At 41.5% G+C, this 122091-nt stretch overlaps 2 protein-coding genes and 1 pseudogene across 2 annotated transcripts; 2 read left to right on the top strand and 1 right to left on the bottom strand.

Annotated features, from left to right (window-relative positions):
• Nucleotides 1–7588: 7588 nt before the first annotated feature.
• Nucleotides 7589–49080, top strand: CT55 (cancer/testis antigen 55). Its single transcript, XM_064278481.1, is given in 6 exon segments — nucleotides 7589–7670; nucleotides 10526–10710; nucleotides 23573–23717; nucleotides 31309–31453; nucleotides 31455–31474; nucleotides 49067–49080. Coding segments are annotated over 6 exon segments (591 nt in total).
• A 32446-nt stretch (nucleotides 49081–81526) lies between these two features.
• On the top strand, nucleotides 81527–105423 carry LOC100666588 (zinc finger protein 75A). Its single transcript, XM_023539482.2, is given in 4 exon segments — nucleotides 81527–87585; nucleotides 87873–87999; nucleotides 89753–89850; nucleotides 100967–105423. Coding segments are annotated over 4 exon segments (1530 nt in total). The 5' UTR covers nucleotides 81527–87000; the 3' UTR covers nucleotides 101687–105423.
• On the bottom strand, nucleotides 104596–105833 carry LOC100661486 (insulin-induced gene 1 protein-like; annotated as a pseudogene).
• Between the last annotated feature and the right edge of the window lie 16258 nt (nucleotides 105834–122091).

A 122091-nucleotide genomic window follows, 5' to 3' on the forward strand; every position in this document is an offset into this window, starting at 1 on the left:
CAGCCCATGTTAAAATCTTGACAGCAATCCTATGAGGGGACTCTGAGTCAGAAACACCCAGTAACCACTACCAAATTCCTAACCCTCAGAAGCTCTGAAAAAATAAATACTTATTAAGCTGCTAAGTTTTGGGGGTAATTTGTTAAGGAGAAATAGATAACTAATACAAGGAGGGAAGAAGCAGTTTGAGGTTAACAAAGAAGGTGCTTCAGTGATGAATGTTCCCCTCACCCCATGCTCAGGGAATACCTTTATTACAGCCTCATTAACAAATAACTGTGTGCCATAAAGGCTCCACTGAATCAAGAAATATTATTATTATGGTGGGGTGTCTTAGTTACCTAGTGCTGCTATAACAGAAATACCACAAGTGGGTAGCTTTAACAGAGAAATTTATTTCCTCACAGTAAAGTAGGCTAAAAGCCCAAATTCAGAGTCTCAGCTCCAGGGGAAGGCTGTCTCTCTTGGTTGGCCTTCTCATCAATCTTCCCCCAGACTAGGAGCTTCTCTGCACAGGAACCCCAGGTTCAAAGGACTCCCTCTGCTCCCAGCACTGCTTTCTTGGTGGTATAAGGTCCCCCAGTCTCTCTGCTTGCTTCTATCTTTTCTATCTCAAGAGACTGCCTTAAGACACAATCCAATCTTGTAGACTGAGTCCTACCTCACTAACACAATTGCCGCCCATCCTCTCTCATTAACATCATAGAGGCAGGATTTACAACATATAGGAAAACCACACAATACCAGGGAATCATGGCCCAGCCCAATTGATACACACATTTTTGGGGGGACATAATTCAATCCCTGACATGGGGGGACTGGAAATTATAGTACATTATTTGGGGTAGCAGGATAACCTGAAGAAATTTAGGTTGCAAGAATCTTCTCATGTTTTGCAGAAAGCATTTGTTTATATTTTGCTTTAAATTTCATTTCTCATATCCTATATTTTGCTTTAAATTTTCATTTCTCATGATCTTTGACATTTTGTGTATGATTTCCTAGTGAAACGTCATCAATTGAAATTAAAAAAAAAAAACTCAAAGCTTTGACAACCAAAAATGTGTTCCAATTTTGGCGTACTAATTTCGAACTTCACATTTTCAGAAGATAAGCATGATATGTTTTATATTTTTAGGGCCAGCACTTCCTGTTTCTGATTGCAGACATTCTAATATGATTGCCTACCTCTAACATCTGGAAATGTCTGGCCTGGGTTCAGCTGAAGATTTTTTTTATGCTTATGTCTTTCTTGGATCACTTTCCATTGCAGAAATGAAATTCTTCACAGATTGCATCACAGTCAGCTCAGACCCTTCTCCCAGCCAGCTATTTGAACTTTAAATTGTAAGGCAAATGTATTGTGTATTATTCACATTTTATAGGCTTCCTGCTAGCAAGCCCTACAAACACTGAAATCTTTTTTTCTTCATTTCTGACACTTCCATTATCTGATTTATTAAGATTTCATCATGTGATATTTTCAAGACCTTGTTTTTAGCTTGTTTCCTTTAGTAAAGGGCAATGACAATATTTTTCAATATTATAACCAAACCCCGCCCATGGGACCCGCCCCCACCGCTTTAGCCCCGCCCCGTCCATTGGATCCGCCCACTGCCTCAGCCCTGCACCTCAGTGGCTCCCTGAAAAAAAAAAAATTTTTCTCTTTTTATCATAGCCCCACCCTTTCTGGGAGCCCCGCCCTTGGGACCGCCCCTGGTACCTCAGCCCTGCCCCTCCCCGCTTCCCCTGCCCCGCCCATGGCCCGTCCACTTCAGTCCCGCCCCTCCCCACTTTCTGAAGGGGCTACCCCCTGCCCCCCGCATAGCTCCACCCCCTTCCAGGAGCCACAGAGCTGTGGTCCCCGGCTCTCCCTTCCCCCGGCCCCCCGCCCATTGGACCCTCCCCCATCACCACTGCCCCGCCCCTCTCCACCCTCCTAGGGGCCCCCAGAGTAGCTCCTCCCCCTTCCAGTAGCCACAGAACAGTGGTTTCTGAGTACACTCCGCCCACAGCACCTGCCCTCGCCTGTCCCTGCTTCTCTTGAGCCACCGCCCCCAGCGTAGCTCCGCCCATTTACCAAACAACCCCCTCCAAAAAAAAGTTGCCATGGAGTGGATTCTGAGTCATAGAGACCCTGTAGAACTGAGTAGAACTGCCTGGTAGGATTTCCCAGGAGTGGCTGGTGGATTCGAACTGCTGACCTTTTGGCTCCGCCCCCTTCCTAGTGTGTTTAAAAAGTCCTTTATTGGTTTCATCTAATCTGTATTTATTGTACATTAGCTAAACCAAACCCAATCCAAACCTGATGGTGTTTTTCCAGACTATTTAATGAAACTGGTAAATGCTGTTTTCTTATGGTCAGGACTTATTAAGAGCAGTCACCACGAGCCCATACCAGTTTTCAAATGGAGGACTGACCTGAGTATTTGTTTTTAGTTGCTATGGCTCCAACTGGGAGCCCTGGTGGTGCAGTGGTTAACAGCTCAGCTTCGAACCACAAAGGTTGGCAGTTTGAATCCACCAACCGCTCCTCAGAAGCCCTATGGGACAGTTCTACTCTGTCTTATAGGGTCACCATGAGTGGGAATCGATGGCAATTTTTTTTTAATGGCTCGGACCCATGAGGACATTATGGCCAGTCCTGTGCCGTCTTCATGATCACTGGTATGTTTGAGTCCATTGTTGTGGCTATTGTAGCAATCCATCTCATTGAGGTTTTCCCTCATTTTTTGCTGACCTTGTACTTTACCAAACAGATGTCTTTTTCTAGCAATTGGTCTTTCCTGATGTGTGCAATATAAGTGAGCCAAGGTCTTGCCATTCTCACTTTTAAGGAACATTTTGTATTTCTTCTGTTAACTCAACTATCCTAGTCCCAAGATGGAGTCACTTATGCTAAGCCCCACATAAGCACGTCAAAACCTAGCTAGTTTCTATTTCCTGTAAATGCCTGACCTTTGTTACCTGATTAGGGTCCGTGCCCTGGAGCAGTTGAGCCAATGAAACATACCCCAAATCAGAAAGAGTGAGAAAGTTTATTAAGGAGATGTATACATCACCTGGAAACCCTGGTGGTGTAGTGGTTAAGTGCTACAGCTGCTAACCAAAATGTCGGCGGTTTGAATCCACCAGGCACTCCTTGGAAACCCTATGGGGCAGTTCTACTCTGTCCTATAGGGTTGCTATGAGTCAGAATTGACTTAAGAGCACTCGGTTTGGTTTTGGTTTTTATACATCATCTGGGACCCTGCAGCAACAGGGCTGTCTCTGTGGAGTCCCAAAGAGCAATTTTAATTAGAGCTTATTTTTATAATACTCTTACAAGGATTAGAAGTGTCTTTGTAGTTACTTGGCCGGAGGTATGGTCAAGAGGAGTTATTCATTTAGGATAGCAACAAAAGACACCTGCCAGACATCTCTTTATTAGGCTAAAGATGTACATATCAGATACCTGGGCTCTGATTTTCCTGTGGGGGTTGTAAGCCACAGGTAGTCCAGACAGAACAAAAGGTTATTTGCATCAGTTTAAAAAAAAAAAAGAACAAAGTCATTAACATTAGGTCAAAACAAAGTCGTTAACAGAGGTTTGCAAAGGAGGAGGCAGGTGGAGGAAGAACAACTTATAGGTTTATCATAGCTTTAGTTATGTCCAGCTCTCAGTTGCCCATTTTGAAAAAGGAGAAAACATGCTGGGGGGTATTGGGGTCACACCTTTCCAGGAGTCCAAACCTAAGTCAACCAACCTGTGGCTGCCACCTCAGCTATAGTGCCAATATGCCATGTAATGAGAGTAACTTAGAACTAACCAATCACCTTTTGCTCAGCAATACTTCCTTATTCTTAAACCGCTTTGCCCATATAACTTTGGTCTCTCACTTGTCCTTTGAAGCCCTTGTCTGGGTTTCAGACCAGAGACCCCTTGATTCATGAATTGCAAATAAAGCTTATGAATTCATATCTGAATTTAATCTTGCAGAAATTGTATTTGTAATACTTCTAAGTCTGATTTGTTTGTTCTTCTGGCAGTCCGTGGTATATTCATTATTCTTAGTCAACACCACAACTCTTCCTTTCCCATTGCTCAGCTTTTGCATGCATCTGAGAAGACTGAAAATAGCATGGCTTGGGTCAGGTTTGGTTTAGTCATCAAGACATCTTTGCTTTTTAGGACTTGAAAAAGAAGATTTGCCCAACGCGATACATCTTTTGATTTCTTGACTGCTGTTTCCATGGACTTTGATTGTTGATCCAAGTAGAATTAAATAGCTGACAACTTCCAATTTTTCTCCATTTATCATGACATTGTTTATTGGGCTAGTTGTGAGGATTTTTCATTTTCTTTCTGTTCAGGCATAATCCATACTGAAAGCTGTAGTCTTTTACTTAATCAGTTAAGTTCTTCAAGTAGTCTTCATTTTTGGCAAGCAAAGTTGTGTTATCTGTATATCGGAGGTTGTTATTAAGAATTCCTCTGATCCTGATGCCTCATTCTTCTTCATATAGTCCACCTTCTTGGATTATTTGTTCAGCATACAGATTGAATAAGTGAAAGGATACAACCTTGCCACACACCTTTTCCAATTTGAAACTGCTCAGTATTCCGTTTTGTTCAAATGACTGCCTCTTCATCTGTGTACAAGTTCCACATGAACACAATTAAGTGTTCTAGAATTCCCATTCTTCAAATGTTATTCATAATTTGTTACAATCCACACAGTCAAATGCCTTCATGTAGTTGATAAAATATCTTTCTGGTACTCTCTGCTTTCAGCCAAGATCCATCTGACATCATCAATGACATTCCTCATTCCACATGATCTTATGAATCCGGCTTGAACTTCTGGTAGGTCCCTGTCAATGTAGGGCTGCAGTCGTTTTTGAATTATCTTCAGCACAATTTTGCTAGCATGTGGTATTAGTGATATTGTTCAGTTATTTCCCCATTCCATTTGATGGCCTTTTTATGGAATGGGCACGAATATGGATTTCTTCCAGTCGGTTGAAAGGATAACCAAAAAAACCAAACATGTTGCAGTCGAGTCAATTCTGACTCATAGCGACCTAAAAGGACAGAGTAGAACTGCCCCATAGGGTTTCCAAGGAGTGGCTTGTGCATTCGAACCACCGACTTTTGATTAGCAGCTGAGCTCTTAACCACTGTGCCACCAGTGCTCCAGTTGAAAGCATAATACTCACTAAATTGTCCATGGGTGTTGATGAACCAGATGCTCTGCCTCTGACAGTGTTTCCCACCCTTGAGGGCACACTGGAGTCACTTCAGTCCTGCTCCAGACATTCTCATGTAGCCTGGATACGGAGATTCTTAAAGCTGCATAAATGTTTTTGAACAGATTTTTGATGAGCGGTTCATTAACAACAAGCAAAATCATCATTTAATGTTTTCAATATGTGACCATGGCTGCACACAGAAGGTTGAATTTTCCGAAGAAAATAGAAGCAATGCAATCCAAACTCCATACATGATGCTGCATCACCTGGCTTGGCTCACCTTTGTTGTTGTTAGGTGCCATCGAGTCCGTTCTAACTCATAGTGACATTGTGTATATCTCACAGTCATTGCTATGTTTGAGCCCATTGTTGCAACCACTGTGTCGATCCAACTCATTGAGGATCTCCCTCTTTTTGGCTGACCCTCTACCAAGCATGATGTCCTTCAGCAATTGGTTCCTCCTGTGTTGTGTCCAAAGTAAGTGAGACGAAGCCTCACCATTCTCTCTTTTAAGGGACATTCTGGCTGTACTTCCTTAAAGATAGATTTGTTCATTCTTCTAGCAGTCCATGGTATATTCAGTATTTTTTCACCAACACCACAATTTGAATTCATCAATTCTTCAGTCTTCCTTTTTCATTTTCCAGCTTCCACATGCATCTGAGGCAATTGAAAATACCATGGCTTGGTCAGATGCACCTTAGTCATCAAAGTGACATACTAGCTTTTTAGAACTTTAAAGAGGTCTTTTCCAGCAGATTTGCCCAATGCAATGCTTTGTTTGATTTCTTGACTGCTGCTTCATGGGTGTTGATTGTTGATACAAGAAGATGAAATACTTGCCAACTTCACTTTTTTTTTTTTGCCATTTATCATGATGTTGTTTATCAGCCCAGCTTTAAGGATTTTCCTTTTCTTTACGTGGTTTCCCTACACGGTGCTGCATCACTTGGCCTGCCTAGCGATCTGTTATGGATTGAATTGTGTCCCCCCAAAATGTACAGCAATTTAGCTATGCCATGATTCCCAGTATTCTGTGATTGTCAACCATTTTGTTATCTGATGTGGTTTTCCTATGTGCTGTAAATCCTACCTCTATGATGTTAATGAGGCAGGATTAGAAGCAGTTATGTTAATAAGGCAGAACTCAATCTAGGTTGTGTTTTAAATCAATCTCTTTTGAGATATAAAAGAGAGAAGTGAGCAGACAGAAGGGGGACCTCATACCATCAAGCAAGTAGTGCCAGGGGTAGAGCGTGTCCTTTGAACCTGGGGTCCCTGCGCCTGAGAAGCTCCTCAACTGGGGAAGATTGATGACAAAGACCTTCCTCCAGAGCCGACAGAGAGAGAAAGCTGGAGCTGATGCCCTGAATTTGGACTTCTAGCCTACTAGACTGTGAGAGAATAAACTTGTTTGTTAAAGCCACCCGCTTGTGCTATTTCTGTTATAGCAACACTAGTTAACTAAGATACCATCCTTATCTCCAGAACAATTTGATGAGTCATACTTAAAAGATTATTTAGAACCACTGCAAGGAGTGCTTTGTTATAAAGCAACAGGCAGCACCAACTTCCAAGCAGAGCAAAAGGCCAGCCTGTTTGAGGCCCAAGCAGATGTGAAAACTTGGCTTTTCCAGGATACCTATGTAATGTTGGAAACGCAGGTGGCGCAGTGGTTAAGAGCTACGGGGGGGCTAACCAAAAGGTTGGCACTTTGAATCCACCAGGGCTCCTTGGGAACCGTATGGGGCCGTTCTACCCTGTCCCATAGGGTCGCTATGAGTCAGAATTGACTCCACCGCAACCGTTCTACCCTGTCCCATAGGGTCGCTATGAGTCAGAATTGACTCCACCGCAACGGGTTTTTTTTTTTTTTTTGGTTTTATGTTCTGTTGTAAATAAGGTTGCCATGAGTCGGAGCCAACTCCATGGCAACTAAGTGCATGGTGGCATCTAACACTGCACAGAAAGCCATTGCTGACCAATGAACTCTGTGCTGGGGAGGAGGCAACCAAAAGCAAAGGGAAAGAAAAGGACCATGAGGCAGCGAGGAGTTGGAGCTGGACACCCGGGAGTCTGAACCAGTCTCAAGGCAGGGTGATGACCCACCTTCCAGTCTGGGCACACAGCAAGGCCGGCAGCGCCCAACAGAGGAGCTGCTCCACCCTTAGAGAAGTGCACACAGGGGTCTGAAGAGGTTTCATGAAGACCGTCGAGTTTCTGCTCTTGTCTGTGGTAGGAGAGCCACAAAAACCCCGCTCATCAACCCTCTCCATCTCAGGACTTAAACCCCCTCCCCTCCACTAGTCCACTGTGCCCCCATTGGCTAGACAGTGATGGGGCGGCCCCAAGCGCATGCGCCCTGTAAGGCGGGAATTGAGAGGGGTGGGGCACGAGCGGGCTCTTCAGGCTGAGGCCGGCCTTGGCTGCCGCTTGTGTGAGGGTCGCTGATTGGTGGTTGGGCCGTGCGGAGGCGGAGGCGGAGAAGGGGGAGTGGCCTCTGAGCGGCTGCTGTGAGGAGAGAGCTACGGGCGACTAGAGGCGTTGACAGAAGCAGGCCTCGTGTCTAGTGCTGCACGGTGCCTAGGCCGCCGCGACGACAGAATCATGCTCCGGCTTATTTCCAGGGCTCTGGCCTTCTTCTGTAGGAGGGAGGACTCCTTGCAGGAGGAGAGGATGCAGCAGCTAAAGCTCTTGGAAGGCACGTACTGCGTGTACCGCATCCTCCCCCCACAACTCCTGTTCTCCCTCTCTCCCCTAACCCCCATCTCTGTCAGGGGCCTAAGCGCCCCACCCCTGTTCCGGCCCTAGGGACTTAGAAGGGCAGCGCCATCTTGTGATTGGGGAGGGGGCAAAGGGCGTGGCGCCATCTTATGGTGGTGGTGATGAGGCATCCTTAGTCCCTGCGTCCCCAAGAGCTGGTCCTGTATCGACCTACGCCTCAAACTTTCCTGCCCAAAGTGACTATGGTGTCAGTAAAGAAATCCCCGGCGATCTGTATCCTTCGCCAGCATTTCCCCCAGATGGCTTTGCACCTTGCTGTGTGCAGATACCAAGCGGTCATGAACTTATTTCCTGGAATAGTGAATCTCCCTGATTTGAGGGTGAATTTGATTTTGTTTCTGAAATTAGCTTATCTTTTGAAGCCAAATGGAGGAGTCATATCTGTCACGTGGCCTTGTTTAATTTACTCACTTTTGCATTCTGCAACCTGTCGTAAAGCACATGCTAAGTGAGTACTTGTGGAAGCATGCAATTAGTTGGTGGGAGTTAGTCAAAAGGTGAAAAGGTTTTTTTCAGGTAGATTTCATGCCTTCTCTGAACTTCAATAATATCTAATGTCTGTTGAGTGCTTGTATGTGCCATTAAGATGCCATTTAACCCAAAAAACCCAATGAGTGAAGTAGCAGTATTACAAGTTCATTTTGCAGCACTATCATGGATTGAATTATGTCCCCCCAAAAAAGTGTGTATCAACTTGGTTAGGCCATGATTCCCAGTATTGTGTGGTTGTCCTCCATTTTGTGATTTTCCTGTGTTATAAATCATAATCTCTGCCTGCGGTTAAAAGGATTAGGGTGGGAATGTAACATCACTCTTACTCAGGTCACCAAAGGGAGTTTCCCGGGGGTGTAGTCTGCACCAGCTTTTATCTCTCAAGACATAAAAGGAAAGGGAAGCAAGCAGAGAGTTGGGGACCTCACACCACCAAGAAAGCAGTGCCGGGAGCAGAGCACTTCCTTTGGACTTGGGGTCCCTGTGCAGAGAAGCTCCTAGTCTGGGGGAAGATTGATGAGAAGGCGGACAAAGAGAGAAAACGTTCTCCTGGAGCTGACACCTTGAATTTGGACTTTTAGCCTACTTACTGTGAGAAAACAAACTTTTTGTTAAAGCCACCCACTTGTGGTATTTCTGTTATAGCAGCACTAGATGACTAAGACAAGCACAGTCAGGGAGACACAGACAGTGAGCGAGGGCACAAAGCTGGAATGTGGCAGATCAGAATTCACACCCAGGCAATCAGGCCCAGCATTCACATTCCTAACCTCTGTGCTCCCCAGCCTCTGGAGGCAGTTACTGCCAGGACAGTCATAGTGTCTTCAGGATGGTACTTAGGAAAAGGTGCCTCTTTGGTCAACACTATTCCCTCAGCACTGTCTTCCGGTGCTTGAGTTTGAGTTAGAACCCCTCCTGAGGTGGCCGAATCTTAGTATGCCTGCCTTAAAAGCCTGCTCTCTAGTTTATAGATGGAATATCTCACTCTAGAGTCCACTAATTGGCCCTACTCTTACCAATGGGGCCCACATGGTACAGTCGTGGACAGGTTTTCATGTGGTCGAGTGGCAGTTGTCTTCCTTGTCACTTCCACATTCTTCTATGGTACGATTTCAGCTAACAAATTTGGTCTTTTTTTTTTCATTCTGTCGGGATTTTCTTGGCTTCTCATTCTGTAATCTAGTGTAATCAAGATTTCTCCCAGTCAACCTGTTAATTCACCCGTGTCTCTGGGGAGGTGGCTGTGTTGTTGAGGTTCATAGTGTGGGCTCTGCAGGCAGACTGCCTGGGTTTGGATCCCAAACTATTGCTTATCAGCAGCTGCCCTAGCTCAGAAAACAAAACAAAATTCCAAGTGATTCAGATGTACTTTTGGGCTAGACTTAAATCCCCAAATCTCTTTTAGTGCTTTGCCTGGTGAGATGTTTACAAATCTCTAGATGCTGCTGCTCTTGGTGATAATAATGACATTATATAACAATAATGGATGCTTAAAGACTCTACAAATACAATAACATTTAAGCTCAAATCTGTGTGAGGCAGTCACAGTTTTAAGCAGTTTACATGGATGTGTCAGTTAATACAACACCTTATTAAACCAAAAACCAAACCCATTGCCATCGAGTTGATTCGGACTCATAGCGACCCTAAAGGACAGAGTAGAACTGCCCCATAGGATTTCCAAGGAGTGCCTGGTGGATTCGAACTGCTGACCTTTTGGTTAGCAGCTGTAGCTCTTAACCACTATGCACCAGGGTTTCCAAAACAATCCTATTAGACAGACATTATTATTGTCCTGGTATCACAGAGAACAAGAGGGCCAGGGAGGTTAAGAAATGTGCCCGGGTCACACAGATGGTAAATGGAGGAGCTGTGGTTCAAACTCAGGCAGTCTGGCTCCAGACTCAACGCCCATTGCCTGTGGCATATAGCCTCCATACTATACAGAGAAAAAGTGGAACTGGGTTTTTGCTTTTAAGATTAATTAATGTAAACTTTTGTTTATCCATTTCATAGGTGACACCAAGTTGAAAACTGTGCAGGGAGTCGTGACAAGGTTCTGTGATGATTATGGCTTGATTAACGAGTTAATCTACTTTACTAATGAGGTTGTGACTGGCAATGTGCTTCTGAAAGTTGGACAAAAAGTTACTGCACTTGTGGAAGAAGATGAAACATCTCAGGGATTGAAAGCAATCAAAGTAAGATTTGCAAGAGTTTGGGGACAGTCATGCTTCTGTTTATTCAACCTCTCTGATGTGACCTGGTACAGTGAATGTAGAGTGGAATTTGAAGTCCCATTTACCTGATTGTGTGGGATTTTTCACCTTATCTTTTAGTGGTTTCTGTTCATAAAAGCATAAATTTTATATCTATTCTTCAGCATTTAAAAAACCTGGTTAACAATGATAATTATTGGGCTGTATACTAACTTTTTTTTTTTTATACTAACATAGTGGTTAAGGGCTACGGCTGCTAACCAAAAGGTGGGCAGTTCGAATCCACCAGGTGCTCCTTGAAAACCGTATGGGATAGTTCTACTCTGTACTATAGGGTCGCTATGAGTTGGAATTGACTCGACGGCAAGGAGTTTGGTTTGGGTTTTGGTTATACTTTCCTGAGGAGCCCTGGTGGCACTATGGTTAAGTGTTCGGCTGCTAATCAAAAGACCAGCAGTTTGAATCCACCAGCTGTTCCTTGGAAACCCTACGGGGCAGTTCTACTCTGCCTGTATGGTCGGCATGAGTCGGAATCGACTAGACAGCAATGGCAATGGGTATACGTTCCTTTTTTTTTTTTAACCTAAATAACAGATTTCTGTAGTATGCATTTGTAGAAGTGGAATTGCTAGGTGAAAGGACATGCATTTTAAACATTTGTAAGAACACTTTTATTAAGGTATAATTTACATGTGTTGCCATTTTAAGGGTATTGTTGAATAACATTTTTAGTAAATTTACAAAGTTGTGCAACCATCACCTTGCTCCAAGTTTTTACTGTTTTAATGGGTATCATCAAATAATTCTTCAACTCCATTGTACTAATTTACAGTCTCAGGAGCATGTAGTGAGACTGCCTGTTTGCCAGTATTGACAAAGATGGAGATATCAGTCTCTCAAATCTGAGAAGTGAAAAGCAGTCTCATCATTTCATTTTGCATTTCTTTAAGTGTTAATGAGGACAACGTTTGTTTTCTTAGCATTATTTACATATTAGGGGCATTGGAGGGATTTGTATATTAAGAAAATTATAGCTTTCTTAGGAAAATTATATGAATGTTTTGCAAATATTTCCTCCAAGACTGTCTTTTGACTTTGTTTTATGGAGTTTAATTTTTATATACTGTAATGTGTCAGTCTTGTCCATGTTGCTTTGTAAGAATTCTTTTATTGCACTTCATAATTTACACAAATATTCACTTAGATTTTCCTCCAAAAAATATTTTTTCACATCTAACTGGTTGTCAGGATTCTAAGGCAACTAGTTTTTTAATCATCCTGTTTTGTACGGAAACAATTTAGATGTAGAGACTGAGAGAAGAATGCAGATATTATTTTGCTAATGACTACCTTGTTGTCCCCATACCTTTAACTGAATAATCCTCTTTTTCACTACTGAGTTGAAATGCCACATCTATCACAAACTACATTTCCACAGTCATCTAAAACTGTCGGGACATCCTATTGTGTTCATTTGGTTGTGCTGTCTTACCCTGGTGGTATGAACAAATGCTTTGGATTACTGAAACAATGTTTGGTAGCCTACTTCCCCTGTCAAAACTTCTGATTTTTTTTTTTTGTTCGTTTTGTTCTTTTTTTAATTTTCCTGTCCGTTCCCACATGTTTAATCCCTCCATTCACAACAACAACAAATCCTGTTGGGATTTTTTATCAGAAAGACATTGAGTTTATAGATTTAATTTAGGGAACACTGACATATTGATAATAGTCTCCCCAACAAAGCATGTCTCTTCTCTCATGTGCTTCTAAACAGTTTTATAGTTTTCTTCAAATAAATTCTATACATTTTCTGCTAAGCTTATTTCTAAGATTTTATACATATTTTTGCTCCATTGTCAGTATGTATTTTTTTAAAGAATTTTTATTGTGCTCTAAGTGAAAGTTTACAAATCAAGTCAGTCTCTCACACAAAAACCCATATACACCTTGCTACACACTCCCAATTACTCTCCCCCTAATGAGACAGCCTGCTTTCTCCCTCCATTCTCTCTTTTCGTGTCCTTTTCGCCAGCTTCTAACCCCCTCCACCCTCTTATCTCCCCTCCAGGCAGGAGATGCCAACATAGTCTCAAGTGTCTACCTGATACAAGAAGTTCACTCCTCACCAGCATCCCTCTCCAACCCATTGTCCAGTCCAATCCCTGTCTGAAGAGCTGGCTTTGGGAATGGTTCCTGTCCTGGGGCAACAGAAGGTCTGGGGCCCATGACCACCGGGGTCCTTCCAGTCTCAGTCAGACCATTAAGTCTGTTCTTATGAGAATTTGGGGTCTGCATCCCACTGCTCTCCTGCTCCCTCGGGGGTTCTCTGTTGTGTTCCCTGTCAGGGCAGTCATCGATTGTAGCCGGGCACCATCTAGTTCTTCTGGTCTCAGGCTGATGTAGTGGCTGGTTCATGTGGCCCTTTCTGTCTCTTGGGCTCATAATTACCTTGTGTCCTTGGTGTTCTTCATTCTCCTTTGATGCAGGTGGGTTGAGACCAATTGATGCATCTTAGATGGCTGCTTGCTAGCATTTAAGACCCCAGATGCCACTCTTCAAAGTGGGATACAGAATGTTTTCTTAATAGATTTTACTATGCCAATTGACTTAGATGTCCCCTGAAACCATGGTCCCCAGACCCCCACCCCTGCTATGCTGGCCTTTGAAGCATTCAGTTTATTCAGGAAACTTCTTTGCTTTTGGTTTAGTCCAGTTATGCTGACCTCCCCTGTACTGTGTGTTGTCTTTCCCTTCACCTAAAGTAGTTCTTACCTACTATCTAATCAGTGAATACCCCTCTCTCACCCTCCCTCCCTCCCCACTCTCATAACCACAAAAGAATGTTTTCTTCTCAGTTTAAACTATTTCTCAAGTTCTTATGATAGTGGTCTTATACAATATTTGTCCTTTGCAACTGACTAATTTCACTCAGCATAATGCCTTCCAGGTTCCTCCATGTTATGAAATGTTTCACAGATTCCTCACTGTTCTTTATTGATGCATAGTATTCCATTGTGTGAATATACCATAATTTATTTATCCATTCATCCGTTGATGGGCACCTTGGTTGCGTCCATCTTTTTGCTACTGTAAACAGTGCTACAATAAACATGGGTGTGCATATATCTGTTCGTGTAAAGGCTCTTATTTCTCTAGGATATATTCCAAGGGGTGGGATTGCTGGATCGTATGGTAGTTCTATTTCTAGCTTTTTAAGGAAGCGCCAAATCGACTTCCAAAGTGGTTGTACCACTTGACATTCCCACCAGCAGTGTGGAAGTGTTCCAGTCTCTCCATAGCCTCTCCAACATTTATTCTTTTGTGTTTTTTGGATTAATGCCATCCTCGTTGGAGTGAGATGAAATCTCATTGTAGTTTTGATCTGCATTTCTCTAATGGGTAATGATCGTGAACATTTCCTCATATATCTGTTAGCAACCTGAATGTCTTCTTTAGTGAAGTGTCTATTCATATCTTTTGCCCCTTTTTTAATTGGGTTATTTGTCTTTTTGCAGTTGAGTTTTTGCAGTATCATGTAGATTTTAGAGATCAGGTGCTGATCAGAAATGTTATAGCTAAAAACTTTTTCCCAGTCTGTAGGTAATCTTTTTACTCTTTTAGTGAAGCCTTTGGATGAGCATAAGTGTTTGATTTTTAGGAGTTCCCAATTTAGTTTTTCTTCTACGTTCTTTATAATGTTTTCTATACTGTTTATGCCATGTATTAGGGCTCCTAACGTTGTCTCTATTTTTTCTTCCGTGATCTTTATTGTTTTAGATTTTATATTTAGGTCTTTGATCCATTTTGAGTTAGTTTTTGTGCATGGAGTGAGGTGTGGGTCTTGTTTCACTTTTTTGCAGATGGATATCCAGTTATGCCAGCACCATTTGTTAAAAAGACTGTCTTTTCCCCATTTAACTGTTTTTGTCAATATGTATTTTATTTAAATTATTTATTAAACTTTTTAAAGTGAACTTTGAATTTTAAAATGATTTTAAATCATTAAAAATACCAACATATTTTTACTTTTTTTTCAATTAATATTTTCTTCTTATGTAGTATACCTTCTCCTCACTTACCGACTGTCTCTTTATCTGAAATTTCACATATATGACAAGAGTAAAAAAATCTATTATCTGACTATTTTGTGCATCAGTGAAGTACATTTGGCAGTAACGAATGCTGTGGTGCGAGGTGAGAGTAACACTGGCTGTAATGGTTAAGGTTGTGTGTCAACTTGGCTGGGCCATGATTCTCATTGGTTTGGCAGTTATGTCATAATGTACTTTGGCAGTTATGTAATGATATAATTTGGCAGTTGTATAATGATGTAATTTGAAAGTTATATAATGATGTAGTCATCTTCCATTTTGTGATCTGATGTGGTCATCCTCCATTTTTGCATAACACTGATGTAGCATAATAACCTGGTCTTTGGAACCTAACCATGTCAATAAGGGAGGAGAGGGTGTACTGATTTTTGTTACATAATTTGCTAGATGGCAAACTTCCTGAATACTTCTTGCTGCATGTTTTACTGGTTGAGGTGTACTTTATTATCATTCTTTAGAAAGCAACTGTCAAATGAATACTTGATATCAACTTTAGTTATGAAAAAGTTTAAATACACATAAAAATCATATGTAAATCAAACTCTGTTGTTAGGTGCTGTTGAGTCGGTTCCGACTTATAGCGACCCTATGTACAACAGAACAAAACACTGCGCAGTCTTGCACCATCCTCACAATCATTGCTATGCTTGAGACCATCGTTGCAGCCACTGTGTCCTTCTATCTCCTTGAGGGGCTTCCTCTTTTTCGCTGATCCTCTACTTTTCCAGGCATTATGTCCTTCTCCACGAACTGGTCCCTCCTGGTATCATGTCCAAAGTAAGTGAGACGAAGTCTCGCCATCCTTGTTTCCAGGGAGCATTCTGGCTGTACTTCTTCCAAGACAGATTCGTTCATTCTTCTGGCAGTCCATGGCATATTCAGTATTCTTCACCGACACCAAAACTGAAGGGCATCAATTCTTCTTCAGTCTTCCTTATTCATTGTCTAGCTTTCACATACAAATCAAACTCTAGGAGGATATAAAATGAAAAGTAAAAAAATCTTCCTTCATGCCATCCATCACAACTTTCATTTCTCAGGCATGCGTGGTACTTTTCATGGTTTCTATTTTTAGTTCTTCTCGTGGGCACCTGAATAATGTGTATAATATGCTTGTGACTTTTCTTGACTTAACAGTATTGGCCACTATTTGTTGACTTTGCATCAGGAAAGATGTGGGATTTGGCTCAATTGTGTTACTTCTCTTTTCTATCAAGATTATATTAATTTATGCAAACACATACAGAAACATATTCTTTTGAGTTCTTATATATCACTTTGGAAACTTCAACAAAGAGTTAATTACTTGATATGTATAATAAGAAATTCTATGATTTCAGGATCTTCAAAGGGGATCTTAGCATCTAGAAAATACAGTATGTCTATTCAACACTGACTGGCCCTTTCAGACAAAATCTCTTCAATTCTTAAGACTCTCATCAAGTTCAAGGCATGCCATCAATTTAATAATAGAAATTTAAAATACAGCTTATGGTTGTCATCTTGATTTTCGAAGTGTTAAAATGGGAAAAAACGGGGATCTCAAAATACAAGACTGGTTATAGCCCTTATCGGGTTCATGTTTTTTTGGAATGCATGATACTGACAGTGGCTTTGAAATATCCGTGTTAGTTATGGTAAAAAAGTACTCCTCTGTACTACATTTCTGGGTTTTAAAAATCAAGGATGATGAATTTTTAAAATATTTTTCAATACCCTCAAGATCTTCGTACAGTTTTTTCCCTTTCAGCCATTCCATATGGAGAAAAATATGAATCTTTTTCCTAATAGTAAGCCATTCTTACTTTATGGGAATGGTCCCCCTTTGGTTTTGGTTATGGTGTATAATTCTTGTAATATACTGCTGGATTTCTTTGTTTACTTTTTATTTAAGACTTTTACGTTTTCATAGATGGAATTGATCTATAGTTGTCTCTTTCTATGCTAATTTTATCAAAATTTGGAGTCACTATAATGCTGGCTGTATGTAAAAAATTTGGAGCTTTCATTTGTTTTTTATATTTACATACACTTTAACATCAGAATTGTATATTCCATGAAGGTTATGTATAAGTCATCTATCAAGCCATCATCAAGCCATCTTAGTCCTGGTACTCCTTGGGAAGTGAGGTTGGGCAGATGGAGAAGCTTTTCACTTCTGCAGTGGTTAAGATTGTGTGTCAGCTTGGCTGGGTCACGATTCTCAGTGTTTTGGCAGTTGTGTAATGTTGTGATCACTTCCCTCTTGAAATTTGATATGTGATCATCCCCATGATGGAATCTGCTGAGTGGTACTGGTGGGGGCGGGGCCTGTGGCAGGTCACCGCCCCCTTGGCCTTCATCTCTCCTCCATTGCCAACTTCCTTCCTTTTTGGCTTGTTGGGGATCCTGCAGCTGCTTCTTGTTGTCTGACCTCCGGTTCTTGGGACTTCAGCTAGCAGCTTACCTTCCAATTTGGGGAATCATTGATCTTTATAGCCTGTGAGCAAGAGTCATGCCCCCCAACCTGCCGATCTTGGGTTCAGCAGCCCCTGCAGGTATGTGATTGGGAGAAGTTTTTTTTGTGGTCTTGCCTGCTGATCTTGGGATTCGTCAACCTTCACACCCTGCTAGTGGGAGCCCTGCACTCTGACCTGCTGATCTTGGATTTGCCAGCCTCTGTGGCTGTGTGAATCAGGAGAGGCCTCTATCCTGATCTACAGACTTGGGATGTTCCAGCCTTTATAATCGTGTGAGCTGTTTCCTTGATATAAATTTCTGTGTATGTATCTTTATATGCTTTACTGGTTTTGCTTCTCTAGAGAACCCAGCCTAAGACAACTTCCTTCCAAAGCTAGTAGTTTGCTATTTTTTTCTTGTTAATTTTAACAGTGAAACCTGCAAATCTACCTATGTCTTCATCTGTCCTTCCTCCTCTCATCCTGTTAGAATGGAGAAGTGTCCATCCTCCTAAGGCCAACCCTCTGCACCTGTGTTTTAGATCCCATTATCCTTGCCTTCTCAGAACCCTTTCTCACACTACTGAGTGTCCCCTCTCTTTCTAGCTCTGTCAGCTGTCCTTGTTTAAGGGCCAATATCCATCAGCCCTTTGTCATTGTTGTCATTAGGTGCTGTCAAGTCGGTTCCACTCCTAGTCACCCTATGTACAACAGAACAAAATACTGCCTGGTCCTGCGCCATCAGTCTTCTTTATTCATTGTCCAGCTTTCACATGCATATGATGCGATTGAAAATACCATGGTTTGGGTCAGGGGAACCTTAGTCCTCAAAGTGACATCTTTGCTTTTGCAAAGAGTTCTTTTGCAGCAGATTTGCCCAATGCAGTATGTCGTTTGATTTTTTGACTACTGCTTCCATGGGTGTTGATTGTGGATCCAAGTAAAATGAAATCCTTGACAACTTCAGTCTTTTCGCCATTTACCATGATGTTGCTTATTGGTCCAGTTGTGAGGATTTTTGTTTTCTTTATATTGAGGTGCAATCCATACTGAAGGCTGTGGTCTTTGATCTTCATTAGTAAGTGCTTCAAGTTCTCTTCACTTTCAGCAAGCAGGGTTGTATCATCTGCATATCGCAGGTTGTTAATAAGTCTTCCTCCAATCCTGCTGCCGTGTTCTTCTTCATATAGTCCAGCTTCTCTGATGTACAGGTTCCTTATCAGCACAATTAAGTGTACTGGAATTCTCATTCTTTGTAATCTTACCCATAATTTGTTATGGTAAACACAGTTAAATGCCTTTGCATAGTCAATAAAACACAGGTAAACATCTTTCTGGTATTGTCTGCTTTGAGCCAAAATCCTTCTGACATCAGCAATGATATCCCTTATTCCATGACCTCTTCTGGATCTGACTTGAATTTCTGGTGGTTCCCTGTTGATATACTGCTGCAGCCGCTTTTGAATGATCTTCAGCAAAATTTTACTTGTGTGTGTTCAATAATTTCCACATTCTGTTGGATCACCTTTCTTTGTAATGGGCACAAATGTGGATATCTTCTAGTTGGTTGGCCAGGTAGCGGTCTTCCAGATTTCTTGGCATAGACAAGTGCGCACTTCCAGTGCAGCATCCGTTTGTTGAAACATCTCAATTTTTATCCTGTCAATTCCTGGAGCCTTGTTTTTTGACAATGCCTTCAGTGCAGCTTGGAGTTTTTAGTTCAGTACCATCGGTTCTTGACCATATGCTATCTCCTGAAATGGTTGAACATCAACCAATTCTTTTTGGCACAGTGACTCTGAATATTCCTTCCATCTTCTTTTGATGCATCCTGTGTTGTTTAATATTTTCTCTTTAGAATCCTTCAGTATTGTAACTCGTGGCTTGAATTTTCTCTTGAGTTATTTCAGCTTGAGAAATGCCGAGCGTCTTCTTCCCTTTTGGTTTTCTAACTCTAGGTCTTTGCACATTTCATTATAATACTTTCCTTTGTATTCCCTAGCCACCCTTTGAAATCTTCTCTTCGTCTCTTTTACTTCATTTCTTCCTTTCGCTTTAGCTACTCTACATTCAAGAGCAAGTTTCGGAGTCTCTTCTGACATCCATTTTGGTCTCTTCTTTCCTGTGTTTTTAATTACCTCTTGCTTTCTTCATATATGACGTCCTTGATGCCATTCCACAGCTCATTGGTTCTTTGGTCATTAGTGTGTTGTTGTTGTTAGGTGCCGTCAAGTCAGTTCCGACCCATAGCGACCCTGTGTACTACAGAATGAAACACTGCCTGGTCCTCCCCCATGCTCACAATCGTTGTAATGAGTCAAATGTTTTCTTGAAATGGTCTCTCAATTCAGGTGGGGTATAGTCAAGGTCATATTTTGGCTCTCATGGACTTTTTCCTCATTTTCTTCAGCTCGAACTTGAACTTGATGAGCAATTGATGGTCTGTTCCATAGTTAGCCCTTGGCCTTATTCTGATATTGAGCTTTGCCATTGTCTCTTTCCACAGATGTAGTGGATTTGATTCCTGTGTATTACATCTGTCGAGGCCCACATGTATAGTTGCTGTTTATGTTGTTGAAAAAAGGTATCTGCAATGAAGTTGTTGGTCTTGCAAAATTCTATCATGTGATATCTGGCATTGTTTCTATCACCAAGGCCATATTTTCCAACGACTGTTCCTTCTTTGTTTCCAACTTTTGCATTCCAATCAGCTGTAATTATCCAAGCATCTTGACTGCATGTTTGATCAATTTCAGACTGCAGAAGTTGGTAAATATGTTCAATTTCTTCATCTTTGGCCCTAATGGTTGGTGAGTAAATTTGAATAATAGTCGTATTAAGAGGTCTTGCTTGTACGTGTGTGGATGTTACTGTATCGCTGACAGCATTGTACTTCCACATCTTCAAGATCAAGGATAGATCTTGATATGTTCTTTTTGATGATGAATGTGACGCCATTCCTTTTTAATTTGTCATTCCCAGCATAGTATATCATATGATTGTCCAATTCAAAATGGCCAATACCAGTCCACTTCAGCTCAGTAATGCCTAGGATATCAAACTTCATGCATTCCATTTTTGATGACTTCTAATTTTCCTAGATGTATACTTTGTACATTCCAGGTTCCGATTATTAATGGATGGTTGCAGCTGTTTCTTCACATTTTGAGTTATCACACATCAGCAAATGAAGGTCCCGAAAGCTTTACTCCATCCATGTCATTAAGGTCAACTGTACTTTGAGGAGGCAGCTCTTCCCCAGTCATCTTTTGAGTGCCTTCTAACCTGAGGGGCTCATCTTCCAGCACTATATCAGACAACATTCCACTGCTGTTCATAAGGTTTTCACTGGCTAATTTTTTCATAAATAGCCTGCCAGGTCCTTCTTCCTAATCTGTCTTAGTCTGGAAGCTCAGCTGAAACCTGTCCACCATGGGTAACCTGCTGGTATTTGCAATACCAGTGGCATAGCTTCCAGCATCACAGGAAATTAGCACTTTAAACATGGCCAAATCTTAGCTCACAAAAAATAAGCTGCGTCTCTCTCTTTTTTTTTCTTCTAGGCAACTTTTCTAATCTTGGCATTGTTTTTGTTTGTTGTGCTTTAAGTGAAAGTTTGTATAACAATGTGTATACAAAAATTTATATACACATTGTTATGTGACCCAAGTTGCTCTCCCTATAATGTGACAGCACAGTCCTCCTTTCCACCTTGTATTTCCCATGTCCATTCAACCAGCTCCTGTCCCTTTCTGCCTTCTCATCTCACCTCCAGACAGGAGCTGCCTATTTAGTCTCATGTATCTACTTCAGTTAAGCACAGTCTTCACAAGTATCATTTTGTCTTATAATCCAGTCTAACCTTTGTCTGAAGAGTTGGCTTCAGGAATGGTTTTAGTTTTTGGCTAACAGAGAGTCTGGGGGCCATGTCTTCTGGGGTCCCTCCAGTCTCAGTCAAACTATTAAGTCTGCTCCTTTTACTAGAATTTGAGTTCTGCACCCCACTTTTCTCCTCCTCCGTCAGGGACTCTTTGTTGTGTTCCCTGTCAGGGTGGTCATTAGTGGTAGTCAAGAATCATCTAGTTCTTCTAGTCTGAGGGTGATGGAGTCTCTGGTTTATGTGGCCCTTTCTGTCTCTTGGGCTTATATTTTCCTTGTGTCTTTGGTGTTCTTTATTCTCCTTTGCTCCAGGTGGGTTGAGACCAATTGATGCACCTTAGATGGCCACTTGCTAGCTTTTAAGACCCCAGATGCCACTCACCAAAGTGGGATGCAGAACATTTTGTTAATAAACTGTGTCATGCCAGTTGAACTAGATGTCCCCTGAAACCTTGGTTCCCAGACCCCTGCCCCTGCTACTCTTTCCCTCGAAGTGTTTGGTTGTATTCAGGAAACTTCTTAGCTTTTGGTTTAGTCCAGTTATGCTGACTTCCCCTGTATTGTGTGTTGTCCTTCCCTTCACTTAAAATAAGTCTTGTCTACTGTTGGAAACCCTGGTGGCGTAGTGGTAAGTGTTACGGCTGCTAACCAAGAGGTCAGCAGTTCGAATCCACCAGGTGCTCTTTGGAAACTATGGGGCAGTTCTACTCTGTCCTATAGGGTCACTATGAGTCGGAATCGGCTTGACAGCAGTGGATTTTTTTTTATCTAGTAAGTGAATACCCCTTTCCCTCCCTCCCCACCACTGAAGAATGTTTTCTTCTGCGTTTAAACCTTTTCTTGAGTTCTTGTAATAGTGGTCTCATACAATATTTGTCCTTTTGGAACTGACTGATTTCATTCAGCATAATACCTTCCAGATTCATCCATGTTAAGAGATGTCTCGTGGATTCGTCATTGTTCTTTATCGCTGGGTAGTATTCCATTGTATGAATATACCATAATTTGTTTATCCATTCATCCATTGATGGGCACCTGGGCTGTTTCCATCTTTTTGCTATTGTAAACAGTGCTGCAGTGAACATGGGTGTGCATATATCTATTTGTGTGAGGGCTCTCATTTCTCTAGGATATATTCCAAGGAGTGGGATTGCTGGATTATATGGTACTTCTATTTCTACCTTTTTAAGGAAGTGTAGATGATTCTCTCAATGTCTTTTGCTGGGGGTGGGCAGGCCCAGAAATGAGGCTGAAGGGAAAATAAGGTCAAGGGAGGTTTATTTATCTCTTTTCTTAAAAGATAGGAGATTATAGGGTATGTTTTATGTTGATTCATTAGATATAGAAAAAATTGTTAATGTAGAAGGAAAAAAGCAATAATTGTAGGCGCTAAGTCCTCATAGAAGCAAGAGGTAATTGTGTGTCCACAGTGTGTGTGTGTGGGGTGGGGGGGATTGGCCATGGTTGGGTAAGGGCTTCCAATAAACAAAAGTTTTAGATGCCTCCTTAGTGTAGATAAAATAAAACCATGATTTGACTTGGCTTTTATAGAGCCTGCCCCAGTTTGAAGCCATTTTTTCAACTTTATCTCATGATTCTGTCTCCCCAGGTGTCCCAAGCTTGAATCTTATAGTTATCCTCCCTATTCCATTACCTTGACTTGTTTTTTTTTCCTCCCTTGTCATCTACCTGCCCTGTCCCCAGTCCACCCCCATTTACCAGGTAAAATCTTTCTTTTTTTTCACAGCCCAGGTCAAATCTCACTTCTTCCACAAAACTGCCATATATTCTCCCAGTCTGAATGTTGCTTCTTCCTGGGAATTCCCAGAAGCCAATTTTTGAACTTTTTTTCATATAATTTCTCTTAACTTGCTTTGAATGCATTAATTTTGCCTTTTACCCCATTTGATTGTGAATTCCTGGACGGCAGGAACCGTATATCTTTTATCTTTGAATCAAATACTATCAGTGCATTTAACTCAATGAGTACACAAAGAATGTTTTTAGCTGCATTTGAAAAATATATGAAGCTCAGGTATTATTTTTACCATCAACTCATGTTTGTGATGTATTTTTCAGTTGAAGTATATTCACAACTGTTTATTATAGTTCTGTAAACCTTTTGTAGAATCCCAGTACTTAAAGCACTCGGCTGCTAACCAAAAAGTCAGCGGTTCGAACTCACCAACCACTCCATGGGAGAAAGATGTGGCAGTCTGCTTCTGTAAAGATTTACAGCCTTGGAAACCCTATGGGCAGCTCTACTCTGTCTTATAGGGTCACTATGAGTCAGGATCGACTCACTGGCAGTGGGTTTTAAACCCTTTATTGAACAACAACAATTTAAGCTGACATTTCCCATTTTAAAACTTTTGGTATGTTTGAAATAACTTTTTTTTTTTTTTAATCTTGTAGGTGGATGCTGTCTCTGATAATTGTGATGATGATGGATCATCAGACTCTGGTCCCAGAGTTTTATTTGGTTGTGTTACCTCTGTATTGGAAGGTGATGGATTCGTTAACCACACAACTTACTTCTCTCTAGACGTTGTTTGTAAAGGTACAGTTCACATTTTTTTTTTAATTTAAATCAGGCTTTTCCAATCAAAAAAATTTCTAGATTAGATTTTGCGATGATTGCAGACATCATTTCAAGGGTCAAATTTGGAATTTGCCTAAATTGTTGAGAGGATTTCATACTAGAACTACTTCTCCTGCGGTAGCCCTCACTAGGAGACGTTTCGTCAAGATGGAAAAGACTTAAATGTGTTTGTAGCGCTAGAGGGATTTATCGAAGGTGCAGAAGAGAGCAGGAAGGACTGATGGAACAAGGTCACTGAGGAGTAAAGACAGGATGGGATCCAAAGCACAGGTGGAGTGACTTACTGTTGCAGAATTAATGGAAGTAAATTCATTAATTCTCCAAAGACCTCTCCAGGATGAAAAAAAAATTTTTTTTTGGGGAGTGGATTAAAAAAAAAAAAGTGCTGCACTCCCAATAAGTTATACTTAAAATTGTCAGGGCTCCCAATCAGTTATACTTAAAATTGTCAGCATAGCTGCTGTTAATTTGGTTATGAAACCCAGTGAAAATGGCAGAAAACAATTCCAATTTAAAAAATAATAGGAATCTAAAAGTAGAAAAAAGGAAACATTGCTTTACAAATTTTTTTTGTCCCACATAATTGGGAGCGAATATATGCTGTTCCCTTGTTGATGTTCAACAGGTATTTGAGTATTTCACACTGTTTCAAGTATTGTTTTCCTAACATTTGCATTCTAATGGGGTGGACTACAAACAACTGGCAAGCAAACAAAAAAAATAGTTAGGAATTGTTTTCTGCTAGTTTTTTTTTAGTTGGCAGTTCAAATGCACCAGCCACTCCTTGAAAACCCTATGGGGCAGTTCTGCTCTGATGTATAGGGTTGCTGTGAGTCATCATGGACTGGTCAGCAACAGGTTAGAGGTGGGGGAATGGGAAGGAGGGGAAAAGGGAAGTTTTGCTTAGGGGGCATTGAGTTTATGTTAATGGTGGTGGAGTTGTTTGGAAACAGATAGTGAGAATGGTTTTACAATTTGAAGAATGTAATCAATCTTACTGAGTTATACACGTAGAAATTGTTGAATTGGCGTATGTTTTGTTGTGTACATTTTTAACACAATAAAAAAACTGGGGGTGGGCTAGGTTGGGGTTTACTATAGATAGGAGATTAGGGAAGGCTCCTCTGAGGGGGTGACATTTGAGCTAAGACATGAAGGATAAGGAGCCACCTAGGGAAAATGTTCCAGGGCAGAGAAGAATGAATGTAAAAGTCCTGAGGTAGAAAAAGGTCTTGGCATGTTCTAGAAATAAAAAGGAAGATGGAATGGCCAGAGTGTGGTGAGTATGAGTGGTATGACTTGAATGAGGGATAGTATGAGATTGTCAATGTCAGCAGGATCCAGTTAAGTATATAACTTAAACTGTTAGATTTAATCCTAAGAATTTTCTGAGGTAACCTTGTTGTGGTCAGTTTCAATAAGGTGGTAGAGATGAAAAACACAATTGTAGTAAGTTGAGGAATGAGTGGAAGGTAAACATGCAGATTGTGTGTGATGGGAGTGTGAGAGACAGAGGGGATGAGCATGTGTGTTCGTGTTTGCACAACATGAACATGTTTATGTCAGTTTATGTCAGTAGGAAGTGGGCTAACTGGTACTTCAGGGCCCATGACCCCATTTGGTTTCGCCTGCCTCACAGGATAGTGGTGATTATCAGCCCCATTTTGCAGGCAAAATTTGAGGTCTTAGGTCCAAGAGACTCATGGGAAATGCCTAACATCAGTGATGGGTCTACAAATGTTTTTTATATGTAAATAAACAATAAATCTTTAACCATTTTGGTGAAGGATGCTAAAGTGGAATTAACCATTTAATCTAAATGTGGTGATAGTGGGGGCTCTACAGTCAAAGTATACAATATTACTATTTCTTTGCCCTTTATCTTTTAGGGTAAGCAGTAGTACAGTCCTGTAACATCCTGCATTTCCTTGTGTAACAAGTGTGACCTGAGTGAGAAGCCTGGGGTCACAAATAAGGTTATTTCTTTACTTTTCATAATAAACTGGCTTGAATATCTATTTGAAAGATTAAAAGGGCATCCTGTGTAGCCTTTTGAGACTTTCCCCTATTCCTTAAATTGCCCAAAAGTCCAGTGTCTTACTTAATCCAGAGGTGGCTGCCCTGTTTCAATATGCTCTTTGACCAGTGAATTCTCCGAAGGGTAAAGGGCTCTGCTGTTCAGTTGCTGATATTCTTGTGGTTGGATTTAGACAGTGAGAAGCACAAGCAGAAGACTGCGGGGTAGGAAGGGAGAGGTTGGGATATTTATTCCTCTAGCTATCTTAACTGCCAGGCTGCAAGTTGGCAGTTTTATTCTTCTACCAAAGGCCATAGCTTCTGTAGGGCAGCCCTCTCCTACAGCTACAACTATATCTGGGTGGCCATATATCTATTGTCTAACCCTGGGCATTTTTGAAACTAAAAGGAGGTGTTGCAATTAATTAAAATCAAATCAATTTTTGGAATATTTATATGTTGACTGACAGATTGGTTTCATTGTTGGACCTTTAAAATAGTATTATTCATGAATTTTTTCAAATAAAATTATTTATAAAAATGAATGTATCTGTGCACAGTAATAGATATTAAGAAAAAAATTGAGTGTTTCATTAAATTGAGATCTAGTTGCAAATTCATAGGTCTCCTTAATTTCCTCCCATTCTGTTATGGAATATAAATGTATCCAATTGAAAATACGAGCTACCTTAAAAGAGTCATACCTCAAGTTGAGACGTTCCCAGATGCAGTCCTCTGATTTCAAAATTATATATTGTACAGAATTTGAACTCTTATGGTTCAGTATGTTCACTACCTCCATTGCTTTTCTAGGGATAGATTTTAACATTTTCTTCTTTGCATTAGGACTAATCTCTGTACTTTATGACAGGACATCTGAGTTGCTATTTCCCACAAATATTTCATGTAAAACTAACCTAAAGTATTCCAAATTTCCCAATGATTCTGCTGATTTGGTGGCCTGGCAAAATCTTGCCTGTTGTAGGTTGTGGCATGGGCCATGGCACAACCAACTGGTCTGCCAAGTGAGTGGCTGGGGGCAGCAGCATCTGATACTCGTACTACTGCCATTCGAGACTGGTTGGAGTTAGATGTTCCTAGCCACTCATATCTGAGGGCACTTTGTTTTATCACCAAGCACCCTGCATGTGGTCATTGAAGATGAAGTATTAGTTACCTTGTGTTTGGAAAGTGTTTGGAAAAGAGAGGCAGATTGTTTCTGATTGTATTTCTGATTTAACTACATATTAGAGAGAACTCTGTTAACTGCAACTGGAATTATAAAGTACAGGTCTACCATTGTGGCCTAACTTTTTGTCTTTTTATTATGAAAGTTTTCAAATATACAGCAAATTTGAAATAATTTTACAGTTAACAACTGTGTAACTACCACCTGGACTTTGCCATTAACATTTTATTATACTTGTTTTATCTCATATCTAGGAATTCATGGGTGGTATTTTTTAAGATGGTTAAGTGTTCGGCTGCTAACTGAAAGGTTGACAGTCAAGTCCACCCAGAGGTACCCTGGAAGAAAGGCCTGGAGATCTATTCCAAATGATCACAGCCATTGACAACCCTAAGGAGCACAGTTCTACTCTGACACACATGGGGTTGGCGACAACTGGTTTGATTTTTTTTTTTAATCTGATATCTATCCATGTATTTATCATTCCATCCATCCACCAGACCACCTTGTATTTTTTGATGCATTTGAAAGTAAATACAGACACACAGTTTCCTCTAAATACTTCAGCATGCTTATCACTAACTCAAGTTCAGTATTTGTTTACAGTTAGTTTTTCTTCTGAATTTCTTTGAGTTTTGACAAATGCATGTACCTGTGTAACCTAAAATTACCCTCATGTCCTTCCCCAGTCAATCCCTGTCTCCTCCAAACCCCAGGAAAACAGTGTTCTGATTTCTTTTTCTTGCTGTAGAGTTTATTTGCCTGTTATAGAAGTTTATATAATGGAATCAGACATAGGGACTCTTTCGTCTAAGACCTTTTTCACTCTGAAGAATGTTTTTAGATTTATCCATGGTGTGTATGTCTGTAGTTCATTCCATTATATAAATATCACAGTTAGTTTCTCAATTCTCCTGTTGAAGGTCACCTTGGCTCTTACCAGCTTTTGGCTATTATGAATAATGCTGCTAAGAACATTCTTGTATAAATGTTCCTGCGGACCTATGATTTTGTTTGTCATAGCTAAATGCGCAGGACTAGGACTGAAACCACCGAGTCATAGTTCAAGGAAATACATAAATATAATTACTCCCAGCGGCAATGTTTGATAGTTCCAGTTGCTCCAAATCCTCCCTGGTACTTTTGCATCCTGTGACTTACTTTTATTGTGAAAATCTGTAACTATTTGTTTATGAACTATAAAATGTAAGATATATATATATATATATCTTAGAGTCCATTACCTGTCCAAAAAACCTGGACAAATTGTTTTATTCTTATTGTAGCAGTATTTCCTACTGCTACTGCTACCATTTCAAGATCTATTCTGAAGTGTACATCACTGTCAGTGATAGGATAATGTCCATACACCTGTATGGAAGACCAGGTAATACGGCTATTCTCCAAATTTACGCACCAACCGGTAATGCCAAAGATGAAGAAAATGAAGTATTTTGCCAACTTCTGTAGTCTGAAATTGATCAACCATGCAATTAAGATGCATTGATAATTACTGGCAATTGGAATGTGAAAGTTGGAAGCAAAGAAGAAGGACTGGTAGTTGGAAAATACGGCCTTGGTGATAGAAACGCGTGATAGAATTTTGCAAGACCAATGACGTATTCATTGCAAATACCTTTTTTCAACAATATAAATGAAGACTATACATGTGAACCTCACCAGTTGTAATACACAGAAACCAATTGATTACATCTGTAGAAAGAGACAATGGAAAACCTCAATATGTCAGAACAAGGCAAAGGACCAACTGAGGAACAGACCATCAATTGCTCATGTGCAAGTTCAAGTTGAAGCTGAAGAGAATTAAAACAAGTCCATGAGAGGCAAAGTACAATCTTGAGTATATCCCGCCTAAAATTAGAGACCATCTCAATAAATTTGATGCATTGAACATTAATGACTGAAGACCAGATGAGTTGTGGGATGACCTCAAAGACATCATACATGAAGAAAGCAAAAGGTCATTAAAAAGACAGGAAAGAAAAAAAAGACCAAAATGGATGTCAGAAGAAACTCTGAAACTTACCTTTGAATGTAGAGTAGCTAAAGAGAACGGAAGAAATGATGAAGTGAAATAGCTGAAAAGAAGAATTCAAAGGGCAGCTTGAAAAGACAAAGTATTATAATGACATGTGCAAAGACCTGGAGTTAGAAGACCAAAAGGAAAGAACACGCTTGGCAGTTCTCAAGCGGAAATAACTGAAGAAAAAATTAAAGCCTCGAGTTGCAATATGGAAGGATTCTATGGGCAAAATATTGAATGATGCAGGAAGCATCAAAAGAAGATGGAAGGAATATACAAAGTCACTATACCAAAAAGAATTGGTTGACATTCAGCCATTTCAGGAGTTAGCATATGATCAAGAATAGAAATGGTATAGAAGGAAGAGCTCCAAGCTGCAAAAGAAGGTATTGGTGAAAAACAAGGCTCCAGGAATTGACAAAATACCAGTTGAGATGTTTCAACAAATGGATGCAGCGCTGGAGGTGCTCACTCACCTATGCCAAGAAATTTGGAAGACAGCTACCTGGCCATCCGACTGGAAGAGATCCATATTATGCCTATTCCCAAGAAAGGTGATCCCACCGAATGCAGAAATTATCAAACAATATCTTTGCTGATTTCAGATGGATCCTGGCTAAAGCAGAGAATACCACAAAGAATTACCTGTGTTTTATTGACTATGCAAAGGTATTCGACTGTGTAGATCATAAAAAATTATGGATAACATTGTGAAGAATGGGAACTTCAGAACACTTAATTGTGCTCATGAGGAATCTGTACATAGATCAAGAGGCAGTTGTTCAGATAGAACAAGGGAATCATGCATGGTTTAAAATCAGGAGATTTGTGTGTTAGGGTTGTTTCTTTTCACCAAGTGTATTCAATCTGTATGCTGGGCAAATAACTCAAGAAGCTGGACTATATGAAGAAGAATGTGGCATCAGGGTTGGGGGAAGACTCATTAAGAACCTTTCTTATGGAGATGACACAACCTTGCTTGCTGAAAGTGAAGAGGACTTGAAGCACTTACTAATGAAGATCGAAGACCACAGCCTTCAGTATGGATTGCACCTCAACTTAAAAAAACAAAAATCCTCACAACTGGATCAATAAGCAACATCATGATAAATGGAGAAAAGATTGAAGTTGTCAAGGATTTCATTATACTTGGATCCACAATCAACCCCCATGGAAGCAGCAGTTAAGAAATCAAAAGACGTATTGCATTGGACATTTCTGCTGCAAAATACGTCTTTAAAGTCTTAAAAAGCAAAAATGTCACTTTGAGGACTAAGGTGCACCTGACCCAAGCCATGGTATTTTCAATTGCTTCATATGCATGGACAATGAATAATCAAGATTGAAGAAGAATTGATGCCTTTGAATTGTGTTGGCGAAGACTATTGACTATACCGTGGACTGCCAGAAAAATGAAGAAATCCGTAGGAAGAAATACAGCCAGAATGCTCCTTAGAAGCAAGGATGGCGAGATGTTGTCCACGAACTTTGGACATGTCATCAGGAGGGACAAGTCCCTGAAAAAGGACATCATGCTTGGTAGAGGGTTACCAAAAGAGAGGAAGACCCTCAACAAGATGGATTGACACAGTTGCTGCAGCAATGGGCTCAAGCATAGCAATGAACATGAGGATGGTGCGGGGCAGGGCAGTGTTTTATTCTGTTGTACATAGGGTCACCATGAGTTGGAACCAACTCGAAGGCAGCTAACAACAACAACACTGCTACCACCAGTAGTGGTCAATGTTTATTTGGTGCTGATTGTGTGCCAGGCACTATTCAAGGAGTTTTACATGTATTGATTAATTTCCATGCAACTCTATGTTGTATTATTATGCTTCTCGTTCTGTAGATGGAGAAACTGAGGCACAGAGAGGTTAAGCACCTTGACCAAGGTTGAAAATTTAGTAAATGGCAATATCAAGATTTGAACTAAGGTAGCCAGGTTTGAACTTTTTCTCTTACCTATGTGCTTTACTGCCTTTCCAGAAGGAGTTGTGAATGTGACCAATGGTTTTATAAATCCTGTGCCCCACATAAAGGTTGGCCTGTGAATGCACAGTTGACACTTTTCCACCTTTGACTTTGTTAAATCAGCAGACAAGAATCAATGGCTAAAAGAGTATAAACTTTCTTTTTGACACGAAAATTTACAGGGTACCTGTTTAAAAATGTTCAAAATATACCTTTGATATGGAAACTATTTTAGTGTACTACAACTTCAGAGGAACTTGTAAAGTTTACCGTTACCAAAAAATATGAGATAATTACAATTCGATTTTTCTCCATGGCTGTTTTAGGTTTTGAGCCTTATGAGGGTGACTGGATAGAAGCTGAGTTTTCCATCCAGCCAGACACGTGGAGCAGAAAGGCAATCTCGGTGAAGCCCCTGAGACATAAGCACGTGTATGAGGTAGTTCATTTGCATGTTGCGCCTGTACTTTGTTTCTGCTAAACCTTCCACTAGTGATAATTTCTGCTGCTCAGGATGCTATTGGGTGTGTTGGAAACCTAGAAAAGTAAAAGAAAATACATTCTTTGCCAAAGAGGAGCCTATTTTCTTATTGAAAATGCTGTACTGCTGAAAGGAAGTTACTAGAGAATAATACGGGATATAATAAAGATTTAAATGAGTTTATTTGGGAAGTATTAAGTTCTGAGAACAACAAGAAAATTAACAAATCATGTGCTGGATAATTGTTGGGAAAGAATGAATGGAGTGAGATGTGAACTTGCTAGTAAAATCTGGGTATTATTTGGATAGTGGAGACTGAAAAGGAGTTGGAAATTCAGTTTGCACAAAGGTGCAGATGGAGGAATGAGCTTGGAATGTGACAGAGGAAGTAGGGGAAAAATGAAGGTCAACTTACCACCACATCAACCCCTTTCATTCTCTCAACCAGAAATATAGAGGTTAATATAGAGGCTAATAAACATTTTGTATAATATTTAGAGCAGTGATCCGTCCTGAGATTCTGATTTAATTGCTCTGAAATCGGGTCTGGGCATGAATATTTTTACAAAGCACTCCTGGTGTTTCAAAAGTGCTAGTCAGATTAGGAATCACTGATTTGGAGTGAACTACAGTTTAGAGCCAGAGAGACAGTGTATGCTTTTAAATAAACATTTTCATTTATTATATTTACAGGTCCGCATTACTAGCCTCTGTGGAAGACATGGGGTGATAGATGATAATATCTTTTTCACCTTGGATTCTCTGAAACTTCCTGATGGATACGTACCTCAAGTATCTGACATCGTCAATGCAGTTGTAGTGGCGCACGCTCACTCAACCTATAATTGGAGAGCACTTTCTATGACCTTAGTGAAACGGTTGTAATAAGAGAACATTGTTATTCTCTGTATTATTTTGTGGGCAGTTAAAGGGCCCGGTTTTAATGAGGTTTGAAAAAATTAGTGTAATAAACTTCAAGAGTTATTTTAAATGCAACTTTTCAAATCCAGATGGAGTGTATCTTCTGGAGAGTGTTCAACAATTTTCATGATTGATTAAAGAGATTTTTATGTTAATCCTTTGTAACAATATCATATTCATGCTTTTCTTTCTTTAGTAGATCTGTCCATTTAAAAAATTAATCTACATTCTTTTTTCCTTCACTTTTTAATTTTTTTAGAACATATTTTGCATCATAGGTTTTTATTTTAGTATTCCAAGTTTGCCTTACAGATCCAGTGTGACCTCCCAACCATCTAGTAGTTAGTTAGTTCCCCAATTTATGGGTATGTAGTTGAACTTTATGGGTATGTATTAGACAAAGATGCGCCTCACCCAAGCCATAGTGTTTTCAATTGCCTTGTATGCATGTGAAAGCAGGACATTGAATAAGGAAGACAGAAGAAGGATTGTTGTTAGGTGCCATCAAATGGATTCCCACTCATAGTGACCCTGTGTACAACAGAACAAAACACTGCTTCATCCTGCACCATCTTCACAACCATTGTTATGGCCGAACCCATTGTTGCAGCCACTATGTCAATCCATCTGGTTGAGGGTCTTCCTCTTTCTCGCTGACCCTCTACTTTACCAAACAAGACGTCCTTCTTCAGGAACTGATCTCTCCTGATAACATGTCCAAAGTATATGAGACAGAGTCTCGTCATCCTTACTTCTAAGAAGCACTCTGGTTGTACTTCTTCCAAGACAGATTCATTTGGTCTTTTGGCAGTCCATGGTTTATTCAATATTCTTTTCAACACCACAATTCACAGGCATCAATTCTTCTTTGGTCTTCCTTATTCATCGTACAGCTTTTACATGCATGTGAGGTGATTGAAAACATCATGGCTTGGGTCAGGTCCACCTTAGTCCTTAAAGTGAAACCTTTGCTTTTTAACACTTAAAAGAGGTCTTTGGCAGCAGAATTGCCCAATGCAATGCTTCATTTCATTTCTTGACTGCTGCTTCCATGGGTGTTGATTGCCGATCCAAGTAAAATGAAATCCTTGACAACTTCAGTTTTTTCTCTGTTTATCATGATGCGGTTTATTGGTCCAGTTGTGAGGATTTTCGTTTTATGTTGAGGTGTAATCCATACTGAAGGGTTGGTCTTTAATCTTCATCAGCAAGTGCTTCAAGTCCTCTTTACTTTCAGCAAGCAAGGTTGTGTCATCTACATAACGCAGGTTGTTAATGAGTCTTCTTCCAGTCCTGTTACCCCATTCTTCTTCAGATAGCCCAGCTTCTCAGATTATTTGCCCAGCATACAGATTGAATAAGTACGGTGAAAGGATACAACCCTGACACACGCCTTTCCTGACTTTAAACCATGCAGTATCCCATTATTCTGTTTGAACGACTGCCTCTAGATCTATGGACAGGTTCTTCAGAGCACAATTAAGAGTTGTGGAATTCCCATTCTTGCCAATGTTATCTATAATTATGATCCACACAGTTGAATGCCTTTGCATAGTCAATAAAACACAGGTAAACCTCCTTCTGGTATTCTCTGCTTTCAGCCAGGATCCATCTGAGATCAGCAATGATATCCCTGGTTTCACATCTTCTTCTGAATCTGGCTTGAATTTCTGGCAGTTCCATGTTGATATACTGCTGCAGCCATTTTTGAATGATCTTCAGCAAAATTTTGCTTGTGTGTGATATCAATGATATTGTTTGATAATTTCTGCATTCGGTGGGATCACCTTTCTTGGGAATAGGCATAGTATGGATCTCTTCCAGTCTGTTGGCCAGGTAGCTGTCTTCCAAATTTCTTGGCATAGGTGAGTGAGCACCTCCAGCACTGCATCCATTTGTTGAAACATCTCAACTGGTATTTTGTCAATTCCTGGAGCCTTGTTTTTCACCAATACCTTCTTTTGCAGCTTGGAGCTCTTCCTTCTATACCATTTCTATTCTTGATCATATGCTAACTCCTGAAATGGTTGAATGTCAACCAATTCTTTTTGGTATAGTGACTTTGTATATTCCTTCCATCTTCTTTTGATGCTTCCTGCATCATTCAGTATTTTGCCCATAGAATCCTTCCATATTGCAACTTGAGGCTTTAATTTTTTCTTCAGTTATTTCCGCTTGAGAACTGCCAAGCGTGTTCTTTCTTTTTGGTCTTCTAACTCCAGGTCTTTGCACATGTCATTACAATACTTTACTTTGTCTTCTTGAGCTGCCCTTTGGAATTCTTCTTTTCAGCTATTTCACTTCATCATTTCTTCCATTCTCTTTAGCTACTCTACATTCAAAGGCAAGTTTCAGAGTCTCTTCTGACATCCATTTTGGTCTTTTCTTTCTTTCCTGTCTTTTTTTTTTTTCTATTGTGCTTTAAGTGAAAGTTTACGAATCAAGTCAGTCTCTCACACAAAAACTTATATACACCTTGCTTTTTTTTTTCTAGTGCCAATACACCTTGCTACATACTCCCAATTGCTCTCCCTCTAATGAGACAGCATGCTCCCTCCATCCAGTCTCTCTTTTCGTGTGCATTCACCAGCTTCTAACCCTCTCTACCCTCTCATCTCCCCTCCAGGCAGGAGATGCCAACATAGTCTCAAGTGTCCACCTCATCCAAGAAGTTCACTCCTCACCAGCATCCCTCCCCAACCATTGTCCAGTCCAATCCCTGTCTGAAGAGTTGGCTTTGGGAATGGTTCCTGTCCTGGGCCTACAGAAGGTCTGGGGACCGTGACCACCGGGGTCCTTCTAGTCTCAGTCAGACCATTAAGTCTGGTCTTTTTACGAGCATTTGGGGTCTGCATCCCACTGCTCTCCTGCTCCCTCAGGGGTTCTCTGTTGTGTTCCCTGTCAGGGCAGTCATCGGTTGTAGCCAGGCACCATCTAGTTCTTCTGGTCTCAGGCTGATGTAGTCTCTGGTTTATGTGGCCCTTTCTGTCTCTTGGGCTCGGAATTACCTTCTGTCCTTGGTGTTCTTCATTGTCCTTTGATCCAGGTGGGTTCAGACCAATTGAAGCATCTGAGATGGCTGCTTCCTAGCATTTAAGATCCCAAATGCCACTCTCCAAGGTGGGATACAGAATGTTTTCTTAATAGGTTTTATTATGCCAGTTGACTTAGATGTCCCCTGAAACCATGGTCCCCAAACTGCCGCCCCTGCTACACTGGCCGTCGAAGCATTCAGTTTATTCTGGAAACTTCTTTCCTTTTGGTTTAGCCCAGTTGTGCTGACCTCGCCTGTATTGAGTGTTCTGTTTCCCGTCACCTAAAGTAGTTCTTATCTACTATCTAATTAGTGAATACCCCTCTCCCACCCTCCCTCCCTCCCCCCTCTCCTAACCATCAAAGAATATTTTTTTCTCAGTTTAAACTATTTCTTGAGTTCTTATAATACTGGTCTTAAACAATATTTGTCCTTTTGCAACTGACCAATTTCACTCAGCATGCCTTCCAGATTCCTCTATGTTATGAAATGTTTCACAGATTCCTCACTGTTCTTTATGGATGCGTAGTATTGCAATGTGTGAATATACCATAATTTATTTCTCCATTCATCCGTTGATGGGCACCTTGGTTGCTTCCATCTTTTTGCTATTGTAAACAGTGCTGCAGTAAACATGGGTGTGCATATATCTGTTCATGTAAAGGCTCTTATTTCTCTAGAATATATTCCAAGGAGTGGGATTGCTGGATCGCATGGTATTTCTATTTCTAGCTTTTTAAGGAAGTGCCAAATTGATTTCCAAAGTTGTTGTACCATTTCACATTCCCACCAGCAGTGTAGAAGTGTTCCAATCTCTCCAACATTTATTCTTTTGTGTTTTTTGGATTAGTGCCAGCCTTGTTGGAGTGAGATGAAATCTCATTGTAGTTTTGATTTGCATTTCTCTAATGACTAATGATGGTGAGCATTTCCTCATGTATCTGCTACCTCAATGTCTTCTTTAAGTGAAGTGTCTGTTCATATCTTGTGCCCATTTTTTAATTGGGTTATCTGCCTGTTTACAGTTGAGTTTTGCAGTATCACGTAGATTTTAGAGATCACGTGCTGATCGGAAATGTCATAGCTAAAAACTTTTTCCCAGTCTGTAGATAATCTTTTTACTCTCTTGGTGAAGTCTTTGGATGAGCACAGGTGTTTGATTTTTAGGAGTTCCCAGTTATCTAGTTTTTCTTCTGCATTGTTAGTAATGTTTTGTATAGTGTTTATGCCATGTATTAGGGATCCTAACGTTGTCCTTATTTTTTCTTCCATGATCTTTATCGTTTTAGATTTTATATTTAGGCCTTTGATCCATTTGAGCTCGTTTTTGTGTGTGCAGTGAGGTATGCGTCTTGTTTCATTTGTTTGCAGATGGATATCCAGTTATGCCAGCACCATTTGTTAAAAAGACTGTCTTTTCCCCATTTAACTGTTTTGGGGCCTTTGTCAAATATCAGCTGCTCATATGTGGGTGGATTTATGTCTGGATTCTCAATTCTGTTCCATTGGTCTATGTATCTGTTGTTGTACCAGTACCAGGCTGTTTTGACTACTGTGGCGGTATATAATAGGTTCTAAAATCAGGTAGAGTAAGGACTCCTACTTTGTTCTTCTTTTTCAGTAATGCCTTATTTATCCGGGGCCTCTTTCCCTTCCATATGAAATTAGTGATTTGTTTCTCCATCTCATTAAAGAATGTCATTGGAATTGGGATTGGAATTGCATTAAATGTATAGATCGCTTTTGGTAGAATAGACATTTTTATAATGTTAAGTCTTCCTGTCCATGAGCAAGGTATGTTTTTCCACTTATGTAGGTCTCTTTTGGTTTCTTGCAGAAGTGTATTGTAGTTTTCTTTGAATACGTCTTTTACATCTCTGGTAAGATTTATTCCTAAGTATTTTATCTTCTTGGGAGCTACTGTAAATGGTATTAATTTGGTAATGTCCTCTTGGATGTTCTTTTTGTTGGTGTAGAGGAATCCAACTGATTTTTGTATGTTTATCTTGTATCCCGATACTCTGCTGAACTCTTATTAGTTTCAGTAGTTTTCTTGAGGATTCCTTAGGGTTTTCTTTGTATAAGATCATGTTGTCTGCAAATAGAGATAATACTAATTCTTCCTTGCCAACCTGGATGACCTTTATTTCTTTATCTAGCCTAATTGCTCTGGCTAGGACCTCCAACACAATGTTGAATAAGAGTGGTGATAAAGGGCATCCTTGTCTGCTTCCCGATCTCAGTGGGAATGCTTCAGGCTCTCTTAATTTAGGAGGATGTTCGCTGTGAGCTTTGTATAAATGCCCTTTATTATGTTGAGGAATTTTCCTTCTATTCCTATTTGCTGAGAGTTTTTATCATGAATGGGTGTTGAAATTTCTCAAATGCTTTTTCTGCATCCATTGATAAGATCACGTGGTTCTTGTGTTTTGTTTTATTTATATGATGGATTACGTTAATTGTTTTTCTAATGTTGAACAATCCCTGCCTACCTGGTATGAATCCCACTTGGTCATGGTGAATCAATTTTTTTTTGATATGTTGTTGAATTCTATTGGCTAGAATTTTGTTGAGGATTTTTGCATCTAAGTTCATGAGGGATATAGATCTGTAATTTTCTTTTTTTGTGGTGTCTTTACCTGGTTTGGGTATCAGGGATATGGTGGCTTCATAGAATGAGTTTGGGAGTATTCCCTCCTTTTCTATGTTCTGAAATACCTTTAGTAGTAGTGGTGTTAACTCTTCTCTGAAAGTTTGGTAGAACTGTGCAGGAAAGCCCTCTGGGCCAGGGCTTTTTTTTTGCTGGGAGTTTTTTGATTACCTTTTCAATCTCTTCTTTAGTTATGGGTCTATTTAGTTGTTCTACCTCTGTTTCTGTTAGCTTAGGTAGGTAGTGTGTTTCTAGGAATTCATCCATTTCTTCTTGGTTTTCAAATTTGGTAGAGTACAATTTTTCATAGTAATCTGATATCATTCTTTTAATTTTAGTTGGGTCTGTTATAATATCGCCCATCTCATTTCTTATTTGGTTTATTTGCTTCCTCTCTTGTTTTTCTTTTGTCAGGTTGGCTAATGGTTAATCAATTTTGTTGATTTTTTCAAAGAACCAGCTTTTGGTCTTGTTAATTGTTTAAATTGTTTTTCTGTTTTCTATTTCATTTAGTTCTGCTCTAATTTTTATTTGTTTTTTTCTGGTGCCTGAGGATTTCTTTTGTGGCTCTCCTTCTATTTGTTCATGTTGTAGGGATAATTCTTTGATTTTGGCCCTTTCTTCTCTTTGTATGTGTGCATTGATTGATATTAATTGACCTCTGAGCACTGATTTCGCTGTGTCCTAAAGGTTCTAATAGGAAGTGTTTTCATTCACATTGGATTCTATGAATTTCTTTATTCCATCCTTAATGTCTTCTATAATCCAGTCTTCTTTGAGCAGGGTATTGTTCAGTTTCCAAGTGTTTGATTTCTTTTCCCTGCTTTTTTCTGTTATTGATTTCCACTTCTTATGGCCTTGTTGTCAGAGAAGATGCTATGTAACATTTCAGTGTTTTGGATTCTGCTAAGGCTTGCTTTATGACCTAAAAAAGAAAAAAAAAAACTAATATGTGGTCTATTCTAGAGAATGTTCCATGTGCACTAGAAAAGAAAGTATACTTGGTTGCCGTTGGGTGGAGTGTTCTGTATATGTCTACGAGGTCAAGTTGGCTCATTGTGGCATTTAGATCTTCCTTGTCTTTATTGAGCTTCTTTCTGGATGTCCTGTCCTTCACCGAAAGTGGTGTGTTGAAGTCTCGTACTATTATTGTGGAGCTGTCTATCTCACTTTTCCATGCTGATAGAGTTTATTTTATGTATCTTGCAGCCCTGTCATTGGGTGCATAAATATTTAATATGGTTATATCTTCTTGGTGTATTGTCCCTTAATCATTATAATCAATCCTTCCTTACCCTTTCTGATGGATTTAACTTTAAAATCTATTTTGTCAGAAATTAATATTGCCACTCCTGCTCTTTTTTGATTGTTGTTTGCTTCATATAATTTTTTCCATCCTTTGAGTTTTAGTTTGTCTCTAAGTCTAAGGTGTGTCTCTTGTAGGCAGCATATAGATGGATCGTGTATTTTAATCCATTCTGCCACTCTCTATTTACTGGTGCATTTAGTCTGTTTACATTCAGGGTAATTATGGATAGGTATAAATTTAGTGCTATCATTTTGATGTCTTTTTTTTGTATGTTGTTGACAGTTTCTTTTTCCCACTGAATTTTATGTGCTGAGTAGATTATATATTGTCCTTTTCTCATATTTGCTGTTCCTGATTTTGTTTCTGCTGAGTCTCTATTTTTTTCTTGTATTTTATTTTGATGAGTAGGATAGTTTGTCTCCTTTGTGATTACCTTATTATTTACCCCTATTTTTCTAAAATTTAACCTAACTTTTATTTCTGTATCGCCATATCTTCCTCCCCATATGGAAGATCCATGATTACATTTCTAGTCCTTCTTTATTGTTTTAATGTTGTCTTCTTTTATATAATAACATCGCTGTTACCGTGTTTTGAGCTTTTTTTTTTTAATTTTTCTTTGGTTTTTTGATTTCCCTGCCTGGGTTGACTTCTGGTTGCTCTGCCCAGTGTTCTAGTCTTGGGTTGATGCTCATCGAATTCCACATAAGGTAGATGTTAAAAGAAAGTCACCAAGTCGTATTATAATCAAACTTGCCAAAACCAAAGATAAAAAGAGAATTTTAAGAGTGGCTAGGGATAAACAAAAAGTCACCTACAAATGAGAGCCAATAAGACTAATAATATTGGCTCAGATATTGATTTTCTAACCAAAGAACTCCCTTTAGTATTTCTTGTAGTTTTGGTTTGGTTTTTATGAATCCCCTAAACTTCTGTTTATCTGGAAATGTCCTAATTTCACCTTCATATTTAAGAGACAGTTTTGCTGGACATATGATTCTTGGCTGGCAGTATTTTTCGTTCAATGCTTTATGTAAGTCATCCCATTGCCTTCTTGCCTGCATGGTTTCTGTCAAGTAGTCCGAGCTTATTCTTATTGGCTCTCATTTGTAGGTGACTTCCCTAGCCGCTCTTAAAATTCTCTTTTTATCTTTGGTTTTGGCAAGTTTGTTTATAATATGTCTTGGTGACTTTCTTTTAATATCTACCTTATGTGGAATTCGATGAGCATCTTGGATAGGTTATCTTGTCATCTTTCATGATATCAGGGAAGTTTTCTGCAAACAAATCTTCAACAATTCTGTCTGTATTTTCTATTATCCCTCCCTGTTCTGCTACTCCAATCACTCATAGGTTATTTCTCTTGATAGAGTCACACATGATTCTTAAGGTTTCTTCATTTTTTAAAATTCTTTTATCTGATTTTTCTTCAAATGTTTTAGTGCCATGTGATTTATCTTCGAGTTCAGAAATTCTGGCCTCTACTTGCTCAATTCTGCTCCTCTGACTTTCTGTTGAGTTGTCTACTTCTGTAATTTTATTGTTAATCTTCTGAATTTCTGATTGTTGTCTGTCTATGGATTTTTCCAGCTTATTTAATTTTTCATTATGTTCCTGAATAATCTTTCTAATTTCTTCAGTTGCTTTATCTGTGTGTTCCTTGGCTTGTTCTGCGTATTGCCTCATTTCCTTCCTGATGTCTTGAAGCGTTCTCTATAGTAATCTTTTGTATTCTGCCTCTGGTAATTCCAGGAATGCACTTTCATCTAGAAGATCCCTGGATTCTTTGTTTTGAGAGCGTGTTGAGGTGATCATGGTCTGTTTCTTTATGTGACTTGATATTGACTGTTGTCTCTGAGCCATCTATGTTATTGTATTAGTTTATGCTTGCTTACTCTGTCGTAGCTTCTTGCTTTGTTTTGTTTTGGTATACCCCCATGGGTTGCTTCAATGAGCTTGCTTGATTATTTTTGCCTTTGGAGCTCTGATGTCCTGTCATCAGATGGCTAGAGCTGTTATCAGGTATATCAGTCTTGGAGTCCATTCACTTTTCTTGTAGGAATTCAGCTCAGGTGTCCAGGTAGCTGATCATCAAGTGTGTGGTACAGTCTGTGTTCTACAGTCTTAGAGGGGCAGGGGTGATTGGTGTAGGTACTAGTATCTGGTTGCAGCAGGGCGTCACACTCTGAACAAGGCAGGGGGCTGAGAATTGTCCCCCACATGTCTCCGAAGAAAGCGTGTCCCTATTCCCTAGAGTGTACAGGTGGGTGGGTTCTGCAGACAGAACATGGGCACCCAGTGCTTTTGGATGTAAGGACTGGGAGGTAGCAGTTATCCTTGGACCCCTGTCACAGGTGGCTGGGTGACCTGAGTGGAGCTACCAGTCCTTAGGCCCCTGATGTGGGTAGGTGAGGACCCTGTTTAATAGGCAAAGCAATGTCAAACATCAAATACCCACCTCTTCACAGCACAGCTGAAACGGTTGGAGTCTGCCATCAAGGGCCTATTGTCCCGAAATAGGCCCACACAAGTCCACGCAGAGGGGAAAGGTGCTCAATGTCCATGGACTATTTATGCCTGGACAGGAGGTGCTCTGTCCTGAGCTCCCCCGGTTAGTGGGGCAGGCAAATTTTCTTTTTCCCCAAATTGCAAATTTTTTCCTTTTCCATGTCTGGGAGGATGGCTCTAGGTGCCCCACTGTGCCTATCTCAAGGCCCAGAGAATTTAGCCGCTGAAGCCGGCTTGGGCGTGGGGGCGGCACAGTAAAATATACGGAAGTCCTTAGCTTTTGCCAAGAGCGCTGTTCTTCTGTGGTTCGGAAGGTGTGAGTAGGCTGTATGGCTGGCTGCTTCTCACTGAGGAAACTGCGGCCAAACGGTAGTACCATTCCACTGCTGTGGCTCCAGGAATGGTGCCTGAGGGCTCCCTGTGATTCCGGTCCAGTAACTCATCTTTGCTTCTGAACGGTCTCTTCCTACCCCTGCCCCTCAGTTTCTTTTCTAGGCTTGCCTTTGATGCTCTGGGCTCATAGCTTGCCATAAATATACTTGTTTTACTTGTGTTTTTGGGTCTTTGTTGTAAAGAGAGCTCGCTGGAAGCATCTGTCTATTCCGTTATTTTGATTGTGCCCCTTTCCTGTCTTTTTCATGACATCGTGCTTTCTTCAGGTATGATGTCCTTGATATCATTTGCCAGTTCATCTGGTCTTTAGTTATTAGTGTTCAACAAGTCAAATCTGTTCTTGAGATGGTCTCTAAATTCAGGTTAGTTATATTCAAGGTTGTACTTTGGTTCTCGTGGACTTGTTCTAATTTTCTTCAGCTTCAACTTGAAATTGCATAGGAACAATTGATGGTCTGTTCCACAATTGGCCCCTGGCCTTTTTCTGACTGATGATATTGAGCTTTTCTATCGTCTCTTTCCACGGATGTAGTTGATTTGATTCCATCCAGTGAGGTCCACATGTATAGTCGCTGTTTTTGTTGTTGAAAAAAGGTATTTGCAATGAAGAAGTCTTTGGTGTTGCAAAATTCTATCATGCGATCTCTAGAATCGTTTCCGTCACCAAGGCCATATTTTCCAACTACTGATCCTTCTTTGTTTTCAACTTTTGAATTCTAATCACCGGTCATTATCAGTGCATCCTGATTTCATGTTCCATCAATTTCAGACTGCAGAAGTCAGTAAAAATCTTCAATTTCTTCATCTTTGGCCTTAGTGATCAGTGAGTAAATTTGAATTATAATCCTATTAACTGGTCTTCCTTGTAGGCGTATGGATATTATCCTATCACTGACAGCGGTGTCGTTCAGGATAGATCTTGAAACGTTCTTTTTGATGATGAATACAACATTCCTCTTTGTCATTCCCGGCATAGTAGACTATATGATTGTCCGATTCAAAATGGCCAATACCAGTCCATTTCAGCTCACTAATGCCTAGGATATCGAAGTTTATGTGTTTCATTTCATTTTTGATGATTTCTAATTTTCTTAGATTCATACTTTGTACATTCCAGGTTCCGATTATTAATGGACTTTTCCAGCTGTTTCTTCTCATTTTGAGTTGTGCCACATCAGCAAATGAGGGTCCTGAAAAGTTGACTCCATCCAGGCTATTAAGGTTGACGCTACTTGGAGGCAGCTATTCCCCAGTTGTCCTTTGTGTGCCTTCCAACCTGAGGGGCTCATCTTCTGGCACTATATCAGACAATGCTCTGCTGCCATTCATAAGGTTTTCACTGGATAATTCTTTTCAGAAGTAGACCGCCAGGTCCTTCTTCTAAGTCTGTGTTGGTCTGATAGTTTATTTGAAACCTGTCTGCTGTGGCTGACCCTGACGGTATTTCAGTACCAGTGGCATAGCTTCTAGCATCATCAACACGCAAGTCCCCACAGTATGACAAACTGACAGAGTTGGGGGGATGAAGAATTGATGCCTTTGAATTATGGTGCTGGTGAAGAATATTGAATACACCATGGAGTGCCAGAAAAATGAACAAATCTGTCTTGGAAAAAGTACAGCCAGAGTGCTCCTTAGAAGCAAGGATGGCGAGGTTTCATCTCATGTACTTTGGACATGTTATCAGTAGCGACCAGTCCCTGGAGAAGGACATCATGCTTGTAAACTAGAGAGTCCGCAAAAAAGAGGAAGACCCTCAAGGAGATGGATTGCCACAGTGGCTGCAAGAATGGGATCAAGCATAACAATGATTGTGAAGATGGTGCAGGACTGGGCAGTTTTTTGCTCTGTTGTACATAGGGTCACTGTGTTGGCACTGACTTGATGGCACCTAACAACAACAACAGTTGAAGTCAATATCCTACATATTTTAGGTATGCATTCATTGGTTCACTCCCGAAATACTGATTGCCTTTTATGTGCCAGGCACTGTTCTAGGCAGTGGATTTATAGCCTTGAACAAAAAAGAAAAAAAAATTCCTGGTCTAGTGGAGCTTGCATTCTGTTAATCCCTACTGTTGGTTTCTGACCCATGGAGTAGTAGCTACTATGATAGAAAGGGGCAAGTACATGCTGTTGCAAATCCAGGTCCCTATGAAAGAAGTCATTTAAGTCAGCAGTACTTCCAGTGGACTGGGCAGTGTTTCGTTCTGTTGTACTTGGAGTTGAAACTGACTTCACGGCACTTAACAACAAGAATCAGTTGGCGATTTCATTCTCAGCTGGGATTTCACATATATCTTCCCTGGAGTGTATTACTTTAGCACCTGGTGTGTAGCTGTTGTGTTAGTATTTTTTCTCTATCCTTTTAAATAGTGAATCCCAGAATCAGTTTGCTTTCATAATGCTGACTCAACAGTGATATACTTTGAACATTTTGCCTGAGGGGATGATGAACTGTTTGTCCACAATTTAGAATGCAGTGTCCTTGACTATCCTACCCTCATTTGTGCATCAGGAACCTGCCACCACGAGTTTCTGAGGCTCCAGTGCTCTGCAGTTGAGCTTCCCAAGTAGTATGTTGTGTACTGGTTGTAGATGTGCTGAGATACAGGTTCCTCTTAGTTCATATAGGGATAAATGCAATGAAGAAAAGGAAATAAGACATGATCTTGAATAGGAGTTGGCAAAGTACAGCTCTTGAGTCAAATCTGAACTGCTACCTGTTTTCTTTAAATAACTTTATTGAGATATAATTCACATAATATGCAATTCACTCATTTAAATTGTACAGCTCAGTGTTTTTTAGTATATTCACAGGGTTGTGCACCTACCACCATAATCTTAATTTTAGAACATTTTTGTTCCCTCTTAAAAAAAATGGGAATAAAAACCAGATTCTACATTTTACTTTTTGATAGAGTCACAAACACATTAACTACCTTTCCTGCTTTTTAAAAGTTTTGAAGCCCTGTAAACACTGAGACTCACTATGTTCAATTGGTCATACATATGTCATGATTATCCAACTTCGTTCCCGTCCAGATGTGCTTCCTACATTCACTAAATGTGTAACTAATTGCCTAATGCATTTTCTCTTAAACTCAACTGTCCTAAATCAATTTTTTCACCCTCCATCTCTGGCAGCATACCTTGGACTCACTATATTGCACATCATACTGACTGTTGTTGTTAAGTGCTGTCGAGTTGGTTCCAACTCATAGTGACCCTGTGTACAACAGAATAAACCACCGCTCAGTCCTGTGTCATCCTTACAAGCGTTGCTATGTAGTACCACCAAACTCTTCATCCAAAGGATTGCTTTTCCCACATGCTTCATGCTTTATCCAGGGTGATGCTATTCACTTTTATAAAATTTAATCTCTATTTCCTTTACAAGTCCATCATTGTCTATAAATATCCCATCTATTTCAGGCTAAAGGGAAACATAAATGTGAAGTAGAGACTTAAAGACAATATGTTAGGAAAGGGTTCACTGGAGTTAACAGGAAATGCCACTCCAGAGGCTTAAAGAAGGAGGTTTTATTTTCCTTTTTTACTTGTACTTTAGATGAAGGTTTACAGAGCAAACTAGCTTCTTATTAAACAATTAGTACACATGTTGTTTTGTGACATTGGTTAAGAACCCCACGACATGTCAACACTCTCCCTTCTCGACCTTGGGTTCCCTGTTACCAGCTTTTCTGTCCCCTCCTGACTTCTAGTCCTTGCCCCAGGGCTGGTGTGTCCCTTTAGTCTTGTTTTGTTTTACGGGCCTGTCTAATCTTTGGCTGAAGGGTGACCTCAGGAGTGACTTCATTACTGAGCTGTAAGGGTGTCCAGGGGCCATACTCCTGGGGTTTCTCCAGTCTCTGTCAGGCCAGTAAGTCTGGTCTTTTTTTGTGAGTTAGAATTTTGTTCTACATTTTTCTTGTGCTCTGTCCAGGACCCTCTATTGTGATCCCTGTCAGAGCGGTCAGTGGTGGTAGCCATGCACCATGTTGTGCTGGACTCAGTCTGGTGGAGGCCGTGGTAGATGTGGTCCATTAGTCCTTTGGACTAATCTTTCCTCTGTGACTTTAGTTTTCTTCATTCTCCCTTGCTCCTGAAAGGGTGAGACCAGTGGAATATCTTAGATGGCCGCTCATAGGCTTTTCAGACGCCAGACACTATTCACCAAAGTAGTATGTACAACATTTTCTTTATAAACTATGTTACGCCAATTGAGCTAGACGTTCCCCGAGACCATGGTCCCCACAGCCCTCAGCCCAGCAGTTCAGTCCCTCAGGGAGTTTAGATGTGTCTATGGAGCTTCCATGACCTAACCTTGTACAAGTTGTGCTGGCTTCCCCAGTATTGTGTACTGTCTTACCCTTCACCAAAGTTAACACTTGTCTATTTAGTGTTTTTCCATCCCTACTCCTCCCCTCCCTCGTAACCATCAAAGACTTTCTTTTTGTGTGTAAACCTTTTCATGAGTTTTTACAGTAGTGGTCTCATACAGTATTTGTCCTTTTGTGATTGACTTATTTCCCTCAGCATAATGCCCTCCAGATTCATCCATGTTGTGAGATGCTTCGCAGATTCATCATTGTTCTTTATCATTGCATAGTATTCCATTGTGTGTATGTACCATAGTTTGTTCATCCATTCATCTGTTGATGGACATCTAGGTTGTTTCTTTTTGCTATTGTGAACAATGCTGCAATGAACACGGGTGTGCATATGTCTATTTGTGTGACAACTCTTATTTCTCTAGCATATATTCCTTGGAGTAGGATTACTGGATCATATGGTATTTCTATTTCTAGTTTTCTAAGGATGTGCCATATCGTTTTCCAAAATGGTTGTTTCATTTTGCATTCCCACCAGCAGTGCATAAGAGTTCCAATCTCTGCGCAGTCTCTCCAATATTTGTTATTTCCTGTTTTTTTTTATTCATGTGAGTAATGCCAGGGTGAGATGGTATCTCATTATGGTTTTGATTTGCATTTCTCTAATGGCTAGTGATTGGGAGCATTTCTTCATGTGTCTGTTAGCCGTTTGAATGTCTTCTTTGGTGAAGAGTCTCTTCATTTCCTTTGCCCATTTTTTAACTGGATTATTTATTTTTTTTTGTTGTACAGGTGTTGAATTTTCCTGTATATTTTAGAGATTAGACCTTTGTTGGATTTGTAATAGACAAAATTTTTTTCCCAGTCTGTAGGTTCTCTTTTTACTCTTTTGGTGAAGTCTTTCCATGAGGATAAGTGTTTAATTTTTAGAAGATCTCAGTTATCTAGCTTATCTTCTGGTGTCTGTGTATTGTTGGTTATGGTTTGTATCCTGTTAATGCCGTGCATTAGGGCCTCTCGTGTTGATCCTATTTTTTTCTTCTTTGAGCGTTATAGTTTTTGGCTTTATGTTTAGGTCTTTGATCCATTTTGAATTAGTTTTTGTGTACAGTGTGAGGTATGGGTCCTGTTTCATTTTTTTGCAGATGAACATCCAGTTTTGTCAGCACCATTTGTTAAAAAGACTGTTTTTTCCCCATTCGATGGACTTCGGGCCCTTAAACAAGGAGTTTAATGTGAAAAATGATAGTGATCATTTCTAGTGGAACTTCTTATTCTCTTTTCCTACAGAGACTGAGACTTTATTCATATCCCTTTTATCTCCCTCTTTTTGTTACAGAGGAGCTCTGACAGCACAGTGGTTAGGAGCTGTGGCTGCTAAGCAAAAAGTCAGCAGTTTAAATCCATCAGCCGCTCCTTGGAAACCCTATGGGGCCGTTCTACTCTGTCCTATATGGTTGCTATGAGTCAGAATCGAGTTGAAGGCAACAGGTTTTTGTTACAGATTGAATCTTCCGTTAGGCTCTGAGCCATTCTCACTCAGCTACTCTCGCCCAACCCCCAACCAGCATGGTGTCCTACACAGTATGTACCCCTCTGCCCAGGGATTCTCTGACATGCTCTTCTAGATGGTGGAGCGTTTGTAGGGACTAAGGGGTTAGGTAAGTAGATGACCATTGACATTTGGGATATTACCATTAACCTTACTCCATTCTGGTACTGGCTCAGACAGTGGTGGCCCTTCCCAAGCTTGTTATGTGAGTCTGGTAATGAATTTTTGCCCCAGTTCAGATGAAGGTTGTGATGCCCAGTTCTACTGGCCCCTCAGCTGATGAGGGAAGTGGGCCCAGTGCATGGTGTCTTTCCTTGGACTGGCTCTGTATGTGGGAGAATGGGAGTTAAGGAGACCATAGTCTCAGAAACCTGGAGGTTCTCTGAACTGTCACCCTCCACAGACCAGAGAGTACCTAGGGCCAGCTCACCCTCCTACCCTAACTTCCCTAGAGAGATTTTAAGTGGCAGTGAGAGGTGCCTGGTCTGGATGCATGGGGCCAGGACCTGGGGCAAGAGACATTGCAGGAGGGGCAAGTTGTGTTACACTCCTTCAAGAGGGAAGCGAAGACCTACAGGGCGAGAACAGAAAGACAACATTTTGAGACTTGGGCGGGGGTACTTCTTTCATCTATTTTCATACAATGAGAAGGTTTTGTTTTCCATGAGAGCAGGTCATTTTGGAGCTGCGGACAGTCTTGAGAAGTGCGAGTAAATTCAAAGCACTGAGTAATAATTACTTCTTTTACTGAAGGCTTTTTATATGCCAGGCCCCAGGTACTACACTGGATCATCTTGCTTAATAATCAAAATCCCTGTTGGCCAATGGCATTTCAAGTAATTTATTGCAGGTCCCACAGATAATTCAGAGTCCAACATGACGCCTTTTCTGCCTTGTGCCAGACGACCTGCCCTGAACCAGCAAAATCTGCTGCTTATGACAGTAAGATGGTTGTGACGGCAGGGAAAAAAATGTGGAGCCTCTAGGCTACTTTGGGGCTTAAGGTAATGTGTGCTGGGGTAGCTATCCTTCACCAGTGACCAGAGAACTGGGTAGTCTCCTTGAGTGCCTCGCCTTCACTCCTTTAGCTCTATACTAAGGCTGCACCCCCTTAGAAAGGGCCCCTATGTTTGAACTTATCTTTTTGTCTTTAAAATTCACTCTCCTTCAGGCCTCCTCCCCAGGTATCTTATCAGAAGTCCCAAATGAACTAATGACGTTAGCATGTGATTGATTGTAAGATAGCACAAAGATTCCATTTTGGTGGAGTATGGGTTTGACTAAAGGACTGAATTTAGTGGGGGGTACGTCAGTCAGTATGGAAGGCTAGCATGGAGATATTTCAGGGAATCCCATTTCTGTCTGCATGTGTGCTTTGCCCATGCTCTATCTGAGCATTCCCCAACATTCTGTAATGCACGTGTAATATACAGAAGAAAGATGGGTATTGGCCCCAATCATACCTTTGAGTCGAAACTTTTAATAAGCCCAGGGCAGAGTGCACTGACCAGGGAATTAGCTGGTGGGAAGGCTGCCAAGGACAGAGATATCCAGTGTGGGTTAGAGGGACTGGGGAGAACACTGTCTTCTGAGCTGTCCTGTCAACTACTTTCCTCATGCTGCATGCTTAATCCAGAAGATCTGCCAACTTTACCCAATGGGGCCAAGGGGGAATAAAGCCAAGAGTGAACCTGAAGATGACACCTTGAAAATCCCAAACTCATCAAGCTATCCCATTGTAATGGCCACAAAGTGGGTTTACTGCTTCTGATGGGGCCCTGTGTTAAGCAATTAGCCCTCATCATCTCCTTCATGCTCATTTTAATCTGGGGAGCCAGGTACTGGGTGTATGTCTCGGAAGGTGACGTTACTTGCCCAAGGACACACAGCTAGGAGATTGCTGAAAGACTGTCCAGCATCACAAATGCCGGTGATGGCCACAGAAAACCGCCTCAAGCAGGTAACGGGGGTCCAGTAATCCATTGCCAAAAACTTTGTCAAAATTTATACGAAGGAGGTTCCACTTTCAGCATGGCAGTGTTAGGAACTGTGCAGACCCATGCCCAGTGAAACTGGTGGAAATTATAGAACAAACAAAAACAACCATTTAAAGTCTCTGGAAGTGGTACAAAGGGCACACAGTCAAAATTTAGTTGAGACATTTAGTCGAGAAACATTTAGTCAAAATTTACTAAAACCTCTTAAGAACAGTGAGTGTCTGTGGCATTTGTACCACAATCCACTTCCTCCTGCCCCCGCTCTCAGCTCAGTGTACGGAAACTACACTCCAGACAGGTGTAGACAAAACTAGGAATCCCTCTGTCCCCGGCTCCCAGCAGGAGGGATATGGCATCTTCCCAAGATCGGCAAGACATTAGCATTTCTCATGCTCCTTTCAGTTACTTGTTGCAGAGGCTAAGGTCTGGGTGAGTGTGTCCAAGAAATGGAGGCACTGTTCTGCCCATCACCAACTCAGACAGAGGCTCTAGCTTGGGTGCTGCCCTTGAAGAGTGACTGCTCTAGCCCCAGCTCATAAGGTTCCATACCAGGAGAGGCGATCCAAGAAGACCCAAGAATACCATCCCTACTCAACCAAGAACTCAGCATCTAAAGCAGAGGTATTGTGACCCTATTACTCCCCAGCATGTTTTCTCCTTTTCAAAACGGGCAACAGAGAGCTTGACATAACTAACGCCGTGATGAACCTGTAAGTTTTTCTCCTTCCTCTGTCTGCCTCCCCCTTCACATACCTCTGTTAACGACTTTGTTTTGACCTAATGCTAATTACTTTGTTCTTTGATCTGATACAAATAACTATTTTGTTCTGTCCGACCACCTGTGACTTACAAACTCCCCCCACAACAGGAAAATCAGAGCCCAGGTATCTGATATGTATCTCTTTAGTCTGATAAAGAGTCTCTTGTCACTATATTGTAATGAATAACTCCTCAAGCCATGCCATCTGTGGACTACAAAGACACTTCTAACCCTTGTTAAGATTCTATATAAGCTCTAATGTAAAATTGCTCTTTGGGACTCCATAGAGACAGCCTGTGTTGCTGTCAGGTCCCCAGTGATGTATACATCTCCTTAATAAACTTTTTCACTCTTTCTGACTTGGAGTACTTTCATTGGCTCAACTGCTCCAGGGCACGGATCCTAATTGGGTAACAGTATCATGCAGAGAGAAGTGCACCCCATCCCTGCTTTCAGCTCCAAAGCCTTGGCTCAGATTTTGCTCAGGGGAAGAGGCAGGCTGTAAAACAGAGCTGAAGATCTCTTCCAAAAAGAAGTGACTTCATTTGCAACAAAGTGTGGGGAAATTATATCTGGATGGGGCAAATGTTTAAGTGCTTGACTACTGGCCGGAAGGCTGGCAGTTCAAACCCACCCAAAGATGCCTAGGAAGACAGGCCTGGCAATCTGCCTCCGATACATAACTGAGGTGAGGGGAGTTAATACAAATGGCAAATATACAGTGACAAAAGTCAATCATGCTAATGAAGGCAATCCTCAGTGAGCATTTCTACTCCCTCTTGATGATTTCCCATCCTCTGGATGACCTGAAAGGAGCCCTGCTTAAGCACTTGGCTGCTAACCAAAAGGTCTGCACCCACCAGAAGCTCCGTGGGAGAAAGATACGGCAGTCTGCTTCTGTAAAGATTATGGCTTTGGAAACCCTATGGGGCAGTTCTACTCTGCCCTTTATGATCACTATGAGTCCGAATCAACTCAGTGGCAGCTGGTTTTGGTTTGGATAATGTCTTAGTCATCTAGTGCTGTTATAACAGAAATACCACAAGTGGATGGCTTTAACAAAGAGAAATTTATTTTTTATCACAGTCTAGGAGGACAGAAGACTGAATTCAGGGTGCCAATTCCAGGGGAAGGTTTTCTCTCTCTGTCAGCTATGGGGAAGGTCCTTGTCATCAATCTTCCTCGGTCGAGGAGCTTCTCAGCACAGGGACCCTGGGTCCAAAGGATGCACTATTCTCCTGGCTCTTGTTTCTTGGTGGTATGAGCTTTCCCTGTCTGTCTGCTAGCTTATTTCTTTTGTATCTCAAAAGAGATCGACTTAAGACACAACCTAACCTTGTAGATTGAGTCCTGCCTCATTACTATAACTGCCACTAATCCCACCTCATTAGCAGCATAGAGGTATGATTTACAACACAATGGAAAATCACATCAGATGACAAAATAGTGAACAATCACACAATACTGGGAATCATGAATTAGCTAAATTGACACATTTTGGGGGGACATAATTCAATCCAGAACAGATAACTTGACAGGAATCCCTGGGTGGTGAAAATGGTTAAGTGCTTGGCTACTATCCGATAGGTTGGTGGTTTGAATCCGCTCAGAGGTCCCTCAGAAGAATACAGTTCTACTTTGACACACGGTTGCCATGAGTCAAAGTCAACTTGACGGCAACTGATTTTTTGGTTTGGACAACTTGACAAGTTTCCTCCTAAAAAAAAAAAAACAGCACACTCTTAATCAGAGGAAGTCTTGAAGACACTCCTGAAACAAAATGTGTCATTTCGGCAACCAGTTGCAGTGCAATGATTTGGAGCAAATCTACTTATCAAGATCCACAGAGAGCAAGTTTAAGACTTGCATATTGATACTGCATAAGGCACGAAGAAGGGGTAGTGGAGTCTGCATAAATATTAAGCAATGACCTTTCATTTGGAAGTTAGAAGCAATATCTCACACAGGCTTTTATGCATTTAAAATTATTTCTCTGGGTTCTAAGGTGCAGGCAGATTGTAATGGGAATAAATAGTATCATGATCCCAAAAACTGGAAAAAAAAAAAAAAGATCTACCAGCAGAAAAAGAAGTTACTGCCCCAAGTAGATGGCAATTTCAGAATAACAGGACAATAATTTAACAATTTTAGATTTTAAAAATAATGTCTCTACCACGATTATAAAAACTCAAGAAAAGGTTTAAACACAGAAGAAAATATTGTTTGATGGTTATGAGGCTGGGGAAGGAGGCAGAGGGGAATTGACTAGACAGTAGGCAAGAATTACCTTAGGTGAAGGGAAGGACAACACACGATACAGGGGAAGTCAGCACAACTGGATTAAACCAAAATCTTAAGAAGTTTCCTGAACACAACCAAATACTTCAAGGGACAGAGTAACAGGGGGAGGGGTCTGGGGACCATGGTTTCAGAAGACACCTACGTCAACTGGCATAACACAGTTTATTAACAAAATGTTCTGCATCCCACTTTGGTGAGTGTCATCTAGGGCTTTAAAAGCTAGTGAGGGGCCACCTAAGATGCATTAATTGGTCCCAACCCACCTGGAGCAAAGGAGAATGAAGAACACCAAAGACACAAGGTAATTATGAGCCCAAGAGACAGAAAGGGCCATGTAAAACACAGACTCCATCAGCCTGAAACTGGAAGAACTAGATGGTGCCCAGCTACCATCAATGACTGCCCTGACAGGGAACACAACAGAGAGTCCCTGATGGAGCAGGAAAAAAGCGTGGAGCAGAACTCAAATTCATTTAAGAAGACCAGGCTTAATGGTCAGACTGAGACTAAAGGAACCCCAGAAGACATGGCCTCTGGACTCTCTGTTAACCCAGAACTGAAACCATTCCTGAAGTGAACTCTTCGGACAAAGATTAAACTGGACTATAAGACATGGACTAAATGGGCAGCTCCTGTCTGGAGGCGAGATAAGAAGGCAGAAAGGGATAGGAACTGGTTGAATGGATACCGGAAATCTGGGGTAGAAAGGAGGAGTGTGCTGTCACATTATAGGGATAGCAACTAGGGTCACATAACAATGTGTGTATAAATTTTTGTATGAGAGACTAACTTCAGCTGTAAACTTTCATCTAAGGCATGATAAAAAAAAGTCTCCAAATATCGTCATGACTTTAGAGGATGTTTAGTTAAAATTCTAGTTTTAAATGCCCACTGAGTGTTTAAATTACTAATAGAAGGAATATGTACGATCCCAAATAAACCAAGTTCTTTGTAACGAAACCATTTTAATAAAACATGCAGTCCAGAGATACCAAACCCATTGCCAGTGAGTCAATTCCGACTCACAGCGACCCTATAGGGCAGAGTGGAACTACCCCATAGAGTTTCCAAGGAGTGCCTGGTGGATTTGAACTGCCGACCTTTTGGTTAGCAGCTGTAACTCTTAACCACTATGCCACCAGGGTTTCCTCCAGAGGTACAGAGGTATATTAAAAGACGGTTTTGGTAACAGTTCCCTTGAAAATATGAGCACAAATGCCCAAAAGCAGTTGAGAAGTTTGCTTCTGCTCAAACAGAATGTACTGGAGAAATTTTTTCATCTTGCAAATATGTAAATTGATAACTTACATTTAATTTTCCCTTATCTTTATTGTAAAATCTTGTATATCAAAGTTACTCTTACGTGAATTACTTCTTATTTAACAAAATTTCTTAGTATAAAATTGTAGCCCCTTAACCTCAGAGAAAGGCCACTAAAAATTAGACTTCTTGTTAGGTGCCGTCAAGTCAGTTCTGACTCATACTGACCTTTTGTACAATATAATGAAACACTGCCTGATCCTGTGCCATCCTCACAATTGTAGTTATGCTCCTTAAGGGATTTCCTCTTTTTCACTGACCCTCTACTAAGCATGATGTCCTTCTCCAGGGACCGGTACCTCCTGATAACATGTCTAAAGTACGTGAGACAAGTCTTGCCATCCTCACTTCTAAGTAACACCCTGGCAGTACTTCTTCCAAAACAGATTTGTTCATTCTTTTGGCAGTCCGTGGTATATTCAATATTCTTCACCAACACCATTATTCAAAGGCATCAATTCTTCTCTGGTTTTCCTTATTCATTGTCCAGCTTTTGCATGCAAATGAGGTGTCTGAAAATACCTTGGCTTGGGCCAGGCACACCTTAGTCCTCAAGGTGGTATCTTTGCTTTTAACATTTTTTAAAGAGGGCTTTTGCAGTAGATTTGCCCAATGCAATAAAACCTGTTGCCGATGAGTTGATTCCGACTCATAGCGACCCTATAGGACAGAGTAGAACTGCCCTATAGGATTTCCAAGGAGTGCCTGGTAGATTTGAACTGCTGACCTTTTGGTTAGCAACGGTAGCTCTTAATCACTACACCACCAGGGTTCCCAATGCAATACTTCATTTGATTTATTGACTGCTGATTCCATGGGCATTGATTGTATATCCAAGTAAAATTAAATTCTTGACAATTTAACAATATTTTCTCCATTTATCACGATGTTGCTTATTGGTTCAGTTGTGAGGATTTTTGTTTTCTTTATATTGCGGTGTAATCTATACTGAAGGCTGTAGTCTTTGATCTTCATCAGTAAATGCTTCAAGTCCTCTTCAACAAGCAAGGATGTATTTTCTCCCTATCGAAGGTTGTGAATGAGTCTTCCTTCAATCCTGATGCCCCATTCTTCTTCATATAGTCCAGCTTCTTGGACTGTTTGCTCAGCATACATATTGAATAAGTATGGTGAAAGGATACAACCCTAATATACTCATTTCCTGATTTTAAACCATGCAGTATCCTCCTGTTCTGTCTGTTCAAACAACCGCCCCTTGATCTATGTACAGGTTCTTCATGAGCACAATTAAGTGTTCTGGAATTCCCACTTTTTGCTATGTTATCCATAATATGTTAAATTCCACACAGTCGAATGCCGTTTCATAGTCAACAAAAGAGAGGTCTTGTCTGCTTTCATCCAAGACCCATCTGACTTCAGCAATGTGCTCTTCTGAATCTGGATTGAATTTCTGGCAGTTCCTGTAGACGTACTGCTGCAAATGCTTTCGAATTATCTTCAGCAAAATTTTACTTGCATATGATATTAACGGTATTGTTCGATAATTTCCACATTCTGTTGGATCACCTTTCTTTGGAATGGGTACAAATATGGATCTCTTCCAGTTGGTTGTCCAGATAGCTGTCTTCCAAATTTCTTGGCATACACAAGTGAGCACTTTCAGCATTGTATCCATTTTCTTTAAACATCTCAGTTGGTATTCCACCGATTCCTGGAGTCTTGTTTTTCACCAATGCCTTTAGTGCAGCTTGAACTTCTTCCTTCAGTACCATTGGTTCTTGATCATATGCTACCTCCTGAAATGGTTGACTGTTGACCAATTCTTTTCAGTACAGTGTCTGTGTATTCCATCTTCTGTTGATGCTTCCTGTATCATTCAATTTTTTGCCCATAGAATCCTCCAATACTGCAACTCAAGCCTTGAATTTTTTCTTCAGTTCCTTATAACCAACCTAATTTTAACCTGAATATATATTGCTCTTTCACAAAATTGCCTTCTCAACTGAGTTTTCCCTTTCCCTGGGAAATATGTTTCCTTCTGAAATGGATTCTTTATCTTGTGCTGCAGATTTAGTAAGCAATTTTCCGTCATTAAATCTATCAGTAACAAGGTTTATTATCTTGCATTTAGAATTTTTCCACTCTGAAATGTATGTTGTTAGGTGCCATCAAGTCAGTTCCTACTCATAGTGACTCTAGGTACATCGGAACAAAACAATGCCCAGTCCTGCGCCATCCTCACAATCATTGTTATGCTTGAGCCCATTGTTGCAGCCACTGTGTCAATCCATCTCACTGAGGGTCTTCTTCTTTTTCGCTGACCCTCTACTTTACCAAGCATGATGTTCTTCTCCAGGGACTGGTCCATCCTGATAGCATGTCCAAAGTACATGAGATGAAGTCTTGCCATCCTCGCTCCTAAAGAGCATTCTGGCTATACTTCTTCCAAGACAGATTTGTTCGTTCTTCTGGCAGTCCATGGTGTATTCAATATTCTTCTCCAACACCATAATCCAGAGGTGTCAGTTTTTCTTCAGTCTTTCTTATTTATCATCCAGCTTTTGCATGCATATGAGGTGACTGAAAATACCATGGCCAAAATCTTTTTATATTACTTTAGCTTTAAATAGAATTTAGATCTTTCAAAAATTGTTGATGAAGTATGTATGAATCTTACTCAACAAACCCCTGTTCCAGAAATATAATTTTAATTTCTTAAGTGAAACCTGTTTGTTTCCAGTATCCATCCTCCTGAGCTTGCAGGAAACTTTCTCTCAGTGGTTTGAAGATTACACTCACCCCTGTGAGCAGGCCACAGCACCCCAGGCCTTGTGCAGTGCTTTTTGAATCTGACACAGTGCCAAGGCTGGAGGTGAGTGTCCAACATGGCCTCAATTCTTGGCTCACTGGAGAGGTTAAGGGATGTGCCCAATGTCACAAAGCTGGGACTGAAAAACAGACAGCCTGTCTCTTGAACTTGTACTTCTAACCACTTCTTTATGCAGCCTCATTTTACTTTGGGGAAATGGCAATCCCTCACCCCACCATTACCCAGAGGGGTTGGGGTTTATCAGTTTGATTCATTCATGATGGCAGATAAAGATGCTCCATCATGTTTGTTTATCTGTATGTTCTGCCTCCCAGACCACTGTGGTTACTCTGAGCAGCCACAGTTTCTGCTGGGGTAGCAATTAGTCTGGGCAAGGAAGGAGAGGGAAGAAATTCATCTAATTTTTCTGATTCTTGGAAGAGAGAACAAGGAAGGAGAGAAAAAATGCTCTCTCCTTCCCCCACTCTTGTTCCGTAAGTCCTAAGACATGATTGGTTAAGCACCAAGAGGAGTCATGATGACTCACAATGGCCTTCAGAACCTTGAGACCACACCTGATGTCAAGCTCCAAACACCGGTCACTACTACCTGGGTTACTTCTGATTCAGGACTGAATACGGTGAGTGGGAGGTGCTGGAAGAGAGGGCAGATATTACCCATGGATAGCATCTGTTTATCTACTCCCTAGATATGCTATTCAGCTATCTTGACCTCAGAGCTCTTCCCTGGCTCATGAATATCTCTCTGCTAAACTTCTCCTGTGTGTACAGTTAACAGCACCCATTTCATTTCGACAGGTTCACTGGGGTTGGGATTCAGTGATTTTGGGCTCACGATCCAATCAGAAATGTAGTTCCAGGTAGGATTCTTTACTCTTCCTGGATCTCCGGATCCAGCCTTGGCCATGCTCTGAAATTACTGCTTTTACAGTGCACAATTCACATCATAAATGGGGTGTTTAGTCATAGAAATGTTGTTCGTGAGTAGTCGTACTTCTCGTGCTATATTATCCTCCAAGTCTCTGATATAAAACAACTCTCTTTTTCACACTAAAGTGTGACCCATGTGGGTATTATCTAGAAATAGGATGTGGATTTTTACAGGATGTCAGAGAGATGACATGCGATCAGGGCTTTGTCATTTTAATAGTACTGTTCTACTGAGGCTCTAACATGACTACTATGATGAGATGTGACATATTCCCCACTGATTGCCCTACTATGGTCAGTCTCACATGGCAACTGAAGAAATCGAGGCATGGAGGTCTGTGAGAAGGCTCCAGATCACACATTCCCTTTTTTGAGTGGCAGAGAAGGCTCAATCATTCACGTTACCTCCTTCCTCATATACGACCATGTAAAGACACTCTGAAATCTGTGTCCTATGTCTAAAACAGATCAGAGAGGAATGAGAATCATTATTAGTATATTTTATTAACCAAAGGAAGTGTCAAAACTGTCTCTCTTCTTCAGGGATTGTCCTCTTAGAAAAACCAAGGTAATCACCTAAGAAGCAGGTCAAGACAGGCTGGAAGATAAACGTTAAACACATAAAATATAGACTTTATATTTCTCTCTAATAATTAATTAGGAAATATAAACAAAATATTCAACTCACATTGCTCATAAACATTATAAAACACCTACCAATATGATTACCAAAAATATAGGGAAAACGCATGTGAAACTTTTTATGAGCTTCCTGTTTATACACTAAAAGAATACAAAATATATTTTTTTTCTGGAAAGGAAGACTAATTTTTGAAATGATATCAATTCTTCCCCAAATTAATACATGAATTCAGCATAATCCCAATCATAAATCAGAAGATTGTGTGTGTGTTTGTGTGGAGTTGGATAACTAGATTATAAATTATCCTGAGTAAATGTGAGGGATTATCTGAGAGGTTGTCATATTAGATATCAAAATCTACTCCATAGGATTTGAAATTGAAACTTGAATTAATGGAACAGAATACAGATTTTAGACATAGACTCATGTATATATGGGAAGCAAAGAACTGCTAAGGTTGTCATTTCAAATCAGATGATGCCCCAAAGCAAACTCTTATGACTCTGTGTGTGTGTGTGTGTGTGTGTGTGTGTGTGTGTGTATGTGACAGAGAGAGAGGTAGGGAGGTCAAAGTGCAGAAGGCACTTCTGGGGCTACTTAGTATTTCCCCTACAGGTAATTTTGGGTTTCATCATCTTTTTCAGGCTTTTTCTGTTGTATTGTCTTCCTGAAATCATCTGTGAAATCAAGCAATAATGGATAAAGGACACTTTGAAATGAGTCCCAGCACGTCCGTACCAAGTATCAGGAGGAAGGCAGACGAATACTTAAAACCCAACCTGGCCCCCAAAAATGTGGTCAGCTTTTTACTTGGTAGACAACTGGGGAGACACAGGAATGATGCGGACGTGGCAAAGTGGTTATGGATGCTGACTCTGGCAATGCCAGGATCAAGTTGGCCATTGCCGAAATAGCATATGACTTACCCACCTAAGGATTATGAAAAATCCACGAAAATGTTGTGGATCAACAAATCCTTCCCTTAATGAGACCATTAAAATTGAAACTGTGTCTTCATTTCTTCTGGTTTGATGTGTTTTTTTATTTTTTGCCTACGTAGTCTCTTTACTTTTGATCCATCTCCGTTCTCCCCAAAGGCATCAATCACGTGAACTCTGGCTACTCACCCTCAAGAGGGTATTTACTAACACTGCGGAGTCTGGGGGAATTGGAATTGAGAGGGGCCCTCTTTAGAAAAACTGGAAGGTCTCCTGAGTTTACAAGAGGAAAATGCCCTGTACCTCAAATTTACTAGGGGAATGCAGGTTCATGGAGGCCACTTGGTCTCCATTTGTCTCTCTTGAGGTTTGGGGGAGAGTGCAGGCAGAAGTCAGAATTATAAATAAGAAATTTAAAATTAGAGTGGAAGAAAGAGACAGAATGAGAACGAATTGGCTGGAAGTCTCCTAAAGGGAGTTCTCTAAGAGATCTACATGGAGGCCATATATCGGGGAAGTACCATGAAAGCTCCCACCAAGATAGAAAAAGTTAGATTTAAACAGTTATTACAAACTGGGAGAAAATATTTGCAAAACACATATCTTATAAAGAACTTGTAAGATAAACAAAGAATTCTTAACACTAAATAATAAGAAAACAAATAACATGATTACAAATGGGCAGAAGATCTGAATAGACACCTCACCAAAGAAGATATAAAAAAAAAACCCAAAAAAGCAAATAAGCATATGAGAAGATACTTAACATCATCATGCCATTAAAACCCATTGCCTTTCGGTCGATTCCGACTCATAGCAATCCTATAGGACTGAGCAGAACTACCCCAAAGGGTTTTCAAGGCTGTAATCTTTAGGGAAGTAGACTGCCATATCTTCCTCCTGAGGAGTGGCTGGTGGGTTCATACTGCCGAGCTTTCTGTTAGCAACCACGCCCTTAACCGCTGCACCACCAGGACTCCTTAACCCAAACAAAAAAAACCCTGTGGAGTTGATTCCGACTCATCTTGACCCTACAGGACAGAGTAGAACTGCCCCATAGGGTTTCAAAGGAGTGGCTAGTGGATTCGAACTGTCAATCTTTTGGTTAGTGGCTGAGCTCTTAAGCACAATGCCACCAGGGTTCCTTTATACCTATTAGGATGGCTAAAATCTAAAACCCTGACAACACTAAATGTTGACAAGCATGTGGAGCAACAGGAACTCACCCATTACTGGCAGGGATGCAAAATGGAAAAGCCACTTTGGAACACAGTTTGGCAGTTTCCTACAAAGCTACACACAGGCTTACATATGATCTAGCAATTGCACTCCCAGGTATTTACCCACATGAATGAAAACTTATGTCCATACAAAAACTTGCACAGGAATGTTTATAGCAACCTTATTCATAATTGCCAAAAATTGGAAGCAACAAAACTGTCCGTCAATAGGTAAATGAATAAACAAACTGCGGTACATAAAAAGAAATGAGCTATCAAGCTACAAAAAGCCATAGAGGAACCTTAAATGCATATTGCTAAGCAACAGAAGCCAGTATGGAAAAGCTACACACTGTATGATTTAACTATATGATATTCCGGAAAAAACTAAAGTATAAAAACAGTAAAAAGTTCAGTGGTTGACAGGAGATGGGGGCGGGGGGCAAGGAGTGTTGAATACGTAAAGCACAGGACATTTTAAGGGCAGTAAAACTATTCTGCTTGCTCTTGCAATGGTGGTTACATGATACTATGTAGTTGTCAAAATTCACATAACTGTACAAAAAAGAACTACGTAAACTGTGGACTTTAATTATTAATAATGTATCAATATTGGTTTATCAAGTTTAACAAATGTGCCAAAGTAATGCAAGAAGTTAATAACAGGAGAAACTGTGTGCAGGGGGAAGAGAAGGTATGTGGGACTACCTGAATTTTCTGCACAATTTTCCTCTAAACCCGAAACTGCTCTAAAAATAAAGTGCATTAAAAAAGAGATATACAAATGGAACATATCTCACAATGTTAAAACCTACCTGACAGGAATAGAAAACGATAATAGTTATGAAAGAAGTACCAGCGGGCCAGAAAACGGTTTAAAACTTTCAGGGACCATTGTTCCTAATGTAGCGAGCTTCCTGACAGAGACCAAACTGCCTGTTACACAAGGAGGATCCCCACAAGCCCCGGGATGACACTCCAACCCCCTTCCCGGGCTGGGCCCCAGCAAGGCCAAGAACACACCACGCACACGAGTGGGGAGACCGATCCGCCCCTGCGAGCCAATATCCACCAAGCTACCCCGGAACATTCTGAAACCCACATTTGGCAAAGCCGGGACACAAAGTCGCTGCACTCTAAGCAGGCTACCTCACTTCCACGTGACGAGGCATTTCCGGGGCACCTCTAAGCTTCCGGCGGCCTGAGGACGAGGCGCTATTTAGTCTTGTTCGCTTTCAGGGCTGATCTGTTGTTAGAGACTGGGTCCTCCTGGCCGTACAGGACCGGCGGCACACTTGCTGAGTGGCTGGGCTGAGACTCCATAAGGAGAGGGGGCGGAGTCAGGAAGAGGGGGTTGTCATGACGTCGCCGGAAACGCACCTTCCCTTCCGGGTTGGGCTCCGGTCTACCCACCTAGACACCGGAAGTGTGCGTTGAGGTAGGGTTCCGGAGGGAGAGAGGGGTGGAGGTGGAGAGCAGGCGAAGATTTTCCGAGGGTCTCGCACTCTGGAAGCCTCAGAGTTTCGCTCACCAGACGTAAGCCTAAGCCGTCGCGCTCTTTTCACACACCGCCTCCCTGAGCGGTGCAGAGGCTGAGAGCTGTGTTCCCCAGAGCAGCGGGGAGGGGTGGCGAGTTTGCAGTTGTGCCAGAGAAAGAGGGAAGTGGCCTCCACGGATGTCAAAGCTGTCTGGAGGTAACCAAGAAGCTGACTTTCCTTTGGATTCGGTCAGGAGACCCCTGAGAGACGCCGGCCGGTGCTGCCATTTGCAGCCTTTGGGGCAGCTGCATGGCGGGGCAGTGGGCGTGCAGGTGGGACACAGCCATTTTCAGGAGAAGTTGGCGTCCTCATTGCCTGGAGGCAGGTCCTGAGCGCCAGCGGGAGCTGTCCTCAGGTCCTGCAGGCACTTCTAACCTCCTGTTTCTATCCTATGAGCAAATATAACCCAGGGTTGCTGCTGAAGCGCACTCGGAGGTTCCCCCAACGCTGTGTGCCCCCAGTGCACCTGTGGTCGGTCCAGAAAGTGTAGCGAAAGCGGTGGGGGCGGGGTGGTGGTCCTTGGGGTCTAGGACAGTAATGTGCACCACTGCCCACAGAGTAACTTCCCTGGTCCCGCTGGCTTATGATATCATCGGAGAAAGGATCGTGTCAGCCTCAGAGATGTCAGCTTGTGCTGACAGCAAAAACATAGGAAGTGGAAGTGGCCCTATACCGCTTGAGCCGGGGTGGGCATCAGGAACCAGCATTTTTTTTTTTAAATATCCCTGTCATACTTGAAGGAATTGTGTTGCCATTCTGTTGGATCACTTCAGGAAAAATGTGACTCACGAGGTTACCTCATCCTTGCTTAGAAAAAGTAACCCATTCTGAGTAGAACCTTAATCATCATCAACTCTCTTTCTCTCCTACTTTAGGCACTGAAGTGTGTGTGTATCTTGTAAATAAAGGCCGGCTGTAGTTTTTTTTCCAGTAAAAGTACACAAAAAATGCAAAGTACAGGTGCTTTCATCTGTACGGTGCCTTTATATGTCTTGTGAAACAAGTGCCAGAGAAAAATGATGAGGATGTGGTTGCTTAGTTGGGGCACTTGCCAATAGAAATAAGGCTTCTGTTTCCCTTATTACTTTCCTTCTATTCTGATGGCACTGTCTCAGTTCTCATGTCAGTATTAATACAAGAAAGAAAGAATGTAAGCTGCCCTACCGCCATGAAGGCTTCCATCTGCACAAGAGGATGAAGGGGCATAGAGGCCCCCTGCCCTCAATAAAGACAAAAGACGCAGAAATTCAGATATACCCAATTTCATCCTAATTGTTCTTTGACTTAACGAAGATGGTACAGGAAACACACAGTTAAGTCTTTGGATGATCTCAAAGTTCTTATTAGCCAGTGAGTTCCAGTTTACTCACCCACAGACCTTTTCCTGAACTGTAAAAAAAAAAAAAGGAGAGTCAAGATGAACATTTGTCTCCTCTGAGCTGTGCTTTGTTTCAAATTGAGCAATAAAGAGAAGGAAAGAAGTGTAAATCCTGAAGTAATCTATCATCGTGAGTGTTCTAATATTTGGCAGTTGATTTTAAAGGGAAAGCAGACAGGACCTTTTTTGTTCATTTTCCTCTGATAATAAAAAAAAGATAATAAGTAGCAAGTAAATAGGGGCCATATGGCTTTTTTTAAAAAAAGTATTTTGTGTTTTTGGTGAAAGTTTACACAGCAGATTAGGTTTCCATTTAACAGTTTCTACACAAGTTATTTAGTGACATTGGTTATATTCTCATTGTTTTCCATTCTGGTTGTTTTGTTCCCAGTAATCCAGTGTCCTTGCCCCCTTACCTTCTTGTTTTAAAGTAATTTGTTGACCGTTTGGTCTCATGAAAGATTTTTAAGGGAGCGCAGTGCTCATGGGTGATTTTTTTTTTTATTTTGTGAGCCAGTCTGTTATTCAGCTAAGAGATGACCTCAGGGGACAGTTTCAGTTCAAGATTTAAAGAGTATCTCAGGGCAATAGTCTCAGTCCTCCAGTCTCAACTAGCCCAGTAATTCTGGATTTTTTAAGAAAAAATTTCAAATTTTATTTATTTTGTTGTTGTTGAGAGTATACACAGCGAAACATACACCAATTCAGCAGTTTTTACATATACCATTTAGTGACATTGATTATATTCTTTGAGTTTTGTAACCATTCTGACCCTCTTTTTTTGACAAATTAACAAATTCACTGCCCCCTACGGTTCCTCGTTAATCTTTATAGTTGCTATTGTCACTTTGATCCCATATAGATAGTTCTTAAAAGAGTAAAATGCTCAAGGCAGACATTTTTTACTAGTTAAGCTAAACTATTGTTTGGTTTTAAGAAGACTCCAGGGGATATTTTTGGTTTAAGGTTTGAAGATTATCTCAGGACAGTAGTTTCAGGAGAATTTGACATTCCGTTCTGCATTTCCCCCTTTTGATCATGATTCTATATGGACTCTGATCAAAATGTTCAGAAATGGTAGCTGGGCACCATCCATTTCTCCTGGTCTCATGGCAAAAGGGGGGACTTAGTCGTGGAGGCAATTAGCCACACATTCCATATCCACCTCCTAATTTTTTGAGAATGAGGCTCTTTTCCATATTTTTCTCCCATTCCATGAGGATCCTTCTGCTGTGGCCCAGATCAGAATGATCAATAGTGGTAACCGGGCACCATCTAATTCTTCTGGTGTCAGGGTAGATGAGGTCATAGTTCACGTAGACAGTCCTGTAGACTAGTTTCTTCTCGGAGTCTTGTGTTTCCTTCTATCTCTTTTGTTCCAGATGAGTAGAGACTAGTAGCATTGTGTTTCCCATCACAAAAATAACAAGTGTCAACTATCTAGAAAGTGATCCCCCCTTTCCTCCCCCCCAATCTCTGGTAACCTCCAATGAATTTTTTTTATATATATACCCATTCCTGTCTTTTTATAAAAGTCAGATCATAAAATATTTGTCTTTTTGTGAATGACTTATTTATAGCCCCGGTGGTGCAGTGGTTAAGAGCTTGGCTGCTAACCAAAAGTTAGCAGTTCGAATCTACCAGCTGCTTTTTAGAAACTGTATGGGGCAGTTCTACACTGTCGTATAGGGTCTCTATGAGTCAGAATTGACTCGATGGCAATGGTTTTTTGTTTTTGTTTTTATTTCACTCAGTGCAATGTTCTCCAGATTTTATCCATGTTATTAGATGTTTTAAGTACTTGTCATTGTCCTTTTTGATGCGTAGTATTCCACTGTATGTGTGTACCACATTTTGTTTCTCCATTCATCCATTGATGGGCACTTAGGTTGTTTCCACCTTTTGCTATTGTAAATTGTGCTGTAATGAACACAGGTGTACATATGTCTGTTTGTGTCTTTGCTATTAGATCTGTCTTACGTATGTAGTGCTGCTCTAACAGAAATACCACAAGTGGATGGCTTTAATAAACAAATTAATTTTCTCACAGTTAAGGAAGCCAGAAGTCTGAATTCGGAGTGTCAACTCTAGGGAAGGCTTTCTCTCTCTGTCGGCTCTGGAGGAAGGTCCTTGTCTCTTCAGCTTCTGCTTCCCCGGTTCCGTGGAGATTTCCACGTGTCTTGATGTCTGTCTTACCCCATCTCTGATTCTGCTCACTTGTTTAATCTCTTATATCTCAAAAATGATTGACTCAAGATACACTCTACACAAATACTATCTCAGTAATATAACAAAGACAATCCATTCCCAAATGGGATTATAATCACAGGCATAGAGTTTAGTATTTACAGCACATATTTTGGGGGTACCCAATTCATAACATTCCACCTTTGGCCCCCCCAAAACTCATGTCCTTGTCACATGCAAACACATTCCCCCCATCACATCATCCCAAAAGTCTTAAATCAATTCCAAGTCCAAAATCTCATCTTCTGAATCATCTGAATCAAAATGGGTGAAACTTTAGGTATATTCTTTCCTGGGGCAAAATTCCTCTTCCTCTGTGAACCTGTGACATCTAGAAAACAAGTTATGTTTCCAACGTACAATGGTGGAAAAGGTGCAGGGTAGACATTTCTGTTATAAGTGGGAGAAATTGGAGGGAAAAGAAGGGATAACAGGCTCTAAGCAAGTCTGAAACCCAGCAGGACAAATTGCATTAGTTTTCAAGGTTTGAAAATAATCCTCTGTTGTCTGAGACCATCTGGGCAATGGTCCTGCCCTCCAGACTCTGAATTTTGGCCATGCCGTCTGGATTCTAGGTAGAAGTCTCTCAGCCCTGGGCTTCAGCTCCACCTCCCAGGCCCTCTGGGACAGCACCTCTGCTCCCTCAGCTTTAGGCAGCCTCATTCTCTAGTCTATTTGAGTGGCGACCCCACCCACTCGGCCCTGGCAGACCCTGTTCTTCTGCCCCTTGGGCATGACAGCCTCACCCCCCAGAGTTGGAGTTCAGCCTCATGCCGTAGGCACACCATAACAGCAGAGCCACACTCCAGAACTGAGTTAGCGAAGTTCCAACTCTTTGAAAACTAGGTAGCTGTGGTCTCGCACTTTGGAATCCAGGAGACCATTGCCTCACCCACTGAAACCAAGAAGGCACTGCTTCCGCACTCCTTCCAACAGGTCTGCTAATCTCTGAGCTGCTCGAGGGATGGTTCTTTTCTTTTCTTGGAGGACAACAGGTGTAGCTCCTTTGGCCTGTTTCCTGCCTGTAGAACAGGGCTTCAAACTGTTTCAAACCAGTTCAGTCATGGCCGAATTTTAAAAATCTGGGTGAAGTGGAACAATAAGCGAAATGGAAAAAATTATGGGTAGAAGCCCTTTAATGGGCTTCTCAGAAGAGGCATAGTGAGCCCTTTCAGGAGCCTGAGGCAGGAGATTGGATTATTGCCAGGACTGTGGACAGTGACACACATTCAAAATAGCGTGCCATTCTTGAGTGGGACACCACTGTTTCCGACTCTGCTAGTCAAGAGGTTTGCTTGCTATGCAACGTGCACGCTGCCCTTGTTTTTTAAGGGGGAGGTTCAGTTTATAGCTGGGCTTTGACCTGTAATTTTTCCCGTTCTACTCATCATTCTGCTTCACCCATATTTTAAAAATTCGGGTGTCAGGGGACAGTGCCAGCAAGGAAAGACCCTCACTGTGCGTCCTGGCAGATAATCCGAAGAACTGACACATAGCCCTTTCCAGATTTGTACGTTTATTCTGGGAAACTTACTGACACGGGCAAGCAGCTACTCTCCAGTGGCAGCTGGCTGGAGTATTTTCCGCAACCACCTAGCGAGGGACCCAAGCTTATATACCATTCCAGCTGGGACCAAGGCTCATTGTTTTCTCCCGCGTCCTTGGGCAGTCAGTGTTCCCAGGGACTTCACATCCAGGCCCAGATGTTTTCCTTCTTGTTGCTAAGGCATTCCTTGGCCTTGGCCGCGGGCCCAGTTATGCCACTCCCGGCCTTGTACCTTAACCCAAGTCCATCCCGAATTCATCCCCAGCATCCTTCGGGGAAGAGCAAAGCTGATTCCATTAGGGAGGGGATGCATATAGCTGAATAGCATTACCCTGCAGTCCACCCCTGCATACCCTCCTAATGTCCTCACAATCTTACCGTCCCCTCTTCCGCGATAGCCCTCGGACTTGGTATGCAGAGGAGCATTGCAGAACCAGACCACATACTCAGTATAACTAGCAACACAGGAAAAGACATAGTAGTAATAACAGTCCCAGTATCATCCAGAAGCCTGTCTGCCAGGCGGACAGGAGGGATTGCAGCCGGCTGGAGATGGGGTCAGCGGTGTCACGTTTGATAGCAGAGATGTGTTGCTTCAAGTCCTGCAGAGCCAAAGACACATTTTTAGAGGCATCAGGGCTATACATGCAACATTCAGTTTTTATCATGGCACAGGTGTCACCCTGGGTGGCAGTCAGAATATAATAAGGGCCATCCTACTGTGAAGGATGACCTTCTGTATTTGTTGAGTCTCCCCATTCAGAAGGGTGATAGCCCACCTGGTGTTGTTAAGTGCAGCTGTGGTGTGTCTGGCTAGCACCTCTACCTGCCACTCCGCATCTATAGTGGTGGCCTGGGGCGAGAACAGGGACAAGGGGCAAACCACCATGATGTGCGCTGGTATCTGTGCTGGGCTGTTACAGTTTGCCAATTGCTGGGAACACTGGAGAGGGTGATGTAAATATTAGCAGCTATGTACACCTGCCCCCAGGTGCAGCAGCCCACCCAGTTGAAGGGCAGTTATAGCCACCCATGGAAGCCATATGTCCAGAGCCACCCCTTGGGTGATGGGTATGCCCCTACACATTGGCTTTGCTTTTGCTTCCTTAACCAACTATTGGCAACAACTAGCAGGGTTCTAGCACACTGTTGTCAGGGGTCCAACCCATCACTCTGAGGGAACAAGAGGTATCAGTCCTGTTCCAATGCTCCAAGTAAAAGGGAACTTGGCCCTTTATAAGAACTTGCTTCTACTTGCAGTCGGGCCTTACTCCAACATGCTGTACCTCTCTTCTGCTCCTTGCAACAACTTGGACCAAAATCCCAGTGGCACTGTCTTGTTGCTTTGCTGTGGCCACAGGCCCTACCCATACACCTTGGGGTAACGGGCTATGTCTCATTGGCACGGATGACCTTGTCTTAACACTCCTAACGCCTGTATTTGTTTTACAGTGACTTTCACCTGCTGGTAGGCCTCCTCTTCCTTTGTCTCTGAGTCCCACACTTCTCCTTTTTTTGCATTCTCTGTCTCTCTTCTTACACTGTCACTTTCTAGAACTCTCCCCAGTTTCACTTGTCTCTCTCTCACTCATTCTCTTCCCCTTTAGCTCCCCCTGTTACTTTCTTATCCAATCTTTTTGTTTCTCTTTCCTTCAGTCTCACTTCCTTTCTTCACTTACCCATATAGGGGCCGTAGGATGTGGGCTACATGGGGTATGAAGGGGTGCTAGTACCCCAGGAGCCCGACAGTTGCCTGTAGTTGCTTCAGTTTCCGCGTGGGGGTAGGCTTGGACTTTATCACCGCTTCAGGCATCACATGCCTCTTACCCGACCAGATAACACCCAAGTACTTGACCGACAAACCAGGCCCCTGCGTTTTTCCGTCATTCACTACCCTTCCCCACAACTAGAGGTGTGTGACTACCTCACCAGCTGCCATCTGCAAAGAAGCAAATGAGTCGGAGGTCAGCATGAGATCATCAACATAGTGGAATACGGCCACCTCAGCAGGGGAAATTCACTGCTTGAGGTGAGTGGCAACCATGTCATGGCATATGGTGGGACTATGCAGGTACCCTTGTGGGAGCACAGTGAAAGTCCGCTACCTCACCTCCCAACTGAAGGCAAACTGGTCCTGGCTGTATGAGCGTAGAGGGATGCTAAAGAAAGCATTAGTCAAGTGGTAAGTGCCCAATGCCTCCCCCATTTGCCCCATCATTTGCGTGATGTCGGGTACAGCTGCAAACAAGGGGGGAGTCACCTTATTCAATTCCCAGTAGTCTACCGTCATTCTCCAGGAGCCATCCAGCTTGCGCATTGGCCAGACAGGACTATTGAAGGGGCTCTTGGCTGGTCTCAGAATCCCTACTGGGTGTAGCTCCTGCACAGCCTCAATGATTTTTTTGGTTCCTGCCAGGGAAGCTGTACTGCTTTAAGGGCCATGACCCGAGCTGGGGAGTGCAGCTGCACGGGGCCCATTTAGCATTACCTTGTACTACAGTTTTTATGGCTCTCACTTGCAGGTGGAACTCACCAGAGGTCTGCAGCTCCAGCCCCAACAAGATATCTCTGCCCAGAATGTACTCCGGTATTGGGGCTATATATACTTGGTGGGCCTTTGGGGGTAGCCTTCCAATCTACATACAGCACTAGTTTGATTTGGCACACCCTGATGGCCCCACTCCCATACCCATCAATAGCTGTTATGGCCCTTTAAACCTATCTGGGTTATCATACATCAGGGTGCATTCTGCTCCAGTGTCCACCAAAGCCAAAACACATTGCTTGTTAGTGGGGGTCCAGTGTATGATTGTTTCAACGTGTGGCCTCCAGTACCCTGTCACCCAGTGGAGGGCTTCCTGCACCTGCAGTGCACCTTGGCCACACCTCTAGTTGAGGGGTGAGGAGACTCCCACCCCTCAGCAGGGGAGCCATAGGCTTGGCCTCCTCTTGTGGGCTCTGGTCAGTGCCTTTGTGGAACCCAGATCTTTTGTCAGGAACAACTCTACACCAAAGAACCACATTTTATAGAATAGACAGTTTGATCAAACATACGGCACAAAGAAGAAATATCCTTGCAGGGAACTGCTGCACTGAGACCCCAGATTGCTTGTCTGAGATGCATGGTCCAGGCTGGGGTTGTCTTGTCCCCTCCCATCAGCCATTGAAACCTGTCCATTGAAGTGCTCCCTTGCCCCTATGTCTTGGGGTGATAAAGAGTGTGAAGAGTTCATTCGAGATCCAGTGGAAGCCTCTGTATAGGATAAAAAGCCCCAATACAATTTACCTGCTGAGAACACCCTGGCCTGTCGGCTCAGGAAACTGTCCCTGCACAGGTTTTAGCCTTGGCCAGGGTCTCGTAGGTGGGTCAGCTTTCCTGTGCTTCCCAGCATTTTCTGATGACAGTGGCAGTCCATGGGCGTAGGCCCAGCCTAGGACGGTGTGTGAATCTCCGTGGACGGTCCTCTCTTAAATCCAGGAGGTGGTCGATTATATATCTCTTTGCTCTGGAGCAAACAGTGCTGCAGCCTCTGCAGTCAGCTGGTTAAGACCAGTCTCCTCGTTGACTGTTCTCCACTCTCAGCATAGGGGCTTTTCTGATGACTACCCGCACACGTAACAAAAGCTTACTGATTTTGTTATTTTTTTTTTGTCCAGATGTCTCATCTCTGTAGGGGCTTGCATTATATGTCAGTCCGAGGGTTGTCAGTGGCCAGACTGAATGGACAGGCTGTTAACTATAGCCCACGTCACAGTTCCTTGTGGCTCTCTAAAAACAGCCCTAACTGCAGCAATTCCCATCAGGACTTGGAGGCAAAAGTTTACAAAGGTGTGCATTAATACATCAACATCATCAGTATGTGCAATAAGGATTTGTAGCGGCCCCAAGGGACTTATCCAAAGTCAGGCTGGGGCAAGTGTCTCAATGATAGTTACCTCAAACCCAAAGTATACCTCACTGGACTTTAATTGTAACACAAGGCCTTTGCTCCTCACTGGTGACAATCTTAATTATTTCTGAAACAAGATCTGGGAGAAGTTGGTAGAGCCCTCACTCATTTGTGGAGCCACGCCTCCACCACACCAAGTGCAAGCATGGGTCCAGCCCAGTTGCCTGGTAACCTGGAGGTGGGCCCCCCTCTTTTAGATTTCCCCTTACCATTGCAGCTGCAGCTAGATTGCTGTTCAATTATCTTGGCAGGGACAGCTATCAGAATTCTGAGGTCTCTTCAAGGTCACTCAACAAAAACTATCTTGAAGGGATTTTTACTCTTTGTTTTTTTTTTCTTTTTTCCCTGCTGTTTTAACTCTTGCTTTGCGCTGGGTGTTACAGGGTATTCTCAGCGCCAGGGACCTGTTCATCCCCTCCAACTAGCTCCAGTCCCGCGCTCTCCCAACTGAGCTAGCTGGGCTCTGCTGGCCACCTGGGATTTCTTCCACAGGAAAGCATACAGGCCAGACCTCCCCACATAGAGGTTGCTGGCCACCCCGGGATTTCCCCCGCAGACACCTCTTGCGTCCACAAACGGGGCACTAATGTTTCAGTGGAGGAGGAATATGCTGCCCGCAAGTCCTCCAGCTGCAGCTCTGCTTCCAGCTGCCTAATTAGGGCCCTAGCAGCTGGCTCCGCATCAGACGCCCCTCTCAATGCTGCCAGTGGAAGCCACCCCACATAAGCCGCCTCAGCAGGGCAATCTGGCTTTTGCTTTGGGGCCTCCCATGAATACCGCCATGCCCACAACAGCAGCCACGCAACTCCCACAACCTGAACACGAACAGCCTTCTTTTCTTTCTGAACATGTAAAGACTCTAGTAACTGCAACAATCCCTGTGGCGTTTTGGGGGCATCCCCATGCTCACGCACAGGTCCCCAGGCATCAACAGCCTGGGCTGGTGGTCCCAGGGCATGCGTCCCTGGCCACCCTGGGATCTCCCCCAGCGGAACCCGCTTTTCCCTGTGCATCTGGGAAGGCCTGGTGTGCCCTTCGGATCCTGCCGACCATGCCACTAGTTGGGGGATAGCCCCAGCGAGGGAAAGACCCTGACTGTGCGTCCTGGCAGATAATCCGAAGAACTGACACATAGCCCTTTCAAGACTCATGTTTATTCAGGGAAACTTAACTTACACGGGCAAGCAGCTGCTTTCTCCAGTGGCGGCTGGCTGGAATATTTTCCGCAACCACCTAGCAAGGGACCCAAACTTATACACCATTCCAGCTGGGACCAAGGCTCATTGTTTTCTCCCACGTCCCTAGGCAGTCAGTGTTCCTAGGGACTTCACATCCAGGCCCAGATGTTTTCCTTCTTGTTGCTAAGGCATTCCTTGGCCTTGGCCGCTGGCCCAGTCATGCCACTCCCAGCCTTGTACCTTAGCCCGAGTCCATCCCAAATTCATCCCCAGCACACTTCGGGAAAGAGCAAAGCTGACTCCACTAGGGAGGGAGTGCATATAGCTGAATAGCTTTACCCTACATTGGGTCTGTTCAAGTTTTGCTTGGACGTGACTGAACCAGGGGAAACTGGTTCAAAGCTCTGCTGTAGAATTCCAAGAGGTGGACAGCGTTCTCTCCTTTTGTTCTTTCTCTGACCACTTAACTCTAAACTGATGGGGTTTCTGCTGTGGTAATTGATTAGATCCATCAGTCACAAGTTTAATCTCATTACCAAAAGATTGTGTAGCTATGTCCTTGGTGAAAATTCTAGGACACGCGGCCTTAGTTTGTACAGCAGAATTTTCCAAATCTTTAAGTTTTGCTTTCTTTCTGCGCATTTCATTTTTAAGTCCATCTCTTTCCTCTCAAATTTTACTATAAGCAGGAAGAAGAAACCACATGGCCCCATTAAAGTCTTGCTTAGAAATCTCATCAGTCAGAAATTGAAGTTCATCACTTACAAGTTCTACCTTCCACCAAACATTTAAACGTACTTCAGACAAGTTCTGTGCCACTGCATAAAAAGCGTCACCCTTCCTCCGTTCTCCAATCACATATTCATCATTTTCTTTGAAGCTTCCCCAGAAGCACATTTCACATCCACGTCTCTGGCAATATTCTGATCCTGGCACCGTGTGTATTCTCTAAGATGAAAGAGACTTTGTAGCTCTCCTCACCTCCTTCTGAGCGCTCACCAGAATTACCTTTGATGTCCATAATTCTACCAACAGTCGCTTCAAGGCAATCTAGGCTTTAACTGTTAGGCACCTTAAAACTCTTCCAGCCTCTACTCATTACCCAGTTCCAAAACCGCTTCCACATTTTGGGTATTTGTTAAGAGTATCACCCCACTCTTCAGGTATCAAGTTCTTATTTAGTACTGCTGTAACAGAATTAGGTGGCGTAGTGGTTAAGTGCTATGGCTGCTAACCAAAAGGTCGGCAGTTCGAATCCGCCAGGCACTCCTTGGAAACTCTATGGGGGAGTTCTACTCTGTCCTATAGGGTTGCTATAAGTTAGAATCGGCTCGACGGCACGGGGTTTCGGGGTAACAGAATTGGAAACCCTGGTGGTGCAGTGGTTAAGAGCTATGGCTGCTAACAGAAAGATTGGCATTTTGAATCTACCAGGTGCTCCTTGGAAACCCTATGGGGCAGTTCTACCCGCAGTTCTACCCGTACATAGGCTTGCTATGAGTCGAAATTGACTCTATGGCAAGGGTTTTTTCTTTTTTTTTTAATAACAGAAATACCACAATTGGATGGCTTTAACAAACACATTTTTTTTCTCATGGTTTCGGAGGCTTGCAGTCTGAATTCAGGGCACCAGCTCTAGAGGAAGACTTTCTGTCTTTGTCTTCTCTGGAGGAAAGTCATTGTCTCTTCAGTTTTTACTTCCTGGTTCCTTGGAGATCTCTAAGTGTCTTGGCATCTATCTAAGCCCATCTTTGCTTCTGCTTATTTGTTTAATCTCTCTTAAATCTCAAAAGAGATTGACTCAAGATACACCCTACACCAATCCTGTCTCATTAGCATAACAAAGACAGCTCATTCTCAAATGGAATTACAACCACAGGCATAGAGGTTAGGATTTACAACACATATTTTGGGGGACTGTTGGGGGACAGCCCCAACAAGGAAAGACCCTCACTGTGCGTCCTGGCAGATAATCTGAAGAACTGACACATAGCCCTTTCCAGATTCATAAATTCAGGGAAACTTACTGACACAGGCAAGCAGCTGCTCCCCAGTGGCGGCTGGCTGGAGTATTTTCCACAACCTCCCAGCAAGGGACCCAAGCTTATATACCATTCCAACTGAGACCAAGGCCCATTGTTTTCTCCCACGTCCTTGGGCAGTCAGTGTTCCCAGGGACATCACGTCCAGGCCCAGATGTTTTCCTTCTTGTTGCTAAGGCATTCCTTGGCCTTGTATCTTAGCCTGAGTCCATCCGAAATTCATCCCCAGCATGCTTCAGGGAAGAGCAAAGCTGATTCCGTTAGGGAGGGGATGCATATAGCTGAATAGCATTACCCTACAGTCCACCCCTGCATACCCTTCTAATGTCCTTAGAATCTTACCGCCCCCTCTTCTGCAGTAGCCCTTGGACGTGGTATGCAGAGGAGCATTGCAAAGCCAGACCACATGCTCACTATAACCAGCAACACAGGGAAAGACATGGTAATAAGAGTCTCAATATCACCCAGAAGCCTGTCCGGCAGGCGGATGGGAGGGATTGTAGCCAGCTGGAGACAGTGTCAGCAGTGTCATGTTTGATAGAAGTGTGGTATTGCTGCAAGTCCTGCAGAGCCAAAGACACATTTTCAAAGGCTTCAGGGCTATACATGAAACATTCAGTTTTTATCATGGCACAGGTGTCACCCTGGGTGGCAGTCAGGATGTCAAGGGCCATACTATTCTGAAGGATGACCTGTATTTGTTGAGTCTCCCCATTCAGAAGGGTGATAGCCCACCTGGTGTTGTTAAGTGCAGCTGTGATGTGTCTGGCTAGCACCTCTACCTGCCACTCCACATCTATAGTGGTGGCCTGGGGCAAGAACAGGGACAAGGGGCAAACCACCATGATGTGCGCTGGTATCTGTGCTGGGCTGTTACAGTTTGCCAATTGCTGGGAACACTGGAGAGGGTGATGTAAATATTAGCAGCTATGTACAGCCACCCCCAGGTGCAGTACCCCACCCAGTTGTGGAGCACTAACGGCCACCCATGCAAGCGATATGTCCAAAACCACCTCTTGGGCAGTGGGTGTGCCCCTGCACATAAGCTTTGCTTTTGGTTCCCTAACCAACTATTGGCAACAACTAGCAGAGTTCTAGCACACTGTTGTCGGAGGTCCAACCCATCACTCTGAGGGGACAAGAGGTATTAGTCCTGTTCTGATGCTCCCAGTAAAGGGGAACTTGGCCCTTCATAAGAACTTGCTTCCACTCACAGTCGGGCCTTATACACTGTGCATTACTTTCTTCAACATGCTGTACCTCTCTTCCGCTCCTCACCACCACTAGGACCAAAATCCCAGTGGCACAGTCTTGTTGCTTTGCCGTAGCCACAGGCCTCACCCGGGGTAACAGGGTATGTCCATTTGCCACGGCTGACCTTGTATTAGCACTCCTAACCAAACCAAAACCAAAGCCAGTGCTGTCGAGTCGATTTAAACTCACAGCGACCCTATAGGACAGAGTAGAACTGCCCCATAGAGTTTACAAGGAGGACATGGCAGATTCGAACTGCTGCCTGTTTGGTTAGCAGCTGTAGCACTTAACCACCACGCTACCAGGGTTTCCATAGCACTCCTAAAGCCTGTGTTTGTTTTACAGCGACTTTTGTCTGCTGGAAGGCCTCCTATTCCTCTGTCTCTGTCCCACACTGCTCCTTTCTTCACATTTTCTGTGTCTCTGTCTCTCTCACTCATACTCTTCCCCTCTAGCCCCACATATCACTTTCTCATCCAATCTTTTTGTTTCTCTCTCCTTCAGTCTCACTTCTTTTTTCACTAACCTAGATAGGGCCCATAGGGTTTTGGCTAAATGAGGCTTGAAGGGGTGCTAGTACCCCCAGGAGCCCAACAAGTGCCTGTAGTTGCTTCACAGTTTCTGGGCATGGGTAGGCTTGGACTTTATCTATCACAGCTTCAGGCATTACTTGCCTCTTCCCCGACCAGATAACACCCAAGTACTTGACCAACAAACCAGGCCCCTGCGTTTTTCCCTCGTTCACTGCCCATCCCTGTGACTGGAGGTGTGTGACTACCTCACCAGCTGCTGTCTGCAAAGAAGCAAACGAGTCGGAGGTCAGCATGAGATCATCAATATAGTGGAATACGGCCACGTCAGCAGGGGGAATCCACTGCTTGAGGTCAGTGGCCACCATGCCATGGCATATGGTGGGACTACGCAGGTACCCTTGTGGGAGCACAGTGAAAGTCCACTACCTCACCTCTCAACTGACGGCAAACTGAGTGTAGAGGGATGCTAAAGAAAGCATTAGCCAAGTCGAGCACAAAGTGGTAAGTTCTGGCCGTCTGAGTGTAGAGGGATGCTAAAGAAAGCATTAGCCAAGTAGAGCAAAAAGTGGTAAGTGCCCAATGCCTCCCCTATTTGCCCCATCATCTGCATGATTTTGGGACAACTGCAAACAAGGGAGGAGTCACCTTATTCAACTCCCAGTAGTCTACCATCATTCTCCAGGAGCCATCCGCCTTGCACAGACAGGACTATTGGAGGGGCTCTTGGTCAGTCTCAGAATCCCTACTGGTGTAGCTCCTGCATGGCCTCAGTGATTTCTTGGTACCCACCAGGGAGGTGGTAACTGCTTAAGGGCCATGACCCGAGATGGGGAGTGCAACTGCACAGGGGGCCGTTTAGCATTACCTTGTACTACAGTTTTTATGGCTCTCACTTGCAGGTGGAACTCACCAGAGGTCTGCAGCTCCAGCCCCAACAAGATATCTCTGCCCAGAATGTACTCCGGTATCGGGGCTATGTACTCGGTAGACCTTTGGGGTAGCCTTCCAATCTGCAGCCCTAGTTTGATTTGGTGCACCCTGATGGCTCCACCCCTGCACCCATAAATAGCTGTTCATGGAACTTTAAACCTATTTGGGTTACCATACATCAGGGTGCATTCTGCTCCAGTGTCCACCAAAGCCAAAACACGTTGCTTGTTAGTGGGGGTCCAGTGTATGATCATTTCAACATGTGGCCTCCAGTACCTTGTCACCAGCGGAGGGCTTCCTGCACCTGCAGTGCACCTTGGCCACGCCTCTAGGTGAGGGGTGAGGAGACTCCCACCCCTCGGCAGGGGAGCCATAGGCTTGGCCTCCTCTTGTGGGCTTTGGTCAGTTCCTTTGTGGAACCCAGATCTTTTGTCAGGAACAACTCTACACCAAAGAAACACATTTTACAGAATAGACAGTTTGATCAAACTTACAGCACAAAGAAGAAATATCCTTGCAGGGAACTGCTGCACTGAGACCCCAGACTGCTTGTCTGAGATGCATGGTCCAGGCTGGGGTTGTCTTGTCCCCTCCCATCAGCCATTGAAACCTGTCCATTGAAGTGCTCCCTTGCCCCTATGTCTTGGGGTGATAAAGAGTGTGAAGAGTTCATTCAAGATCCAGTGGAAGCCTCTGTATAGGATAAAAAGCCCTGATATAATTTACCTGCCAAGAATACCCTGGCCTGTCAGCTTGGGCATCTGTTCCTGCACAGGTTTTAGCCTTGGCCAGGGTCTGGTAGGTGAGTCAGCTTTCCTGTGCTATCCAGCGTTTTCTGATGACAGTGGCAGTCCATGGGCGGAGGCCCAGTCTAGGACGGTGTGTGAATCTCCATGGACGGTCCTCTCTTAAATCCAGGAGGTGGTCGATTACACATCTCTTTGTTCTGGAGCACATAGTGCTTCAGCCTCTGCAGCCAGCTGGTTAAGACCGGTTTGCTCCTCGACTGTTCTCCACTCTCAGCATAGGGGCTTTTCTGATGGCTATCCACACACATAACAAAAGCTTCTCAGGAGCAGAAGTGATTTCGTTATTTTTATTATTATTTTTGTCAAGATGTCTCATCTCTGTAGGGACTTTGCTTTATATGTCCCAGGGACTTCACGTCCAGGTCCAAATGTTTTCCTTCTTTGTTGCTAAGTCATTACTCGGCCTTGGCTGCTGACCCAGTCATGCCACTCTCAGCCTTGTACGTTAGCCTGAGTCCATCTCGAATTCGTCCCCAGCATGCTTTGGGGAAGAGCAAAGCTGATTCCATTAGGGAGGGGATGCATATAGCTGAATAGCGTTACCCTGCAGGGACACAGTTCAATCTACAACAAGATATCTTGGGTATATACCTTGAAGGAGAATTGCTAGAGGATAAGGTAGTTCTATTTCTAGTTTTTTGAGAAGCACCGTACTGTCTGTTTTTCATCGTAGTTGTACCATTTTACAATCTCTCAAGCAATGGATAAGGGTTCTAATCTCTCTCATCCTCTCCAGCATTTGTTTTCTGTTTTTTTTTTTTAAATCAGTGCCATTTTAGCAGGGGTGAGATAATATCTCATTGTGGTTTTGATTTGTATCTCTCTAATGGCTAATTGTTGTTCTTGTCAGGTGCTGTGCAGTTGGTTCTGACTCATAATGACCCCATGTACCATAGGACAAAACACTGCCTGTTCCTGCACCATGCTCAGAATTGTTATGCTTGAGCCCATTATTGCAGCCACTGTGTCAATCCATCTCATTGAGCGTCTTCTTTTCCACTGACCCTGTACTTTACCAAGCATATTGTCCTTCTCCAGGGACTGATCCCTCCTGACAACATGTCCAAAGTATGTAAGACACAGTCTCGGGATCTTTGCTTCTAAGGAGTATTCTGTTTGCACTTCTTCCAAGACCGATTTGTTCGTTCTTTTGGCAGTCCATGGCATATTCAATATTCTTCACCAACACCACAATTCAAAGGCATCAATTCTTTTTCGGTCTTCCTTATTCATTGTGTAGCTTTTGCATGCATATGATGCGACTGAAAATACCATGACTTGGGTTAGGCGCATCTTAGTCTTCAAGGTGACATCTTTGCTCTTCAACACTTTAAAAAGGTCCTTTGCAGCAGATTTACCCGTGCAATGTGTCTTTTGATTTCTTCACCGCTGGTTCCGTGGGTGTTGATTGTGGATCCAAGTAAAATGAAATCCTTGACAACTTCAATCTTTTCTCTGTTTATCATGATGTTGCTTATTGGCCCAGTTGTAAGGATTTTTGTTTTCTTTTATGTTGAAGTGCAATCCATACTGAAGGTGGTGGTCTCTGATCTTCATTAGTGAGTGCTTCAAGTCCTCTTCACTTTCAGCAAGCAAGTTTGTGTCATCTGCATAATGCAGGTTGTTAGTGAGTCTTCCTCCAATCCTGATGCCCCATTTTTCTCATATAGTCCATCTTCTCCAATTATTTGCTCAGCGTACAGACTGAATAGGCATGGTGAAAGGATACAACCCTAATGCACACCTTTCCTGACTTTAAACCAGGCAGTATCCCCTTGTTCTGTCCGAACAACTGCCTCTTGATCTATGTAAAGGTTCCTCATGAGCACAATTAAGTGTTCTGGAATTCCCATTTTTTGCAATGTTATCCATGATTTGTTTTGATCCACACAGTCTAATGCCTTTGCATAGTCAGTAAAACACAGGTAAACATCCTTCTGGTATTCTCTGCTTTCAGCCAGGATCCATCTGACATCAGCAATGATATCCCTGGTTCCACATCCTCTTCTGAAACCAGTCTGAATTTCTGGCAGTTCCCTGTCAAAACACTGCTGCAGCCATTTTTGAATGATCTTCAGCAAAATTTTGCTTACGTGTGATATTAGTGATAAAACCCATACCAAAACCCACTGCCGTTGAGTCGATTCCGACTCATAGTGACCCTATAGGACACAGTAGAACTGCCCCGTAGATTTTCCAAGGAGTGCCTGGCGGATTCGAACTGCCTACCTTTTGGTTAATAGCTGTAGTACTTGACCACTATGTCACTAGGGTTTCCATATTAATGATATTGTTCTATAATTTCCACATTCGGATGGATCACCTTTCTTGGGAATAGGCACAAATATGGATTTCTTCCAGTCAGTTGGCCAGGAAGCTGTCTTCCATATTTCTTGGCATAGACGAGTGAGCACCTCCAGCACTGCATCTTTTTGTTGAAACATCTCAATTGATATTCCATCAGTTCTTGGAGCCTTGTTTTTTGCCAATGCCTTCAGAACAGTTTGGACTTCTTCCTTCAGTACCATTGGTTCCTGATCATATGCCACCTCTTGAAATGGTTGAACATCAACTAATTCTTTTTGGTATAATGACTCTGTATATTCCTTCCATCTTCTTTTGATGCTTCCTGCATCATTTAATATTTTCCCCATAGAATCCTTCACTATTGCAACTCGAGGCTTGAATTTTTTCTTCAGTTCTGTCAGCTTGACAAACGCTGAGTGTGTTCTTCCCTTTTGGTTTTCCATCTCCAGCTCTTTGCACATGTCATTATAATACTTTACTTTTTCTTCTCAAGCCGCCCTTTGAAATCTTCTGTTCAGTTCTTTTACTTCATCATTTCTTCCCTTTGCTTTAGCTGCTCGATGTTCGTGAGCAAGTTTCAGAGTCTCCTCTGACATCCGTCTTGGTCTTTTCTTTCTTTCCTGTCTTTTCAGTGACCTCTTGCTTTCTCCATGTATGATGTCCTTGATGTCATTCCAGAACTCCTCTGGTCTTCGGTCGCCAGTGTTCAATGCATCAAATCTATTCTTGAGATGGTCTCTAAATTCAGGTGGGATATACTCAAGGTCATATTTTGGCTCTTGTGGACTTGCTCTGATTTTCTTCAGTTTCATTTTGACCTTGCATATGAGCAATTGATGGTCTGTTTCACAGTGGGCCCGGACCTTGTTCTGATTGATGATAATGATCTTTTTCATCGTCTCTTTCCACAAATGTAGTCAGTTTCATTACTGTGTGTTCCATCTGGGGAGGCCCAAGTGTACAGTTGTTGTTTATGTTGGTGAAAGAAGGTATTTGCAATGAAGAAGTCATTGGTCTTGCAAAATTCTATCATTTGATCTCCGGCATTGTTTCTATCACCAAAGCCATATTTTCCAACTACCAATACTTCTTCATTTCCAACTTTTGCATTCCAATCACCAGTAATTATCAATGCATCCTGATTGCATGTTTGATCAATTTCAGACTGTAGCAGCTGATAAAAATCTTCAATTTCTTCATTTTTGGCCTTAGTTGTTGGTGCATAAATTTGAATACTAGTCGTATTAACTGGTCTTCCTTGTGGGTGTGTGGATATTATCCTATCGCTGACAGTGTTGTACTTCAGGATAGATTTTGACATTTTTTTTTGATGATATATCTCCATAGATACATCCCAACTCCCTGAGGGACCGAATTGCTGGGCTGAGGGCTGTGGGGACCATGGTCTTGGGTCTAGCTCAATTGACATAACATAGTTTATAAAGAAAATGGCTTACATTCTACTTTGGTGAGTAGCGTCTGGGGTCTTAAAAGCCTTTTAGCAGACAGAACACTGGTCTCACCCCTTCAGAAGCAAGGAAAATGAAGAGAACTAGATATAAGGGAAAGAGTAGTCCAAAGGGCTAATAGACCACATCAACCCTCCGCCAGACTGAGTTCAGTACAACTAGATGGTGCCCAGCTAGCACCACTGACTGCTCTGCCAGGAATCACAACAGAAGGTCCTGGATAGAGGCGGAGAAAAGTGTAGAACGAAATTCTAACTCACAAAAAAAGACCAGACTTACTGGCCTGACAGAGACTTGATAAACCCCGAGAGTATAGCCCTCAGATAAGATTTTAACCCAGTACTGAATTCACTCTTGAGGTTCACTCTTCAGCCAAAGGTTAGGCAGGCCCATAAAACAAAATGAGACTAAATGGGTACACCAGACCACGGGCAAGGATGAGAAGGCAGGAGGGGACAGGAAAGTTGGTAATAGGGAAACAAGATCAAGAAGGGGAGAATGTTGACATGTGGGATTGGTAACCAATGTCACAAAACAATGTGTGTATTAATTTTTTAATGAGAAACTGATTTGCTCTGTAAACCTTCATGTAAAGTATAATTAAAAAAAAAGACTGTTGTAAGTGAGGTTCATGGTAACTGGAATACATTGTAAGTTGGGGACTACTTGTATTTTGTTACGTTGTTATGATCCTTTTTATCTTGTTTGGCTATGTTGCTATGTCTCTAACTTAGTTTCTTATTTTGGTTATTTGCATCTTCTCATTTTTTTCCTTTGTCAGTGTAGCCATTGGTTTGTCCATTCTATTGATCCATTCAAGAACCAGCTTCTGGTCTTGTTGATTTTTTCTATTGTTTTTCTGTTTTCTACTTCATTTACTTCTGCTCTGATGTTTATAATTTCTTTTGGTAGCTTTGATCCTCTTTTGCTTTACCTTTTCTATTTGTTTGAGTTGTAGGCTTAAATTATTGGTTTTGGATCTTTCTTCTTTTTTAATTCAGACATTTATTGCTATAATTTCCCTCAGAGCACTGCTTTTGCCATGTCCCATAGGTTTTGCTATGTTATGTTATGTTTTCATTTTCGTTTGATTTTGAGTATTTTTTAAATTCACTTTTAATTTCTTCTGTGACCCAATAGTTTTTCAGCAGTGTGTTATTTAGTTTCCATGTGTTTATTTTTTCTTACTCTTTCTGTTATTGATCACTGTACATGCTCTGTATGATTTCAGTTTTTAAAAATTTGTTGAGGTTTGCTTTGTGACCTACATTCTGAAGAATGTTCCATGAGCATTGGAGAGTGTGTATTGTGCTGCTGTTGGGTGGTGTGTTCTATATATGTCTGTTAGGTCCATTTGGTTAATAGTGTTATTCTGATCTTGTATATCTTCATTGATTTTCTTTCTAGTTGTTCTATCTATTGTCAAAAGTGGTATATTGAAATCTCCTACTATTGTGGTAGATCTCTCTATTTCTCTTTTTAATTCTGTTAGAGTTTGCTTTATAAATTTTGGGCCTCTGGCATTGGGTACATAAATATTTATAATTGTTATATTTTCTTGGTGAATTGCCCCTTTTATCATTCTATAATTTTTTTTGTCTGTAATAATGGATTGTGACTTGAAGTCTATTTTGCCTGATATTGCCACTCCTGCTCTCTTTTGGTTACAGTTTGCTTGGTATGTTTTTTTTTTTTTCATGCTTTCATTTTTAACCTATGTATGTCTTTGTACCTAAGGTACATGTCTTGTAGACTACATATTGATGGGTCATTTTTTTTTTTAAATCAATTCTGCCACTCTCTGTCTCTTGACTGGAGCATTTTATCCATTTACATTTGGTGTTATTATCAACAGGGAAGAACTTACTGCAGCCATTTTGTTACACTTTTTTTTTGTGGTGTTTGTGGTTTCTTTGTTCTTTCTGTGCTGAGTTCTTTTGTATATGGAATTTTTTTCCTTTGTTTTATTATGAGCCTTGATGGTGCAGAGGTTAAAGCATTCGGCTGCTAAGTAAAAGGTCGGTGGTTTGAACCCACCAGCCACTCTGCAGGAGAAAAATTTGGCAGCCTGCATCCATAAAGATTTACAGCTTTAGAAGCCCTATTGTACAGTTCTACTCTGTCCTATAGGGTTGCTATGAGTTGGAATTGACTTGATGGCAATGGGTTTGGTTTGGTTCCTTTATTATTGTTGTTTTTGTGTTTACTGAGTCTTTTTGTTCTTCTTTGTTTTAGTAGATAGATTTATCAATTTTCTTTGTGGTTACCTTAACATTTAGATTTAAAATCCTATATTAAAAAAAATCTTTTTTATCTTTAGCCTCAGCTTTTTCACCATGTGGAAGTTCTAAAACTACACCATTGTATGTTGGAGTCCCTGTAATCAATTTTATAACTTTTTTTTTTACTATTGTGATATCTTTACCTGGCTTGGTATCTTGTGATGCTGTCATGTGTCTTTATCTCAGGTCGTTGTCTGATGCCATTGGTTTTCTCTCTGAACGGCTCCCTTTAATATTTCTCATAGGGCTGGTCTGGTGGTTATAAATTCCTTTAATTTCTGTTTATCTGAGAATGTCCTAAGTTTGCCCTCATTTGTGAAAGACAATTTTGCTGGATATATAATTCTTTGTTGACAGGGTTGTTTTTTTTTTTTTAATTTCAGGGCTTTGTATAAGTCATCTTATTACCTTCTTGCCTGCATAATTTCTGACTGGAAATCAACATTTGGTCTTATTGAGTCCCCTTTGAAGGTGATATTTCACTTTTCATGAGCTGCTCTTAAAATTCTTTCTTTGCCTTTAGATGTGGAAAGTTTGATCATGATATGTCTTGGTGACTTTCTCTTGAGGTCTATCATATATGGGGTTCATCGAACTTCTTGGATGGACATCTTCCCGTTTTCATGATTCTTGGGAAGTGTTCTGCCATTATTTCTTCAAAAATTCCTTCTGTATTCTTTTTTTTTTCCTTTCTGTTCTGGAATTCCTAATTTGCATATATTATTTCTTTTGGTGGTGTCCCACATAATCCCTAGGGTTTCTTTGTTTTTCTTCAGTCTTTTCACTGTTCCTCATAAAAATTAATATCAAAGTTTTGTCCTCCATTTCATTGATTCTTTCTTCCATTGTTTCAATTCTACTTCTGTATCCTTCCATCAGTTGTTTATTTCTGTTATTTTATTGTTTAGTTTCCGAAATTCTAGTTATTTTGGTAAGGATTCTGTTTCTTTATTGAGTTTGCTTTTTTCTTCTAAACTTTCTTTCTCTGTTTTCCTTGATCTCTTTGAGGAGCCTTAATACTAGTTTTTTTTTTTTCTAAGTCTTTGTCAGGTAGTTCCACTATCTGTTCTTCCTCAGAGAGCTGTTCTGTCTTTTTATTTTGTTCACTTGTTTGAGCCATCTTTTCCTGCCTCTTCATATGACTTGTAATTGACTGCTGTCTTTGAAACATTGCCATTTTATTTTATTTAATTATATATGTCTTTATGGATTGTACATTTGTCATTTTTTCCAGTTGTTGCTCAACTTTTTAATTGTGCTTTAGGTGAAAGTTTACAGCTCAAGTTAATTTCTCATTCAAGAATTTACACGTATTCTGTTTTATGACATTGGTCGCAATCCCTGCAATGTGATGGCACACTCCCCCTTTCTATCCTGGCTTCCCTGTGTCCATTCGACCAGTTTCTGTCCCTTCCTGCCGTCTCATCTTGCTTTTGGACAGGAGTTGCCCATTTGGTCTCATATATTTGATTGAACTAAGAAGCACATTTCTCACGTGTATTATTTTTTATATTATAAAAAAAGAAAAATTACAGGCCTGTTTAATCTTTGTATGAAGAGTGAGCTTTGGGAATGGTTTCAGGTTTGGGTTAACAGAGAGTTTGTCATTTTTATCTACTTTTTTTGTTTGATAAATCAGGAACTTAGTTCTTTCCCTTTCTGTTTGAATTGTCCACCTTCCTTTATATTACCTCAGTTGCTGTTGTTTTATGATATTGGTCTATGTATGACTTTGGTGCTGCCAGTTGGCTGGGTGTGATTTCCTCTCTCACATGTGGGTATAGTGGGTCATACACCCACAGGGGTCCTTTGTTGTTAGGCATGTATATCTTTCCTTGGATGATTGCATGAAGGTGCAAGAGTAGGTCTCTTGCCTGATGTGAGGTGCCATGTGTCGAGTGGTTAGGAACTTGAGGAACAGTGTGGACCTTCTGCATTGGCATGAGCAGTTAGTACAGCCATTCATTTCTTTCCAGATTTATCTACTCGGCATCACTGCTTCCTGCTGTGTTTCCGTGAAGTTACCTCCCTGGGCTCTTCACTGATGGATGCTTCTTGTTGCTGTCCCCAAATGACCATGCCATAACAGCTGGCAGTCTGGGTTCAGACAATCTGTGAATCTCCATGTTCTTGTTATTTTCATTCTATCTCTCCTTCCAATCAGTGCTCGGTCCAATTCTTCAGGCTTACGATTGATGTTCAGGGATCTGAGGTCATTATTTGTTATCTGTTTTACTTAGTTTCTCAAGTCTTTGTTGTAGGGGAATGTTCTAGTGCATCAGTCTAAGCCACCATTTTAGCCGGAACCTCCTATGGCTTTCTTTTTGACATGTACTATTTTTTCTGCCCTCCCTCAGTATCCTCATGAAGAAGACCTTTTCACTGATTTTGTACCAAACCTGAAGGGGCCTCAGTTGTCAAAGGTGGTTCCAGCAGATTGTCACACACAGGAGTAAAATTATTCCTAGAGCAAAATGATGATGGGAGTTCTCAAGGTGGCTGCATGTTGGTGGAACCCCCAGATGAGGTCTGTGTTGGAGACTAAGGGATCTGTGAAAGAGAGCTCCAGTGAGAGTAAGAAATTCACCCCACAGACAAATAGTCTCGATCCTGAGAGCTCTCGCCAGCACTTCCGGAGCTTCTACTATCCTGAAGCAGTTGGACCTCTCCAGGTTGTCAGCCAACTTCAGGAATTATGCCATCGGTGGCTAAGGCCAGAGATCCACTCCAAAGAGCGGGTCTTGGAACTACTGGTGCTAGAGCAGTTCCTGGCCATTCTGCCCAGGGAGCTCCAGACCCAGATACAGAAGCATCATCCACAGAGCATCGAGGAGGCTGTGGCCCTGGTCCAACACTTTCAGGGAAAATCTGATTAAAGGAGGAATGAGGTGAGAAGAAAGATTCCGGACATATACAATGAAATAGGATACAGGTGGGACTACTGGGGAGGTGGGCAGTTCATGAGGAATGAGATGGATATTGGGTCACTCTTCTATTGTTCCCTTAGGACAGCTGAGACTGGCCCTGAAACCATAGGTCCCCAGCATAGTCTTCCACAGGTTTAGGATCTTTTCCTGTTGCCCATGACCCACACTGCCCAGCAGGTGCTCTGAGGTGTGTTCACCCCGGGTACTGTCCCTAAGTAACCAGGCTTGGCACAGTGGGGATTGGGCATCTCCCATGCTGTTTACTCTGATCCCTCTGGCTTCTTCCTTCATGGCTACTCTCTCTTTTTATCATGTACTGTTACTTTCTTCAGTGTGTGGGCTACCATACAACTCAGAGATGATGGTTGGACTACTTGTGTAGTAGCAAGTACTGACCTAAAGCCCATTCTCTTCTTTAGAGTTTGTTGACCTTTGAAGATGTGGCCCTGAATTTTTCCCAGGAAGAGTGGGAATTATTGGACCCCACTCAGAAGGTCCTCTACAACGAGGTGATGCAGGAACTCTATGAGACTGCCATCTGTCTTGGTAAAGATTCACTCTTTCCTTTGTGTAGAATTTGATTGTTCTATTCTGTTCTCAGTTTATGTAGAATATATCCCTGTGAGAGAGTCCCACTCTTTGAATAGCTGATTGTTTTTTAAGAACTTGATGGTGTGGGGAAGGGGAAAGATGTATCCAGACCACCTGGAGAGTGTTTCCCAAATACACATGCTCCACTTCCTTATTCTAAATAGAATTGTTGATCTACCCCCCTCTTCTGCCCTGCAAACATACCCCTCTCCTGTCTTTCCTATCTTAGTAACCGGCACCACCATTCACCCAAACGCTTAGGCCAAAATCCTCATTGTCGTCCTTTGTACCACTCTTCCTGTCACACCCCACAACCAGTCCCTCAGCAAGTCTCCTTAGTTCTACCCTCAAAGTGTATCCTGAATCCAACTATGTCTCATCCTTTTCCACTGTTACCTACCTAGTCTAAGCCACCATTATCTCAAACCCAAGTCAACAACAACAACTCTCCACCTGGGGCCCCTCTGCTTCTGCTCTCAACTTTCCATTCTGTTTTCCACACAGGCAGCCAGAGTGGTCTCTTACAGATATAATCAGATCATGAGCTTTCCCTGCTTTGAACCCTGTGATGCCTTCTCTTCACATTCAGAATAAAATCCAAACTCTTTACCGAAGTCCACAAGATCCTACTTGATCTGTTCCCTACTTCCCTGTATACCCTCTTCTCCTACCATTCTCTCCCATACTCAGCCCTGTTTAGCTGCAGTGACTTTCTTGCTGTTTCTTGAACTCACTAACTCATTTCTTCCTTCCCACTTCCTCTCCCTGGCACACTTACACTCCACCTCTTCACATTTCTAAACTTTTTCCATTCTTTCAGGTTGCTGTTTGAATATCTCTTTATGTAAAATAACTCCACCCCAAACCAGTCACTATTCTGTTTTTACCTTACTTCAGTGTCCTTCAAAACATTTCTCACTTTCTGACATTATTTTATTCATTACTTCATTTATATATTCATTGTCCCTAGATTCTGAGTCTCCCAATAGAACGTAAGTTCCATGAGAATGGCAGACTTTATCTTCCTCACTCTTATTCACTGCTCTCCCCAGAATCTAGAGCAGTGCCTCATCCACTATAGACACTCAATACGTATTTATGGGATGCCTGAGTGACCACCACCCAGAGACCCATAGTTTGAAAAATTGCTCAAGTGATTCTGGTCTGTCCCCTCCACTAGGATGTGAACCAGTGAGCTCTAGGGAATGTTACAAATCTCTCCTAGCCAGTACATCATGCTTAGATGCTAAATAAATTCAGTGTAATTATTGTAGGAACCAGTTGTCCATATGTAACCCAATTACAGACCTTCCAGCTGGTTCCACTGGACCTGGCCTCATTCAGCACAAGAGTGTGTATTCCTAAAGCATTAATAAACCAGAACATATTCTCTGCCACCTCTGGAGCTTAGTTTCCCCGTGGTCTAAACTGGGTATTCCTGGTGACAGAAGATAGACAATATATACTGGATTCCCATATCTTTTTCATCTCTACACCTTAGATTTGTTTTTTAGCTCTCTCATTGTATATTCTCCCACAACCACAGTAGAGTATATTCTAGATAATCTATCAAGAGTTTACCCGTTAAATCGCTTGGGTTAAAAAAAAAAGTTCAAAAGGGTCACTGTCTTCCTGAAATAGTCTGGAATTAGTGGACCAATTCACTGTTAAGATGGCAGTCCACAGCCTTAAGATTTTCTTCTCACAGCATTATGTTTGTACCCTAATTCCAAAACGTTCTGTTTTGAGCAAGGGAAAGAACCATAGATCCAAGGTCTTCAAGAGTACAAAGACAATCTTGGAGAATAACTTAGAGTTAAATGTACACATGTGAAGAACCTTATAAGGGCTCAACTTTGGAATATTCTGTTCCTGTATTTCTTAATTGAAATTTTTATTTAGATAATTGTAGCCTCACATTTATATATAAAATAAATAATACATAGAGGACCTGTGATGGTAACGTTTTAGAAAACTATATTATCGCAGCCCACTTATTGATACTGATATTGATATACAATCCACACATCTTATTCAACTACTATGAAAATGAGGAACACACAATTTACAAAGAAAAACGTCTCAGCACAAAAAACTAAGTGGAAAAATGAAATTGTCAACAACACACACAAAAAGGCATCAAAATGACAGCACTAAACACATACTTATCTATAATTACGCTGAACGTAAATGGACTAAATGCACCAATAAAGAGACAGAGAGTCTCAGACTGGATAAAGAAACACGATCTGTCTATATGCTGCCTACAAGAGACACACCTTAGACTTAGAGACACAAACAAACTAAAACTCAAAGAATGGAAAAAATATATCAAGCAAACCAGAAGCAAAAAAGAGCAGGAGTAGCAATATTAATTTCTGACAAAATAGACTTTAAAGTTAAATCCACCACAAAGGATAAAGAAGGGCACTACATAAAGATTAAAGGGACATTTGACCAGGAAGATATAACCATATTAAATATTTATGCACCCAATGAAAGGGCTGCAAGATACACACAAAAAACTTTAACAGAATTGAAAAGTGAGATAGACACCTCCCCAATTATAGTAGGAGACTTCAACACACCACTTTCGGAGAAGGACAGGACTTCCAGCAAGAAGCTCAATAGGGACACCGAAGACCTAATTGCTACAATCAACCAACTTGACCTCATAGACTTATACAGAACATTCCCCCCAACAGCTGCAAAGTATACTTCTTTTTCTAGCGCACATGGAACATTCTCTAGAACAGACCACATATTAGGTCATAAAACAAACCTTTGCAGAATCCAAAACATCAAAATATTAACAAAGCATCTTCGCAGACCACGAGGCCATAAAAGTGGAAATCAATAACAGAAAAATTAGGGGAAAAAAATCAAATAGTTGGAAACGGAACAATACCCTGCTGAAAAAAGACTGGGTTATAGAAGACATTAAGGAAGAAATAAAGAAATTCATAGAATGCAATAAGAATGAAAATACTTCCTATCAAAACCTCTGGGACACAGCAAAAGCAGTGCTCAGAGGTCAATTTATATCAATAACTGCACACATACAAAAAGAAGAAAGAGCAAAAATCAGAGAACTGTCCCTACAACTTGAACAAATAGAAAGCAAGCAATGAAAGAATCCATCAGGTACCAGAAGAAAACAAATAATAAAAATTAGAGCTGAACTAAATGAATTAGAGAACAGAAAAACAATTGAAACAATTAACAAAGCCAAAAGCTGGTTCTTCGAAAAAATTAACAAAATTGATAAACCATTGGCCAGACTGACGAAAGAAATACAGGAAAGGAAACAAATAACCCAAATAAGAAACGAGATGGGTCACATCACAACAGACCCAACTGAAATTAAAAGAATCATATCAGATTATTACAAAAAAATTGTACTCTAACAAATTTGCAAACCTAGAAGAAATGGATGAATTCCTAGAAAAACACTACCTACCTAAACTAACACAATCAGAAGTAGAACAACTAAATAGACCCATAACAAAAAAAGTGATTGAAACGGTAATCAAAAAATTCCCAACCAAAAAAAGCCCTGGCCCGGACGGCTTTACTGCAGAGTTCTACCAAACTCTCAGAGAAGAGTTAACACCACTACTACTAAAGGTATTTCAAAGCATAGAAAATGACAGAATACTGCCTAACTCATTCTATGAAGCCACCATATTCCTGATTCCAAAACCAGGTAAAGACATCACAAAAAAAGAAAATTACAGACTTACATCCCTCATGAACATAGATGCAAAAATCCTCAACAAAATTTTAGCCAATAGAATTCAACAACATATCAAAAAAATAATCCACCACGACCAGGTGGGATTTATACCAGGTATGCAAGGCTGGTTTAATATTAGAAAAATCATTAATGTAACCCACCATATAAATAAAACAAAAGACAAAAACCACATGATCTTATCAATTGATGCAGAAGAGGCATTTGACAAAGTCCAACACCCATTTATGATAAAGACTCTCAGCAAAATAGGAATTGAAGGAAAATTCCTCAACATAATAAAGGGCATCTATCTATCTATCTATCTATCTATCTATCTATCTATCTATCTATCTATCTATCTATCTATCTATCTATCTATCTATCTATCTATCTATCATCTATCATCTATCTATCTATATTTATACAAAGCCAACAGCTAACATCACTCTAAATGGAGAGAGCCTGAAAGCATTTCCCTTGAGAAGGGGAACCAGACAAGGATGCCCTTTATCACCGCTCTTATTCAACATTATGCTAGAGGTCCTAGCCAGAGCAATTAGGCTAGACATAGAAATAAAGGGCATCCGGATTGGCAAGGAGGAAGTAAAATTATCTCTATTTGCAGATGACATGATCTTATACACAGAAAACCCTAAGGAATCCTCCAGAAAACTACTGAAACTAATAGAAGAGTTTGGCAGAGTCTCAGGTTATAAGATAAACATACAAAAAGCACTTGGATTCCTCTACATCAGCAAAAAGAACATCGAAGAGGAAATCACCAAATCAATACCATTCACAGTAGCCACCAAGAAGATAAAATACTTAGGAATAAATCTTACCAAAGATGTAAAAGACCTATATAAAGAAAACTACAAAGTACTACTACAAGAAACTAAAAAGGACCTACTTAAGTAGAAAAACATACCTTGCTCATGGATAGGAAGACTTAACATAGTAAAAATGTCTATTCTACCAAAAGCCATCTATACATACAATGCACTTGCAATCCAAATTCCAATGACATTTTTTAATGTGATAGAGAAACAAATCACCAACTTCATATGGAAGGGAAAGAAGCCTCGGATAAGTAAAGCATTAATGAAAAAGAAGAAGAAAGTGGGAGGCCTCACTCTACCTGATTTTAGAGCCTCTTATACACCACAGTAGTCAAAACAGCCTGGTACTGGTACAACAACAGGCACATAGACCAATGGAACAGAATTGAGAACCCAGATATAAATCCATCCACATATGAGCAGCTGATATTTGACAAAGGCCCAGTGTCAGTTAATTGGGGAAAAGATAGTCTTTTTAACAAATGGTGCTGGCATAACTGGATATCCATTTGCAAAAAAATGAAACAGGACCCATACCTCACACCATGCACAAAAACTAACTGAGTGGATCAAAGAACTAAACATAAAGACTAAAACGATAAACATCATGGAAGAAAAAATAGGGACAACGTTTGGAGCCCTAAAACAAGGCATAAACAGAATACAAAACATTACCAAAAATGACAAAGAGAAACCAGATAACTGGGAGCTCCTAAAAATCAAACACCTCTGCTCATCTAAAGAATTCACCAAAAGAGTAAAAAGACTACCTACAGACTGGGAAAGAATTTTCAGCCATGACATCTCCGACCAGCGCCTGATCTCTAAAATCTATATGTTTCTGTTAAAACTCAACCAGAAAAAGACAAACAACCCAATCAAGAAGTGGGCAAAGGATATGAACATGCACTTCACTAAAGAAGATATTCAGGCAGCTAACAGATACATGAGAAAATGCTCTTGATCATTAGCCGTTAGAGAAATGCAAATTAAAACTATGATGAGATTCCATCTCACTCCAACAAGGCTGGCATTAATCCAAAAAACACAAAAGAATAAATGTTGGAGAGGCTGCGGAGAGATTGGAACTCTTATACACTGCTGGTGGGAATGTAAAATGGTACAACCACTTTGGAAATCTATCTGGCGTTTTCTTAAAAAGTTAGAAGTACCATACAACCCTGAAATCCCACTCCTCGGAATATACCCTAGAGAAATAAGAGCCTTCACACAAACAGATATATGCACACCCATGTTTATTGCAGCTCTGTTTGGAATAGCAAAAAGCTGGAAGCAACCAAGGTGTCCATCAACAGATGAATGGTTAAATAAATTGTGGTATATTCACACAATGGAATACTACGCATCGATAAAGAACAGTGACAAATCTGTGAAACATTTCATAATATGTAGGAACCTGGAAGGCATTATGCTGAGTGAAATTAGTCAGTTGCAAAAGGACAAATATTGTATAAGACCACTATTATAAGATCTTGAGAAATAGTATAATCTGAGAACAACACATACTTTTCTGGTTATGAGGGAGGGAGGGAGGGAGGGTGGGAGAGGGTTATTTACTGATTAGTTAGTAGATAAGAACTACTTTAGGTGAAGGGAAGGACAATACTCAATACACGGAAGGTCAGCTCAACTGGACTGGGCCAAAAGCAAAGAAGTTTCATGGATAAACTGAATGCTTCAAAGGTTAGCGAAGCAAGGGCAGGGGTTTGGGGACTATGGCTTAAGGGGACTTCTAAGTCAACTGGCAAAATAATTCTATTATGAAAACATTCTGCATCCCACTTTGAAATGTGGTGGCGTCTGGGGTCTTAAATGGTAACAAGCGGCCATCTAAGATGCACCAATTGGTCTCAACCCACTGGAATGAAGAACACCAAGGTCACATGATAACTATGAGCCCAAGAGACAGAAAGGGCCACATGAACCAGAGACTTACATCATCCTCAGACCAGAAGAACTAGATGGTGCCCGGCCACAACCGATGACTGCCCTGACAGGGAGCACAACAGAGAACCCCTGAGGGAGCAGGAGATCAGTGGGATGCAGACCCCAAATTGTCATAAAAAGACCAGACTTAATGGCCTGATTGAGACTAGAGGAATCCCGGCGGTCATGGTCCCCAAACCTTCTGTTGGCCCAGGACAGGAACCATTCCCGAAGACAACTCATCAGACATGGATTGGACTGGACAATGGGTTGGAGAGGGATGCTGAGGAAGAGTGAGCTACTTGTATCAGGTGGACAGTTGAGACTGTGTTGGCATTTCCTGTCTGGAGGGGAGATAGAAGGGTATAGAGGGTTAGAAACTGGCAAAATTGTCACGAAAGGAGAGACTGGAAGGGCTGACTCATTAGGGGGAGAGTAAGTGGGAGTATGGAGTAAGGTGTATATAAGCTTATATGTGACAGACTGACTTGATTTGTAAACGTTCACTTAAAGCTCAATAAAAAAAATAAATATTATTAAAAAAAAAACAAAGGTGTCAGTTCTTCTTAGGTCTTCCTTATTCATTGTCTAGCTTTGATGCGATTGAAAATACCATGGCTTGGGTCAGGCGCACCTTAGTCTTCAAGGTGACACCTTTGCTTTTCAACACTTTAAAGAGGTCCTTTGCAGCAGATTTGCCCAATGCTATGCGTCTTTTGATTTCTTGACTGCTGGTTCCATGGCTTTTGATTGTGGATCCAAGTAAAATGAAATCCTTGGTGACTTCAATCTTTTCCCCAGTTATCATGATATTGCTTATTTGTCCAGTTGTGAGGATTTTTGTTTTCTTTTTGTTGAGGTGCAATCCATACTGAAGGCTGTGGTCTTTGATCTTCATCAGTAAGTGGTTCAAGTGGTTCTCACTTTCAGCAAGCACGGTTGTGTCATTTGCATAACGCAGGTTGTTAATAAGTCTTCTCCAATCCTGATGCCCCACTCTTCTTCATATAGTCCAGCTTCTCAGATTATTTGCTCAGCATACAGATTGAATAGGTTTGTTGAAAGAACACAACTCTGATGCACACCTTTCCTGACTTTAAACCAGACAGTATCCTTTTGTTCTGTCTGAACAACTGCCTCTTGATCTATGTAAAGGTTCCTCATGAGCACAATTAAGTGTTCTGGAATTCCCATTCTTCGCAGTGTTATCCATAATTTGTTATGATCCACAAAAATACCTTTTCATAGCCAATAATACACACAGGTAAACATCTTTCTGGTATTCTCTGCTTTCAGACAGGATCCATCTGATATCAGCTATGAGATCACTCTTTCCACATCCTCTACTGAATCCATCCTGAATTTCTGGCAGTTCCCTGTCGATATACTGTTGCAGCCGCTTTTGAATGACCTTCAGGAAAATTTTGCTTGCATGTGATATTAATGGTATTGTTCGATAATTCCCACATTCAGTTGGATCACCTTTCATGGGAATAGTCATAAGTATGAATCTCTTCCAGTCGGTTGACCAGGAAGCTGTCTTCCCATATTTCTTGGTATAGATGAGTGAGCACTTCCAGTGCTGCATCTGTTTGTTGAATGATCACAATTGATAATCCGTCAGTCCTGGAGCCTTGTATTTTACCAACGGCTTCAGTGCAGCTTGGACATCTTCCTTCAGTACCATCAGTTACTGATCATATGCTACCTCTTTAAATGGTTGAACGTTGACTAATTGTTTTTGGTATAATGACTCTGTATATTCCTTCCATCTTCTTTTGATGCTTCTGGCATTGTTTAATATTTTCCCCGTAGAATCATTCACTATTGCAACTCTAGGCTTGAATTTTTTCTTCAGTTCTTTCAGCTTGAGAAATGCCGAGCGTGTTCTTCCCTTTTGGTTTTCTAGCTCCAGCTCTTTGCATGTGTCATTATAATACTTTGTCTTTTCATGCCACTCCTTGAAATCTTCTGTTCAGTTCTTTTACTTCATCATTTCTTCCTTTTACTCTAGCTGCTCGACGTTTGAGAACAAGTTTCAGAGTCTCTTCTGACATCTGTTTTGGTCTTTCTTTCTGTCGTGTCTTTCTGGTTATCTCTTGTTTTCTTCATGTATGATGTCCTTGATGTCATTCAACAACTCATCTGCTCTTTGGTCATTAGTGGTCAACACGTCAAATCTATTCTTGAGATGATCTCTAAATTCAGGTGGAATATACTCAAGGTCGTATTTTGTCTCTTGTGTTGCTCTGATTTTCTTCAATTTGAGCTTCAACTTGCATATGAGGAATTGATGGTCTTTTCCACAGTCGGCCCGTGGCCTTGATCTGACTGATGATATTGAGCTTTTCCATTGTCTCTTTCCACAGATGTAGTTGATTTGATTGCTTTGTTCCGTCTGGTGAGGTCCATGTGTATAGTCGCCACTTATGTTGGTGAAAAAAGTTATTCGCAATGAAGAAGTTGTTGGTCTTGCAAAATTCTACCATTCGATCTCCGGCATTGTTTCTATCAGCAAGGCCATATTTTCCAATTACCGATCCTTCTTCTTTGTTTCCAACTTTTGCATTCCAATCACCAGTAATTATCAGTGCATCCTGATTGCATGTTCGACCAATTTCAGACTGTAGAAGTTGATAAAAATCTTCAATTTCTTCATCTTTGGCCTTAGTGGTTGGTGCATAAATTTGATAATAGTCATATTAACTGGTCTTCCTTGTAGGGTATGCATATAATCCTATCACTGAGAGTGTTGTATTTCAGGATAGATCTTAAAATATTCTTTTTGACAATGAATGCACCACCATTCCTCTTCAAGTTTCATTCCCAGCATAGTAGACTATATGATTGTCCAATTCAGAATGGCTGATAGCATTCCATTTCAGCTCACTAATGCCTAGGATATTGATGTTTATGTGTTCCATTTCAGTTTTGATAATTTCAAATTTTCCTAGATTCATACTTCATACATTCCAGGTTCCTATTATTAATGGATGTTTGCAGCTGTGTCTCCTTATTTTGAGTCATGCCACATCAGCAAATGAAGGTCCTGAAAGCTTGACTCTATTCACGTCATTAAGGTCGACTCTACTTTGAGGAGGCAGTTCTTCCCCAGTCATGTTTTGAGTGCCTTCCAACCTGGAGGGCTCATCTTCCGGCACTATATCAGAAAATATTCCGCTGCTATTCATAAGGTTTTCACTGGCTAATGCTTTTCAGAAGTAGACTGCCGGGTCCTTCTTCCTAGTCTGTCTTAGTCTGGAAGCTCAGCTGAAACCTGTCCTCCATGGGTGACCCTGCTGGTATCTGAATACTGGTGGCATAGCTTCCAGCATCACAGCAACATGCAAGCCCCCACAGTACAACAAAGTGACAGACACGTGGGGTTTTTCAAATTTAGTTGGGCATATTTGTCTGTGTCAATTCCTGAGTTCTCTGTCCTAATTCCATTGGTCTTTTTGTCTATCCCTTCGGCAATACTGCCCTGTCTTGGCTACTGTAGCCGTTCCATAAGTCTTAGTATTGGGTAAAGTGATTCTTCCCACTTGATTCTTTGTCAAGATGGTTTTAGCTATTCTAGGGCCCATACTTTTCTATATAAATTTCAGAATAAATGTATGTCTACAAGAAACTTTGCAGGCATTTTGATAGGTATTACATTAAACCTATACATCAGTTTGGGGAGAGTTGACATCTTTACTATGTTGGGTCTTCCTATCCACAAACACGATATGCCTCTCCATTTATTTAGGCCTTTGGTTTCTTCCATCCGTTGTTTGTAATTTTCGGCATTCAGCTCCTCTACATGTTTTTTAAAGTGTATGCCTAAGCATTTCCTTTTTATTGGAACAATTGTAAATGGTATTGTGATTTTAATTCTGATTTCTGCATCTTCATTTTTCATGTATTGGTGTTATCTGCATCTTCATTGTTTGTGTATTGGAATTCCATTGAATTTTGTGTTTTGAACTTGTATCCTGTGACATTACTGACCTCACTTATTAGTTCTAGGAGGGTTTTCCTTTTTATAAATTTCTTGGGATTCTCTATATGGACCATTGTGTAATATGCAATGCTTTCCATTTCTTTAGCTTGTGTATGGTGAATAAGAGTGTTGGGAGCAGACATCTTTGCCTTAGCCTTGACCTCAGCTTGAAACCATTTAGTATTTCACCATTACAGTTGAAGTTAGCTGTAGGTGTTTTGTTGATGCTCTTTATCAAGTTGATATTATCATCCTCTATTCCTAACTTAAGACATTTTATCATGAATTAATGTGGGATTGTGTTAAATGCTTTTTCTCTGTAAATTCATATAAGTGTATGATTTTTTAGCTTGTTGTTAGAGTGGAATACATTAATTTTAAATGTTCACTCAGCCTTGTGTTCCCAAAATGCAAAATCCCATTTGATCATGGTATATAATTCTTCTTATGCATTGTTGCATTCCATTCACCAATATTTTGTTAATGATTTTTGCATCTATGTCATGAGAGATATTGATCTGTAGTGTTTGTTTTTGGTACTATCTTTGTCTGGTTTTGGTATCAGGTTCATATTGGGCTTATAAAATGAATTGGGTAGTTTTTCCTTCTCTTATGTTTTCTGGAGAAGATTGTATAAAATTGGTGTTGATTCTTTAAATGTTTTGAAGAATTCTCCATTGACACCATTTGTTCCTGAATATTTTTTTCAAGAAAGTTTAACTATGAATTCAATTTATTTAATGGTTCTGGTGTTGCTTAGTTCACTTATTTCATATTTGTTGACTTCTGGTAGTTTGAAATTTTCAAGAAATTGGTTCATATCTTCTAAGATATTAAATATATGATAGTAAAGCTTGTTGTAAAATTTGTTAATTATTTAATGGTTGCAGGATGTGTTTGATATCCTCTATTTCATTCATGATACTGGTGATTTATTTCTTCTCCACTTTTTCTTTTCTCTCTTGCTAGAGACTGATATGTTTTATTAATTCTCTTCCCTCACCTCAAACAGCAGGGTTTTTCTTTCATTGATTTCTCTATTTTGTGATATCTGCTGTGAGCCTTAGTATTTCATTTATTCTACTTGCTTTGTGTTTATTTTGCTCTCCTTTTTCTAGTTTTTTGAAGTAAGAACTTGGGTTATTAATTTGAGGCCTTTCTCCTTTTCTGATGTAAGCATTTAGTGCTATAAATTTCCCTCCAGGTCCTGTTTTTGAGTTGTATCCCACATAATGTGATATATTGTAATTCATTTTCATTCAGCTGTATTTTTTAAAATTGCCTTTGAGACATGGGTTATTTAGAATTACGTTGTTTCATTCTTATATGTTTAGAGATTTTCCTGTTGTCTTCAATTACTGATTTGTAGTATTGATCAGATTACCTTTTTTCACTTAACTTGTGATCTTCTTGGTTCTTCATCTGATGTGTGATGATTTTTAGATTGTATACTGATCATCTTGTCTGTTATGTAGGAGAGACTGAATCTTATTTAAATCTTTTATTTTAGCAGGCAGCCACTTTGTTTTAGCTTATCATGCATGTTCTTCCCTAATATTGTGGCCATGAGTCCAATGGCAGTTTAATTTTCAGAGCCTTTGCAGTATTATTTTGGTCTGCTTGGTTTATCTGGTACCAGCACAGGGGTTCCTACTGGTCCTTGCTGGTGCTTCCTGACAGGGTGGAAGATGTTTTCGCAGGCCAGGCCACTGAGCATCTCTTGGTGGGGAAAGGTAGTGTCAGGCCCAGATGGATGAGATGCTTCCTGAGCTGGGCCGTTTGTTTTGGCTAGCTCCCTCATGCAGGAACTGCCTCCCGGCCCTCTTGTCTCTTATTGGAGAAATGGAGTCCCAGGCCTTGATATGTGTATGTCCCTTTTGCTAGTTCTGCCCATACTCCGTGGTAGCTTTCGACTGGGGATTGGGAGTCTCAGGCCCATTGTGGAAAGAGAATACTTCTCCTGCCATTTTCTCTAAGCAGGAGTCCAGATAGATTCCCTTTGCTGGTGGTGTTGGGCTTGCCTGACATTGTCATAGGGGCCCCCATTTGGTCCAAGGGAGGAATGAAACCACCTGGACTGTATTCTCTTGTTAGTTTGGGGGTCGGGAAACATTGAATCTGGGTTGCCTTCTTCTGTTGGGAGCTGGCATATTCTTCTTCTAGTCCTGGGGTCCCAAACCAGTTTGTCTCCTTATTACCACTTCTAGAGTTCTCCTTTGTTTTCTCTTCATTATTTCCTGGGTTTGCAGTAATGCTTAGCTGAGAGGAGCAGGGAGAAATGGATCTGTGCCATCTTGTCTAGACAGACTAGAAATTACTTGTTTATGTATTTTTAAAAGATTAGTTATCGTGGGATTTTCTCTCCAGTTCTGTGGTTTTCTTGCACTGGGACACACATGATTGATTCTTCTGTTTTTTCCAATAGGGTTAAAGCTCCAAAATGACACTGGAAATGATCAACCTACATCTCTTTCTGAGGTAGAAATACAAGCACTGGGAGGCAAAATATCAAAAAAGGTCGAAGTGAAAGCTCCCCGGAAAACAGCTGGCAAAGAAAATCATGGTGGTACAAGCATGGTGAGGAAACAGTGTCAGAATTTTGCAGGGAAGAAAAGAAGTAAACAGTCAATGTGTAAACAAGAGGTGCTGAAATGTATGGATCTTCATAACAAAGACCACACAGGGGAGAAACCTTTTAAATGTCAGCAATGTGGGAAAAGCTTCAGAGTGAGTTCTGACCTTACTAATCACCAGAGAATTCACACTGAGGAGAAACCCTATAAATGTCAACAGTGTGATAGGAGGTTTAGATGGAGTTCAGATCTTAATAAGCACCTAATGATACACCAAGGGATAAAACCACATAAATGTTCATGGTGTGGGAAGAGCTTCAGTCATAACACAAATCTCCACACACACCAAAGAATCCACACAGGAGAGAAACCCTTTAAATGTCATGAATGTGGGAAAAGATTCATTCAGAACTCCCATCTTATTAAACACCAGAGAACCCACACAGGTGAGCAGCCCTATACTTGCATCATATGCAAGAGAAAATTTAGCAGGCGGTCAAGCCTTCTTAGACACCAGAAACTCCACAGGGCAAGGGAAGATTGTCTTGTGTCCCCAGTCTGAATAAAGTCGTTATATGGAGCTTGACCCTAGAAAGGGTGAAAGAATATGAAATCATAACTCATCAATGATAGGACTCTCATTACTGGGAGATTACGAGATGTTAATGCCATGCTTCACTGAAAGGAATCCAAGTTGTGTGTCTCATTCAGCATTGTATCATCAGTGCCTAGCACAAGACTGATACATATTGAGGTGTTTATAAATAGATGGATGAAAACATATTTATCAGATATCTATACCTGTATATTTTATCTGTGTGTACATATATCCATTCATCCATCCGTCCATCCATCCGTCCGTCCGTCCATCCGTCCGTCCATCCATGTATATCTGAATACTCAGAGGTTTCCCATGCTCATTGATCTATATTCTTCAAGTATCAGGTCCTTGGGAAATATATGATAGCCGTTAGGACCTCACATAGTTCTCTACCAGGAGAGATGGAAGAGAAGAGTATTCAGGTCCCCTGAAGGGAGCTCAGAGAGAATTACTACGGCGGGGGCAGTTTCTATGTCTATCTTTTTATCTATAGTAACAGTCAAGGCCAGTATGTAGGGAAATTTACTCTGGAACAGGAAGAAAATATTCCCTTTTTGGTCCAGGAGAAGCACCTCACTCTAGTTACCTCTCCCCCCAGCATCTATCCGCATAATATCTGCTGTCCAGGAATTCCAAGCAGCAAAGGCCTGAATGCTAAACCAGATCTAGGGACCTTCTAAGCCCTTGATGTAGCTCCTTCTACTGATCCTCTCAACGCTGAGATATAGAAAGAAATGATGAGGGAGGAAGTCTGAGCCCTCATCCAGGTAACCATCTCTTTGTAGAAAATGCAGAGCAGTGGTAAATGGCCTTTCTTTGATTTGCATTATGTGAACTGGAGGCTTTGAAATTGGTACCACACTGCTCCAGGTCTGAAAGGGGGCTCATTTTTATGGCAGCTTAGCCACTGCTCCATACACCTGACTGCTCTGTGGAAAGATCTGAAGGTTCTTCAAAACTGTTATTTATTGAGAATGGCAAGGATAGCTCTGTGGCTCTGTGGCCTCAGTGGACATCTGATAGCAGGAGAAAACTTTCAGAAGTGTCAGAGCAAATGAAAGCATTTGGCCTGTAGTGATAGCCCCAGTCAAAGTCAGGAAAGAGGGAAACTGTGTTCTGGTGTTGGTGGCTTTTTTCTCTTCTCCATCCACCTCAGTGACTATCTCCTCTGAAAAGTCAATGCGGTATTAGGAAAAGAGCAGGGAAGTTGGAACACGTGGACATATATCTGCTCTGTCAGTTTTGCATTTATGATGTTGGTCAAGACTTTTGTTGGTTAGTATTTCATACAGTTTAACTTCCTTTTTTTTTGGTTTTCTAATCTTTAATAAAAGTAAAAAATGAATGCAAAAAGAACACAATGTTGAAAACTTAGTCTGAATGTGAATCTCACTAGATGTTCAAATCTGGTAGAGTTCAAAGTTTGTTCATACTATTTTACAAATCCAAATCACTTTGGTTCATACACTTGCTATTAATTATTGGCAAAGAAATCCTTCAGATTCACATTTTTTTGGCTACATTATTTCTAACAGAGATTTCCAGCTGAAGAGAAAAAAATACTTATTGTTTGCACATGATCAAGTATATTTTAAAGATTCATCCACTGCTTTCTTCTAATAACTTGGTTTTTCGTAAAACGCTGACATGTTCACTGAAAAATTTTTTACATAACCACTCATTTTCTATTTCAGAAAATTTATAAGGGGTCATTCCAAAGTTCAGAATGATGCATTTTCTTTTAAACAAATTTCCTTTAAAACAAATTAGGTGTAGTATCATAAGATTTACCCCCAATATATCTTTCTCAAAACAACCCAGCAAGGATCATCATATAAACAAAATCAAATGCATACATCAATACTCACAGGCAAGGTACTCTAAATTTCCATTCTGCTGACTGGTGACTTTTATTTAAAAGGAAAGTCTTTTAATCAAGCCACTGTAACAGAATTTAAAACAAACCAAAAACATTTAAATTGCATAATACAGAAAGGTAAATTTGTAAGTAAAAATTAAAAGTATACTAAAACTACAAAACGAGTATCTCAAAGGACAGGGTTCAGTGGAAGTGCAACAATAAAGTCACTCTGCAGCCAAAAGAAATTATTGCTAAATTTTGCCTTCATGCAGCACTGAAATGAATGCAGAACCCCTCTCTTTAACATCCCATACGTTAAAAAATATATATTTTAAGAGAATAGAAGGCTCAGACTGGTTTTCATATACATTGCACTTGAAGTTTAAGACCCAACGCTTGCAAATTAGGTCTGAATGGTCTAGGTCATTAGATGAATACATTGTGCTCAGCCAATATAATTGACTATTTAGAAACACCAAATGTTTAATGTGACATACGCACTGTTTTTACAAGGCAATCACAGATGCAAATTCTATAGGGCTGTGAAAAAAAAAGTTATCTCTATTCTGGAGTATCAAAGAAATCATTTTGGCTCACTAAGACTCTACAGCCCTGGGTTTTTTTAAGACTGAAATACATAGCAGAGGTGTATTCACTTTTAGGTGATTACGGATTTTGGATACAATTTCATAAACTCAGTTGGAAATTTCAACAGACCAGTGTAGAACTATGACTTTGCTTTTTGCTTTTAGTAAGATTGGCTACACAAAACTCCACGGGTAGGCGAAACCTAGCTCCCACCGATGCTGTGTACCTCAGTGTGGCCGCTAGCGTGAATGCGCATGCTCATATAGCGCTGGGAGAGGGGCTGCGTAGGTGCCGCAGCGCCGCTAGCCCACTTGGAACACAATCTCCCCACGCAGGCTTTTTTTTTTAATTAACACGACCCTATTTTTAAAAACTTTTGGATAAATATTATTATACCATACTTGTCTTTGTTAGCACCATCAACCTGTCTTCTTTGGGGACTGATACAAACCTAAGAGTTGGTCATTTTTAGTTCAAGGCTTTGAAATATGGCAACTTGTTTTAATAACATAAATGAAATCTAACACTTCGGGAACTGCCTCTGGCCTGGATTCCCACCCACATGCTGGATCACAGGTCGCAGAGCACAGACAGGTACCAGCACGGTGAACCCAGGTCAGATTTCAAGGTAAGTGGTTACTGTTTCCACTTCATCACTCTAAAATAGTGAACACTTTCCTAGGAGACATTTATATAGTCAGCCCAATCCAAACAGATTATTTAGGAAACAGATCATCTTTGTCACAGTCCAGTCGTACAGATTTTCTTCCCAAATCGTATTTATTCTTCAGAATCAGTGGGTCTGAAGACTCAATCACTAGGTGGCTTTTCAGGAGCACCCATAGCCAGATGTCGTCCTATGTTTCCTACTGTTACACCTCCTGAGAAAAATATGCATGGGAGCCAAGAACGAATATAGAGAAAATCCGGGGATGTATACTGATAAACAACGTTATATACGAGAAACTGAGTGATCAGAGTGGCTAGAAACGCTATGGTAATTCCAAGCCCAAGACCACTTCTTGAACGATCAAATGTCCACCAGAGGCCCAGAGACGGCTGCTAAAGTCAAGGACCCAAAACCCAGTGCAGCTGAACATTATTGGCAAAATCCAATTTTGCACTTTCTTAGTTGATGCCAACAAAAACTGCGATACAGCGCATTACACTGGCCCACTCTCTCTTAAACTTGTGGGGTTCTCCAAGATGACTGTCGATGCAGGGGTAGAGCAAGCCTACAACAGCAGTTGCTGTCCCACAACAGGGAGGAACAGACCAGGCAGAAGAGAAGATTGTGGCAAACACTTCTTCAGGGAAAAGGATGACATTCCTCTGTATCTGTGGCAGGTTGAGCACCAACACTAGGACAACTCCAACTGAAAATAGCACAAGGCTCCTCTGTACCAAGTGATGATGCCAAACCATTAGCATGGCGACTGCTGCTGCAATGGTGGCCACTCACACTAGTGCTGCGACGCCTGGGCTAAGGGCTGCTGTGTGGGGCACGGTGGTCCACCAGCAAAGAGGGGCTGGACACAGAAGGACTGATCATGTCTTCCACTTTGGGTGCCAGCCCTCCAGCGCAGGCTCCCAGGTGTTTTTATGCCTCTCACTGGCAGGACAGGAACAACTCCAGAAGTGGTTGTTGAATCTGGGCATCAGTGCCTACCACAGTCTGAGATGAGTTTCCTGCCTGAGGGTGCCCGCCAGCCTACTGTCCGGGGCTGCGGAGGAGGAGTCGCCGCGTCTGGGACTGACCCGGAGTTTCCCTCGCAGCGCCGGCGGGCGGTAAAAAGGTGTATATCACGGGCCACCGAGCCCTTGGATCACGTTACCTGGGCGCAACCTACGCGCAGCGCCGCTACTCCGGACGGCCCTGAGCGCGTGGCCCCCGCCCGGCCCGAAGGAGGCGGGGCCTTGGTCTGCTACCGCTTTAACTTCCTTTTATGAAAGTGACATGTTGTTTCATAATAAAAGTAAAACTGTGTTATTGAATTGCCCAGTGATGGCCCATGTTTACTTTCTTGGAATAAATTCATTCATTTTTTTTCCCCATCCTTGAAACCTCTCTAACAAGACTATTTTCAGGTCTATAAAATGGGGACAGCAACTCCTACCCCTCAGGGTTGCCTAACACATTGACCGGCCATAGTAGGTGTTCCATAAACAGTTGTAACATTCTTTATCTTTCAGGTAGTTATTTTAAAAAGCAAATAAACCATGTCTACTTGTCCAGCTTCCAAGCAACCTTAATAAGTAGGTTTTCCATCATTTCTGGCTGATTTTTAGGCCTGTTAATGATGGTCAGAAATGTTTTTTTCCTCCTACTTTAACTAGGTGGTACCCTTCTGGCATTACCTTCCTTTTCTGGAGTTGCTCCTTTCTAGTCAGTAATCAACAAAAGCCATTGTCCTCATTCAGCTAGACGGTCTGCTAATGAGCAACAGAACTGAACTACACTAAAAACCGCTGATGGGAGATGCCTTGAAAAGGAGGGCAGGCGATGCCTGGCAGTGCAGTTTTTCTGCACAGTGTTTATACTATTAGATGGGTCCTCGAGCTAATGAACTTGAAATTAGAGAGGAGCAAGGTGACTATGTACAATGGCTGCTAAACAGAATGAAAGAGAAAAGCCTAGAGGAGGAAAGTGACCTGGGAGTTAAGGGTCCCATATTATTCTCAAAGGCTTGGAGCCTATGACCACCACACCGTCCTTTTCAAAATGTAGATTGGCCCTTGGGATTAACCTGTTGATGTTGAGTCCACCCTAACTTGCGGCGACCCCATGTGTTACAGAATAGAACTGCTCCATAGGGTTTTCTTGGCTGTAATACAACGAATGTTATGGATTTAATCGTGTTCCCCCAAAATATGTGTTACAAATCCTAACCTTTGCCTGTGGTTATAATCCCATTTGTGAATGGGTTGTGTGTGTTATGTTAATGAGGCAGGATTAGGTCATGCCAATGAAAAGGATTAGGCTATATTTATTATGTTAATGAGGCAGGATTAGGGTGTATCCTGAGTCAATCTCTTTTGAGATATAAAAGAGATTATACAAGAAAGCAGGAGAAGCACAGCTGGAATAAGAGAAGTGCCAACCCACATGAAGATAGCCAGCAGCAGAAGCTAAAAGAGACAAGGACCTTTCTCTAGAGCCGGCAGAGAGAGAAAGCCTTTGCCTAGAGCTGGCACCATGAATTTGCATTTCTAGCCTCTGAGAAAGAGCACCCTAAAATTAAACTCTTTTAGGGCATTTGACAAGACTAAAAGAAGGCTGCCTCTAGGCCTGAACTCAAACTCCGTTTTGGAAGGCCTGCTCCACTAAGAAGTTAATCTTTGTACAGACTTAATCATGCAGCCAAGAAAACTTTTTTGCCATAGCTAGGCTACAGAAGGTCAAAAGTACATCATGCAAAGCTAGGAGGAGGAAGTATATCAAAACCCTTTGTGTAAGATATTCTCAAAAGAACTTCCCGCTAAGCAAGTTAATCTTTACTGTGTTTCATAGAGTCCATCATATAATCATCTTGTGATCAGCTTGTCACCCTCTGCAATTATGCAGTATATCCAGTCCCCTTAGTTCACATATACTTTGTAAACCTGTCCTAGCAAAAGCCCCGTTTCCAGATATCTCGCCCTCGGCTATCTTACCTTACTGAGCACCAGTCCGAATGCTATTAGCTGGTTTCCCAAGGAGATGACTTGTTCCCAAGGAGCCTTAAAATAAAGCTAAAGCCACCAATCCAGAATGCCCACCTAACCCAGATAATCCAATCCCGGATGAGTTCCCCCTCCAAGTAATCTTGCCTTACACTGATCTAAGTTCGTAACTTCCAATCAAAATAATGTACCTAAAGCTGTTTGTTCTCATTCTATAAAAATGTCTTTGCAGCTTCACCACCTTGGAGCTCTGACTTTCACTTTGTGAGAGTCAGTGTTTTCCCCAGCTTGAGCTGTCCCTACTTTCAATAAATCTCTTTGTTTCTACTTTAACAGAGTATAATCTTTTACTCTTAGATATTTTCAGTGTTAGATACATGCAATGTGAAAGTGCACCACCAGTGCTGGCCCCCATAGGACCGAAGAACTGGTCCCTGGTCTAGAATGAGCCCTTTGAAGCCCTCCTTTTTTGAAGATCTCTGGGGACTGCAGACAGGTGAGTAACCTCTGAGTTAGAATTCTGCTTCCTTGCATTGAGTTCTTTGAGATTTATTCTTGGCTATCTGTTTGTGCTTTCTACTTTCATTTTTCAGTCTGTTCTTTGGACATTTTGAAGGGTTTGTTGCATGATTGAGACTGGTAGGGCTACTGCTATGATTATACCAGGCCTGATAAGCCACAGATAGGTTGGTCATCATTTCTTCCATTCACTTTAGCTACCTGGCATTCAAGAGCAAGTTTGAGTCTCTTCTGACATCCATTTTGGTCTTTTCTGAACCCTTGCTTTCTTCATGTATGATGTCCTCCCACAACTCATTTGCTCTTTGGCCATAAGTGTTCAGTGCATCAAATCTATTTTTGAGATGGTCTCTGAATTCAGGTGGGATATACTCAAGTTTGTAAGCTCTCGCACACTTGTTTTAATTTTCTTCACTTTCAGCTTGAACTTGCATATGAGCAATTGATGGTCTGTTCCACATTCAGCCCTTGGACTTGCTCTGACTGATGATGTTGAGCTTTTCCATCGTCTCTTTCCACAGGTGTAGTCAGTTTGATTTCTGTTGTTCCATGTGGTGAGGTCCATGTGTATAGTTGCCATTTATGTTGGTGAAAGAAGGTATTTGCAATGAAGAAGTCGTTGGTCTTGCAAAATTCTATCATTCGATCTCCAGCATTGTTTCTATCACCAAGGCCATATTTTCCAACTGCTGGTCCTTCTTCTTTGTTTCCAACTTTTGAATTCCAATCGCCAGTAATTATCAATGCATCTTGATTGCATGTTCGATCAATTTCAGACTGCAGCAGCTGATAAAAATCTTCTCTTTCTTCATCTTTGGCCCTAGTGGTTGGTGCGTAAATATGAATAATAGTCGTATTAACTGGTCTTCCTTGTAGGCGTATGGATATTATCCTATCACTGACAGTGTTATACTTCAGGATAGATCTTCAGATGTTCTTTTTGAAGATGAATGCAACACCATTCCTCTTCGAGTTGTCATTCCCAGCATAGTAGACTATATGATTGTCCGATTCAAAATGGCCAATACCAGTCCATTTCAGCTCACTAATGCCTAGGCTGTCAATGTGTACATATTCCATTTCATTTTTGACAATTTCCAATTTTCCTAGATTCATACTTCATACATTCCAGGTTCCCACTATTAATAGATGTTTGTAGCTGTTTCTTCTTATTTCGAGTTGTGCCACATCAGTAAACGAAGGTCCTAAAATCTTGACTCCATCCACGTCATTACGGTCGACTCTACTTTGAGGAGGCAGCTGTTCCCCAGTCATCTTTTGAGTGCCTTCCAACCTGAAGGGCTAATCTGACACTATATCAGACAATGTTCCACTGCTATTCATAAGGTTTTCACTGGCTAATGTTTTTCAGAAGTAGACCACCAGGTCCTTCTTCCTAGTCCGTCTTAATCTGGAAGCTCAGCTGAAACCTGTCCTCCATGGGTGACCCTGCTGGTATGTGAATACCATTGGCATAGTTTCCAGCATCACAGGAACATACAAACCCTCCCAGTACAACAAACTGATGTTCAGTAGCTAAAGTGAGCTGAACAGGACATTAGAGCTTCGAAGGTGAAAATAATCAAGATAGCTCACTCAAGCAGCCTATCTGGACATATTAAAACAAAACACAGCAAGAAGCTATGACACAGTAAGCAAACATAAAATAAAGTAATACAATAACTTATAGATGGCTCGGAGACAACAGTCAATATCAAGTCACATAAAGAAACAGACCATGATCACCTCAACAGGCTCTCAAAACAAAGAATCCAGGGATCTTCTAGATGAAAGTGCATTCCTGGAATTACCAGATTCAGAATACTAAAGTTTAATATACAGAACCCTTCAGGACATCAGGAAGGAAATGAGACAATACGCAGAACAAGCCAAGGAACACACAGATAAAGCAACTGAAGAAATTAGAAAGATTATTCAGGAACATAATGAGAAGTTTAATAAGCTGGAAAAATCCATAAGCAGATAGTAATCAGAAATTCAAAGGATTAACAATAAAATTACAGAATTAGATAACTCAGTAGAAAGTCAGAGGAGCAGAATTGAGCAAGTAGAAGCTAGAATTTCTGAACTCAAAGATAAATCACTTGGCACTAATATATTTGAAAAAAAATCAGATAAAAGAATTAAAAAAAATGAAGAAACCTTAAGAATCATGTGGGACTCTATCAAGAGAAATAACCTACAAGTGATTGGAGTAGCAGAACAGGGAGGGATAACAGAAAATACAGAGAGAATTGTTGAAGATTTGTTGGCAGAAAACTTCCCTGGTATTGTGAAAGATGAGAAGATATCTATCCAAGATGCTCATTGAACTCCACATAAGGTAGATCTTAAAAAAAAAGTCACCAAGACATATTATAATCAAACTTGCCAAAACCAAAAATAAAGAGAAAATTTTAAGAGCAGCTAGGGGTAAATGAAAAGTCACCTACAAAGGAGAGTCAATAAGAATAAGCTCAGACTACTTGGCAGAAACCATGCAGGCAAGAAGGCAATGGGATGACTTACATAAAGCATTGAAGTAAAAAAATTGCCAGCCAAGAACCATATATTAAGCAAAACTGTCTCTTAAATATGAAGGTGAAATTAGGACATTTCCAGATAAACAGAAGTTTAGGGAATTCATAGAAACCAAACCAAAACTACAAGAAATACTAAAGGGATTTCTTTGGTTAGAAAATCAATAATATCAGGTATCAACCCAAGACTACAACACTGGACAGAGCAATCAGAAGTCAACCCAGATAGGGAAATCACAAAAATACATCAAAATTAAAAAAAAGCCCCAAACAGGGAAACAGTGATGTTATTACGTATAAGAAGACAACATTAAAACAATAAAGAGGGACCAAGAAATGTAGTCATAGATCTTTCATGTGGAGAGGAAGACAAGGTGATACAAAGAAATAAAAGGTAGGTTTAAATTTAGAAAAATAGGGGTAAATATTAAAGTAAGCACAAAGGAGACAAACTATCCTAAACATTGAAATAAAATACAAGAAAAATCTAGAGACTCAGCACAAACAATATCAACAACAACAAATATTTGAGGGACTGCTTCGCAGTGGTCCCAGGGCACAAAGGCTCTGAGGAGGAGACTGGGCATGGGGGGTTGGGGACAGGATCATTGACCTCCTCTTTTAGGAGTAACTCAGTTCAGGAGCACAGCCTGACTTGGAGTCAGGCCCCGCAACCACTGCTGTGTGACCTTGGGAAAATGGCGTCGTCTCTGACCCTCAGTTCTCTTAACTGTCAGGTGGAGATGACCGAGGAGAGACAATATGTAAAGATAAACTACTCAGCACAGAAAATTCAGTGGGAAAAAGAAACTGTCAACAAGACACAAAAAAAGACACCAAAATGATAACACTAAATACCTATCCATAATTACAGTGAACATCGAAGAGGAAATCACCAAATCAATACCATTTACAGTAGCCCCCAAGACGATAAAATACTTAGGAATAAATCTCACCAGAGATGTAAAAGACTTATACAAAGAAAACTACAAAACGCTTCTGCAGGAAACGAAAAGAAACCTACATAAGTGGAAAAACATACCTTGCTGGACAGAAGATTTCAAAGGGCAGTTGGAGAAGACAAAGTATTATAATGAAATGTGCAAAGGCCTGGAGTTAGAAAACTGAAAGGGAAGAAAACAGTTGGCATTTCTCAAGCTGAAAGAACTGAAGAAAAAATTCAAGCCTCGAGTTGCAATTCTGAAGGGTTCTATGGGTAAAATATTGTACCATGCAGAAGGATCAAAACAGATGGAAGGAATACACAGAATCACTGTACCAAAAAAAAACTGGTAGACATTCAACCATTTTCGGAGGTAGCATGTGATCAAGAACCAATGGAACTGAAGGAAGAAGTCCAATCTGCACTGATGGCATTGGTGAAAGACAAGGCTACAGGAATTGACAGAATACCAATTGAGATGTTCCAACAGAGGGATGCGTCGCTGGAGGTGCTAATTCATTTATGCCAAGAAATTTGGAAGACAGCTATCTGGCCAGCCTACTGGAAGAGATCCATATTTGTGCCCATTCCAAAGAAAGGTGATCCCACAGAATGCAGAAATTAACAAACAATATCATTAACATCACATGCAAGTAATATTTTGCTGAAGATCAGTCAAAAGTAGTTGCAGCAGTACACCGACAGGGAACTGCCAGAAATTCAAGCTGGATTCAGAAGAATATGTGGAACAAGGGATATCATTGCTGCCATCAGATGGATCTTGGTTGAAAGCAGAGACTACTAGAAAGATGTTTACCTGTGTTTCATTGACTATGCAAAGACATTTGACTGTGTGGATCATAACAAATTATGGACACCATTGCAAAGAACGGGAATTCCAGAACACTCAGTTGTGCTCATAAGGGACCTGTACATAGATCAAGAGGCAGTTGTTTGAACAGAACAAGGGAATACTTCATGGTTTAAAAGCAAGAAAATGTGCATCAGGGTTGTATCCTTTCACTAAGCTTATTCAATCTGTATGCTGAGCAAATAATCTGAGAAGCTGGACTATCTGAAGAAGAATGTGGCGTCAGGATTGGTGGAAGACTTATTAACAACCTGTGTTATGCTGCTGACACAACCTTCCTTGCTGAAAGTGAAGAGGACTTGACGCACTTACTGCTGAAGATCAGAGACTGCAGCATTCAGTATGGGTTACACCTCAACCTAAAGAAAACGAAAATGCTCACACCTGGACCAGTAAGCAATATCATGATAAATGGAGACAGAATTGACGTCAAGGATTTCATTTTACTCGGATCCACAATCAACGCCCATGGAAACAGAAGTCATGAAATCAAACAACATATTGCATCGAGCAAATCTGCTGCAAAGGCCTCTTTAAAGTGTGGAAAAGCAAAGATGTCACATTAAGCACTAAGGTGCACCTGACCCAAGCCATGATATTTTCAATTACCTCATATGGTGTGAAAACTGGATAATTAATAAGGAAGACCAGAGAAGAATTGATGCCTTTGAATTATGGTGTTGGTGAAGAATATTGAATATACCATGAACTGCCAGAAGAACAAATAAGCCTGTATTGGAAGAAATGTATCCAGAGTGCTCCTGGGAAGCGAGGATGGTGAGACTCTCATGTACTTTGGACCTGTTTTCAGGAGGGACCAGTTTCTGGGTGAGAACATCATGCATGGTAAAGTAGAGGGTCAATGAAAAAGAGGAAGACCCTCCAAGATAGATTGACACAGTGGCTGGGACAATGGGCTCAAACATAGCAATGATTGTGAGGATAACACAGGACTGGGCAGTGTTTCGATCTGTTGTACATAAGGTCACTATGAGTCGGTATCGACTGGATTGCACCTAGCAACAACAACAATGATTTTGTTATGATAATTATTTATTATTTATTTTTGTTTCCCTCCACCATAAAGCTCTTTTTAAGTTTTCTTTTACTACTTCCTCTAACTCCCATTAACACTCAAAAATAAAATGCCCTCATTAAGTTAGCACAATCAGTAACTAGTGCTGGCTATTTATTGTTGTTGTTGTTAGGTGCCGTCGAGTCAGTTCTGACTCATAGCGACCCTATGCACAACAGAACGAGACACTGCCCGGTCCTGCGCCCTCCTTACAGTCGTTGTTATGCTTGAGCTCGTTGTTGCAGCCACTGTGTCAATCCACCTTGTTGAGGGTCTTCCTCTTTTCCGCTGACCCTGTACTCTGCCACGCATGATGTCCTTCTCCAGGGACTGATCCCTCCTGACAACATGTCCAAAGTATGTGAGATGCAGTCTCGCCATCCTTGGCTCTAAGGAGCATTCTGGCCGCACTTGTTCCAAGACAGATTTGTTCATTCTTTTGGCAGTCCATGGTATATTCAATATTCTTTGCCAACACCACAATTCAAAGGCGTCAATTCTTCTTCCGTCTTCCTTATTCATTGGGCAGCTTTCACATGCATATGATGAGATTGAAAATATCATGGCTTGGGTCAGGCACACCTTAGTCTTCAGGGTGACATCTTTGCTCTTCAACACGTTAAAGAGGTCCTTTGCGGCAGATTTACCCAATGCAACGCGTCTTTTGATTTCTTGACTGCTGCTTCCATGGCTGTTGATTGTGGATCCAAGTAAAATGAAATCCTTGACAACTTCAATCTTTTCTCTGTTTATCATGATGTTGCTCATTGGTCCAGTTGTGAGGATTTTTGTTTTCTTTATGTTGAGCTGCAATCCATACCGAAGGCTGTGGTCTTTAATCTTCGTTAGTAAGTGCTTCAAGTCCTTTTCACTTTCAGCAGGCAAGGTTGTGTCATCTGCATAACACGGGTTGTTAATGAGTCTTCCTCCAATCCTGATGCCCCGTTCTTCTTCATATAGCCCAGCTTCTTGTATTATTTGTTCAGCATACAGATTAAATGGGTATGGTGAAAGAATACAACCCTGCCGAACACCTTTCCTGACTTTAAACCAATCAGCATCCTCTTGTTCTGTCCGAACAACTGCCTCTTGATCCATGTAAAGGTTCCTCATGAGCACAATGAAGTGTTCTGGAATTCCCATTCTTCGCAGTGTTATCCATAGTTTGTTATGATCCACACAGTCGAATGCCTTTGCATAGTCAATAAAACACAGGTACACATCCTTCTGGTATTCTCTGCTTTCAGCCAGGATCTATCTGACATCAGCAATGATATCCCTGGTTCCACGTCCTCTTCTGAAACCAGTCTGAATTTCTGGCAGTTCCCTGTCGATATACTGCTGCAGCCGTTTTTGAATGATCTTCAGCAAAGTTTTGCTTGTGTGTGATATTAATGATATTGTTCTATAATTTCCACATTCAGTTGGATCACTGTTCTTGGGAATAGGCATAAATATGGATCTCTTCCAGGCAGTTGGCCAGGAAGCTGTCTTCCATAATTTTTGGCATAGATGAGTGAGCACCTCCAGCGCTACATCTTTTTGTTGAAACATCTCAATTGATATTCCATCAATTTCTGGAGCGTTGTTTTTTCCCAATGCCTTCAGAGCAGCTTGGACTTCTTCCTTCAGTACCATCAGTTCCTGATCATATGCCACCTCTTGAAATGGTTGAATATCGACTAATTCTTTTTGGTATAATGAGTGTGTATTATTCCTTACATTTTCTTTTGATGCTTCCTGCGTCGTTTAATATTGTCCCCATGGAATCCTTCACTATTGCAACTTGAGGCTTGAATTTTTTCTTCAGTTCTGTCAGCTTGAGGAACTCCGAGCATGGTCTTCCCTTTTTGGTTTTCTATCTCCAGCTCTTTGCACATGTCATTATAATTCTTTACTTTGTCTTCTCGAGAGGCCCTTTGAAATCTTCTGTTCAGTTCTTTTACTTCATCATTTCTTCCCTTTGCTTTAGCTGCTCGATGTTCGTGAGCAAGTTTCAGAGTCTCCTCTGACATCCGTCTTGGTCTTTTCTTTCTTTCCTGTCTTTTCAGTGACCTCTTGCTTTCTCCATGTATGATGTCCTTGATGTCATTCCAGAACTCCTCTGGTCTTCGGTCTCTAGTGTTCAATGAATCAAATCTATTCTTCAGATGGTGTATAAATTCAGGTGGGATATTCTCAAGGTCATATTTTGGCTCTCGTGGACTTGCTCTGATTTTCTTCAGTTTCAGCTTGACCTTGCATATGAGCAATTGATGGTCTGTCCCACAGTCAGTCCCTGGCCTTGTTCTGACTGATGATATTGAGCTTTTCCATCGTCTCTTTCCACAGATGTATTCAATTTGATTTCTGTGCACTCCATCTGGCGAGGTCCATGTGTATAGTCGCTGTTTATGTTGGTGAAAGAAAGTATTTGCAATGAAGAAGTCATTGGTCTTGCAAAATTCTATCATTCGATCTCCGGCATTGTTTCTATCACCAAGGCCATATTTTCCAAATGCTGATCCTTCTTCTTTGTTTCCAACTTTTGCATTCCAATCGCCAGTAATTATCAATGCATCTTGATTGCATGTTTGATCAATTTCAGACTGCAGCAGCTGATAAAAATCTTCTATTTTTTCATCTTTGGCCCTAGTGGTTGGTGCGTAAATGTGAATAATAGTCGTATTAACTGGTCTTCCTTGTAGGCATATGGATATTATCCTATCACTGACAGCTTTGTACTTCAGGATAGATCTTGAAACGTTCTTTTTGACAATGAATGCAACACCGTTCCTCTTCAAGTTGTCATTCCCAGCATAGTAGACTATATGATTGTCCAAATCAAAATGGCCAATACCAGTCCATTTCGGCTCACTAATGCCTAGGATATCGATGTTTATGTGTTCCATTTCATTTTTGAAAATTTCCAATTTTCCCAGATTCATACTTCGTTCATTCCAGGTTCCGATTATTAATGGATGTTTGTAGCTGTTTGTTCTCATTTTGAGTCCTGCCACATCAGCAAATGAAGGTCCCAGAAGCTTTACTCCATCCATGTCATTAAGTTCGACTCTACTTTGAGCAGGCAGCTCTTCCCCAGTCATCTTTTGAGTGCCTTCCAACCTGGGGGGCTCACCTTCCAGCACTGTATCAGACAGTGTTCCGCTGCTGTCCATAAGGTTTTCACTGGGTAATGCTTTTCAGAAGTAGACTGTGGGTCCTTCTTCCTAGTCTGTCTTAGTCTGGAAGCTCAGCTGAAACCTGTCCTCCATGGGTGACCCTGCTTGTATCTGAATACCAGTGGCATAGCTTCCAGCATCACAGCAACACACAAGCCCGTACAGTACGAGAAACTATTTTTTAGACTGTTGGATATCTTTAGCTGGTTGTCAAATGGCTTTAGACCGTGGATTCGATCTATATTACTCACTGAATTAATGAATCTTATTCTTGTTTTGATTATTACAGGTATAATCATATGTTGAGTGAGATGTATGTCAAATGCCGTCACCCCTGCCACAAATGTTATGGTTATAAGGAGAATTATGCATATTGACATTACCTTTTCAAATAGAGTTGACTTCATGCCCTAGAAGGACCTATTTAAGTTATGTTGGGTTGTTCTCTCAAATTTGGCCAGCTCAGAACTCTAGTAAAAGAAAAGCTTAAACATCTTGTTTTTGCTGAAGAAGGGTTATGCCCTTGTGGGTGTCTAAGACCATAAAATTGCCTAGGATTATGCCCTGGAGATGATACTCCATGCCAATGCAAGGTGGAGAGGACACACAATCTCTAAGAGTGATGAAAGGATTTGTGAGGCAATTTTTTATCAAAAGGAGGGGGATGAGAAAAAGCGCCCTAAAATTAAACTCCTTGGGGCATTTGAGAAGACTAAAAGAAAGCTGCCTCTAGGCCTGAACTCAAACTCCATTTTGGAAAGCCTGCTCCACTAAGAAGCTAATCTTTGTACAGACTTAATCATGCAGCCAAGGACATGCTTTCCTCCATAGCTAGGCTACAAAGTGTCAAAAGTACATTATGTGAAGCTAGGAATAGGAAGCATATGAAAACTCTTTGTGTAAGATGTTCTCAAAAGAACTTTCCCTTAAGCAAGTTAATCTTTACCCTCTGTTGCCATAGAAGCCATCGTATAATCATCTTGTGACCCTCTGCAATTACGCACTGTATACCCAATTCCCTTATTTCACACGGAGCACCAATCAGAATGCTGTTAGCTAGTTCCCAAGAGGCTATAAAACAAACAGCTCATCTGCAACTTGTTCCCAAGGAGCCTTAAAAAAGAACTGTAAGCCACCAATCCAGAATGACCACATACCCCTGATAACCAATCCCAGATAAGCCATACCTGGAGCAGATCAGAGATCAACAGAACTGTTGGAAGGAGCAGGGGAAGCAGAGCTGCCTTGGTCTCAAAGAGTGGGGCCATGGCCTCTGGGGTTCCAAGGGTGGGGACATGGTTTCCTGGATCTCAAAGGGTGGGGCCACAGCCTCCCAGGTTTTAGAGTTAGACCTTTGCCAGCTTGGTTCTGGAGTGTGGGGCTGCTATTAGCAGGGACTGCTGGGGCAAGGGGGTGGGGTCACTGCACAGACAGACTAGGAGAATGGGGCCGCCCAAAGCCAAGTGAACAGAGTTGCTATCCCAGTGGGCCTGGAAGGCCGAGGTCTGCAGGTCCAGGGCCAAGGGGCTTCCACCTAGAATCCAGAGAGTGTGACCAACACCCAGAGTCTGGAGGGCAGAGCCATAGCCTGGATAGTCTCAGAGAAAAGAGGATTATTTTAGGTAATATAAATTGTTTGCTGGATTTTGGGCTTCACTGGTGCCCATTATCTCTTCTTTTCCTCCAATTTCTCCCATTTTCAGTGGAAATATCTACCTTGTGCCTGCTTCACAGTTGTGCTTTAAAAACACATAACTTGTAGTCTAGATTTCACAGGTTCATAGACAAAGAGGAATTTTGTCCCAGGATGGAATACACCTAAAATCTCATCTATATTTGATTTCGATGATTCAGAAGACGAGATTTTGGACTTGGAGTTGATTTAAGGCTTTTGGGATGACGTGATGGGGTGAATGTGTTTTGCATGTGGCAAGGACTTGGTGGCACAGTGGTTAAGAGCTTGGCTGCTAACCAAAAAGTCGACAGTTTGAATCCACCAGCTGCTCCGTGGGAACCACATAGGGCAGTTCTTCTCTGTCCTATAGGGTCGCTATGAGTTGGAATTGACTCGACAGCAACGGGTTTGTTTGTTTTTTTTTTTGGAAGGGTAGAGTATCATGGGTTTGAACTGTGTCCCCCCAAAGCATGTTCTGTAAATCCTAAACTCTGCCTGTGGTTATAATCCCATTTGTGAATGGGTTGTATTTGTTATGTTAATATGGCAGGATTAGATTATGTCAGTGAGGATTAGGTTATGTTTATTATGTTAATGAGGCAGGACAAGGGTGTATCTTGAGTCAATCTCTTTTGAGATATAAAAGAGATTATACAAGCAAGCAAGAGAAGCAGAGATGGGGCAAGGGAGATGCAAAGCAACATGAAGATTGCCCAGGAGCAGAAGCTAAAAGAGACAAAGATCTTCTTCCAGAGCTGACAGACAGAGAAAGCCTTGCCCTAGAGCTGGCACCCTAAATTCAGACTTCTAGCCTCCTGAACTGTGAGAAAATAAATTTCGGTTTGTTAAAGCCATTTACTTGTGGTATATCTGTATAGCAGTACTAGATAGCTAATACAACAGTTAAGTGCTTGATCACTAACCAAAAGGCTGGCAGTTGGAACCCACCCAGTGGCTTTTTGGGAGAAAGACCTGGCGATCTGCTCCCATAAAAATGACAGCCTAGAAAACTCTATAGCGCAGTTCTACTCTGTCACATGGGGTTGCTATGAGTCGAAGTCAACTCAATGACACCTAACAACAACCATCTTTAAGGGAGCAGTTAGCCAGGACTTTCTTCCACAGAGCTATTGGATATGTCCTGTAATCTTTAGGTCAGCAAGCGATCACAAACCACTTGACCAGACTGCTGTTGTTAGTTGCCTCTGAGTTGATTCCAACTTGTGGCGACCCCACGGATAGCTGCTATCACATCATGATTCAAAGTACATGTATCTCTGTAGCTTTTGGAAAGAAGGTGTCATGGATTGAATTGTGTCCCCCCAAAACATCTGTCAACTTGGCTAGGTCATGATTCCCAGCATTGTATTATTGCCTACAATTTTGTCATCTGATGTGATTTTCCTATGTGTGTTGTAAATCTTATCGCTATGATGTAATGAGATGAATTAGTGGCAGTTACACTGATGAAATCTCCTAGATAGTGTCTTCAGCCAATCTCTTTTGAGACACAAAAGAGAGAAGCGAGCAGAGAGACAGGGGGACCTCATACCACCAAGAAATCCACACCAGGAGAAGAGCATGTCCTTTTGACCTGAGGTTCCTGCACTTAGGTGCTCCCAGACCAAGGGAAGATTGATGACAAGGACCTTCTTCCAGAGCCGACAGAGACAGAAAGCCTTCCCCTGGAGGTGATGCCCTGAATTTAGACTTCCAGCCTACTAGACTGTGAGAGAATAAATATCTCTTTGTTAAAGCCATCCACTTGTGGTATTTCTGTTATAGCAGCACCAGGTGACTAAGACAGATTTTGGTATTGGGAGCGAGGTGCTGCTCTAACAGATTAGTAAAATGTGGAAGCGGTTTTGAAAGTATGAATGGAGAGATGATTCAGAAGGAAGTGAGGGGAAGTGTTAACACCAGAGAAGGCACAGCTTGTAAGAAGCAGCAGCAGAGGAGCAGCAGCAGCAGCAGCAGCAGCACCGGGAGAGCAGCGTGATAGGGCGCTGGGGCGGACCCGCGAAGCAAGAGACTGAATGCCCTTGCACAGGAGGCTTCCTGGCCGGATGGGGTGCCTCCAGGCACCGACCGGTGGAGCTCGGCCTGCTGACCACGGAGCAAGACAGCTGAGTGCCTTCTGGCCAAAGTTTATTGGCAGGGTGGGGTGCCTCCAACCACTTATCAGCGGAGCTGCAGAGCTTCGGAACACTTGCCCCAGCAGGGCAGATGCAGGTGTGAGACCCAAGGGCCGAGAGGCCAAGGAACCAGAAGCAGAAGCTGAAGAGCCAAGGAAAACAGGAAGCTGAGCTGCCTCAGTCTCAAAAGGTATGGCCATGACCTCTGGGGTTTCAAAGGATGAAGCCAGGGCCTCTGGTGTTTCTAAGAGTGGAGTTGCCACTCAGATGGGCTAGGAGTGTGGTGCGCCTAATGCCGAGGGGGCAGAGTTGCCGTCCCAGTGGGCCTGGAAGGCAGAGCTGAAGCCCAGAGCTGAGGGGCCTCCACTCAGAATCTGAAGAGTGTGGCCAATACCTAGAGTTTGGAGGGCAGGGCCATTGTGTAAATGGTCTCAGAGAACAGAGGATTATTTTCAAGCCTTGAGGGATAATGTAGTATGTTCTGCTGACTTGCTTGGTGCCTGTTATTCCCTCTTTCCCTCCAGTTTCTTCCATTTGTATTGGAAATGTCTAGTTTGTGCCTGCCTGTTCTGCCATTGTACTTTGAGAGCAGATAACTTGTATTCTAGATTTCACAGATGAAGAGGAATTTTTGGATTTGATTGATTTGACTTGGAGTTGATTTAAGACTTTTGCTATGAGAGGATGAGGTGTATATGTTTTACATGTGACAAGGATATGAATTTTTGGGGTCCAAAGTGTGGAATTTCATGGATTGAATTGTGTCCCCCCAAAATATCTGTCAATTTGGCTAGGTCATAATTCCCAGTAATGTACAATTGTCTGCCATTTTGTCACCTGATGTGATTTCCCTATGTGTTGTAAACCCTATCACTATGATGTAATGCGATGGATTAGTGGCAGTTATATTGATGAGATCTCCAAGATTAGATAGTGTCTTAAGCCAATCTCTTTTGAGATATAAAAGACAGAAGTGAGCAGAGACAGGGGACCTCATACCACTGAGAAAGCAGCATCGGGAGCAGGGCTCATCCTTTGGACCTGAGGTTCCTACGCTGAGATGCTTCCAGACCAAGGGAAGATTGATGACAGGGACTTTTCTCCAGAGCTGACTGAGAGCGAAAGTTGTCCCCTGGACCTGATGCCCTGAATTTGGACTTGTAGCCTAGACTGTGAGAGAAAAAATTTCTGTTTGTTAAAGCTATCCACTTGTGATATTTCTGTTATAGCAGCACTAGGTGACTAAGACAGAAGGGAATGACTCAAAAATTCAAGGAAAAATGGCATCAAAGGAGTCAGCAGTTACTACCCACTCATGAAATTCAGCAAAGTTCC

The sequence above is a fragment of the Loxodonta africana genome, chromosome X (genome assembly GCF_030014295.1).
Source record: "Loxodonta africana isolate mLoxAfr1 chromosome X, mLoxAfr1.hap2, whole genome shotgun sequence".
NCBI classification, from domain to species: Eukaryota; Metazoa; Chordata; class Mammalia; order Proboscidea; family Elephantidae; genus Loxodonta; species Loxodonta africana.